At 32.4% G+C, this 144,179-nt stretch overlaps 3 protein-coding genes across 3 annotated transcripts; 1 reads left to right on the forward strand and 2 right to left on the reverse strand.

The window, feature by feature from the left end:
• The first annotated feature begins 4,324 nt into the window (after positions 1-4,324).
• LOC139490858 (von Willebrand factor D and EGF domain-containing protein-like) lies at positions 4,325-33,686 on the forward strand. Its single transcript, XM_071277935.1, has 18 exons — positions 4,325-4,471; positions 6,871-7,092; positions 10,425-10,589; positions 12,606-12,665; positions 15,563-15,825; positions 16,986-17,075; positions 18,647-19,003; positions 20,682-20,767; positions 21,998-22,061; positions 25,627-25,821; positions 26,346-26,542; positions 26,928-27,213; positions 27,898-28,047; positions 28,349-28,547; positions 28,991-29,181; positions 29,483-29,746; positions 30,422-30,597; positions 32,914-33,686. The coding sequence occupies exons 1-18, from the start codon at positions 4,423-4,425 to the stop codon at positions 32,993-32,995; spliced, it is 3,096 nt and encodes a 1,031-aa protein (XP_071134036.1). The 5' UTR covers positions 4,325-4,422; the 3' UTR covers positions 32,996-33,686.
• An 11,076-nt stretch (positions 33,687-44,762) lies between these two features.
• Positions 44,763-56,057, reverse strand: LOC139492395 (uncharacterized). Its single transcript, XM_071280600.1, has 10 exons — positions 55,898-56,057; positions 53,521-53,739; positions 52,806-52,976; positions 52,091-52,156; positions 51,517-51,747; positions 50,330-50,500; positions 49,367-49,405; positions 47,231-47,354; positions 46,219-46,303; positions 44,763-45,075 (listed from the first exon to the last, which is right to left on the reverse strand). Exons 1-9 carry the CDS (start codon positions 55,947-55,949, stop codon positions 46,222-46,224), a joined length of 1,155 nt encoding a protein of 384 aa, XP_071136701.1. The 5' UTR covers positions 55,950-56,057; the 3' UTR covers positions 44,763-45,075; positions 46,219-46,221.
• Positions 56,058-78,728: 22,671 nt separating this feature from the next.
• LOC139492695 (hemicentin-1-like) lies at positions 78,729-97,330 on the reverse strand. The gene is made up of 12 exons (XM_071280847.1): positions 97,119-97,330; positions 96,317-96,436; positions 90,951-91,118; positions 89,971-90,086; positions 88,740-88,899; positions 88,300-88,376; positions 87,540-87,693; positions 86,979-87,145; positions 86,382-86,493; positions 82,507-82,705; positions 82,121-82,190; positions 78,729-78,956 (listed from the first exon to the last, which is right to left on the reverse strand). The coding sequence occupies exons 1-12, from the start codon at positions 97,228-97,230 to the stop codon at positions 78,729-78,731; spliced, it is 1,683 nt and encodes a 560-aa protein (XP_071136948.1). The 5' UTR covers positions 97,231-97,330.
• Positions 97,331-144,179: the final 46,849 nt, after the last annotated feature.

Consider the following 144,179-nt stretch of genomic DNA (forward strand, 5'->3'; position numbering starts at 1 on the left):
TGGAGCGTAGTCTCATATCTGATAAAACGCTATATGTTCATTACTAAATACAGCATGCACGTGCACATACATAATATTAAAAAAAAAATGGTGCATGCATGTCTGATTTTTCTCTTTAAATATAATTTCACTAAAGTATACAAATAAACTAAGCAATGAAAATGTATTTATTTTTCCATTTCGATGACATTTCGAAAGTTTTTAGCTTCTCCCAAAAATATATACACATTTCATTACCGCTTGGTCAAGCATTGATTTTGTTTCAAGTTCCGAAACTTCCAATAAGTTTCATAAGAAGTAAAAGCAAATTTCACACGTTTTCACTAATCATTATAACACATTGAATGAAATTTAAAAGGAATTAAAATAAACTTCCAAAACTGATTTGTAATCGTTCCTGTGAGTTAAACGATGGTAAAATGGCCTAGATGGATATACATGTGTATGTTTCCTTCAAATTTGAACTTTTTATCAACTATTTATCAACTTCATTTATTCAATATCTGCTAATAACATTGAGTGCCTAAATACTCAATCTCAGATACTTTTTGTAGCAAATAATTTAGATTTTTGTCATCTATAAAATATATTCATAGAATACTAGTAAATGACTTTCAACATACTTATCGATTATATTTACGAAAAAGTTTAAATATTTCAATTTTTAGGCAAATATGGTTTTGGGAGCATCATCTCCTAGGACACGCAAAATGTTAGTGTAAATTTCATATTTTAGTTACGAATCTCACGATCTCAAAATTGAAAACCTCAAAAGATGCAATAAATTTTATTAATATAAAAAAGAAGATGTGGTATGATAGCCAATGAGACAACCATCCACAAGAGACCAAAATGACACAGAAATTAACAGCTATAGGTCTTCGTACGGCCTTCAACAATGAGCAAAGTCCATACCGCATAGTCAGCTATAAAAGGACCCGAAATGACAATGTAAAACAATTCAAACGAGAAAACAAACGGCCTTATACATTGTTATTTATATAAAAACAAATGAACGAAAAACAAATATGTAACACATAAACAAACGACAACCACTGAACTACAGGCTGCTGACTTGGGACAGGCACACACATACATAATGTGGCGGGGTTAAACATGTTAGTGGGATCCCAACCTTCCCCTAACTTGGGACAGTGGTATAACATTACAACATAAGAACAAACTATAAAAATCAGTTGAAAAAGGCTTAACTCTTCAGATGGATATAAATACAAGAAGACGTGGCCGGGTACTTGTACATCCCGACAACAAAAAGACACTAGGAACAGATCTGAGAGTACTTGCAGTTATCTTTAACTAAGACTAACTTATCAATCTGTACACATCCAATATCCAATAGATTTAGTGTAAAGACGTCATAAAAGAGTCAGAGAAAAATATGACCTTGTGCAATGCCAAGTCAGACAGATTGTAGTTCCATAAATGTGTATACAAACAATATTCAATGATCTTATTACAGTGTTGAGTTGGTAACCTTTTAGAATAAATTTATTTAAAGGAGCTTTTACAAGAAGTTTACAAGGATCATTTCTAAATTTCCGGGCACGGTTAACAACATTTCCGTAAAAATGAGGATGTGCTATCCCGTTTGAAATAAATTTTCTACAGGTATAACCAAACTTCAAACTCAAATCATTATATCTATGGAAAAAAATAGTAAAGGATTTAAGTAATTTATGGTAACGATATCCCTGGTTTAATAATTTACCAGTAATACATAGATAGCGTTCGTTAAAATCAAATACGTCACAAAAGACACGGGCATAGCGAACGAGCACCGTAAGATGGTGCCAAAGGAAAATCACCATCTAAAAATGGAAAATTAACAATAGGCAACGAAAAATCTATTAAAAAGGGAAAAAACCATTGCGGTCTTTTGTCGTAAATATTTGTATAGTTCCCCGCGTGGAACTGAATTATGCAAATCTAGAATAAGACAACTATTGCTGTTTGTTTAAGAATCATTTATATGAGTCTACATTGGTAAGAGTCTGCGGTATGATAAGGCATTCGTGATTATTTATAGCTAGAAGTAAAAATCCAATAAATACTAATTTCACTATTCATTTTAGGTTCCCGTTCGGTCATAAAGCTCTTTATTTTTCTAGCACTAACACATCCTTGACTTTTAAATTTGCATGCATGACTATTTTTGGGGAATCCAAATAAAGCTCTCCAATTTGAATACAATGTTATTTTCGAATCGTACAGCCGATAAAGAAGTACTGCTTTTATTATTTTTCCATCTAGGCACATACAGAGCACTTCCTTTACAAAATAACACAAGCATTTAGGGACTACAATAATAATAACATTAGAATATGAAAATTGCACAATAACAACTTGTTGAGGTTTAAATGTGTTTTATGAATTTATTTCCATCTTAATCATCAATTCAGTCGTCTGTTGAAACCTTAAAGATTTTTTGTCAATATCGTTTTGTTTTTATAAAGGGACGTACCACCACTACTCACCGTGTATGAAATAAGTCCCGCCTCCCTTTTTACCTAATATGGAATATAAAGGGACGTAACACCACTACTAATCGTGTATGAAATAAGCCCCTCCTCCCTACTAACCTAATATAAAATATACACGGTCTCCACGCGGACGCTTTTATCCAATCAGATTCATAGAAATGTATAGAAGGTAAAATAAATACCAAATATGAAGGTTCTGTTATAATGTTGTTACATAGAAATAGGCAGCATACATCATGCAGTATACATATTGAAATGTTATTTGGGTATGAATGACTGGTGTTTTTGTAAGGCTTTGTCTTAAATTGTCATTATGAATAAACATAAAGGTTTAGGAAGACCAAAAAGTACTTGATATTATTGGTAAGCCAGTGGGGTTCCGTCGTGCGGTCGTAAGTCCATGTTATTCTGAGGTTTACATGTTGAAATGTACTGCACTAATATTTATTCATGTATTTTTTCTCTGCTGAGTGTTCTTGTGTTTCTTTGTATTGTATTCCTGTCACATTGTGTTGTTATTTTAGCGGTATTTTATTGCATTGCCATATAAGCTTGAGGTTTTGCTAGAAATAAAACAAGGTTTAACCCACCATTTTTTCTTAAAATGTCATGTATCATGTTAGGAATATGGCACTTGTTATCATATAGTCCGTTTCTATGTATCTTGGCGTTTGTTTATATTGCAGTTCAGTGTATCTGTTATTCCGTTGTTTTCCTCTTATTGTTGATATGTTTTGCCTTTTTTTTTTACATTTGGAGATGATTTGCAAGTTGTAGTGATTGCTTCTGAAAAATAAGGAATCACAGACAACACTCTATAGGTTTGAATAGAATAAAATTTAGGTGATTAAGAAAATATAAGAAGCGATCAGTACCTTTTACAGAATTTTGAGCAGTTAACAAACTTCATAGTTCTCCTTCTTTATTTTAATTTAATGATGTTGGACGAATGATAATTGGATTTCACGCCTCTTGTTCACAGTCGTATTCGTTCCTATATGTTTTTCTTTATTAATATTTTAGTTTATTAACAAATGCTGCTTTGATGCCCCATCTACGATAGTAGAGGGCATTATGTTTTCTGGTCTGTGCCTCCGTTCATCCGTTCGTTCGTTCGTTCGTCCGTCTGTGCGTCCGTTCGCTTCAGGTTAAAGTTTTTGGTCAAGGTAGTTTTTGAAGAAGTTGAAGTCCAATCAACTTGAAATTTAGTACACATGTTCCCCATGATATGATCTTTCTAATTTTAATGCAAAATTATAGTTTTGACCCCAATTTCATGGTCCACTGAACATAGAAAATGATAGTGCGAATTTCAGGTAAAAGTTTTTGGTCAAGGCAGTTTTTGATGAAGTTAAAGTTACATCAACTTGAAACTTAGTACACATGTTCCCTATGACATGATCTTTCTAATTATAATTCCAAATTAAAGTTTTGACCCCCAATTTCACGGTCCACTGAACATAGAAAATGATAGTGCGAGTGGGGCATCCATGTACTATGGACACATTCTTGTTGTTAGTGTTATGGTAATAGCAATAAAGTCAATTTTCACAAAGAGGAACGTTATATAAATTAGACACATATTCCCTCTCAGAGATGATAACATTGTAGACAAATTTATAAGTTTAAAATGTTTGCTTAATGAGAGTTTGTGAATTTTTTAAATGTTTAGATTTTGCTAAACAAATTAATGTTTAAATAACCTATTTCTCTTAATAGTGACAAGAATACTTCCTGATACCAAATGCATATTGGCTAAATGCCAGTCAAACAGCTTTTATCGCTAGTTCAATAATCCTTAGCCAGAAATCAAAACACTTCCTAGTAATTTATAAATTTGAAAACTGATAATGCCTGCACGTTCATATAAATTCATTTAAGGTGCAAGCAACTAAGAAATCAACATATCCTACATGTGACAATGTCGAGAGTACTAGTTCCGTACATTTTAGCATCCATATATTTAACAAGTAAGTAGTTTCAGGCAATTTACTATTTAAGTAAATTCCAATTTAAACTTCGACATGAGTTTGGGAACATTTGTCATTAAATCTTAACTAAGTCTTTAAAAGTATGTAAATTATTTTTCATTTTTATTTCCTGGTCTATGTATTTTCCTTTAAATGCTGACGACACAATCTTTCTTTATGACTGATCGCTTTAGTGGCAAATATTTTAAGCACTTTTTTACGATTTCAATTGCGATCTGTCTGGCTAGATATTTGTTTTCTTTTCATTCCAGTATTTTTCACCAACCTTTTTTTGCTACATGGCCTTTTAGTTTTTACTTGAATGAAAGATTGTCAATATTTAAGCTCATCTGGATCAAATGTTATATTATTATTTAATGTCCTTCGTAGCGATTTGTTTTCAGAAAAGTAATCTCGTCTGAAACATTAGGCTGATTATAAACAACATAGTGTAAAAGAGGCACTCAATTTATTTACATCTATTGTTTCCATTGAAAATGTTTAACTCACTGCGGTACCTTATCTTGAAAATGTTTAAAAAAATGCTAGTATTTGGTTTGTTTTCTCCCTTCCTGAGTCGATAATCTAGTAGAAATATGTAATGATTTGTTACACATCCTATTGGAGTTTCGTTATGCCTTTGCATAGTGATTCCTTGTTTTTTTTCGACTTGTAAATTATTGTATTTGGATGCTCAAATTAACACAAATAAAACAGATGTTATATTTTTGTCTTTCAACATATAGAAGTGACCTACTTACAATTCTGTTGTGACATTCATTGATATTTATGGGTTTTTTAGATTGTGTTCCAAACTTCACTTGCAACAATTTGTTGTAAGCATTCTCTGGCTATTACATTTAATCTGTTTTCAAAGATGGGTTTTAATATACTGTTTGAGACATTCATAAACACGTTAAATAAAGGTTTTTATAAGCCTTTTTTATTTAAAGTCAACTGTTTTGTTGTGTAAATTTTGTACTTTTATTACGACCCAAAATGAATTTAACTGTATATCAATTTAAATTTGGGAGGATATTAAGAATGACGATAACAAATAGCTGTTTAATGTCCAGTTGTAAATTAAAGCATTTTTAGGACAAATATGTAACTGCAATGTGATAATTAACCCTGCTTAGAAACTATTCACAACGTAATAAGAACGAAATGCCATTCTATCCGGAAACATTACGCTGCCTTTGAAAGGAACTTTGTCGTCCTTGGAAATTACCCGTTTGTTTTGGTAACGGTCGTTGTTAAAAGTACTAATATGTATGACCAGCATAAAAGGGTTGAAAATTACCGAAACCTATACCAACAACATTATCAACATTTGAGCTTGTAATTCAAGTGAAACAATTACATCATCCATTGTTTTGTTATTTTTTTGAAAGCGTATGTAACAACACAGTAACCTCGTGAAATATTTCTATTTGTATACGGAATGGTATGTTTAGGTATTAATACTGATTCACTTCATAGGGTATTTGCATCGAAAATAAACACATTTATTCTAAAACCAGTTGTTTGCATGCTGTGTGTTATCTTCTTCTTATATATTTTATGATGGTATGATGCTTAACCTCTCACGGGAGGTATTGCGCTTGATTATCATATGATGAAGACATAAGCTTTCAATCAGTTTATGAGGTATGGTGCTGGCAGCAAATGCTAGTGGTCCCTTTTTAATTTATGTATCATTGTCATTATGCTTAGTTTCTCTTGTTACCTATTCTGACATCGAACTCATAATTCTTTAAAATTTAGTGTAACTGGGCGAACGCGTGTTGCTGTGTGTTTCTTTATTCTATATTGGCTAGAGGTAGAGGGGAAGGGTTGAGATATTTCAAAACATGCATATCCCCGCAGCATTTTTGAGCCTGTCCTAAGTTAGGAGCCTCTAGCCTTTGTTTGTCACTGAACTAATACACACTATTATTAAGGGCAGATGAAACCCATCATCGCGTGCTGTATTTTCTTTTTGCTTTGAAGACCCATTGTTCGGCTGTTATCTGCTTTGTTCGGATTGTTGTCTCTTGTCTCTTTAACATTTTCCCCATTTCCATTCTTAATTTTAGTATTTGCAATTTTATTGGATCAGATCTCTTGTAGTGTAAACGCAGTGTTTCAGAATTAACCAACGGAGATCGTTAGGATTACAGAAATGGTTTGATTATATATCGATTCAAATACAGATCGATTAACAAACGCCAGTGTTTTGTCACACTCTTGTTAAATATATTTAGAAGAACACTTGTATTTAGTTATTTTTCTACACGTGTTATACTTCATGCAATGTGAACAAAGGTTTTTTGGAAAATGTAAAATATAGTGGATATTTGAAGGGGTCATTATGTTGAATGTTGCACTGAACTCTATGAAGAATGTGTGATTTTCAGTTATACAAGCAGCAGATCCATGTAAAACGCATGATGTCCTTCGGGATGATACCAGATCGGCTATTCGAGAGCTTACTTCAACAGAACATGAATCATGCGATCGTCGTTTAAAGCTAGGATGGTATAAATTAGAGGACCCCATATTAGGAAACGAAACAGATATGCCAACACAATGCATTCCAGTTATGCGATGTGGATCAACTGCTCCCATCTGGCTTAACGGTAAATATAACGTAGTTGCTTTTTATACAGGATTAATTTATTTCTTAACACTTAGGGGACTTTTATAACTAACTATACGGTATAGGGTTTTCTCGTTGCTTGAATCCACTTCATTTGAAATTTAGATACTGTAGATAGTTGTCTTATTGACATTCATACCTCATCTCCTTATTTTTATATGGAGATGTTAAGGTAAAATGTTGTAACGCTTTACTAAGGCTCAGGATAAGATTCGAATATCACGGCCAAGGTCATGTGTAAATTTCCAACAAATTTATGGCTTCCGTAAATTATTTCTTCAATATGATGTTTTTTTGTTGTAAATGTTGATTTTACCGTTGGTATCAACTTTAAATTGAAAAGAGTACTGTGAATGGCTTATTTCGTCTCGAACAGGTTTCTCTATAAGAAGTAAGTTTCGTGCAATAATGAACGATTCAGTATCCAAATTGACGTGTAGATAACCTAATCCATTAGCTGTAAAAATAACAACAGTAATTGTATTACTAGCCAAGATTCAAGCTAAAGATTGATCCTTTTGAGTTTTGTTTCGATTTTAGTTGTGTACGCTACAAACTTAAACACTGACATATATTATGTGTTGACTGACTAATAGTTACTATAACACTTTTGATGTAAAAATAAGAAGATGTGGCATGATTGTCCATGACACAGAAGTTTAAAACTATAGGTCATCGCACGGCCTTCAAAATAATCAGATTAATGGTCATGAAAAAAAAATCCGAAGATGTATAAGTACCGAAACCGTTGAAGAGCTATATGTCAAAAATATAAATACAAGTAGCTTAATCCATCTAAAGCCAACTTTACCTGAGGGAGTTTAAACATTAGTTTCTTAATAATTTATAAACGGACAATTTAAGTAAATAGTAATCAAAGGTACCAGGATTATAATTTAGTACGCCAGACGCGCGTTTCGTCTTCATAAGACTCACCAATGACGCTCATATCAAAATATTTATAAATCCTAACAAGTACAAAGTTGAAGAGCATTGAGGATCCAAAATTCGAAAAAAGTTGTGCCAATTACGGCTTAAGTAATCTATACCTTGGATAAGAAAATCCTTAGTTTTTCGAACAATTCAAAGTTTTGTAAACAGGAAATTTATAAAAATGACCACATTATTGATATTCTTGTCAACACAGAAGTGTTTATTACTGGGCTGGTGATACCCTCGGGGATGAAACGTCCACCAGCAGTGGTATCGACCTAGTGACGAAATAGATATCAAGGGTACCAGGATTATAATTTAGTACGCCCGACGCGCGTTTCGTCTACATAAGACTCATAAGTGACGCTCATATCAAAATATTTATAAATCCAAACAAGTACAAAGTTGAAGAGCATTGAGGATTTAAAATTCGAAAAAGTTGTGCCAAATCCGGCATAGGAACGCTCAAAGCTAAACATTTAAAATCCGAAGATGTATATGTACCGAAACCGTTGAAGAGCTATATTTAAAAAATACCTAAAATAAGTAGCCAAAATACATCTAAAGCCAATAATAATTTCAAAATTTATAAACGGACAATTTTAGTAAAGTTTGTTAAATCATGTTAGTACCGAAGTACTGACTACTGAGCTGATGATACCCTCGGGGACTGATAGTCCATCAGCAAAGGTATCGACCCAGTGGTGTAAAAAATTGAAAACAACACGTTTTATAATTTCTTGCGAAATTACAAATGTTAAACAATTCAAAAAATTCAAACAAGAAAACTAAGGCCTGCTTTATGTACGAAACAATGAACTAAAAAATCAAATAATATAAAGCAACAAACGGTAAACACTAAATTGCAAGGTTCTTACTTGCGAAAGGCACATACAGGAAATGGCGGGGTTAAACTAGTCCTTAAACACGGACAGAGGTGTAACAGTAAAACATAAGAAAAAGCTATTAAATCAGTAGAAAAAGGATTACATCATTAGATCGATACACTAGGACACTAAGTATTAATCTGAGAGCCCTAACAGTTAACATCAGACATAGGATGTTCACCTAAACGGTTACATATATCAATTAATAAATCAAAATTGATAAATTTATATCGGTCGGGGAGGACGTTACGAATGAGATCTACTCTAACATCGTTAGGTTGATTTTCTAGGCACATTATGCATATTCTAACGCCTGGTATTTCTTAATCATACGAAATCCGATGGACATAAGGTATACTTTGCAGTTGTCACTACACATAGGCAGACATATACATATATTTATTTACAGTGATTGTTATGCTTCTTAAAATAGATTATCATCCTGTAATTATACTGAAGAGATGAGTAAATGATCATTTCTGTACACTAAAAAGAATATATCGTGTATTGTATCAGAGATCCTTGTTTAATTCATACGAGAAGGTAACACCTTCCGAAACGAAATCCTATTTTTATAAGCTAGGAATAGAGGAGGGGATAAGGTCTCTTCGCAATGCTAGGCGGTGTTGTCGTATAAAGAGTACATGTTTCATCCCCGGTCGGAGAGGAAGGTACGAGTCATATCTATTCTAACATCGCTAGGCACTTTATACATATTCTAACGCCTGGTATGTCTTAATTAAAAAAAATCAGATGGACAAGGTATAACTTACAGTTGTCACTACACATAGGCAGACATATACATATATAATATATATGTTCGAATCCCGGCGAGGGAAGAAAATTTTTTTTGCAAAAGCAAATTTACAGATCTAACATTGTTGGGTTGATGTTTAGACGAGTTGTATATATATAATTCAGATCTAACATTGTTGTGTTGATGTTTAGACGAGTTGTATATACATTAAGTACACAGCCATGTATCACCATCATTGCTGGTGATCCGATGGTTAAATCTGTTGTAGAGTTGTCACTGACTCAGACGTACTTATAAATATAATTATTTTCTGTGACTGTATCTTGCATTAATTTGTAGGATCCTTTACTATAGATAATTGAGCTGATCTGTAACAATAACATCTCCATGCCTTATATAGCATGTACGGTAGTACGACGCTAGATTAAAACTGACGAGGAAAGGTAACACACGGCCACTGAATCATTGACGATCATGATAATATCAAGAAATGTGTTGTGATTAGTTATAAAAGGTACCAGGGTTATAATTTAGTACGCCAGACGCGCGTTTAGTCTACATAAGACTCATCAGTGACGCTCATATAGAAATATTTATAAAGTCAAATAAGTACAAAGTTGAAGAGCCTTGAGGATCCAAAATTCCTGTAGAAAAAAGCTATGGATTTTTTTAAAGTTGTGAATTTATTATAATATTTCAGTTATTAATTAACTTAGTGGTATTTCAATTTGACAGGAACTCTTCCGAAGACAACCGGTCAAGTGGAAAAGATAAAAGCTTGTAAAAGAGGTTTTCTTTCTTGCTGTGATGATGAATTTCAAATAGAAGTGAAAAACTGCGGCACGTTTAATGTTTATCATTTATCACCACTGACAGGTTGTATGGGACGCTATTGTACAGGTAATATTATTCATTAGTAGAACACATATTTCACTAAAAACGCCTGTACCAAGTCAATAATATGACAGTTGTTATCCATTCATTTGATGTGTTTGAGCTTTAGATTTTGCCATATTATTAGGGACTTCCCGTTTTGAATTTTCTTCGGATTTCAGTATTTTTGTGTATTTACTTTTTACAGGTAATTAAATTATACCTGTACAATGTAGCAGCAAAATATTGTAAGATTGTCGTTTCCTACCATCGTTTGCTAAGTATCGAAAAGTACAACATTTTCCCAATCAACAATGTTAATTAAATACTCGAAATAAAAATTTGGCATTATTTTAAATCCCGAATGTGTGCTTCGGTTATAGCATTCATAGCATACACCATGTACATTATTTAAAATTCAACAGAACTATATACTATAAACCCGATTTCAATCGAAACTTTTTATTGTAAATAAGATTCCTGAAGAGGTTAAATTGCAAATTAAGAGCTTTGCCGGTACACACATATAGTAATTATTACCAACGTTTATTACGTATTAGGTTCTTAAAAGTATAATTATGGTTAAGCAGGTAAGCAAGTAGTGTGTGTCTATGGTCAAATCAACCTGATGTACTATAAGCTTTTTACATATGTGACGATTCCACAATTCTTTATTTAGGATAATCATGATGGATGTAAATGTGTGCTTAAGGTGGCTCGGGCGTATTCGAAGTTTCTATCAGAAGTGCCGTATTTTTAGTTATTTTATTCTTTAAGGAAAATGAATCAAATTGGTCGAAAAAAAATAGGGGGTCACGGACCATTTAAGCTCAAAATTTTACTTTTAAATAAAATAAAATTGAGAAAGGAAATGGTGAATATGTCAAAGCGACAACCACCCGACCATAGAGCAAACAACAGCCGAAGGCAACCAATGGGTCTTCAATGTAGCGAGAATTCCCGCACCCGTAGGTGTCCTTCAGCTGGCCCCTAAAATATGCATAATAGTACAGTGATAATGGACGTCATACTAAACTCCGAATTATACACAAGAAACTAAAATTTAAAATCATACAAGACTAACAAAGGCCAGAGGCTCCTGACTTGGGACAGGCGCAAAATTGCGGCGGGGTTAAACATGTTTATGAGATCTCAACCCTCCCCCTATACCTCTAGCCAATGTAGAAAAGTAAAAGAATAACAATACGCACATTAAAATTCAGTTCAAGAGAAGTCCGAGTCTGATGTCAAAAGATGTAACAAAAGAAAATAAATAAAATGACAATAATACATAAATAACAACAGACTACTAGCAGTTAACTGACATGCCAGCTCCAGACCTCAATTAAACTGATTGAAAGATTATGTCTTCATCATATGAATATCAGGTACAATCCCTCCCGTTAGGGGTTTAGTATCATACTATCATAAAATATATGAGAAGAACATAACCCGTGTCATGCCAACAACTGTTTTTTTTTAGAAATAAATGTGATTAGTTCCGATGCAAAGACCCTATCAGTGAATCAATGTTAAAGCCAAAATATGCAATCTTTAACCATTTTTCAATGAAATGATAGGGAAAATAGAGGTGTTGACATATTTTTTTCGGAATATAAAAAAAAACGTTCTATGACAATTGTTCCAAATCTGTAATATGAAAAGCTGGAATACAGCTTCAAAGAATGAGCCAATAAAAAACATAGGTCACCGATAAGGAAAAAAAAAAATAGTTTGCCTTACAACCCAAATTTTGGCGGGAAAATGGTAAAAATGGGTGAAATGTCATTTTGACCCTTTAAAAAATACCGATAATAACGAAAATATTCTATTAGTCACATAACTACAATGATTTAATATTTCTAATCAATCAAAATATTAAAAAAAATTACGACAAATACTTTTGTAATTCATGCGTGAAATTATGCGCAGTCGAATAGTCCCGAGCCACCTTAAGTGTATTTCATGTAAATATGAAAATTCTTCAGACACTCAATTTGAACAGATTTCTCAACCAGAGTAACCATTAATTTCCTCTTTTAGTTGGAAGAGCAAAATGTAAACCAGGCACTTCATCCGAAAGCGGATATGAACCATGTCGCAGTATGTTATACATTATTTGTTTATTTAAAATATTCTTATTCAGCCTTTTATAGTCAGGTTTTCATTAATAAATGTGAACTTTATTTTGCTAAGTGTAGTTTATGTAGAAGTCTGAAATATAGAACTTGTTTATGATTGCTAGTTTCTCATCCAATTAATAATAAAATTCGAATACATTATTATTATTTTAAGATTGATTTTACTAGTGTGATCTTCTATAAATCATATTCAGTATTGTACCTTCATCTTATGGAACATTTTAGTAATATCTTGATAAAGATTTTTTTCAACATGTAAAATTGTTGATCTTTATATCATAAACATATGACTGTGTCATTACCTCATTTGATTCATCATTTATTCACAAAAAATGGGTTTCTAGTGTAAGGGAACTATATTATTTTAAATTATTTTGTGATGTTCCGTTACGTACGAAACTACGTAGTGGGACACATCAATTAAATATCGAGGTTGGTAGATATACCAATAGTCGGAGAGAATTACAATTATGCACGTTGTTGAAGACGAATGTCATTTGTTAAAGTTTGTTCTGTTATCATTCATGTAAAGTCGCGTTATTTACCAACATACTACTCTTCTTGATCATATATCTATAAACCAGATCAGTTGTTAAAAGCTGCAAATTAAACTCTGAATTTTAAAGTACTTAGTATATAACTATCGAAGACACCATGGTAAATGAGATGTCATATTACTACTAAACATTGTACATTTTTGTTGTTTTCAGCTGTTTATCATTTTGTCACATTTTCAACATATATTTTGATTGCTGTAGAATGTATATGCTTTTTGCAAAAAAAGCAAATCATTCATGCATAGTGAACATTTTAGGTAACGCTTATGCTTATCTTGCTTTTTAATTCTTAAGTATCATCTGCTTGTTGCACCATATTTAAGTTAAATATAATACATTGCTTATAGCGTTTTGTAAAAAAAGAAAACTATTAATGATGTTAACATAGTATTATAAAATATTTCGATTAAACAATTGGACATATATACTTACATAAAAGACTCTGTATAACTTTTTAAATGGAATATGTTTTAATTTTTTTCTTAAACCAAGAAATAATGGAACGTCATTCAAATATTAATGTATATATGCAAAATATAATCATTTTAACCATTTATTAATTCGACAGTTTACAAAGTTAATTGCTTATATATAAAAACCTATTGGAATTTTCATTCTTTATTATGCTTCTCAAAACATGAATTTCTGTTTTGATTACTGTACACTAAACATAATCGGGTATAGACTGACAGTAGTGTCATATCTGATGTCACAAGTATCTTCATACAAGCTTAGGTAAGTATATACTTATAAAACAAGAATTGTGATGAAAAATCACAATTTTCCTATAGCATTTCAGTCAAATACGACCAATGGTAATGAGTCTAGGGTAGTTTTCAGGAGCTTTTTAGAGATTGATTATACAAGTAATTAGCAGTATTGTAAGTCTGGGAGAGTATTTGTCTCATAGTTTGAATGATTTGATGATGTACATTATTCCGAAATGTTTTATTTCTATCTCTGGAAATGATAGCTGTTTCCAAATGAATTTTTGCATACTTTCAGTTACTCAAGTTAAATATATTAAAGATCTCTCTGTGTAATAACGAGTAGCATGTTTTCATATCAGATATTTACAATAAAATGATGACTCCGATTCGAATACGAATAAACAGAACGCAGGAAAATATGAAAATGGCTTTGTAAATGTATAGATACTAAAAATTTTCAACAGTACCTGCATTTGGAGTATTTTTTCTGTCTGAAACGATATTCCAAAGATTTGGTTTCCTATTTTGATTTTTAACGTAATGATAATATTAAAGTTTTATGAAACAAGTGACCAGTGAAAAATAATGTTTATCCAGTTCTTGAATTGATGCATGCATATATCATAAACCTAGTCTTCTGTGCAAAATTTTATCTTTGTTTACGCATCAAAATCGTACAATCGTCAAAAAAATATTTCACTCCGTCAGTGTTGATGTAAAAATATGGCAGCTAATTAATTGTCGTATCTTGAAGCCGAAGTTTTCCGATTGTCACCTTTGTAAACAATAAAAAAAAACATGGATATTGTGCATTTGTGTAAGCATGTGTATAACATTAACATTAACATTAAGTTTATTTTGATGACGGAGCGATGTTTACGTTTATTGTATCTATGCCACGTTGGTTTGTCACCTTCGCACTTTCTATCAACGGATTTTCACGAAAAAGAACACACTGAGGTTTCCGCATACGGGAAACAATGTCGGCGAATTGGTGTCTGAAAACCAACTTTAAAAAAAAGCAAATTTCTTATAAATTTTGACAATTTAAGAATTTTCTTCAGATAACATATACATGTACATATGTTTTATAACAAGCACTTGCTATTTAGTTATAAAAGTACATATGCATAATTTATTTTTGTATTTGGAGTTTCATATGACTTTAACAACTTATACTTATACCTATCACCACATGGATTTTCACAAAAATAATTAATAACAACACAAATCGTAATTCTACAATTTAAAATTCAATCATGACAGGTAAATAAAAATAATAACTTCTGTTAAATTAAAAGGAAGTGTCGATTTTGCATGACACATGATTTGAACATAGCAAGAGAAGCTTACCCTGTTGATGTACTCGGTCTCGTTCCTTTTAGTTATGTCTTTAGTTTTTGTTTGATATCATGGTTTGTCTTCTTTCTGGATTTATTTCAACATCGGTAGACTTATGTTGCATACATTATTCATAACTGTTCTTGATACTGTGGGGTTTTCTGAGGATAAATTACCTTTCGAACTGTCTTATTCATGAAAATTAATTAAAACATTTGTGTCTCCCCTTATGTTCTTTTCCCTTATTGTAGAGGCTGATGTCACGTTCAACGTTAAACCACGTATTAATCCGCATATTCCAAATACAGATCTTTACTCACCACAACGACAACTGACCTTTCGGTGCACTGGTAGTTATAACAGATATAGTAATATGATATTTGATATCAAATATATGATCGACGGTACCGAAATTCCATCAAACACAGCAAACTTATCTTACAGTGAGATCTTGACAAGAGGTGCACTCAAAGCAAGCGACTGGACAGTGACTGGGCGAACACTTGGATTTAAGGTATAACTATTTCAATATTAATATCGAACGAAAATATTTTGTTAAATATTATAAATAAAGATCCTACTAATAATTACTGTTAGAACTGGGAACTTTGATAGTTTTAAAGTTTATTATAAAAAAACAAACAGTGCCCCTAATTTAAGCAAATACATTGACAAAATGAGCTGTGACAAGTAATTGTTTTCTGTCTTAAATTGTAAACGTTGAAAATCAATCAATCTTGTCAGATAATTACACAAATAGCATTTATAAATGAAAAGAGATAAAGTCTAAAGTTAAATGCATAAATGTAGTATTATATGTCACTTCGAAGTCCAAAACAACTTATTGCTAAAACAATTGCAATAGTTGATGATTTTTCAAAAAAAATCTTTCGTATTGCATCCTTTAAAAATAAATTAAAAAAGTTAGATATTAGTATGGAGATTTCTAACATGTGTCTGCATATTGGCATTATTGCAGCCAACTTTTTTTATTTTGTGCATAAATACAAAATGGCCTTATTTTGAAAAAAAATCCGTAATGTCTAGTTGTGATATAATGCTTTACTCAACAATAGATTTGTTAATCGATGTTTTTTACAAAGATATTATTGTGTGTACCATTTCTTTTAACTTGAGGCCATGGCTCATAATCTTTGCGATGTTATGTTTTTAGTGGGGTTCGTGTTGTTTATTCTTAAGTTTTCTATGTTGTGTCATGTGTACTATTGTTTGTCTGTTTGTCCTTTTCATTTTTAGCCATGGCGTTGTCAGTTTATTTAGTTTGACTGTTCCTCTGGTATCTTTCGTCCCTCTTTTATGTCAAATACACGGATTTCGAAATCTTTATGACGTCAAATTAAAATCACAAGCTACCGTTTTATTTAAGTGTCCAGATTATACCAATTGTTCATTGATCAACGGATAACGTTATTTTGAAGGGCTTGCATAATTTTACTTTTTTCACAATTTCAGAAACCAAATAATGTCTCGAAATCATACCTCCTTTTATAAATGTAAGCAACAATTACATACACAGATATTTCCTCATCATATTTGAATATCAAATCTTGTAATGGTAGCACAGTATAATCCAACTAATATTTTATCTTACGGAGACCCTCTATCGCAAGCAGTAAATCAATTTGTTAATGCACTTAACATTTCTTATTTAAGGTGAAATGCTTGATACGAGTAAAGAAAAGAAGTCCAGGTTCAATACCTAGTTTGTATCAAGAGAGTGATGAGTTTTATGCAGGACTTAAGGTAAACGTTATGTTATAAAATGAAATCTAGCATACAGATACGAGTTATTATATATTTACCAGTTTTATAGGTTCAATCTCGCTAAGGTTTTTCTTTCAATATTCATCTTTCATCTTTGTAATTTATCGTTCAATTCGCCCACGTCGTCTACCTGTAACTATGCCAGTGATACAGGTTCACGAAATGAAGTGATCAGTTTATTTTACAGACCACAAAGTGATGTAGTACCGACTACAAAGGTACCGAGTGTCAGACTTCGAAAGCTGATGCAGGGAAGGAGATGCTAATTAAAAAAAACCTGAAACAATGGTCGAAAATATTGTATACGAAAAGCCCCAAGAGACATACATTATTTTTTGCTATAAATTTGGCTGTTAGTTTTCTAAATTGAAATGTTTCATATTTTTCATATCGGGGCCTTCTATGGCCGTCTATACAGTATGAGATTTTCTAATTGTTGAAGGCTATAGGTTGCATCTAATTAGTTACATCCACTTCATTTGAACTTTGTTGTAAAGTTGTCTCATTGGCAATCATATATCACAACTATATAGTAAAGATCATAGATGATGATATCTTTCTATTCATCTACAGTGACACCTCTTTAGCGTATACAATGCAACATGATTTGAGAACAAGAAAATGTTTGGTTTTATTAAATTGAAGGGTCGATGGATTGCTGGTCATACATGCCTTTACAATGTAGCAACTTTTTTGTGGTCCACAAAAGTAATGGACGATTTAAAGACATTTTTAAACGATATCCTCTTGTTCTGTTTTACAAATGTGAACTACTGTAGTATTATGTATTAAGATAAAGGGCGAAATAAACTCCAAAAAGCATAAGCGACCAAAACTTTTTTTGTATACCCTTAAAGGAAACTCTACGTTAAAGGTACTTAATAAGCCAATCTCTTCTCTTGTCCCCTTACCTTCATATATTAGATGTAATCGAAAACAATGCCTCAAATGGTATAAAATATATTTTTTTTCTTTTTCAACGTGGCACCCATACTTTTACTGCAAGTAAAGACAAGATTTATATATGTAATGTCATATGTTACCTATTCACAAACCATTCAGTATATAGTCATGTCACATTGACTTTCAGCATATGATGAGTTTGTGTATTAAAAAGGTCGAAAAACATATCCGATACATCTTACTACTAAAACAAAGGAAATCAAACCTCCTACAACATCATTTTAGATTTATAGCTATTCATATTATTTCATTAAAATGATGTTTAGAGTGTTCAAATATCCATTATCTTAGCAAATATTTGACTTTGGGCGTTCCCGATGAAAGTGAATCCAGAAAAGCGCTCCGGACGTATTAAATTATTAAAAGTTTTGTTTTCATTTTTTTTCAGATACAGGTTAACATGTATCATTGTTAACATGTATTGATATGAACTGAAATGTACAGACTTGTTCCATCAACTAGAATATGATTTAAAATATATTTAAATTTCTAATAATGCAAAAGACAACATACACATGATGATTATTATAAAAGTACATGTTTGCTAATGAAAGGTTTGTATTTAATAACCTTTTTTTCAATTTTAGCTGGTTAATCCACAAGTGACCGTTTTTGCTGGCGAGAGTGCTAAAATACAGATAGTGTCGACGGTTCCCGTGGCTTGTTATACTAGATCTAACGTAATTAACCGATGTAAATTAAGTTTTGAAATGCTTGACTTCATAGAGGTTGGAAGTGATGCCTGTAACCGTAGTACAACTACAATTCCGTCGGCTTGTGGTCTAGTTATGGATGGATGGAGATGGAACAGTCCAACATCAATGTATGTAACAACTCTGAGAAATCCAAAGTACCAGTCTGATTATACAGCAATTGTTAAGTTAAGGTGTACAACTGGAACCATTGATTCGTTATGGAAAAATCTAGAAGTCCCAGATGTAAAGGTAATCCACTTCAAATAGCAAAAATGATAAGAAAAAAATGATTTTGTCATGGATTCTATTCTAGTCCAGAATGCTTGAATGTTTTGATTGTAGTTGATGCATATAAACCTTTAAAAATCTCAAAAAGTCGTTTATACCTCTATGTAAAATTATGTCATACTTTTTACACCTGATTCATCTCTCAGCTTGGGAAAGTATGTTCAATCGATAATAATTTTGTCTAAAGTTACATTGAATTAAGAAGGGTACACAAAAAGAACAACCTAAATTCCGGAATGTTCATACGTCTGAATCACATAATACATAGCTGCAAAGCTTCTCATCAAGTAAAATATTGTTGATATTAATTTAATCTTGCTTAATTTCTTAATTGATAACAAAAACCCTACACAAACGTTACAGTCTTAATGACGAACAGGGGCTATATATTTGTTTTTGGCTTATCTAACGAGGCACATTTATCGTGTATAAGATCCAAACTAGTACCTCTAGAATAGTCGTCCGATCAGAAATTATTTTCCTAATGTAAAGTTACTGTTTGATTATGAAATAGCGATTGATGCATGCATATCACAATATACTTACGCTGACAACATGTTCACATCCAGCTCTTTTAATAGGTCATGTTATTCCCGAAGATTAATATGTTTCTTGTTGAGAACATTTCAAATGGTAAACGAGTGTGGACTATCGGTAAAATACAATTGCCTCTTATTGTTTGGACATCGAGTACTTTTTTTTTATCTTGAAATTCAAATTACGTGCATAGTAGCTCATGTTTTTTTCTCTTTTGAAAACAGATAATTCGTGCCTATTTGTATTTAATATTTATTAACATAAAGTTCATACATATTCAGTCTTATATCTTCAGATACATATTAATATAGAAATAAAGAGATGTGGTTTGATGCTAATGAGACAACTATCCATCACAATAAGAAAAACCCGTACCGTATGGAAGGCCACGAAATGGAAAATATGAAACAATTCAATTGAGAAAACTAACGGCCTTATCTATAACATAACAATGTAATACGCAAAACAATTACTTCAGACTCGAACCAACAACTACCACTGAACTACAAGCTCCTAACTTGGCATTGGTACTTAAGGTGGTACCTAACACTACAGGGAGATAACTCTGTAAAGTCAGCTAAACGTTTTAATTACGTTGTGTTGTAAAGGGAATATTAAGCTTCACAGTGATCAATATCGGTGTTTGTCAAACTGCTATATAACCAGTGTAATTTTTCTGATAAAATGGTTGGTTCAAAATTTTAGAAATTTTTATATTTTTGTTAAAGGGTCAAAGTAGATACTTTGTCAAAATTTTATGAAAATTAAACGAGCCAAATTAATTTTAGTGAAAGTGTTAGGTACCACCTTAAAAAAAATGTCGTTTGATTTGTAATTTTTCCGATTATGAACTATTCCCGATTTTAAGATTTTGAATGAGTGTGAAATCGAGAGGCTGGTGATGCAATAATGGGAACAGACGAACGCCTGTTCACTAACCGATATTGCAAATTTGTGTATTCATACATTCCCTCAGTGTTTTATGTTATGTTGAATTTTCTCATCCTAAAAAAATCAATAGATTTAGAACATCGGTAAACTATATTCGCCCTGATTTATTTAATATCAATATATTATAAAAAGAGTTTAAATTGCATTGCAGGTTTTAATTAGAAATCCCGTAACAAAGAATTATTATGCTCACTGTATGTCAAATGAGGATCCAAACATCCATACTTCCGACGGAAGGTAATGTAATGAGTATGCTTTGGCTTGCAGACAACGTTTTATCATATGCATTGCAATGATTTTGTGTGTTTGATAATGAGGTTTAGATAATGGAAACTATCAGCTAACAGTTGAGGGTCAGATTACTTAAGTAATTGTTTAGGTTTACCTTCAACTTTTTTCTTTTGTTTTGAAAACTATCAACAATATCAGCTATATCAGGGAACCTCTATGAAACATTCCGGAATTTGAATATCAAAGATTTTAGATTATAAACATTGAAAGATTTTTAAAAGAATTTACATATATCAGTTACTTCAAATATTAATCTGCGTACTACATTTTATTTGATACTATTTTACTAAACTTTTAGCATCGAATAGCATTCATTATCAATATTATATGATTTGTAATTGATAAAAAAGACTCCTTTATATTTCCAATAAGTATTAGTTTTGATAAAGAATGTTTGTTAGTCATTTTTTGTATTAATACTACAAATTAGTAAGTATAATTTAGAGGCTTTTGAGGAGTTATCAGAGAGTATTCTTGGGGATTCGCATTTTATTAATACGATGGGGAACTTTAAGAACATCACATTATGATTAATGACAAGTTTTAAGGATAATTAATTCGAAAGTAGACACCATTTGCATAAGTATAAATGACAAATAAAGGCAACAGAAGTACACCGCTGTTCGAAATTCATAAATCAATTGAGAAAAAAAAACCCAAATCCGAGGTACAAACTAAACTTGAGGGAAACTCATCAAATATAAGAGGTATGTCCAACTTCCCCTGACTATATTTCAACCAAAATAATTTTCAATGAGTCTATCAGTCTTAAAAGCCTCAAGTACTAACTTCTTAAGTTTTTAGGTATTTTTTATATTTTTTACTATGCCATTCCAATACATACTAAAACCTTAATGGTTTAATTCATACGATATGAATCAATGTATCTGAAATTAACTATGATCTGTTACAAACACACAAATTAAAAAAGAACAAAAAGAGTTGGGTTGAGTTGCTCAATCATATTTTGCGTGTTTTTTTTATTATGTTATATGTTTTTTTAATTTCTTCGGTTCTATCTTTGACTGATGTGTTGTCTTTTTGTATTGCCTTTGACATCTTCTGTCTTTCGAAGTTCGTTTGTAAGTTTGTTATTTACTACCTTTTTAGGGCTTTTGTTCTGTATCACAACTTCATTTGAAAATGTTATTTATAAAAATAAATATTCATTTGCAGTTTTTATAGTCATTATGGTACTGGTGAATTTGTCCTGTATGCACATAAGAACAAATCTATCAATGTAAGTACAGAAACAGGTGTCAGTTCATGAAACATGTTTGAAACATTGATAACTATTATATCTGACGGTGTTACTTTAATCGCATAACATTGCATATATGTATTCTAAATTATGATATTCAGTACTGAATCAATCTGAATGGTGATCATAAGGGCTTAATTGAATATCTTTACAAATGGTTGTTGTTATACGAACACATGTATTACAATACAATAAAAACATTTAGATATATAATAAGCAAGGATATTAAGAAGGAAAATGATCGATATCAAAGAGGAGCGAAAGATACCAGACAGCCATTCAAAAGTCGAGGAGCACATTTTAGAGTTATTTGAACGGTATAGAGGCGGGGAATACGAGGTGCTTTGATACACGTACAGGTAACACTTTGTTTCTTGATCCTATTTTAGTGAAAGATTCGATACCTGTTGTCGATAAAGAAACAATACCTATTGATAGAGGAATCAGTGACCACGATGAAACATATGTCACAATTTATTGCGGATTTACAAGTAGTCGTTCTTATCAACGGAAGATTTTGGATTATAAAAATGGGGATTTTGACCTCATGAATCAAGAGCTGTTAGGGACAAATTGGGAGCATTTGATTTCTGACGCAGATAACATAAATGTTGCTTGCACTAATTTCACTAATTCACTCCTTGGTATAGCATCAGAGTGTATACCTACACGAGACGTTGTAGTGCGGTGTGATGACAAAATTTGGTATAATTCTAACTTGCGTCGTGAAATGCGCAAGCGCGACGGATTTCGTAGATTGTTTCTACGTTTGAAATCATCTATAGCGAAACAAAGTTAATAACATGAAAAAGAAGGCTAAAAAACACTTTTACGCTAGTTTAACTGAAAATTTAGATGAAATCAAACAGGCGAATATGAAACAGTATTAGATGATTATTAATATGCACATTCAAAGCGACAGGCCTGTTCATGACAAACCACATTTGAAGGACCCGAATCAAAATTATAATTTGGCATATGAGAGCTCTGAAAAGTCTGAAATTTTGAATAAATATTTCTGTTCTATAGCTTATTTGGAGAATCAAGATAAGGATTTACCGGCCTTTAACGATCGTGGTGCTGATTTCCTGTCATCGATTGTAGTCAGTGAACAAGACGTGCACGATATAATTTCCACACTTGATGTTGATAAAACGGTGGGGCCTGATATTATAAGCAACAGAATGTTATTTGCTGTCAGAAACCAAATTTCAAAATCATTATGTTTATTATTCAATAGGTCATTACGGGATAAAATATTCCCAAACCAGTGGAAAATTGCACACGTTATTTCATTATTTAAAAGTGGTGATAAATCTTTGCCCTCAAATTATAGACCTGTCTCTTTATTATCTCTTGTGAGCAAACTTCTGGAAAAAATAGTTTTTAAAAATATCTTTAATCATTTGCATTCACATAATCTATTATACAAGTTTTAATCGAGATTCATTCCTGAATATCCTACTACCCACCAATAGATTGAGTTGTACAATCATATTATAAAGTCACTAAACGACAAGCAAATTACTAGTATAACATTTGTGGATATAAGTAAAGCTTCTGATACAGTTTGGATCAAAGGTCTATTATATAAGCTCAAAAAGTATGGCATTAATGGGGATCTATTATGTTGGTTGAAAAGTTACTTATCGGGACGGTCTCAAAGAGTGGTTATGAAAGATAAGTGACTGCTTAAGAGATGATGTGCCCCAGGGGTCGGTACATGGTCCATTATCATTTTTGATTTACATAAATGACATTGCAGATGATCTAAATGGGTTTAGTAGACTTTTTGCTGATGACACATCTATTGGCCACACTGCACCCAATGTTACAAGCCTTCACACTTTAAAAAATATTGATCTAGATATTTGCAAAATTGGTCTGAAAAGTGGATGCTATAATTTACTCCTAATAAAACAGATATCATAATTTTTGATACTAGGAATATTCAGAACGTCCTTACTTTTGATTTTGGTGGAGTCTCAATAGCTCCTGTAGATACACAAAACATTTAGATATTATTTTTAGTAGTGACTGTAAATGGAATAAACATGTTGATAAACTGATAGAGAAGACATCAAAACAAGCAAATGTACGGAGGAAACTAACATTTAGACTAAAACGGAAATATCTTGAAAAGATTTATATGATTTTTATTCGTCCTATTTTGGAATAATAATCTGAAGTTTGGAACAACTGTGGGCAAATAAATTCCGAACGGTTAGAAAAGATTCAGATTGAAGCTGCACGTATAGTTACCGGTTCAGTATGTTATGCTAGTATCAACTCTATGTATAGAGAGACAGGATGGGAGAAATTAAGTGTCAGAAGGGAAGTTAAAAAAATGACCATGTTTTATAAAATTGTAAATAACCAAACACTGGATTATTTACAAGCATTGGCTCCTCCGTATAAATCAGATACTACTAATTATAACCTGCTAAATAGACATAACATTAATATACCACTGAACCGTCTATCAGTTTATCAACAGTCTTTTTTCCATCTTCTATAACATTGTGGAAAGAATTAGATTTACATATTCGTCAAATTCCTACTTTCTCTTCTTTCAAGTTACAATTGCAACAATTGTTTTTCATAATGTAAAACTTCCTAGGTACTATCTGCTATCTATATTACATGCAAGGCTATGCAACAAGTGCAGTGCACTTAGCGCAGATTTCTACAAGGCTAATTTAGTACATGATGCATATTGTGCATGTGGTTACACTAGTGAAAGTGTTGAACAGTTGAACACTATTTATTATATTGTAATAACTTTGCACCGCAAAGAAATGTTATGCTTACTGAACTGACCCACTTAGACATTCCTGTTACATTTTATCTGTAATTGTTTGGTAATGATAACTTAGATACAAATGACAATTTTCTAATACTTTCTGCAGTACATAAATATATAAAAGAAACTAAAACTCAACTTAATCGATTTATTGTTCATAACGGTAAACATAATGTTTCGCCTCAATGGATTTCAATTATTGAAGTTAATACAAAAATGATTCTTACATTAAATATATGTACTTGTCATCCCTTTATCCGGTTTTTTAAACGCCAGAGTTTAATATCCGTATCACAATAATATATATTCACAATATTGCACGTTACTATTTCCAACTTATACAGGTAAGTAGAATGTCATTGAAAACCACACTAATATCAGTAGGTGTTTTCTCTTTGGATTGATCGTTTGGGTGTGTTTGATTATTCAAAATTAGAACTTTTGATATCCATTGAGCCGTTTCTATTATTTTTGTGTATAAGTATTATAATAACAATAGTTGTGATTTATCTAACTATTTTTCATGCCTTCATGCTTATTAGAAAATAACAAATTCATGTAATGTGCTATATAAATATAATGTATATTCATGTTTATTATGGAGAAGACGGAACTAATTATAAAAACTTGTGTCTAGTCCATTTGTTTTGAACAATAAAATAAGTTTACACTATATATATAATTCTGAATGGAATAACTACGTGATTTTCTATTAAGAGCTTTTATTTTCATGTCTTCTAGGTCCATGTTATTCACCAACCTTTACGAGGCCGTATGACTGTGAATTGCGCTGTTGCAGTTCAAGCTGCCTCTGATGTATTCATAATCTATGGATGTGACCAGCGTAACAAATGGTTTATTCGACGGCTCAACTGTGATAAAAGTCGGGGAGCATATTTAGAGATTTTTGAACGGAATGAAGGCAGGGAATACGAGGTGCTTTTCACCCTCCCAACAGACACGCACAAACACACACACACACACACGCGCGCGCGCGAAAATACTTATTTAAAAAATAAAATCAATTGAAAGTAGATTCTAAAGAACTGGCAATGTTCTAATATCCGTGGTTGCAGATTGAAATTTGACATTTGTAGTTTAAACAAAATTGTCTAAAAAAACAGTTTTGATTCGTTTATTGTTCAATCTCGTGTAAATGCTTTTACTTTCCTGATGCAATATCTCTCTGACAGATTCCCTCTTTTTCAGACCAATTTCCGAACAAAAATAAATCATACTCCATTTAGATCTTTCTTAGTATACGTGATTGTCACTTTTCATCATGTTCTATGTTGACTATTGCATAAAAATGAACACATCATTAAAAAAGATAGAAATTGGAGAAAACCAGAAAAAGTAAATATTATACGTTTTGATACTATGATGGCAATATGTTTGTATTACTATATCACTCATAAATCTGTGAACATCAATTTCGCTATTTATCTTATCATATCCAGATTCACCTTCCGACAGGGACGAGGGTAAAAGTTTCAATTCGACTACAAGGATATCTGGATATAGACGTGTTTCCGTCTACTGCAGAAATTGGAAATTCACATGGATTATGTGGAGATTTCAATGGGAGAAGGGGCGATGATTATGTTGATAGAAATGGAAAAATAATTTCACACGAGAACTTTAAAAAACATTGGAGGTCAGAAGTTATATTCTATTTCCTTATGTTTAAAATCAATTTTAAATTTGACTAAGTTATTTAAAGATATTTAACCATTTGTTTTATGACATGGACAGCAATAAGAACTAAAGTCTCGTCTCACATATCTTTTAAATCTTCTTATATGAAAAAAAACCATATGTGGTGTAGGAATGAGAATCAAAGTTATCTAAAATTGTTTAAAGAATTTCATATTGCATTAAGTAGGAGATGGCTAACGCAGTCTAAATTAAAATAAATATTTTGGTTGGATAATGGCAGATTTGGGTAAAAACTATTAAAACACATATGAAAGCAGAATTATAGTACAAAACAATTTGTTTTTGTTTCCTAAGATTAACAAATGATCGAATTGATATTACAGTGTTAACCCGATCGACAGCCTTTTCGTTCTGAAGTCCCGAAATGAAAGATTGAGCAGACCATTTTTTTATTGTACATGTGTTCATGACGCAATCAAGGACGCAAAATTTGAATTAAATGACAGGGCAGACTGCAGTTGGAAAGAAAGTTATTCACTTTGTCAACCTAAATCATGGGGCCCTAAGATGTGTGCTTTTCGGCATAAACGAGATACATCTTTAATAGACGAGGGTGAAGACTTTGATGTGCATGTTGATAAAGTTGTGTATAAAGACGCACCTTCTGATGTGAGTTATTAATTCAAATGGGGTTTCCTCTGATAGTCTAAAAACAACCCCACCAATAAGTCAAGGACAAAGGCCGAAGTGTATTAATATACAGCATAAAATCACAAACAAAGGAAAAGCAGAACCAGGTTTAATCCACCATTTTCTACATTTGAAAATGCCTGTACCAAGTCAGGAATATGACAGTTCTTGTCCATTCGTTTTTGATGCGTTTTGTTATTTGATTTTGCCATGTGATTATGGACTTTCCCAATTGATCTTCCTCTAAGTTCAGTATTTTTGTGATTTTACTTTTTATTGCAATTCGTCGACTGTGAGACAGTGAGACCTTTAACTTTGAACAGAACTTCTGAGATGATCGATTGCTAGTTCAAGACAGCGATCACACATCATAAATGAATTAAAAAACATCGCAGCGAGGTAAATTAATCCATCCAAAGTATAAATTATCCAGGCATAGTAAACTACAAATTGCTTTAGAAATTTCCCGTCAAAATTCACAATATTATAGACAAATTAAACAAATACAAGGTGAAAACAGGTCACATTTAAATATACACTTGATGATATTTGCTAGATATGTTGTATGGATAGGACAAACAATTCGGATATCAAAGTACTTTTCTAAGTGCAGTAATTGATTGAAAGCATACACACCACTGTTTAAGTTTATCTACATTGTAGGTTTTGAAATGGAAAAACGGATGGAACGAATCGACAGCACTGGAATATTGTACTAAAGTCCTGCATGAATCTGAGACATATAAAAAATGCAGCGCTGTTGAGGGTTTAGAAGATTCTTTGTCTGTCAAAGGCTGTATCAATGATATAAGGGTAATTAATATCCACTTATCAGTAATCGACACACATATAAGTATACTTACGTAATTGGATTGTATCAATTATAAAATGAATATATAGATCAGTGATTCATTAAAAAACGTTTTTTGGGGGGGATTGGTAATGGAGAAGGGAGATGAAAGATTGAGAATACTTTTTTTCAAAGTTTTATCTTGATTTTGACCACAATCACGTTCAAAATATGGTAGAGCAAAACGTGTATTATGAAATAATAAAATGGCCTACATTTTGTACTATAAATTGACTTTTATATTTTATTTGCATTAATTCAAAGGTATCAGGCGCTACTGATTTTGCCGAGCAATCAGTTCGGGCTTTTAAATCTTCGTGTATTAACGAAGTGCAACTGAATACTTCACTTTGGAGACAGGATTCAAAAACCGCAGGAACTACACTTTTGGATGATATAGTTGAAAATGATTGCCCAAATGACTGCAATGTTAACATGACAAAGAGAGGAAGTTGTGTAAACGGTAAGAAAAAAAATGGCACTTTAGAATTAAACTGCTCACAATGCATTGCTTATTATACTTCATGATACTCCAAACTGCTAATATACTAAATATTTTATCAATAGAATGTTAATTTTATTTGAAGTGCAAGGGATATTAGACATGTTGTCATATTATATTGAACATGATATCAGGTTCATATAGGCAATGGTTGTGGCTATTACATTTGTGTGTTTTCTTTTGATGAGCTTTTGCTAAAATATTTTTTTTTAATGATCGATTGTTCATCTGTAACTAAGATCCTTATAATACGATTTAATGACTATTGCATCGCAGATTTTGGTAAAAGTTTGTTAGGTTAAATATAAACCCCGAAATACAAAAGTCAAACATGTTCGTATAATATACCTTAGTTACGTAGCGTATATTTATAAATAAATAAACAAATAGAAATATTTTAATAGGTTTTTGCCAGTGTTTCAGTGGATATGCAGGCGATGATTGTTCTGTCAGCACAAACAAGCCAGCAGCATTGACTGCAACCTTCAAAGAAAATAAATGTGATGTTACCAAAACAGTATGCATGGAAGTTCCCGTCTTTGGATCTAACTTTCATAAAAGTCTGTCTCTGCAATGCCGCTTACAGGAAAAAGAAGTAAGTTACTACTATAATGTTTTTTAATGAACTTTACGATTGATTGTATTGATATCCAACATTTAAAACTGTATATGCGAAGTAAAACACGAATTGGCATATTTTACTGGTCCTTTCAAATAGGACTATGTACATTGTGTTTTTTAGATTTTTGATATTCATGTACCGTCATCAACTTTTATCTGTTCAACAAAGATACACTTTATATATTTTTATTTGAAAAAAGGTTGATTCGATTTAATAGTATTTTCATGTATTCAAATTGGATATACCATACTAAACGATGATAAACATATTGTAGTTAAATCACACTAATCCTGGTCATATAGACACAGTCCATTTACTCACTGCACGAATGGAATCATTTGCCGAAATCACATGCCCGCTTCCAGATAATCTGGGAAACAGAAAACGCCGATCTACACAACCTTTGTCGCCAAAAGCATTTTTGATATCTATCACATCCAATGGAAACACATTCAGTAATCAGATACCAGTAATCATTTATGATTCGGCGTGTTCAGATTGTCAGATAATTGGAACCAGTATGAAATGTAACCCTAAGGTAATATTTCATATTAACATTAATGGGAAGATACAAAACTCAACTTTAAAAATCACTTGGTTAATTTCAACTTTTGCAAATAGATTATTGTTTAACTCGCAATGCTGTTTATTGATAGTGTTGATATTTTTTCATATTGATATTGTATGCTTCTTTTTCATTCCTCTTCTGCCCTTTTTCCGTCTTACTTTCGTTAATGACTGGCGCAATCTTTATGAAATTGTACCATAATAATAACAACCCTTTGTAGATGTGTAAGTTTTGCCGTAATTGAAAGACTGCAGCAATCATCGGGACAAAATTTGGTAAACATTGAGAAATGTTAAATATTCTACATAATTTTTACCTGTCGTGTGCATATTACCATCCATCTTTAGATTTTCAAAATTGTTGCCGATGACATGTAAACAGCAAACATGTAAAAACTTTTAAAGTTATAAAATTCTTCATGAAACTTCACATAAATTACCCCTGTTATGCTAATATAAGAAAATATATTTTGACCATCACAAAATATTGCCGTTACCATTAATTCTACATTGTCAAGTATGGCATTCGCTATTACTTTCAATTGCAATTGTTTTTAATAAAATAATCTTTTGAATAATAAGTTATGAGCATTTTAAATGATGTATCTTGAAATTTTCATATTTTAATATAAATATTTTTTTACAGAATAATATTTGCGTTATTCAAGATAAATGTTATTCTCTGTCAAGTACAATGTGTGGAAATACTGACACAACAAACACTTCCAAGAGTATGCTATGGATAATTGGAGCAGCTCTAGGTGGTATAGCCTTCACAGCCATTGCCATTGTAGTTTTTGCAAAGTTAATGCTACGAAAAGGGTACTGTTTCATTTAGATTTACAATTGTAGTTCCTTGTTTGTATCAGTATTATTACGGATAAAAAGTTTTCTTTGTGATACTTTATAAGAAAGCACAATTGTAAGAAAACATGCTTAAAAAACGCGTATGAATGGTGAAAATATGATTTTCGAGTACGGTTATTAATACTTAAATCTGTAAATGACAAAAGATATATGATTTACGAGCGATTTATAGGAATACACGAAAATACACTTAACTATATACGAAAACAACAGTATGATTGACAGTCTGAAATAGGTCAGAGAAAACAGTGCGAAATCAGAGAATTTGAGTATTCCTGATGCACAAAGTAATAGCAAGTAAGCTACTGATAAGCAACCGGCTTTTACCTTTATACATTGCTGTACAAATCAAATTTTGAATAATAACGTATTGTACAGAACTGGGAGATACGATGTTCAATAACTACAATAATATTGATCCGTCTTTAGTGCAAATTTGTAAAAGAAACATGTTCAAACTCCTTTAGGTCATTTTTTAGTAGCAATAAACAAAAAAACTATGTTAATTTGTTCGCTTTGGGATTCCGTATAACGTCAGATTATCGGAATTCCAATGGGGACTAACTGTGCACCACTTATTGCGGACCTGTTTTTGTATTGTTATGAGTTACAATTTATGACAAAAATAAGCAAAGACCCATCGAAACAACATCTGATAAACAAATTTAATAATACTTTTAGATATTTGGATGATATTTTGGCTCTCAATAATGACGACTTCAGTATGTATATTAATGAAATGTATCCTGTTGAACTTACTTTAAATAAAGCTAATACTAACAATGACCACAGCCCTTTTCTCGATCTTGATATCTATATCACTAATGGAAAGCTGAATACTAAAATTTATGATAAAAGGGATGATTTTTCATTTCCTATCGTTAATTATCCGTTTTTAGATGGTGACGTTCCCTTGTCACCATCTTACGGTGTTTATATATCTCAACTTGTACGATTCGCTCGTGTATGTAACAATGTTTTAGATTTTAATGAGAGAAATTTATGTATTACTGAAAAATTATTACACCAGGGTTTTCGATATCACAAACTAGTCAAAACATTTACTAAATTTTATCATCGGTATAAAGACATCATTCGTAAATATAGCTCAACATGCAGACTTCTAATACGTTCAGGTATTTCACATCCAATTTTTTATGGTAATATTCTTTATAAAGCACAAAGGTGTCAGTATTCACCTCAGAAACTTACAAAACCTTTGAATAGACTTATTAAGAAGGGATATAATTACGATACTGTTGTCAAGTCAGTAAAGATTGCATATGTTGGCGTTAATATTGAGTCACTGATAAGGTCTTTGCATCGGAACTAAACACATTTATTCTAAAAACAGTTGTTGGCATGACACGGGTTATGTTCTTCTCATATATGTTATGATGGTATGATACTAAACCCCTAACGGGAAGGATTGTGCCTGATGTTCATATGATGAAATCATAATCTTTCAGTCAGTTTAATTAAAGTCTGGAGCTGGCATGTCAGTTAACTGCTAGTAGTCTGTTGTTATTTATGTATTATTGTCATTTTGTTTATTTTATTTGGTTACATCTTCTGACATCAGACTCGGACTTCTCTTGGACTGAATTTTAATGTGCGTATTGTTATATGTTTACTTTTCTACATTGGTTAGAGGTATAGGGGGAGGGTTGAGATTTCACAAACATGTTTAACCCCGCCGCATTTTTGCCCCTGTCCCAAGTCAGGAGCCTCTGGCCTTTGTTAGTCTTGTATTGTTTTGGTTTTGGTTTCTTGTGTACAGTTTGGAAATTGGTGTGGCGTTCGTTGTCACTGGACTGGTGTATGTTTGTTTGGGGGCCGGCTGGGGGACGCCTCCGGGTGCGGGAGTTTCTCGCTGCATTGGAGACCTGTTGGTGACCCTCTGCTGTTGTTTTTTATTTGGTCGGGTTGTTGTCTCTTTGACACATTCCCCATTTCCATTCTCAATTTTATTGAAGTCTGGTTTTTATCATAAATCAGTAAACTGATGTGTAAATAAAAAAGAATTAGTGTCATTCAATTACTTGTTCTTTTAAGTATTCTTGTTTCAAACAAACAACTTACGCCAACTGTATAATCGACTATATAAATGAAACACATACAACTTAAAATGGAAGACACTGTCAAAAAAATTACATGACATTGTCTTATGGCAAAAATTACGTTGCTGGGTAGTAAGTGTCGATACCTCTTTATCAAAAACACAGATACCCCACATTTATAATGTACAATCGCTATTATCTTATTTTTCAGACAGAAAACAGGGATGAGTACGCCGGATTTGTCACAAAGTGCTATATACCAAGCTCCAAAATCTACCAAATACCCTTATTAGACTTTAAATATGCGTGTTTATTCTTAACATTTTTATATTAGTCGAATGCTGTGATATCATTTTAATCATATTAGTGTTTTGAAATAGTTTTTTTATTATCAATTTACATTTGTTTTAACTTAAAATGCTAAAACTGTACCATAATGATAACCACCCTTTGCAGATGTGTAAGTTTTGCTGACTTTGAAAGACTGTAGCAGAAATCTTAGTAAAGTTGTTTACAAATAGTTACGGTTTATCAAAGGTCAATGGTTTCAACATATTAATTTTTATTCCCAATTGCCAAAAGATGATATTTATATAATTTTTCATTTATAAATGCAAGTAGTGTAAAACTACAACTTGCAAGTGTTAATTTTATTTAAGGCTACTGAACTTTTAGTATATTTTGAAATTGATTCGGGTTTAGAATATCCGAAAAAACACATTGCTACCTTTGCATAACAATTTTATATCCTTGTTCTTCACAAAAAAAAGCATTTTTTATTTTAATTACATAATTGATGCTCTCAACATTCTCTTAACCCATATTTGTTGTGTTTATGTTACTTACATTTTTTGGTTTGGTTTATGTTTTACATTTATTTCAATGTTAAATTTTGATATCATGTATTAACTTTTGTAATGACGTCAATTTTCTTGAATTGTAATATTGTCATAAAATATAAAACACACATACATAATGTTGCAACACGTTTTTGTTACTCCTTTTAAAATAATCTAATCTTAACTAGATTAAAACAGTAATATGGAATATACGTGAATGAAATCGGTGCATTCCATACGGAGTATATATCTCCCCATTGATACGATATTCCCGAGCTTGTATTTCCCATCATGATTTCCATGATATAGGGTTGCTGCACACAAGGAAGTTATTGAACCAACAAGTCCAAAATGAAGTTGGTTGAACGTTATGGAATATACGTCTCACAGAGGATAACGGATATGTTTCTTATGTCTTAATTACAATCCCGTCCTCTTTTCACAAAAGTGACCGAATTTTCGCTGAGTTTGTATTAATATGAGCAACACATTTGGATTAGGATCTACTTATCTTCAGGAACACCTGGTATCACCCACTGTTTTTGTGAGGGATCGTGTTGCTTAGTTTTTATTTATTATGCTGTGTTTTGTGTACTATTGTTTGTCTTATGGTCTATTCCATCGAATTTGAAATTTAGCATACAACATATATAATAAAACCTGCCTCATCTCAACATTATAGATGCGCCAGAATAAAGAGGAATCTTTATGAACCTGTTGAGCAGGTTTTCCACAGTTCCAGAGCACATTTTGTAACAGCGGTTGTGGTGTGGTAGACGTTGTTCAATACTTAGTTTTGAATGAAGTGTTCGATGGACTGTAAATCTTTTCCTTGTGCCATGGTGCAATATGTTTGTCTTCACGAAATTTGTATTGTGACTTTAGAAAACCGGTCGGTCGCCTCTCTCTTACCTTTTTTCAATTTTGAAAAGGAATCATGCCTTATGTATCATGTACTGCGTTACAACTCTTGATTCTATTGTCGAGGAAAGGTAACACTAGCCCACTGAATGCTGAATTATTTAGTTCAGGCTAGATGGCCGAGTGGTCTAGAGCGAAATATCCAAATAGCATGAGTTTGGATCCTTGTTAGGAAAGAACAAAAACTTGCGCAGATTTAACATTGTTGTCCTGATATCAAGAGTAATTATGAAACAATGATGTGTTTTCATTCGTGTATCGCCTTCACTGGTAATCTGTAGAGTTGTCACTTGTTTAGATGTACTTCAATTTAATAATTAAGATCCATTTTGTTACATCTGGTGATCCGTTCATTTGGTAATCGCCAATGGCAGTCAACAAGATTTAAGAACACCCGTTGTTCGACCCGCTAAGTGAAATACGTTTTGTTAAATATGCTTTTGTTACCTATTCTGACATCGGACTCCGACTTCTTTTGAACTGAGTTTTGAACAGTTTTGTCCATTCGTTTGACGTGTTTTGTCATTTGATTTTGACATGTGATTAGAGACTTTCCAATTGAATTTTCCTCAGGGTTCAGTACTTTTGTGATTTTTCTTTTTTACTGTGCGTAATGTTTTGTTTTTGTTTTTTCTACATCGGCTAGAGGTATAGGGGTATAAAAAAAGACCTGTTGGTGACCCTCTGCTGTTGTTTTTTATTTGGTCGGGTTGTTGTCTCTTTGACACATTCCCCATTTCCATTCTCAATTTTATTCAACAAAACACATTTGACATGTCGAACAACGAGTGTTCTTAAACCCTGCTGACTGCCATTGTTCATTGCCAAGTAAATGGATCACCAGATGTAACAAAATGGGCTTTAATTATTATTTAAAAGCAAACAGAAAAAAACCTTGCGGAAAATATGGTATACCGCAAACAAAAGGTGCAACAACGTGCCAAGTTTTGTGATCGGATAGCATCACAGAGATTTCAGTATATATTCAGGAAACGAACGGGGTATATACGACGTTTTCATCCCAAATTGGAACCTAAAAAAAACCATCATAACATCATAAAATTGCAAAAATATTTAACTCCGCTGAAATTTTAAAACGGAGTCAAATGGCAAACTCGAAAGCTGAAAATCATCAAACGAATGAACAACTACTATCATATTCCTGACATGTAGAAAATTGTGGATCAAACCGGGTTTTATAGCCAGCTTAATATCTCACTTGTGTGGCAGTCGCATAAAAATTCTATTATAATGACACATTATCTGAACACCTGATGTGTGACGTTAACTAAAGCTATACCGCACACTAAATGATGGCAGAGGCTCACAGAGGGAAAATAATGAAGCACATCCGTCAATAATACATTTTTAATAAAAAAAAAAATCGCGCAATTTTCACTTCAAATTATTAAATTTAATGTCTTAAAGTGGTTTCAGGAATTATTACATACACAAAATCCTTCACATTTGAAGAACATATCAGGTTGGGTATTTCAAAGTATGTGTTGTAAAAAACAAAAGCCACACTCACATACCAACACTAAACAAGAACCTTACAGTAAGTAAGTTAGTAAGTACATTATTATTATAGTGACATGTGTAATAACAGTTTAACAAAATAACAATATATTATATAAACAATAATATACACCCGACCCCATTGGGTCTATAACTCACTATCAAAATCATAAAACGTATTTCTTTGATCACGGATTTCAAACATTGCATTGTCAATATATACAAAAGTGCAAACTTTACTGGTTTAAAAAAGAGAACATGTATAATTTTACCAAATCTGGTTTATCGAAGAGATCTTAATGCAATTAACTTAACTATCAAAGTATTATAAATCTTTCACGAAGTAAGAGAAAATCCTGGGCATTAATTTTGATGACTCAGCATAAAATTCACAGTTATATACCTGTACCAAGTCAGGATTATGAGAATTTTTGATTAGGGACTTTTCTTTTTGAAATTTCCTCGGAGTTCAGTATTTTTGTGATTTTTTATGCATAGTTAAGTTATAGCCCTAAATGCATAATACATTCATAGTATATGCATATTTGTTATTTAAATTGTTTAGAAGTGCTTATATTTTTCACGGTCATTGAAAGATCCTTGTTGAATATTGTTGTTAGGGTGCTCCCGTGCTATAGATAACCCAAAAGTAAGCTGTTACTTCTTTTGTAACTGCGGCACAAAGAAATACAAGCTAGAAATACAACATAGTGTTTTATCCAAAATCTGTACTAAATATCCCATATTCACAGAAACATCAGAATTATTTAAAAAATTTGACGCATCGGTGGCAAAAAAAAAAAAATAATAAAAATACCTATACCTATGTCATAAAACATATTATATAACTTGTAAATGCTATGGATGTATTATTGTAAAGGTCTTTTGTATCAATAATAGCGCTAGGAAGTTATATTGATAAACAGATATTGCAGTCATTTCTATAAAACTTTAAGTTAATTCTTACAACAGATTGAAAACTTCAGCCATGCAACTTTTCCAAATATGACTTTGTTAAAATAGTTCATACTAGAACACACCCGCGAAATCGCGGGCATTCAGAGCGTAGTTTAAAGTATGTAAAGTGTTGTTTGAAGAATTTTGTGAAATATTGAATGACTGGAGAATTTCAGCAAAAGTACCATAAATCATTATGTTATTGGGGACAGGAAAATGTTTTTTTTAACCCCTCCTCCTTTCTTTCCAAAATTCCCAATTTGTGGTTTTCTATCAATTTCAATATGAATATACATTTAGTTTGTTATGAACATTTAAGTAAGGAGCCTGTAATTCAGTGGTTGTCGTTTGTTTATGTGTTACATATTTTTTTTTCGTTCATTTTTTGTACATAAATAAGGCCGCTAGTTTTCTCGTTTGAATTGTTTTACATTGTCATTTCGGTGCCTTTTAAAGCTGAGTATGCGGTATGGTCTTTGCTCGTTATTGAAGGCCGTACGATGACCTATAGTTGTTAATTTCTGTGTCATTTTGGTCTCTTGTGGAGAGTTGTCAACATGGCAATCATACCACATCTTCTTTTTTTTGTAATCAATGAATTCTGTAAAAGATTTAATGACTGGAGAATTTCAGAAAAGGTATCAAAAGTGCACATGAATAGTTTTAGCGCTTATCTGTATCTATATATAAGTAAAGTGTATTTACTTTCAATTCTAAGTTTTCTAATCGATCCATTGTGGTCATTGATATAGTATACATACCCTCTCTATTTAATAAACTCTGTGACCACCGTGGATAGTAAACTTGAAAATGATAGCAGATAGAACTCTGAAAATACACTTTATTCGTAGTATATGTATGTTCAAAGTATACAGAAAAACGCAAACCGGAAGTATAATCTGACTTAAAATTTTGTCCAATGACGGGACAATATCCGGATGCCCTTTTTTCTCGTTTTTCTCCCAAAATAACTCAATCTGAATAATCATATGAATGGATGACAAATGCGACTATGCACTGTACATATAGGACACAGAGGCGTGTTGATTAATTTATTGTGGAAAGAAGAGAAGCGACACCCAAAATGAGGTCTTCTCGTTTAATAGTATAGATATTATCTAAATTATCAGTCGTCAGTTTGTTTTCGATCCATGAGTTTTACTGTCCCCTTGGTATGGTTCACCCCATCTTTAATGTTAGACAAATGGTTAGAGATTTCTAAACTGATTATTTGAGGTAGAAATTATGAACATTTTTTTATAATAAATAGGCATACAGTAAGATGTGGACTGGATACAGAGGCAGGATAGGATAATCTTGCATGTTGTATTGGTTAACTTCTATTATTAACATTTATAGTATTCTGAAATGCTTTCAATTTGTTATCAGAAAAGTTTCAAACATATTCTTGACATTTCATGTCAGAAAACATGCACATAGAATTTCATGTCAGAAAAGATGCACATGGGGTTCGTAATCAATAACTAATGTCTTGTTGTCAAATTCTTTAAAAATTGAAACAGGGGTGGGGGTAAAAATGTATTGTAAAAGAATAGTGAGGGTATATACAGTAACTTCTGGTAGGCTATGAATCGGATGAATAAGTATTGTGAGAATACATGGTAATCCAGATTTTATTTTATTTGACTAAATATAAGTATAGCTAGCACTTTGTAAATACAATTACAAATAAATTGTAAATACAGATTGGGTATCTTTCAGATCAGCTTTTTTGTCTACACTACAAACCAGTTAAAGTCTGAAAAGACCTATATATGTACTCGACTGTACGGATTTCTACTCGACCAGTCTAAATTTGTCTGAATTGTACTTGATAATACTCGACTGTAGTCTGAACCATACTTAACAGTCTGAATTTGTACTTGACCAGTACTTAACCATTTTATTCGAGTCTGAACCATGCTCGACCTAGTCTGAACCGTACTCGACCTAGTCTGAACCGTACTCGACCTAGTCTGAACCATACCCGACCAAGTCTTAACCAACCTAGACCTATTCTTTGTATCTATCAACTGAATTTTATCAATTTAGGAAATATTTTTAATAAAAATAAAATTTGAACAACAACTTGAAATTAAAAATGTATTCAATATAGTATTGAAATTAAAATTTCACAATAATCAATCATAATATATAACTTCAACACAATATTAATCAACACTTACATAATAATATATATCAACTTTAAAATATAAATAAAACAAGCTGATCAAATATTCTAAAAAATGAATTGTGAATAATATTTTCAACATTATTCACAATTTTATGAATATTTCGGAAGTATTTTATGGTAACTGGACTATTTTCACCATTAACTTAAGCCTAGTATAGATTTAAGGTGTCAGTTAAGTTTAGTTATTAATGCAGTGAATGTTTCTTTTTTATTAATATATATATATAAAATAGTATATAAAACAACTTAATAAATTTTACAAAATGAGGACTTAATTGTTTTGTTTTATTAAACAAAGAATTTAATATAATCATGGTTATAGAATTTCCATAGCAATCTTTGATAACCTTCTCAATAAAGGAAATGTGTTCCAAAGTAACAGTATTTCAATTAATTCAAGTAATTTTGTCAAATTAAAGACATGGCATACATAAAGCACATTAATATGATATAATTACCTCAGTACATGTGTGTTTTTCAGGTAAAAAGAATTAATGCCCTATTTTCTTAAATTGTGTATAACTTATCTAGTACATGTATATTCGAAAGGCCTTGTTATTTAAGTTAAACAGGATGTTGAAATTTTGAATCAATGTTGTTTAGAATTTAATACCTCTGACCAGGTGTGATCTTATTTATGAGTTTGCCCTAAGCAGAGGTAATACTTTATATTTGACCACTAATCAGAAAAACAATTTTATTTATTTCTTTAATTTTATCCCTTTTTGATATAAATTATATATAACATATTTTTTTTTATCCTAAATATAATAATAGATATAATTCTAATATAAGGTTAAACAATTTATAAATTTTGTTGGCTGTTGTTATATATGTCAGTTGAAATGAAAGTTATTTTAACAGTTAAAAAAGTAGAGGATATTTGGTCTAGTATGGTTCAGACTGTTTCAGACTGGTCGAGTAATAGTTCAGACTATTTTCAACGGCAAAGATCAGGGTCAAGTACGATTCAGTACAGTCGAGTATGGTTCAGACTGGGGTCGAGTAATGTCAAGTAAAACTCAGACCAATTCAGACTGGTCGAATAAAAATCAGTACAGTCGGGTACAGATATAGGCCATTTCAGACTTTGTTGTCTGCTCTATGGTCGGGTTGTTGTCGCTTTGACACATTCCCCATTTCCTTTCTCAATTTTATTTAATGGTGTGTAGTGCTAATTAAATCAACATTTGGTGTGAAGAAATTATTTACTTCAACGTTATTTCGTTTTGCAAACAGCTGAGAAATTTAACCGATGATATTAGATATGTTCCTCATGTCGTAACTACAATTCCCTTCTCTTTTCAAGAATGTGACCTACCGAATTAGATTATTTACCGGGTTTGTGATAACATGAGTAACACGAAGGGTGCCACATATGTCAGTATTTGATGGAGTTCATGTTGCTTGTTCTTTATGTTTCTATCTGTGTTTTGTGTACTATTATTTTTCTGCTTGTCTTTTTCCTTTTTTAGCCATGATTTTGTCAGTTTATTTTCACTCTATGAGTTCGAATGTCCCTCTGGTGCAAATGTATCTTTCGCCTCACTTTAAAATTGTGTGAATAGATATTCCTTCTTCAAATAGCGTCTAACTGCTTTCCCAAAATGGATGTTTTTCATTTTTATTGTAAATATATTTAATCTAGGTTACGTTAATCTCGAGCAGTGTATGTCATGGACGACTATGACAATTTTGTGTCGGGTAAATATGCTACTAATATTTTTTTTTGTCATTGCTTGATTCTTTTCACCTTTTTCCTTTTTTTATAGATATATTGTCAAAGAATGACCTAGTGAGATTGATCTGTAGGGCCTGAAGGCCAGAGTCAACAAGGAATAACTGTGCAGTTCGTACTCTGTAATATTGACATGACTTTGATTTTTGACACTGTATGTACCAACTTTGTTTGATAGACAACGACGTTGGATTTCCCAAAGGATTGACAATGAACGCTTGAATACCAAAAAAAGTTGATAATGATTGTTTTTAAAAAAAAACCCTTGACTTGTCAGGTATTAAATCTAATTTCAGCCCAGTAGTCAACACTTACGCAATTAAGTGTTGGCATGAATATCAATAATGTGGTCATTTAAGCCCCAGTCCCACTAGACCACGATCGCACCACGCTCACCGTGATCTAAAATAAATTCAGATCGTGGTAAGGTCGCGGTATGAGCGGCATGAAAATGTAAATTTTCGTTGCTTTCACTACGCTACTACGTCATCATTACGCTTCTACAGCGATCCCGCCACGAGTATACAACGTTCTCACCGCGCTTATTCTGCGACCTCGCTGCGCTTATCAAGATCTTTCTACGCTCATCATGCTCTCACTACGACCATACCACGAGTTATCCGATTGCAACACGATCTTACCACGCTTCTACTGCGATTATATCACGTTCTTACCACGACTATACTACGATTATACCGCGATCTTACTACGTTCTCAGCAAAAACGTAGAACACGTGGGCGTGGTGATAGGGGTTGATGTAGAGGCAGAGGGAGCTCTGATAGCAACGAATCCTGATCAAGCAGGGGTGTCGGACCAACCAAACCAACCGAAATTACAACCTATTGCTGGTCCATCAGGGGCGGATCCATGCAGCCATTTTAAAAGCCAGGATAAAAAGGGGGGTTCCAACTATATGTCCCTATTCAAATGCATTGATTGTCCAGAAAAGGGGGGTTCCATCCCCCGGAACCCTACCCCTGGAGCCGCCACTGTCCATAAAGCTCAAATAATGATATGTAAGAGAACGATAGCAGAGATGACACAGATGTGTCAATAGATATAGAAAGATGTGGTATAAGTGCCAATGAGACAACTCTCCTTCCAAGTAACAGTTTATAAAAGGTTAACCATTATAGACCAAGGTATAGCCTTTAACACAGAGCATTGGCTCACACCGAACAGAAAGCTATAAGGGCCCCAAAAATTACTAATGTAAAATCATTTAAACGGGACAACCAACGGTCTAATCTACATGTATATAAAAACGAAAAGCATGCTTGAGCCGTCAGAGAAAATGGACAAGAAGTCTTAATTATATACAGACAAACAAAATCTGGAGAGATTTAATACATTTTTTTGTGAAAATGACAATGAGAATGATGGTCGTAGTATGAACGTAGTCAGGTCGTAAGAAGAGTGTGACGAGGACGGCAAGGGCGTGCTAGAATCGTACTATGGTCGTGAACAGCGTGGTATAGTCGTAGTGGAAGCGTAGTTGGGTCGGGGTGAGAACGTGAGGTCGTAATAACGTCGCTGTGAGATCGTAGCGCAGTCTCTCCGAATAGAATCACGCTTCCGCTACGCTCTCGATACGATGTTACAGCGACCTTTGCGATCTTACTACGATCTTAGTGCGCTCTCACTACGCTTCTACTACAACCTGATTTCGCCACGACCACACCACGATTGTTTTGAACATGTTCGAAGTTGGCCACGCTCATCACGATCTTGAAGACCTCACCACGACCGTGAAACGACCTTACTGCGATCTACACGATCGTACTACGATCATCAAAATTTGCATTTTTTTCACAGATCGTAGTGCGATCGTGGCCTAGTGGGACTGCGGTATTATACATTTCCTGTTTAGAAAACTTTAAATTTTTCGAAAAAACCTGTTTTTCTTATATCAGGCATAGATTACCTGTGCCGTATTTGCACAACTTTTTGGAATTTTGGATCCTCAATGCTCTTCAACTTTGTACTTGTTTGGCTGTATAAATATTTTGATATGAGCGCCACTGATGAGTCTTATGTAAACGAAACGCGCGTCTGGCGTACTAAATTATATACCTGGTAACTTTGATAACTATATTCGACCAGTTTTTGGCTAACAATTAACCCCATGACTATTTTCTATTTTATTCAGCTATTCGTTCCAACACATGCTCTATGTAAATACACAGTAGTATATTGCTTCGTTGGTTTTTATATTCAATTTTGTATCCTGTTTATGTTTGAATTGAAGTATTTTTCAATACAATTTTCAAATGCTCAATTTTCATTTCTGTGATGTTTATTGTTTACTCATAACCTTAGAAAAAAGTAACGTATTCTTTTCCACAATATCATTGCTACAACATATACCTGTCTTTTGTTAAAGACTGTATATTCTCTTCTAGATGTTTTTTAGTTCTTTTATTTCGTTGTGTTTTTGTCCCATTAACTATACATCTTCTGATGTTCATATAAAGATAAATGAAGCATTTATGTAATGTCATAATAAACTGTTGCCAGGTAACAGTAAACAAAAAAACAAAAAAACAAAAAAACATTTAGCAAATTATATTTGCAGATTGAATATTAAAAGCAAGTCTTAATGTTGACAATGAACTTAACAAATATTGATGAAAGTTTCAGATCAACTCTTTATGATTCAGCTTTATATTGACTGTTTTGATGGTAAACCAGGGCATATTTTTCATGAGGTCGTAGGTATAGAACTTATATACTTCCATGCTTCTGAAAAAGTGTGCTATCGTATACAAATCTAACATTTTGAAATCTCGATTCTGAATCTAGAATTTTATTTGAATTTTTTAAATCTTGACCCGTCTTATCTTTTTAACATAAACGGCCTCGTCTGTTCAGTTTTCCATATAAATATCAGTAGACCTTTTGATTTTTGCGAATCTTCTGAACATTTTTGATGAATTTGCGTGCATGAATTCGTTATTTTAGAAATAATTCATTGGTGCTTGAATTTATGTTTATTTTACCACGGGTTAAACGTCCAGAGGGTATCACCAGCCCAGTAGTCAGCACTTCGGTGTTGACAGGAATATCAATTATGTGGCCACTTTATAAATTTCCTGTTTACATACATGTAAGTATGATTTTTTTCGAAAAACATAGGGTTTACTTATCCAAGGAAAAGATTACCTTAACCGTATTTGGCACAACTGTTTGGAATTTTGGGTACTCAATGCTCTTCAACTTTGTACTTGTTTGGCTTAATAACTATTTTGATCTGAGTGTCACTGACGGGTCTTGTGTAGACGAAACTCGCGTCTGGCGTATTAAATTATATTCCTGGTACCTTTGATAACTCATTAAGCCTTTAAAGTAAATATGTTACCTTTGCAGTATCAGCGAGGGGTTAAATATCAGCATAAAGAGTCAAATATTAATATAACTTCAAGTATCATTGAAATATTCCTTTTCTAATAGGACAAGATTGGCAATTTGTTTTGAATATGAGTGTTCTAGGTGAAGGTATAATTTTGCTGTTTACTTTTACAAAATGTTTTAGCTACGGGTGAAACCCTAAATAAAGCAACAATAGTAAACCGGTGATTAAAAGTAATAAATCGATTGAGGGAAACAAACCTAAAGTGTTTTACGAACGTATAATCCAATAAAGAACACATTTAATGATAATTAGGATACACATATCAATAACAGAGGCTATAAATAAACTTAATACCTAAATGTTGTACGAATCATGAACACTCAAGTTGTAATATTAACATTTAAATAACATAGAATTGAAACATAACTAAAACAATTAAAACTATTAATGAAATAATAAAATAATAACCAAAACAATTAAAACTATGAAAAAAATGTGTTTTTTATTCATAACAAAATACATTTCAGAGAAAGGCTTCAACATTATAATTCATATCAAAAGGCAGAAAATGATGAAGATTAATTCTTTAGTATCTATTAGAGTATTTAAGTTACACTAAAGTGTTTTTCAACCTTGAAAAGTGTCGTATTTTACTGTCAATGTACACCGAGCTGATATTGTACAATAGCAATTTCCATAATCAGGAAAAAAAGGAAAAACAAAGTATTCACACAATGAAAGAATGGGAATATAGGCAAATGCAACATTGAAAGCTTGCTACTTTCTATTTAATTCTAATGCAAAATGCTGTATTTTCTATAATCAGCAACTCAAGTCTCAAACCAATCTGGATCTGAAAGAGAATCACAAATTTGAACTATAACGTACGAGTAACTGAAATTGTACCGAAATTTATTTATTGTTAGAACGTTTTAGATACGATGAATTATGTCTGTTTAGTTCACGCATCATTGTAAATGTAACGGAATATGATGAGACTGTCATCAAAGTGAGCGGTTTAGCGCTTTAAAACCAGGTTTAATCCACCATTTTCTACTTTTGAAAATGCCTGTACCAAGTCAGGAATATGATAGTTCTTGGCCATTCGTTTTTGATGTGTTTTGTCATTTGATTTGCCATGTGATTATGGACTTTTCGATTGGATTTTCCTCTGAGTTCGGTATTTTTGTGATTTTACTTTTTATATTACAGTAATCCACTATTACAGCTTGTTTATGTTTTTCAGACTGCACAAAACAGAAGGTCTTGGATAAGCTACACTGCCGTTATACTCGGTGATGACCGAGAGATTATGAACCATGAATGATGTGTGTGAAGGTCACATATTGTCAGATTTGACTCTTAAAATTGTCGTACCGTACCTTTAGTCAAACATAATTAACCACAAATACGTTTTCAAACACAACCTGATTAAAACTATAAGTTGCTTCTACTAAACTTAAAGTGTTATCCTTAATCTTATGATGTTTTTTGTTGTAACAAGTATATTTTTACAGTGTGTAATATACCTCGTCATTGTGTAATGTTTTATCATGAATGTATATTTCTGAACTGTTCGTATATGTGTGTGTTTCTTACAGAAAGAAATCGATGATCCCACAATTTATCCCAGTCGAACGACTTTGCAGGACCTGCCTATTAAATTTGTTGCTTCTTTGTTCCTGAATATGCACGAAATATTTCCCACTGGACATTATAAACTAATAACAATCAATAACAAAATAATCAGATTGATTGGGCTGTTATACTTCCAAATTTCTCTACTGGCAATTCATCAAAATGTATATCATTAAAAGTACAACTGAAAACTTGATAAACAGAGGGTCGTTTGTTTTCAAATAACTCTCTTTGTACATTTGTACTGATACATGATTATGTTTAAATATACTGCAGAAGACTTAGGGGATTGTCTCTAGAAGTTTATAAAGAAGGTTATCATTTAGGAAAATTCAAAGTTATTTCTGTTCCAACTCACATTTTAGGTTTTTGTATACTCAATGCTGTGAACGCTAACTACTGGTCCTTTGATTGATTTAACTTTGGAACTTCTATGGGTACCTCTGAAAATAAATTAAAAGTACATTATCAGAATTTTATAAACTCGTAAAGTCATCTGGAATTTTTTTTAATGTGTCCTTTTTCTTAATGTGACATGTTGACTGAGTGTGATTAGCACAAGAAGCTTATCCCTTTGACACACAGGTCTCGCCAATGTTTAATCGTTATCTGTTTCTTCTTAATCTATTTTCAAGATTTTAAACATCGAAAAAATATTGTCGCCTTAAGTCATGTTTAGAGGAAAATTACGTAAAGGCTATACTAAAATGTTGTGATCCGTTTCGCTAATCATTTTAATTATTTGATGTACTCGAAAAGTCCAAAATAAATGGATAGTGTAATATCCATATTAGACAAACAAAACTTTCTTAAAGCAATAAATAAATAAATAAATAAATAGATTACTGGAGAAAAGCAACAACATTACTAGACACATAAATGAAATTCCTAATGTAATATGAAGAAGTCATCTGATGACTTCGATCATGCTATCATTATTATAGATCTTTTATTGCTGATAATCGAAGCGATCATTACAGTTCTACATTTATATTACAGTTTTGAAGAAAAAATGTTATCTTATAAATATTTGGGAAACTTTGGGAAACGGAAGTAAGGAGATCTTGACGCTCTGAGCATTTCGGTCATTTTAGATTTCCTCTTTCTTATATTGTTCTCAAGATATAATTTTTAAATGCATTTTAACCACAGCTCTTTTTTTCAGAACCACGTCCTGTAACGAAAGAGCTAATATGATCCATATGACCAACTGTTGAGGTGATAAATACACATTTTGAAAAATAAACAGATGTTATATAGAAGAAAGTTTCCGTCTTTAAGAAAATTCTTCTGCAAAACCTCATTTCTTAATCATACATTTTTTGGTTTATTGATTTGAACAACTTAAATATAACAAAAATTCTACATACCTTGTGAGATATCTGTAGGTAACAATCCCTAAGAATATGAGTAGCATAAGTATTATAATAACCAGGGTTCCAATAATAGCTACTGTCTGGTTACTGATTCCGCCATCTGACGTTTGAACATTTTCTGTAATAAACATAATAAGCACTTGAATTGTAATATACACGTTTTGCTCAATAATCGTACCTTAATAAATTTTTGGACCTTTCGGATTATAGCTCTTCATCTTTTATATAAGCTTTGGATTGCAAATATTTTGGCCACGAGCATCACTGAAGAGACATGTATTGTCGAAATGCGCATCTGGTGCAAGAAAATTGGTACCGTTAATTTTATTAATAAACCCTACATAAAAATTGACCGTATACACTTTTTTGTCTGTTTTATTAATGTACCTTTCAGCTTTGATACTTCAATTTATTTTATAGATTGCTACTCCCAAACAATTAGTTGTGTTCGTTCATAACTATGTAAGAGCTGTGTTTAGCACGCACTGAAACCTGTATTACATGTAGGTTATTTTCATAGTACATGAATTGCAGCCAAGTTGTTATATGTACCACATTTGTATATTTTCATAAATCAAAATAACTAAATAATGTTAAATTTATCTAATCGGATTGTTGGTTGCGATTATTTCCAATACATAGTTATACCGAGTAGAAACAAAATTTGTTTTAAATGGATTTATTTTATAAAGTTTTTATGATCTTTTACAGTGACTTGACTGTAAGTGTTGCTATCCATCTATTGCAATTCATTCAAAATTTTGACCAAATTGCAATTTGTTTTATTAAACCAAATTGTTCAACTGGTCAGAAATTTGAACCAACTGCTGTAGAAAAACCACAGTCAAGTCGTGAAAGTGCAAGGTGATTAAATAAAACATACTTACAATCCTATAAGACTTTAACTCCACTTTAATGATGTTATTACTAAATCAGTCTATCAATCTGTATAGTTATATTAAAGCCATTACCATACTAAAGGTGAACTGTTTTATTTTTAATTGCTATAAAAATGTCCAAACTAAGCTTTTATATAGTTTTTCTTTCGAAAAGTATTCTATATTCATAAGTATCACACATTATGTGAATAAAAACATTTCATATTCAGTAAAATATTTGTGAAATTGCAATATGTTTGTAGGAAGGGGAGATAATCTTTTTTGGTTTCAAAAAGTCTTTATTCAAAAGAATAGTATTTTAGGTTATCTCCCCAAGGAAACTTATCAATAGCATATTGTTATTTCGCACGTTTTTTACTGAATATATGATGTATTATTTTAAATGATATATGATTCTTATAAATATAAAATCCTTTTGGAAAGAAAAACTATATAAAAGCTTAGTTTGGACATTTTTATAGCAATTCAAAATAAAACATTTTACCTTTAGTATGGTAATGGCTATAATATAACTATACAGATTGATAGACAAATTTAGTAATAACATCATTAAAGTGAAGTTAAAGTCTTATAGGATTGTAAGTATATTTTATTTTATCACCTTGCACTTTCACATTTTGACTGAACAATTTGTTCAATATTCTGACCAGTTGAACAATTTGATTTTAAAAAACAAATTGCAATTTGGTCAAAATTTTGAATGAGTTGCAATTGGTGGATAGCAACACTAACAGTCAAGTCACTGTAAAGGTATACTCTGAGGGTGTTTATTTTTACAATATTTATTTCAATCTTTTCTCATTATTCCTGGATATTGATGGGATTTTGCATTTGTGTAGAGTTTGGCTGATTGAGCCAATTTCACTCCAAAAGGTTTCATAACCTCCAGAAAAGTATTAATTCGATTTTGAAATGAATCACAAGTAGCTATTGACTTGCAAGTTGAAGGTTTAGGGAGCATTTAACCAGGGTTTTTTTTCGGGAAATGCCTGTACAAAGTCAGAAATGTCTGTGACAGTTGTTTTACAATCATTTCGTTGGTTGATGACGAATAATGTTTGTTTTGCCAGATTTTATGGACAGCCCCCCTCCCCCCACCCCCGTGTATATACCTTCGGTATTATTATTTTTTTATATTCTTTGCGGTAAAAGTTTTACTTTAATATATATGACTTTTCTCGTGTTCACGTTATCTTCAAATATAATGTAAGTTTTTGCCATTTAGATTTACCTTTTTTGGTTGTTTGTTCAATTTTGCATTCATGTTGACCTGCAGTAGAGAAATCAAAAGTTCCTTCTATTTTATTAACTCAACAAAAATCTATACAACAGAAAATTGACAAATGAACAATAAGGAGATTTATGAGAAAATACCACAGCGAAAATTGATGAGTTAAACAACGGGTTTAACCTAAATTCTGCTAACGGGAATACATTTGTATATCATTAACAAATGAAGAATGTGTATGCAACACACATATTTCATAATAAAACACTTTCATTGGCAATCATACCCCATCTTCTTTTTTATACTGTATAATAAATCGTGTTTTTTGTAATCAGGATTTGTTTTTCGCTTAACAAATTTATGACTATTGAACAGAAAGATTGCGTTTTTTTATCTAAAAAATCATCCAACGTTTTAACTGCCATTACACTAAATTATTGAAACGCAAATTATTGGCTTATTTATATATTACTCAATTCACCCAACCAAACTTACTATTTTAAATTGAGATAAGACCCTTCTTTCCCCAACAGAATAAAAAAAGAAAATCTTATAAATCATATAACGAATAAAATATAGACATGATTTGTATTTAAAACCTACATATAAAACAATGTAGGTCCTTTTATCAGTTATCGTAAAACACAAAAGGGTGCAAAAGGGTGCAATAGTCAATTACAAAACAGTATTCCTATTAATTCCAATGTAAAGGAAAGAAGATGAAATAAGATTTACAATGTTTGATTAGAATCTCGGAAAACAACTAGTTGGTCTATTTAACATGGCAACACAATTCTTAAATATCAATTAAAGCCATGCATTAAATGTGTAGAACATATGTTTATCATTCACTATACACAAACAGATATTAAGTTATCAAGCATTACAAGATTTAGGTCTAAACTTCTTTATGCGAAGAGGTTAAAAAGAATTAAAATACAGTTAAAATTCTTTTTATCAACCTACCAAAACAATACGCAGTGTCACAAAAGTCCGTATAAGGAAGGTAGTACACGTTGTAACTGATGCAGTTTTTAATTCTGATATCAATTGATTTCCTGCAGCAAGTCGAAGAGCCAAATCCCTTCACGCAAGCCTTCCTATGTGCAGTTTCATAAGGCCGCAATGACAACGAACCTGCAATTGCATTACATGTAAATAAATGTATTCTTTATCCATCCAACAAGCATGACAGACACAATTTTGTTGCACGTCAAATAAACACGGATAAATGTGATGCTACACGTTACGTTAGACAAAACATAGAATATCAATATGCATGTTTTAGTCTGCTGAATATTGTACAAAAATTTGATATATTATAACAAAAAACTTAAGGATATAAAAGTGTGTGTGTGCTTTTATCTGATTTTATTTCTTTGCAAGGGAAGTATCAACTCAAATGATAAAAGTATTTTGTTTGATGTGGTAACAGATCAAACATGCAATATTCAGCAAACTACAGAAAGTTCAAAGAAAGCATTGTTTATGGGTCAATAATGTGTAAAGATAATCCTTTTTATTTTAAACTGCCTTTAAATCATCTGAAATAGTTATCAAATGTACTAGGATTATAATTTAGTACGCCAAAAAGTTACTTACAGCTTTAAGGTAAGTATAACTTGCAATTTGTTTTATACTGAATAAATGGTCATAACATACCTCAAACACATATATTAAAAATGCATCTAGTAGTAAGACATGGTCTACCTCAAGGCAGGGACAAGTGTATTTGACGTAGAACAAACTCAAATCAAATAGTAACTGTATATATATGCAACATATGAAGCCTTATTCAAGATACACAGGGATTAACAAGAGTTCAACCGTAATGATAGGAATAATACTAATTATAATAAGATCTGCATTATAAATTTAAGTCATATCTTTACTTTCAAAAATGTACACCGATAAGAACATAAATTACTTCTTGTGTATTTAATACAATGACAAATATTCCTTATCATTTTTTCAATAAAATACTAGAATATGAGGCAATTTAAAGGATATTGTCTGTCCTCTATGTTTGCTGTCTTGGAAAGAGTTAAACTTTCTTAAACAATCGTTTATTTAGCAGGAATTAAGTGGACTGAATCATTATATTTATAAAATAATTTTGCTCATTTATATCTGTTGATGTCCCAAGTATTCACCGTTCAACCAAATAGGTGCTGCTGTTCCACAAGAGTAGGAATCAACACAATATGTTGGCATGTCCATTGGAATTCCATTTTCCTCTGCTTTATACCATCCTGGTTTAAGAAGTCGATCGCACACAGCTGTTTCTACATCATATATTTTGCACATTGTTCCTCGAAGTCCAGCTCGATATATATTCACATAACTGTTACACGGGTCATTTGCCGGAAGTGTGTTGGTTAACCCTGTACCATAAACATTATAAAATGAAATATTCTGTAATTGATTGCATCATCAAAAGTTTTTGAAAGAAAGTTAATTAATATGAGTTAAATTAAAAAAAAAATTATAAGTGTAGAATGTTTTGAATTATTTTTTTATAATTTAATTCGTCCAATTTTATTTAAAAAAAAGAGTATTATATGACTCTTGTATAAGTTTTTCATTGGCTGTTAATCCAAAAATGAATGTTATATATCCAGTCTCAAAAACAATTTTAGGTATATTCCGTTAGGTGTTATGATATGTTAATAGGACTACATGTACATCTAGACGTACTATCTAGCTCAAGGCTACATTTCTACCTACCTATAGGTTGTTTTGTCGAAGTTTGTGGAACTGTAGTTAAGCTTCTTTTTGGGCATTTGTTATTCCCTACAATTGAAGAATACAGTGTTTGAACTTAAAATTTAATTTCACACATGTCTAAATAAAGGCAACAGTAGTATACCGCTGTTCAAAACTCACAAATCCATGGACAAATAACAAAATCGGGGTAACAAACTAAAACCGAGGGAAAAGCATTAAATATAAGAGGAGAACAACGACATAACACTAAAATGTATCACACATAGACAAAATCCCACGAGAATAACAAATATAACATATATATATAACATCAAAACCAAATACATGAATTTGGGATAGACAAGTACCGTGACACGTCTTATCGCAATGTGAATTTACACTCAAAAATAAGAGAAAACAAACGACACACATTATAATGTAATACACACAGAAACGAACTATAATATAACAATGGCCATATTCCTGACTTGGTACATGCCATTTTTAAAGGACAAAATGGTGGGTTGAACCTGGTTTTGTGGCATGCCAAACCTCGCACTTTTATGGCCATGTGAAATATAACATCAAAATGACAACACAGGACTACAATATAAATAAATTGGAGAACACAATTGATAATAGCGTTGAGCGTTCATGTATCATACTAAATATATAGACTGTTTTATATCCCAATACAGCTATAGAATAAAACATCCAATTCTTAAGAAAAACTTACCAAAGCAATAAGCTCGATTACATCCATCTGTGTAATTCAAATTATATACGTAAAATGAACCGCAGTTCTTCATTTGTATCTGCATGCTCACATTGCAACAGTCGTTTGGTGCTGTATCTCGTATACAAACCTTTCTATTCACTACTCCATCAGAAACTGACGAAGATTTTCCTGAATAAGTTCAAAATGCATTTGGAATACATTTAGACCATCATTATAATACATTACAGATTGAATAATAAGTGAGATGTTGAAAACTTACAGAAAAATTCCATGATAAAAATGAAAATTCAAAGATTCAAATAATTACTATTTCACTGTTTTCCATGTGAAAGAAAGTCACACCTTTAACTGATCACCCCTTACTATCCATTTATGTCAATCACGTCGCGTATTATCTATGTGAATGAATGAATGATTTATTATAGTGCAACCTGTATATATACAATAGATACATATTAATACAATATTACATTACAGCCAGTCAGATAGGCTTACGATATATTTTCTGAGAAGATTTGTTTATATCTTACCCTGCATGTCATTCGCAGAATATTGATTTATTGTTTTTGATTTTTAGCCACATATGAACTAATGTGATCGCCTAACTTGAGTACTAATGATAGGAATATAATGAGATTTAATTTTAGATATGTACAATACTGGCTATTATATTAATTATATTTATTCAAACAAAAAATAGTTATTGCAGTACCGTCCATCCATAACTGACTCTCAGTCCCACATGAGTACATGGGAGGACAGGAACTGGCCATTTCCAAACTTATGCCGTTAGCCTCAGCTTTATACCATCCTGGTTTCAAAAGCCGATCGCAAACTGCAGTTGATTTTTGTTCCACAAAGCAATTTGTTCCACGTGAATCTGAACGATGAACTGTGGAATAACTTGTGCATGGATCTATTGCTGTACTTCCTAAAACGTAACTGTATGATGATTATTATTATTATTATTATTATTATTATTATTATTATTATTATTATTATTATTATTATTATTATTATTATTATTATTATTATTATAATTTCTATAATAATTATAATTATTATTATTATTATTATTATTATTATTATTATTATTATTATTATTATTATTATTATAATTTTTATAATAATAATAATAATTATTATTATTATTATTATTATTATTATTATTATTATTATTATTATTATTATTATTATTATTATTATTAGTTGTAGTAGTAGTAGAAGTAGTAGTAGTATTTGTAGCATTAGTAGTAGTAGAAGTAGTATTGGTAGTAATAGTAGTAGGAGTATAGTAGTTGTAGTAGTAGTCATGGTTTTAGTTATTTTAGTTATAGTAATAGTAATTTTATCCTTATTATAATTAGTTGTTATGACCGGTACGAAGTTTATCTATCTATACTGTATCGAAAACGAAAAACATATTTATTGATAGCTCAATATTTGAGTGATTTTTTTTTTGATTATTTTCTAAGTACTAAACACTATAATTTTATACTGTATGAAATTTGCATAGGATATCAACTTTATTTTGGCCGCAAACGTCTCTGCCTTGTTCATGAATGTGTCAAAGTCATCAAACTTGCTTAAAACTGCTGAGTTTTGTATGGCGTCTATTACCACTAAACTAGTACACATTTTAGTTTGGGCGGGCCAGCTAAATCACGCCTCGGGTGCGGGATTTTCTGCTTGTGTTGAAGACCATTTGGTGGCTTTCTGCTGTTATCTGCTCTTTTGTCGGGTTGTTGTCTCTTTAATCCCATTTACATTCTTTATTTTATTCATAATATACATTGATATTGTGAAACATTATTACAGTTTCGTGCAACTGATTTTTTATAAATGCTACTTAAAAGTGTGCCTTTTTTATTTTATTTTTTTTTAATTGTTAGGACTATTTGAATCACCAAACAACACATTTGAATCCCGTCTTTCACACATTTAATTTCTTTTAAAATTTTATTTTTAAATTGCTGTAAACCACCTAATATCGCGAGTGTTGTATTTCAATACTTTCTCGGGTTAACAAATAGCGCAAACATAAATTGTTTGAACATTTAAAAAAGGTACAATAATGGTATTTAAATTGATGTAGAAAGCAAAATTATTAGTGAGGCGTTAATACATTTAGTATCTGTATTCCATGATAATGATAATTCACAGAACAATTAAAAAACAAATTTGGACAAATGAATGCTTTTGCATAATCAAAACATGAAAAGTAATATGGTGTAAATCCTATAAGGGGCACTAGGTACGAGATATATGAAAATTCTAAAATATGATTTGTTTTGTTAAATCATTAATTAAAGTGAAATAGTAAAATAAAAATTCTTTTTAACAGCCAATATGTAAAATTTTGTCAAAATAAGCTAAATACATTAATGATGAATAATTCACTTGCAAGTGAATAATTCGACCTCATATAATCCGTATTCATATGTAATTCAATATAACATATGAGCTAGAGATGGATAACGCATGCTTTTTGCGTTTTGAGTTATTCAAAAAAAAGAATGTCACCATTAAAAATGAAACAAATGTAAAGTACTATGAAATATTAAACAGACTCAGAGAAATCGAATTGCACGAGTTAGGTTCATCTATTTTTTTTATCTATATTAATGTTTATATTGCTTATATCAATACGACCATAGGAGGTCTTTAGGGAGTCAAGTCAATGGTTAATAAGATGGCGTCTAGATTAAAATACGAAGAAACATATTATCGAGCCAATGTAAAAAAAAAATTTTTTATATATTTTTGATAAATGTTTAAGATTGTTATAAACCAAATATGAGAATTTAAGTCAAATCGGCGAACATGAATTTGACAGCCAGTTTCTCTTCAAATATAAATTAAATTTGCCTGGACCAAACATCATTGAGTAGGTATCATCTACAAATGAATATTACTCGGAGCACTTTGTATGTAATAGTAATACATTGGTATTGTATTTCCTATAAATCGACAAATTTTAATTCAAAGGAGAAATTTGCATTGGTGCAATATTGTAAAGGGATTGGCAAAAAATATACTTTAGGTTAAAATTCAGCTTGTTTATTTTTGTATGATCACAGCTAGCCTACCTTGTACAAGAATACAAATCAGGAACACTTTAAAACGTCCAATGCGTTCCATTATTTCTTCAAACACATGTATATCAGATAGTCATTTTGATAGAGATTGACAATTGTAATAAATCCGATAAATTGGCAAGCTACTATGAAATAGAACCCCAAAATTACTTAGAATTTTACTCTAACTTCCTAGTTTCATTACAATGTGTAGAAAAAAAAACAGAAAATCAATATTGATATCTCTTATCAAAGATTAATGTGTTTTTGGTAGAAAAAGAATGAGATTGATTTTAAATGCTATATTGACATTATTTTCTAATCAAGTTAGGGAAAAACACCAAAAATTTGAATTGAAATCGTGCTGTCAATTTTCATTCAGGAAGTTTTTAAAATGATGCCAAATATTCAACTTTATTTAAAGCATACCGTTTTATGGTCAATGTATTCAATTATCACTTCTCTTGTTGTTTATCTAATACATTTGTATCTAAATGAAATATCACATGACATCCCAACAGCGTTCCAGCGCTACATACGAAGTATTTATCGCCAGATTGACATTTTATATATATATAGAAACAAGTCTAAATTTAAAACTACGTTCAAACCCATGATTGCGTTGGATAAAAACTGCAATTTTTATACGTGTGCATGTAAAACAAATTTCGTTGTAGAAGGGTCTTAATACAGCACAAACAACATTTTCCAAAAGACCAAAAAAGTGAAAAAGTATATTTAAACAAAACGCATTTGACTAATTATATATATATATGACTTTAAATGTCTACTGATGAGTTCTTTAAGAAGAAACGCACGTCTGGATTACAATATTATAATATAAAAAAGATGTGGTATGATATGCCTGTAATTTTCAATGAGTGTTTTTTTTTTACATTTCGGCAGAAAAATGCCATCCTTGATTCCATTTGTCCTTCAAAATTAAACATTTTAACAAAGATTATATATATATATATAGTGTCTAAAAAGAGCAACAATCAACATTCAATCTATCTAGGTGTGGATCAGTTTGTGAATAAACTGATGCAGTTATACTAAATTAACTTGTATAAGTGTCTAAGAATGTAACTTTAACACACTTATGAGTGTTTTAAAATTAGTTGTTATATTTTATATATTATTCACGCAATATTTCGCTAAAAAAATTAGCTTCATCGGGCGTGTGCATCTATCTAGGTGTAATCGGATGAATGACAAAACATATCTTTGTAGCTTGTAGCTCGTGTAAAAGTTTAACATTGATTGATGGTCTATATAAAACATATTTTTGCCGTTTATTGTACATAATATTTTTTAAATCTAAACAAATAGTTGTTTTAGTAAATAGAATGAAATTCATGATTTATTCCTTTGGTTTGTGGTAGAACTGTTTTTCATCCCTCTCATTAAGTCCATCAGGTTCAAGAGTACGTAGCTGATGCATCCAGAACCTTTCTCTCTGTTTTCTCCTTTCGGAGTCTCAATTTTGGTTTACCTAAATTATTTGAAAGGTGATATTATCAAAAGTATGTCCTGTTCTTAAGAGGTGTCTCGTAATTGGACAGTTTCTTCCTTTTGTATAGAACGACCGGTGATTGTTAAGTCTGATGATGAATTTAATTTCTGTTTCACCAACATGCTGCAGCTTGCAAGTTCCACAAGTAAGAATATAAATACTATTTTCCGTTTTGCAATTAGAAGTAACATAGATGTTGTATCGCTGCTTTGTTACTGTGCTGCTGAAAGAGTGGTCAGTGTTGGCGGCTTTACAGCACTTACAATTGCTTCTACCGCATTGTTTGTAACACCCAAATTTAGAAGTTTCTGGTTTCTTTACTTTTGATGTCACAAGTATGTCTTTGAGATTTTTGGGTCTGCGACAGGAGGTGATGGAAAAATTTCTTTTAAGGAAGAGTCATTTTCGATAAGGTTACAACAAACGGAATTCTCTCTGCACGAGTCGTCTTATCTTTGTATTCCATAAGTCAACACCGAGTGGGACACCACGGCGAGAAGGAGAAGAGAAAACTTTTTGATCCACCAACTCCACACTTTATAACCTGATGGTCTTCACGAAAAAGACTAGAAAAGATACAGGAAAGATAAAGAATAATTTAAAACAAAGCATCGTCCTTTTTATCCCGTAATATTGGCCAATGGACGTTGCTAACTTCAACTACCAATTATGTATTTTTAAGGCAGCTAAATCCAAGTGCAACATATACATTGAGCTGCAAAATTTTCTTATTTTCAAGACAGCTAAATTCAAGTGCAACATAGACATTGAGCTGCAAATTTTCTTATTTTCAAGGCAGCTTAATGCAACATATACATTGAGCTGCAAAAGTTTCTTATCATCTACATCCGATTTCACCTGGATAGATGCACACTTGATAAAGCTAGTTGGTCAAGCGAAATATTGCTTTTATTTCCATCATTTTGTAAATATTTAAACATTCTTATATTACATACTAAATAGTGTGTTAAAATTACATTGTTAGGCAATCCATATATATATATATACAACTCGTCTAAACATCAACCCAACAATGTTAGATAAATTTTTTGTTCTTCCCTCGCCGGGATTCGAACCCATGCTATTGAGATATCGTGACACCAAATCGCCTGCACTGTAGCCGTCCCGCTAGACCACACGACCACCTGGGCTTCACAAAAATAAAGCTTTCGGTGGCCGTGTGTTACCTTTCCTTGTCAGTTTTAATCTAGCGGCATACTACAGTATATGATATATAAGGCATGGAGATGCTATTGTTACAGATCAGCTCAATTATCTATAATTAGCTCCACAACTAATAAATAATGAGTGGTCAGAATTCGATTTACGCGCGTTGAGTAAGTTAACGAAAATATGGATTTGAAGAGAAGTATATTTAAGAAAAAATATTATCTGACATACGACTAATATAAGCACCAGTGGCAGATTTACCGGGGGACACAGGGGGCACGTGCCCCCCCCCAGTTCAGGCCACCAATTTGTTTTCTAACATAATTTTATTGCTACTGAAACTTCTTATCTAGTGGGGAAATTATCACAGCTTGATTAGACTTCTTAAACTTACCATTTATTGATACCAGCGTCCCATGCTTGATTTATGACAACTTATAGGTGGGTGTGTAAATGACACCTGTGTGTAATGTCTCTATGCAAAAGCTTTTATGTAAAATACATATTTACATGTTGATTGGAATAGTACAAATTTGTAATAGTTTATAATACAATACCGATTAAGATCGATTACCAGGTGAAACTTCTGATCTGTGTTTTTGAAGAATAGGTACAAATATATGTTTAATGTCGATAATGTTGGTATACATCTTTTTTATATTTTTTTATATCTTCATTCCAAAATTCAGTACTCACAATAACATTTCCTGTAAATGTACCTTTTTTTTTGTGAATTTTTTCAGCAACAAATTAAACTATTTATTTTTTGATAACTTAGAAGATATGTTTCTTAAACGGAATGTCATATTTCATTCCCCTGTTATTTTCAACGGAAATCAACAATTTGTTTTACTCCCCCTCCGCTTTCCGGACCTGTCCAGGAAAAATAAATTGACATTTCCTGTTAAATGATCATTAATAAAATGCTATCTGATTTTCGTTAAAATTTACTTTGTAACAGAATCTAGGACTCATACATTTCTCCAAAAGCCCAAGCATGCAGTTATATTTGTTTTTATTGTTCTTGTTTACATGTATAAGGCCATGCAAAAGGTCACCATTTATAAAGATATGAAGGTGTTTTACAAATATTAGAATAATGTGCAAAAAAAGTAAGTATGGAAGCGAGGCCAAAAAATATAGATAGAAGAATATAGAGGTGATGAAATATAAAAAAAATATTGTTTGTTTGTTGCATGGTTGTTAAACGTCCAGTGGCAAATATTTGATGCATGTTTAGGTCCCCCCCCCCAAAGAAAAAAACACCACAAAAAACTACTAAACAAACAAACAAAACAAACCTAACACCTATTCACACTCACACACATATATATATATATATCTAAAAAAAAAAATTGGTTCATGGTGCACCCCCCCCCCCCACCCCACCCCCAGACATCGAGGTCCTGGATCCGCCCCTAAAGCACACAATGTAACCCGTGTTGAAATCTCAAATGAATCATGTCTACCATGAATTAATTCTCAAATATATTATATTTTCATATTCATTCCCTCATTGTTTTTTAGTTTATCAGGATTATAATTTAATACACAAGATGCGCGTTTCGTCTACATAAGACTCATCAGTGACGCTCAGATCAAAATATTTGGAAAGCTTAACAAGTACAAAGTTGAAGAGCATTGATAACCCAAAATTTAATTTAATACGACAGACGCGCGTTTCGTCTACATGAGACTCTAACATGTTTCTTACATAACCTGACGAAAAGTATATAAACCTTGACATGAATCCCGCGTTTAAAACAGACATATTACACATTGGAACGTGTTTGCACTGTGAATGTTAAATAATAATAAAAATAAGGTAGTGCTTTAATTTCTTCGATTAAAAATGTAGAACTATTATTTAGCAAATTTTTTATAGAGGCCATTGCATAGTATGTGTATGCAAATTTTAAGAAAAATTCAATGGTGAAAAAAAAATGCTATATCTGTAGGGATCCACCTTAAGGATGCAACATATAGAAAAGAGAAGAAAAGATACAGAAATAATTTAAAGTATTATAAGTAATATTTGATACACACAGCATCGGTCTTTGCAAATATTGAACTAAGATTGAGCAGCAATTATCGTTTAAAAAATGGAGTTATTTCTTGATATGACAGAATGTTGACAAAAATATAGATGCAGTACCAAGCGAAATAACTCTGAAATCAATTTTATATTGAATGGTCGTTTAAATTGCATTAAGTTTAAACTTAATTGCTAATGCAGGTTTTAAAATTTGACGTTTCTTTTTAGTGAAAGAGTTAATATTTTAACATGTCTAACTTACTATAAAGCAAATAAATGAATACAAAACAGTGACTTTCATTGAGTCTCAATTTCTCAGGTTTTTGGTCGTTTATGATTTTGAAAATAGATATGTTAAACATTTCTGAAATCAATAGTGCGGTGACTGAAGGCAGATTTTTTTTAATTTAATCTCCACACCGAACACACACCTACATAATATATCATTGGAAAGAGGAAATCGTGTACTATAATAATATGCCTGTCGTCAGGACTTGATATGGTCACATTTTTTTAAATTGAGGTCAAAGGTCATATGTAAAAATCTGTGAAAATTTGGGAGGGTTTCAATTTTGGCATTTTTTTTCTATTTCTAAACTCTACCTAAATACAAATGATACTGTTTTGTCTTTAGTAATGTTTGTTATTATACATAAACCTTAATCATTGAGATTTTTGTATCAGAAAAATTCCTAAAACGACGTTTTATAAATAAAACTTCAAAAATCAAGTTTTCAACTTATAAAATGTTTAGAGCACCTTAACCTTATGAAAAATATCAATTTCAGGTAAAAATCAAGTGTCATGCAGGACAATACTTTAAAATTATTTTTTAAACTGTCATAGTGGGTGAGGTATCAAACCAAAGCCAATGAACACTACAGTCAAATATGACCTCATATTGAATTTGCGAATACTTCAGGTTTTTTTTATAGACTACTCGTTGCTATTGTTTTTTTCACAATTATTACTGCTACCATAGTATAATCTTTTGTAATTGTGTATTTAACTCTGGTTAATATCTATTACATTATAGGTTTTGTAACTATATCCCCCCTTTTTTCCCTTGCAACGTACTACAAACTTCAAAAGTATTCCATATAAAAAGAAAGAAGATGTCATATGATTGCAAATGAGACAACTCTCCAAATGAGACCAAATGAGACATAAAACAATAATAGGTCCCGTACGGGCTTCAACAATGAGTAAAATTCATACTGCATAGTCTTTAATTCCAGAAATGAATAATGTAAAACAAACAAAAATCTAACGGCCTGATTAACGTGATTAATGTACAAAATAAATAAGAAACAAACAAATAAAGTATAGAGAAACAAACGACAAACACTGCAGTACCGTCTCGTGACTTGAAACAGACACATACAGATAGTGACGAGGTTTAACTTTTTAAGGGCACGCCAACACTCCCCTAACCTCGGGGCTTGAACCATGTGTACCAGTGCAACAAGCTTTATACCAAATAAACCGTTATCTCCATCATCTTCATTTTCATCAACCGTCACAAGACGTGTTTTAATATTTCTACACATTTCACTCATGGCAACAGATCTGCAAATGAAAGGTTCTGCTGATAGCGAACACGTTATTTTACTCACAGATACTCACAGATCCTCTTCTGACTGTAGGATTCCTGAGGAATCCTCTTCTGTCAGCTCCTTGTCTAAACTTTTTTTACTTAGGTCTTGTCCGGTCGTGTGTATTTTTTCACTATAATTATATTTTTGTGTTTGATTTTCCCAGTAACGGTCTAATCTGCCTTCAAAACATGGTATTGTTGGTGCTGATACTACTTTTTCTGGTAGACTGTTCCAAATTTCTACTGCTCTTTGTGTAAATGTATATTTTCTTACATCTAGTCTAGATCTTGTTTTATACAATTTGAGATTTTTCTTTACAAGTACAGACAAGATATTGTAAAAAGTCCAAAGACATTTGTTCCTAAAAAATACCAGCTTCAAACCATCCCTAGGCTATCCATTCATCCAAGATTTAACAGAGATCTAAAAGAGGCGTTAGGAAGGTGTGATGACATCCATATGCTTGTCTACAAAGATTCTGGGGAAACATTATACGAGACGTACACACTATCTTGAATTCGCTTAATATCATGGTTGGCAACACATTAGATAGCGTCGCACTTTACTTTAAGAAGCATAAAATCCTTTGGCACTCAATGTTTCAACAAGGTGTTTTGAACCAAACTCATGGTACATTTGTAAATCCAATCCTAAATGAAAAGGAGTAAAACAAAAACGATTGCCTCAACAATTGCATTTCCACAATTTCTCTGGTGCCATTGCCGGAGAAAAATCTTGGCTGTATGCAGTTTCATTGAGTAACCATAGAATGAATTGCAATAACTACGAAGACATTGACTGAATTAAGATGGAAGAGACATATCATCCGAAGTTGGGTAGTCTCTTTAGAGTTTCGATGTCTTTTCTAAGTAAACTTGCAGCGGAATGAAATATCTGTCCGTTATTTGTATCTATTACAGTTGACATTGAGATTTTGAGGTCAGTTTTCAATTGACTAGAAGCTTATATGGCATCATTTGATTTCTTAAGGTTTTTTTCATATTTTGGTTCCGAAATTTTTATCACTTATTAGTTTTATTAAATACTGTATGCTTAAAATATTATGGGATATTTTTTATTAATACTATGAAGAAGAAACTAAAGTTTGAGTCTGAATTTGCAATTAAAATTACCTCAATTTTAAATAGTCTAAATTTCGCAAATTTTATTGATAAGAAGGAAATAAAATACCGAATAGAATATTTTGACATATAAGAATAGCTTCAGGAAAAACTATTTCAATTAAATGTAAGCAAACATACACATTTTTTCATTTTGAAAAAGTGGGGTTGAAACTCTCCAATATACTACCAGTCATAAAAACGACTTTTTAGAAAAATGTGACCGTACAAAATTCTGACGACAGGGCAAAAACTAAAGAAGACATATTTTTCTTTAAGTTAAGACCATTTTTAGCCGTGTGTTTTTTGGGGAGATTAAACTCGCGATCTAGACGACTTTTTACACTTCTGTCACCGCACTACAAGTAGTTCTTGGTTTATTTACCTTCTTTAGACACAATTTATGATCAAGCTCATAGCTCATAGCGACTTATAAATAACTGATTAGCATCCGAATCATCCGATGATGAATTTAAATCTTTCTTATGTACTATACTTTTGATTAATCCCTTCAACGATCACATATAATATCTTTACTTCTGAGTAAAAGGCAATTATCCAAATAAAATGGCATTCAAGTTTTAAAATATTATAATAAAATGAGTATTACTGATAGCTTTATATAAACGAAAACAAAATATTTCAAACTTTATTTTTGATCAAATCTGTAAAACTCAAAGTTACAGACCTAGCCAATTTGTAAGACAACTTTAACAAAATTGAATTATTGATATCAAATTATTACTTTTTCTGAAATGTTACGTTTTCCATAGTTGATATGACGTTCATATGCATGATACCTTTTTCAAAACAACTATTAATATAACCTGCTTACCATTGGGTCGATGCCACTGCTGCACATCATTTTGGAATTTAGGTTCCTGAATGCTCTTCAACTTTATACTTGTTTGGCTTTCTAGATATTTTGATCTGAGCGTCACGGACGGATGAGTCATATGAAGACGAAACGGGTGTCTTGCGTATCAAATTATAAGCCTGGTACCTTTTATAACGATGTATAACATAATACCAATTATATTGATGACCGATTCATAGATGTATTTAACTGTCAATGAGCTTTTATCTATGGTCATAAGAAGTCGCAATTTCTTTTGTTTTACTTTTCCAAATTGTTAAATTTATGATTTAAAAAAAAATACATTTGAACTGTTTAAGCGTAACCTTTAACTTCACAAATGATGTCTTTTTTAGGAATACATTTGGAAAATTCTAATCATATCCAAAGAGAAGCTGACTCATGAAACTGTTTCAGAGAGGAACACAAATCCGTCTATTTGCAATTGTTATATGAAATAATCTGTGGATGAAACCAAGGTATTTAATTAGTATTTATTTTGATAAATTCATGTATTAAAGGTTGAATGTATTTATAAAGTAAGCATTCAAACAGATATACGTTTTTGGTTTACGATTAAAGATTTTGTTATGATTTTAGTGTTGGGTTTCCAAGTAGAATGTCATTTAACCAAACAAAATTATCACCAGCCCAGTAGTCAGCACTTCTGTTTTGACATGATTTTTCATTCATATGGTCATATTTATAAATTGACTGTTAACAATTTCTCTTGATTTTATGAAATACTAAGGATTTTCTTCCTCATGCATAGATTATCTTATGTGTATTTGACTAAATCTTTAGGAATTGTTGGTCCTCTATGTGCTTCAACTTCGTATTTTATTTGTCTTATTAAGGTCTTTCCTTTTTCAAAAGGGAAAGACCTTACTGTATTTCTTCTGTTTATTATTATTATTCTTTTCCACCAAACTTTGACGAAGTTAGCCTCCGTAACCGTAAGACGTGTCGCTTTCATGTTCATACTTTGTATCAGTGTCATGAATATCTATCCGGAACTCACCCTGTGAGTCGAAATATTTTGTCGGTTCGGAGTAATCCTTCCGAAACTCAAAAACCTTGTTATCGTTCCAACACCGTAACCGTAATAGGTAAAAAAAACGAAGGGTGAAATTTGTTCAGGACCAGACCCTGGTTCTTCATTACATTTGGAATGAAAAGATTCAACGACTCATTGGTAGGTTTTTACGGGTGCCACATGTGGAGCAGGATCTGCTTACCCTTCCGGAGCACCTGAGATCACCCCTAGTTTTTGATGGGGTTCGTGTTGTTTATTCTTTAGTTTTCTATGTTGTGTCATGTGTACTATTGTTTTTCTGTTTGTCTTTTTCATTTTTAGCCATGGCGTTGTCAGTTTGTTTTAGATTTATGAGTTTGACTGTCCCTTTGGTATCTTTCGTCCCTCTTTTATGCCCCTATTAAAATTAACCGGTGTCGGTTGGCCACCAAAACTCAGAAACCGTAAGTCGTAGACACCTAGGATCTTCACCATTCATCATCAATTCATGTGACTTTGAAAATTACCTCAAGGTCAAATGTGTATGTTGACCTTGACCTTTGACCTAACACCTTGTTATGGGATAATCTCAGCAACCTTAATACTTTCAGAAGTGTTGTATAGTGGAAAATGTTTGGGTCATTAATGCGCAACTTTGTTACATTTTGACCGAAGAGATTTGACCTTTCTGTAAGGGGCATAACCCCTGTTTTAGGTTGATGAAAAGAGAAAATTAGCTTTTACTATATAACCATAGGTCCTAGACCTATGGGGTCTTCAGCAATGACATTTGGAACCAATGACCTTGTCAAAGGTCAAAAGGTCAAAGGTCAAGGTCATGTCCCATATAGCGAATTATGTGTTTTTGACCTTATTTAAAGGATTTTCAGTGTGTTTTAAAGCTTTTCAATACATTCTACGTCTATTGGAACATTTATTTTACGTTACAAAAGGAAAGACCTCTCAATTGTTCAAGAACAATTGACATTTTAATTTTTAATCTATTTTTAATTCAGTGTCACTAATGAGTCTTTTATAGACGAAACGCGCGTCTGGCTCAAATATAAAATTTCAATTCTAGTATCTTTGAGGAGTTTATTTGGTAATATTTCATCATACAATAACTCAAAACGACGGACAAATGTATTCTAGTTTGTAAACATAACTTTATTCACAATAATGTTGGTTATCAAAAAGAAACATAACTTTTCCTACCAGTTTCTTGAAATCTTTCAGCTATAGTTTCCATCACAAACAAAAGAGACGTTCTATTTTTCAAAATGGAGTTGTCTTATCAGTGTGAATATCTCTTTGATATATTCTATCTCTATTTTACCTACTGTAAATCCCAGTCAACTTACATTAGGAACCTTTTGATTTGATATATTGGTAATTACTGTGATTTGGTTTATAACTATAGCTTACCACCTGATGCACTGTGGTTCTTTTTCAGCCTTTTAAAAAAAAAATTTCGAATCAGTTGAACAGTTTGATAATATAATACAAATTGCCAGTTTGCCTGTGGTAAGAAAACAAAGTCAGTAACTATTTTTTTTTTATTTTCTTAAAAGAGGGACGAAAGATACCAAAGGGACAGTCAAACTCATAAATATAAAACAAACTGACAACGCCATGGCTAAAAATGAAAAAGACAAACAGAAAAACAATAGTACACATGAAACAACATAGAAAACTAAAGAATAAACAACACGAACCCCACCAAAACTAGGGGTGATCTCAGGTGCTCCGGAAGGGTAAGCAGATCCTGCTCCACATGTGGCACCCGTCGTGTTGCTTATGTGATTACAAATCCGGTAAATAGTCTAATTCGGTAGGTCACATTCATGAAAGGGAAGGGGATTGTAGTTACGACGTAAGGAACATATCCGATATCATTTGTGAAACGGTTATTCCATAACGGTCAACCAACTCCGTGATGGCGTCCGTAAAATTTACGAAGGGGTGATTTCAACTTCACCATTTGGAACTCTTGGTTTAATAGCTTCCTTGTGAGCAGTAACCCTCTATCAAGAAAATCATGATAGGAAATGCAAGCACGAGAATATCGTATCAATTGGGAGATATATACCCCGTATGCAGGTGCTGCTGGAATGTTGCTACTTAGAAATGGAAAGTTCACAATTGGAAAGCTGAAATCATCTCTTTTGTCGTAAAGTTTTGTTTTCAACCGACCCTCATTGTCAATTTCTAGATGTAAGTCAAGATATGAAGCCGACTTAACTGTATCTGTAGTATCCTTTATCTCCAATTTGATGGGATATATGCGTTCCACATAGTCACCAAATTTTGAATTGTTTAGTGAAAGAACGTCATCTATATAGCGGAAAGTAGAGTTAAAGGATATTGCTAACTTCTTATCTTTCTTCCCAAGAAGTTCCTGCATGAAGTCAGCCTCATAATTATAAAGAAAAAAGTCGGCAAGTAGAGGGGCACAGTTTGTTCCCATTGGGATGCCGACAGTCTGTTGAAAAACACGTCCTCCGAACGTTACAAATATGTTGTCAATCAAGAAATCAAGCATCTTGATAATATCGGTTTCAGAGAATTTTTTGTTTGAATCAGAGTGATTCTTTACAAAGTATGATTTATCCCTCCCTAAGACAAGATACTTGTATCTACGTTGGCCATTCTTTTTTATGAAGCAAAGTAATACCAACTCTTTCAATTTGTCTTTTAGTTTGGAATGTGGAATACTTGTGTAAAGAGTAGAAAAGTCAAATGTTTTAATACTGTTACAAGATGAAAGAGAGTTAGATTGTATGTACTCTAAAAGATCTTTGGAATTTTTAAGTATCCACATCTGATTCACGCCACCTCTAGAATAGGCAGTTTCACAATAACTTTGAAGCCCGTCTTTGATTGCTGATAAAATAGATGTTAATAATTTCGTGGAGCACTTGGAAGACCCAGCAATATACCGTTGTTTGTAAGGACACTTATGTAGTTTAGGTATCCAATATAGTGATGGAAGATCCAGTTCTTCATATTTGGTTGAAATACCAAAGGAACAAAGAACAGACCTATGATTATCCAGGATTTCCTCTTTGGTAAGTGTCGTGAGGGTATATGTTGAGTTTCCAAGTGAATTGTCTATACCTAATTCGTTTATCAAGCAATTAATGTAGTGACTTTTACAGACAAAAACGATGTTATTTGGGGCTTTGTCTGCGGGGACAACAACATATTTATCATGGAGATCGGATAAGTGTTTAGCAACATTTGGGTCTTTACAGATTGACGTAGCATGGGCATTGATGGACTCATTCAGTTTCTTAATTCTGATTTGTATTTACGACCTCACTGCCTTAATCCATTCGGATAGAGTGTCTACGTCCTCCTTTTCACGTTTAGCCCATTGCCTGGCATAATCCTCGACTGAGTCCATCAAAATTTTAAAGTTGTATTTCCAATTGATGGATTTAGGCTCACGATATTTCGAACCTTTCGATAACACATTTCGTAGAGAAGTGTTATTAACAATGTTAAGGTCACCGGTAATAACGTGGCCAGCAGGATTATATGTGAATTGGGAACTAGCAAAAGTGCAATCAGGAGGTTTAGACTTGAAGTCGTCAATATCGAGATTCTGCAAAACGCGTTTGTAATTGAAAATTTTAGTTGCAATAGGTTTGGTATAGGTATAAGAAATTATTGGTACAGACTGGTCTTTGAAATAAGGAGGTATTTTCGATTGAACTAATTTATGATGAAGGATATTGCCTAGGTTGACGCCATCGAGACCTTTGTTGGCAAAGGAAAGATTTAGAAAAGATCTTTTCTCTTTTTCATCTTTTCCAATGCGAACTGGCTTGAAAAGTCTGTGACTTGCAATATCCGAAATTATAGCTCGAAGTTTGTATTCGTTTGAATAAAGCATATTTTACCTACCTTTTCGTATTTTATTTCAAAATTCCCTCACATATTAGATTTTGGTTTATTAACAAAAAAACGTTCTCTATGCAAATTAGGGCAATTTTGCACTTGTAGCTTGAAAATAGCACGGTGATCCATAATTTGAATTATAATATTTTTGAAAAAAGCATGAAAAAATCTACATTGGAGGTTAGTTTAAGAAAATCAATGTGAGGAAACAAATACCAATGATCAACCATAGATCATTATTTTCTTCGCAAAATACCTACACCAAGCCAGATGTATGACAATTGTTTTTCAACTGTTGATTGAACGTATTTCATTTTGTCAGTTTTTTCAACTTTCTCTTCTATATTTTGCTCTAATTTCTTTTCCTTTGTTATACATTTTCGATTCCGCTTTTTAGTTTAAAAATATTTATTTATAGTGGATTGAGAAATAAGTTTTGCAACTTATATTGATCCCTTTCCACTTTGCATGTTGCGAGTGCTGCCATGTAGCGGCATTAGCCTACAATTTTTCGAAATCTGCAAACGTGCAAGAGATATGGCTCTCTTTTAACACGGGCCAGCCATTTATTGTCCTCTTCCGACGGACTATCATCGTTTCCTCAAGACCATACTCGCAAATGGTGTCAAGAGAGAGCAGAAAATTCAGTCCCTGAAATTTTTATCCCGAAACGGGAATCGAAACAGGAACCTTTGTGGTAGTAGTCCCGGCGATGCACAAACCACTACACCACTGTTCTAATTCCGCTTTTTGGTAGGTATTGACCAGTCCTTAGTTTTTAATGTGATGTATTGTTATTTGTTTTATGTTTTTAGTTCATACTTTTGGGCATGGTATCGTCTGTTTTTATTGAACTGATGATTTTTAAGTGCTCACTTGCTATACTCTCCCCTTTTATTATCGATTTTATTGTGTAAGAAACACATTTGACACAAATTGTTTCCTTTTACCAATTGTAAAGTAGCTATGTTCCGGACCATATGAGTATTTGGACCATACGCGTATGGTCATGACCATATGGGTATATACTCATATGGTCCGACCATACGCGTATGGTCCGACCGTACGCGTATGGTCGGGGTAATTAAAACTCTGTTACTTCTAAACTCTTCATATGGTATGATCGTTAATTAAAAAGACGCTATCATATAGGTGATTTTATTGTTATATTAAAATAAAAGACAAGCTAAATAAAATTTAGAAGTTTGACATAGCTCATTCAACTTACTTGTCAAAACTATAATAAAAACATTTTATACCGATGGTCATTACCGATGGTAATTACCGGTTTGTTATTACGAGTAAAAGGCAATATGTCGACTTAAAAAGTAAATTCCAAAAATTTCTTAATGAACTGTTACACAAGGAGTCACTGGAGAAGAATATAGTTTATTTTTAAGTTGTCTTGTGGATATGGTGTATTGCAGTCATGTTACGATATTTGAAACCAAGAGCTTCTTAAAAACACCGTAGACATATCCGATTGGCCCAAAACTCGGCATCACTGTATGCATTTGCAAAAAGGCTAGCTTTTCACTCGCAAACAAAAGGTGAAAATGAAAAGGATCGTGCACAACCAAAATTTGTAAGTACAAATAAGCTATGATACCGTGTGGAAGTAAATGTCATCCCAAACCTATATGCAAGAATGTAATTAGCGATGAAAACTAACTATGGCATCAATATATAATTTTTCCATAATCTTTGAATAATAAAACTAATACATTGACATGTAACCATTATTGTTTTTTCCTAGATAAAGTTTTTGAATCATTGAAACGTTTATTATGTAATTTGAAAAACATACTCAAATATGGTCCAAATACTTATATGGTCCGGCCCGTTAATAACCAAAAAGTATTATACTCATATGGTCCGACCATACGCGTACGGTCGGACCATACGCGTATGGTCGGACCATATGAGTATACGCATATGGTCATGACCATACGCGTATGGTCCAAATACTCATATGGTCCGGAACAGCTATATACCGGAAAAAAGTAAGATAACAAAAATACTGAACTCAAAACGGAAAGTCCCTAATCTAATGACAAAATCAAATGATAACACAAATGGACAACAACTGTCATAATTATACCTGGCTTTGTACAGGCATTCTCAAATGTAAAAAATGGTGGATTGAACCTGGTTTTATAGAGCTAAACTTCTCACTTGTACGAAAGTTGCATCAAATTTCATTATATTTATAACGATGGGTGAACAAAACAGACATAATAGGTAAATTGGTCAAAATAGGGATGCAGCCATCATCATCGTGTCACAATCTCATTCAGAACAAAAACAAACAAATATATAACAAAGATACAAAACAAAAAAAGGAAATATAATGAACAAAGTGTAGTAGTCAGTCGAGAACAAGCTTAAGACTCAGATCGACGTCCAGTCTCTAATCGACGTCCGCTCATCAAATCGACGTCCAAATGTGACGTCACAATAAAATAACATTCCAAATCGACGATCGACGTCCATTTTTTTTTTGGCATTTTCTAATTGACGTCCGATTTTGAGCTTCTCTAATCAACGTCCGTTTTGGACACAAAAAACAAAACTAAACTGAACCGAAAGCAGCTGAAACATTTAGACCGAAGTCCTTTAAACATATCATATTATCTGAGAGTGAGACAAATAAGATCTAGCAGAAAAACCAGTTATAAGTAAAATACGGAATAAATAAGAAATGTGTGTTTTTTTTTAAATTATTATACTAGACTAAGTATGTAAACAGGTTGTGATTTCTATTTTACAAAGATTGGTATGATTTTCAAAGGGACAACTATACACCAGAGTTCAAATAAAATGGATGTGAGCAATTATAAACTATACGGCTTTCAACAATGATAAAAACCCATACCTCAAAGGCTATAAAAGGCCACGACATAAATAGTGTAAACAATTCAAATAAGAAAATTAACGGTACATGTATATATTAAAAACAATTCCGAAAAACAAATCTGACAGATATAAACCATCGAAAACCAATGTACTGCAGGCCCATACAGAATATGCCAGGGGTTACACATGTGTGTGAGCACTTGACCTAGAACAGTGGTGTAAAAGCATAACATAAAAACAAAAGGCCAATTATCTTGCGTTAACATTTTCACTCCTGGTGCAAAACACAGAAATTTGTTAAAATAAAAACCCGAATTATAATACTCTCAAAACACTTGGCCGTGCTTCTTTATTTTGTCTATTGATGAAGACTGAATAAAGCTCCTAGATGTCTTTTGTTTTTATTTGTCGCTGGGTTGCATTACTAATTGCCTACATTTACATGCATGAAATTTATTATTATGAAAAGTTATGCAAAAGCTCCTTGGTGTGGATCAATTGGATTAACTTTCATATATATGCATGATACTTATTTTGGATTGAAAAATAAATTAAGTACATGTATAAGTGTAAACAATTGATATAAAAAAGATGATGTGGTATTATTGCCAATGATACAACTCTTCACAACTATAGGTCACCATACGGCCTTCAACAATGCGCAAATCCCATATCGCATAGTCAACTATTAAAGACCCCGAAATGACAGTGTAAAACAATTCAAACAAAAAAACTATAAAAGCCTTATATGTGACCAATAATGTATTATTTATTGATATTGGACATTGATTTAAGACGGCAACAATCAATCGGGCGTAGTTTTGGCAAGTATTGCCGTCTCATTGGACGTAAATAAGAGTATCAAAATATTGGACGTCGATTTGAGAATGTGAAGTCAGATTTGGACGTCGATTCGAGGAACGGACGTCGATTAGAGGCCGGACGTCGATCTGAGTCTAACATATGTACCAAAAAAATACAAAAAGTACCATGTACAAAGCACACCAGAAAAATGAAAGATATAACAAACAACACATTGATATAAAATAATTTTGTAGTTCAAAGTATTTTCAAATTATAATAGCACATTAAGATTATTGCATTTTAATAGAACAAAAAGATAATGACGGGATGTTTAAAAGTACAGAGCCACGTCCTATGTTCCAAAGAAACACGAAAAGTCACACGTACAAAGCACACCAGCAAATAAAGAAAGATAAAATACAAACACATTGACGGAATGTTAAAGTACAATTTGTTGAAAAAAAGTCTACCTCCAAATTCAACAAATATGTTGTCGATAAGAAACTCCAGCATACTGATCACGTGTTCCTCTGAGTAGATTACCCTTTTGTTCACTATTAACAAAATATTCCTTATGATATCACAAAGTAACAAATGTATAGCGTATGCTACCATTTTTATGTTGAAAGGCATTATGAATTATTTCTTTTAAGCATAATAGGTGTAATACCACCATTGATTTTCCCCTAAATTTGCCCTTTTCAAAAAGATTTGCAGAATTTAAGAAATACTTGGCATGAGTAAAGATTTATCCTGTCCAGTACTATAGAAAAAAATCACATAACATTTCATTGCATATAAGAAAATAACCATCACTGGAAGTTAACCAATCAAATTTCTCCCCTTATTTTATCTGTGTACAAGGTTTAGCCAACATTTAACCTTAAGATTACAAAACATTCTATAGAAATCCCAAATAAAAAAAAAATAGCTTTAAAATACCCAAGACATATGTTTATGACACAGAAATGTTTTACTGCAATAATTACATTAGATGTATGTTTCATTATAATATTTTATTCTGATTGGCCAACTGCACATCACGTGTTATTCCGTAAGCAGTTGCATTGCTCAATACAACTTTTCATTCATGATAACACGTGCTCCAACAATAAAGTGCACAGGTGAATTAAATAATAAAATATATAAAATTCGTGTTTTCATGATCATATCTAAAAAATGTAATTATAAGTATTGAATGCTTCTTTTTGTAACTTTATAGGGTTGTAAAAGCGTTGACCGTGCGTACATTTTTAGAATGAAGCGCTTCCGCGCTTCATACAAAATGTACTTCGGTCAACGCTTTTACACCCCAATAAATTTACAAAAAGAAGCATTCAATTCTTAAAATAAAATGTAGGATTAATGACCTACAACTATCAAATTCAAGGGAAATTTTTTTTCGATCTATTTTCGTATACAGCCGAATGTGACGTACCATGATTTGGTGGTATTACACCTAAAACACATAGTCTGTAATAACATGATTTAGTAAAAAGTGATATATCTCAAACTTAATAAACAAAAAGAAACGATTAAAGGTTACACACGTCATGCACATATACATTTTTAGTGGCTAGATGTGTATTTCATATTTTCATATATTTGTTGTTATATTTCAATTTGGATTAACAGTAATGTTTTCTTGATTTAAAAAGAAATAAAACATTTTCGTCGAAAAATCTTAATGTGAATGAGTTTCATACTCCTGCTATGGATGTCATACTATAAAATGCAAATAGAGATATTCCATCTCTAATCATATTTCATCTGTAGACACATAGGGTGTATAGAACATGTTACTCTACTTACAACTGGAATAATTAGTCGTATTTCAAAATTCATATTATACTGATAAATAATTAGCATTTTATCATCTGATTTTCTTTTTGATCACGTCTAATTTTTTTGAAAGCTTATGCTAATAATGTATTTTTTTAAACAGAAACGAGTAAAATGCAAATAGATGAATTCATGAAACAATCATTCATTTTACCGATATCATAAGATTGATTAAATGATGACAGTTAATCCAGTAATTTATACAAAATATTATCTGTATCCACTCTGACCATTTAGTTGAAAATACAAATGTTGTTATTTGAATTTGATAAGTCTATTTCCAAATGAATGTGCTCTGTATGATCCCTGTAGTTTCTTTTCCTTCAACTGTTGTCGTTGCCCAAGAGTATTGTTTACTAATACTCCAATCAAGATGATAACACAAACTGTTACTACACATATGCTTACAGCTATTATAAGTGATAAGTGACCGAATTCAATCTGTAATAGTATAAAACATTTATTTATGCATTCATTCATTTTAGTAGTATTTATTTTATATTAGATTTTGAATATTCATACATATATTCAAGTTTTTTAATTTTAAGTTCCCTTCTGTATCATATGGCTCTATTATACTCAACTACTGACACGAATAAATATTTTATACTCATTCCATATTTCTACTATAGTGAACTTTATTTCGCTATCGTATCTTAGAGACAAAATTGACGATAATATATAAATAACACATAGCTGAGAGGGTGATAGAGCAGATTGTTACCCCGAGAAAACATTGTCAACTGAGGCGAAGCCAAGGTTGACAATGTCTTTTCGAGGGGTAACACTCTCCTCTATCACCCTCTCAGATATGTGTTATTTAATTTATTATACTGAATGTTCTGTTATTACTGTCGATTAAATTTAAAATTCAAAGTAATAAAATATGACATCTTGTACATAACCATCCGTATTTAATAAAGCGCACACTTGATCAAACGTCTCCGTGAAGGGTAATAGAGTATTTGCCATTGGATGGAGTCGTATTTAATAAAGCGCACACTTCATCTAGCGTCTCTGTGAAGGGTGATAGAGTATTTGTCATAGGATAGAGTCGTATTTAATAAAGCGCACCCTTGATCAAGCGTCTCCATGAAGGGTAATAGAGTAAATTGACACCCTCGTATTAGCCAATCAAAATCTGGCATTTTGACATGAAGTATAACAACTGTATATATTGTACATTAATCACAAGCATTTAAACATATGAATGGATAAAACAGATGTGTTAACGATTTTGTTGTAACACTGATTCAAAAACATTGTTAAATCGTTTTAAAAAAATAGCATTAAGGTATAGAACCACTAATTCAGGCCCGGTCGGAAAGTAGTACATATTTTAAACAAAATAGTTCCTACGCATAGCTTTATTTTTGTCAATAGCGGATATATTTGGGTGGTTTTTGTATCAAATGAAAGCTTGGGGACTTTGGATCACTGTAGAACCCCTTTTGACAGATTTATTTAAATAATAAAGAAGTTAATAAAATTATGATAGGAGGGCACATTTGACCTGTTGTTCAGATCTGAAGTTCCTATTTTTAACTGTCAAACTTCCGGGAACCAGTACGCTCTAATATGCAATTAAGGGTATGTTGATTTTTTCAGAACAAGTCAGGATAAGGTACAGTTTTGACATGAAATAACTGTCACTTTATTTGAACTTAAGATAAAGTTGCCATTAATGCTTGAAATTGCAGAATTTAACATAGAAAGCAACGAGGCTATGAATTAGTGGTTTTATACCTTAAGAACTGTATGTATTCCACTGTTTTTTAACGAGTGTGTTGCAAAGGGTCTGAAGACATTATAAACTGATTAAATGTATTATCCTTTAACGCTTTTATGCATATCAAATGTCGTCAGCATATTAAAGCAGTAAAATTAAGTCAATTTCCAAGAAAAAATTTGAAGATTAATTTAAAAATGATTGCATTAGCTGCTTACTTTTACAACAGTTTTCCATCTGTTTTAAAAAGTTAAATAACAAACATTCTTTACTCCTAGGAAATTTCAAAACAGAAAGTCCCTTAACAATTGGTAAAATTTAAATGTCCAACACATCAAACGAATAACCCCTTCAAGCACACGGATATTGTTTTTGTCAATAGTTGAATAGCAATAATTTTGCGAATAGTATATGAAACAATTTATTCTGTATTTAACATGCAACCATCTCTATCGAAAGGAGAGCGTCAAACGTATGGCTGTGTTAGTTGCATTTTGCATTTTGCAATTATTTACCTGGGCTATAGGGCTTGCATGAACATCTTCAACGGGATTGACAGATTCTACTTGTCTTCCATCAGCAAAATCGAAAATGCACTGTGCAATATAGCCATCGGTGTCAACGGCATCTAAGGTTATGAATGGTGTACAACAGTCCCCACTAAAATACATGTGCATTCAACTTACATGTTGTGAACATTTATTAGTATGTATCGTCATTTACAGTTTCTTGTACTCTATTTTTATAATGAATTCCTTGCATCTAACATGAATTTTTGTGCTCGGTAAGTAGAAAAACATTGTACTCATATGAAACTATCAAAATTAAAGAAAGACATGTATCGTGTCCGGGACGCGTTTGATTTGTGTATCACATAAAGCATTCTACAAAAAAAAATGAGAGAATTAGGAGCTCAAAGAATGATAAAAGAGGGACGAACGATACTAGTACCAGAGGGATAGTCAAACTCATAGATTGAAAATAAACTGACATCGCCATGGCTAAAAAATAATAAGACAAACAGACAAATAATAGTACAGAGGACACAACATAGAAAACTAAAGACTTAGCAATACGAACCCCACCAAAAACGGGTGGTGATCTCAGGTGCTCCTGAAGAGTTAAGCAGATCCTGATAAGATATATTAGCAAACTTACTGCAGATCCTTTCCAAAATGGGTGCATTTTGTCTGTTATTGTACACTTTAAAGTTTTTTTTGAATTCGCGTTTTTAGACCTACATGTAGACGACATATGAACACGTCTGTTGGTGGACTATCAGTCCCCGAGGGTATCATCAGCTCAGTAGTCAGTACTTAGGTACTGACATGATTTCGTAGACTTTACTAAAATTGTCCGTTTATAAATTTTGAAATTATTAAGAAACAAAGGTTTCAACTCCCTCAGGCAAAGTTGGTTTTAGATGGATTTGGCTATTTATTTTATGTATTTTTGACATATAGCTCTTCAACGGTTTCGGTACTTATACATCTTCGGATTTCAAATGTTTGGCTTTGAGCGTTCCTGATGAAGGTAAATCCAGAAAAGCGCTTCGGACGCAATAACTTTTAAAACGTGTTGTTTTCATTTTTTTGCTATTGTTTATGAATAAAAGGCAGAGCAAACTATGTACATGATGATCGCAATGACAAAAGTGAAGTCGGATTGTGTAATGATGCTTACCTGTTTTAACTACCTCTACATTATTCAGTAAAAAAAAATGCTTAATGGAGTCCGCTTAAGGAAGTCTAATATAAGGAATTTCAGTTGTTATCCAATCGTTTGTTTCTATGAATGTTGCATTGTCGTTTGTGTTTCTGTTATTTTGTTATTTTCCTCTTATATTTGATGTGTTTCCCTCGGTTTTAATTAGTAACATGGATTTGTGTTCTCTCAATTGATAGATGAATTTTAAACATCAGTATACTCCTGTTACCTTTATCAATTTTGAACTGAGTTTTATTTGTTTAAATTACTAGTCATAATAATTGTCTGTTTGACCTTAAAACTCTTGAATCGAGTGTAGAATTTATTGTTCCACTTTTCTGTTTGTTATTCATCGGATGTTAACAAAACGTTTTGTGAAATGTTTACATAATTTAAATAATCATATATTATTGAATGCATATATTTCAAAATAATTGTGATAACATCTGCTTGAATAAAGCACATTACGATAGACTTAACTGAATTGTTTCCATCTTCGGACAGCAATCAGGCGTGATATAGATTGGTGTCCATGTCATTCTTAAATTTACTCTTTTTTTCACCATACTATTTTGACAATTACAAACTGTTGATTAACAGTAAAAATTATTTTAGTTTGAACAATAAGTGATGTAAGTTAAAACATGCTTTTCAAGTATTGAAAGATACCATAACATATTTGATATAGTACCTACCTTATATTTACTTTAATAGGCCCGGAAGTATCTTTAGTAAAATTGTCATAGCTAATATGAATACCTTGACCAAGAGCAGATATACTTTCCAATTCTATTCCACGGAACGACACAACGGCTCTTGCATCCCATGTATATTTAGAGCAGTTTGCGGTGTTAAGAGAGTCAATCTGACAGTTTTCCTTCACTGAACTGTCGCAAGAAGGTCGCTGGATATTTGTCACCTAGTAATATAAACCACGAGAAGTCATGCTTTATTTAAATTCATTCCTGATATATCAGACTATGAGGTATTGGATTTGCTCATTATTGTTGGCCATATAGTGACCGATAGTTGATAACTTATATGTGATGTGCGCTGGTGGATAGTTGTCTCATTGGCAATTATAATTATGACTCAGGTGGATAGTTAGCAATCATACTATAACACCTTTTTTTAACAAATACAATATGATGATCCGATCTTTGTATCAACAGAGTAGGTTCAATGTTCCACATTTTAAGTTGTCGTCTGCTGACCCTAGTAAAGCATTATATCAAACATTTTCTTAAATGTTTGTTTAGGATATTAACATAGTTCAGCTAGTTTCTCGCTTATTTGTTTATGTATAAAATTCGACATGGCTTACACTTGCATCTCTGACATCAATTTTTTTAATTTTTTTTGCATGCACAAAAATACAACATTTTACAATAAAATTACAAATCGGAAAACAATCCTTCGAAATATTCTATAAGCGTAATCGGCGAATCGGAAAACAATCCTTCGAAATATTCTATAAGCGTAATCGGCGAATCGGAAAACAATCCTTCGAAATATTCTATAAGCGTAATCGGCGAATCGAAAGTCAACATTTACATTCACTAAGAAATAAAAATGTATTGTATTTATATTGTCATAGCTTTTTTTCACAGAACTTTAGTTACACCGCAAGTAGGATTGTGTTAAAATTCTTAACTACATGTAAATTTATTAGGACATATTCATGGAAAAAAAAAAGTAAAAACACAAAAATACTGAACTCCGAGGAAAATTCAAAAAGGAAAATCAAAAGGCAAAATCAAAAGTCCAAACAAATCAAACGAATGGATAACAACTGTCATATTCCTGACTTGGTACAGGCATTTTCTAATGTAGAAAATGGTGGATTGAACCTGGTTTTAAAGCTAGCTAAACCTCTCACTTGTATGACAGTCGCATCAAATTCCATTACATTGTCAACGATGCATGAACAAAACAAACATACTCAAAGAGTAAAAATGTCAAAAATAGGGGTACAACAGTCAATATTGTGTTATCATCTTAATATCACTACATAAACAACAAATGTAACAAAGTAGCACAAAAAGGCATACATCAAATTTAACATTCTCATTTTGCTTTTCTTATACGGCTGAATTTATCTATGTAAAGTCTACCCAGAAATGAAAGAAGGTTTTCATTACTGGTGTAAAATTGCGCGTTTGAAATTCGCACAGGTAGACATAAAAATAATTTTGTCGTATGACGGCATACATAAATGCAGACTCACGTAAAGTAGATATAACAAAAAACAGACTTACAGTAAAAAAAAGCAAATAAAATAATGGTGTGGTTCAAAGTAATGCGGGACACATAAGTACAGTTTCACGTCAAATACGGCTGCATTTATCTATGTAAAGTCTACCCATAAATGATAGAAGGTTTTCATTACTGGTGTAAAATTGCGCGTTTGAAATTCGCACAGGTAGACATAAAAATAATTTTGTCGTATGACGGCATACATAAATGCAGACTCACGTAAAGTAGATATAACAAAAACCAGATTTAACAGTAAAAGTAATAATAATAAATAAAATAATGGTGTGGTTCAAAGTATGACGGGATACATAAGTACAGTTTCACGTCAAATGTATATCATAAAAAACAGACTAAACAGAAAAAGTAGTCTTATTGAATAAAATAGTTTAGTCATTAATAGTATGTAAAGATCCTTAAGTAAAAGTAATATCAATAATTGAAATAATTTTGCCGTTCAAAGTATGTGGTTTTACGTAACCACAGAGTCACTTCTAATGAATATCTAAAAAAGACATATAAAAGAATACTATAATACGTTATTAAGATGATAACAAACGTTGGACAAATCCTTGGTAGGTCCTATGACAGGCGTCTCAGTTTGTTATAATAAAAAGCCGATCCTTAATCAAAGGCTTCGCTGCATTAATTGCATTGTAAATTAGTTCTTTTTGTCTTTACAAATCAAAAATTTATTAAGGACAATAATTGTACCACGTCAACCAATCTTCGAAGTATATTATTTATAAACACCAGGATAACAATGTTGTGCGCCAGGATTCACATAGTGTTTTGTGTAAAAAAGAAAAAAACCAAATCTCGAACTTGTTTGTCTCCTTCGTCATATATGTTCAATACCATTATTACAAAAACTGACTAAGGTTTGAATTACGGGTTCGCTCGTTTTATAGTTCATTGATATTTATTGTGAATTTATTTCAATCACCACATTTATTTCTTCATACTAGTATACTTATATACTAACAGTTATGAACTATGACAAGGATAAAATAACTATTAAATCACTCTAGTGGTGACAGCGAAGTTTTATTCGTCTATTTAATTGAAGAGAGGGTTTTTCTCATGATACAGCGTTTTTTTAATACAAAACTGTGATTACAAGTAAAATATTTGTATAGAAAGCCTGTACTTATATACTTATATAATTGATCTTCTAGAAAACGAACATTAAGTCTTCAATAAGTTTCCACTGTTATTTACTCAGTATAATCTTATATGAATAGTTCGTCATTTAGCTAGGCCGATTTTTAAGAAGTTGTAAAAATTTGCTAATTGAACATTTTAAAACGAAACGAGTTGTCTATTTAATCGACTGCCTCTCCAGTCAAGACACATTGCAAAAAAACAAGACACAGTCACAGTCTTTACAATATTCGGTCTGACGAAAGTACTACCTAATATACATGACGACCATATTGCTATCATAATTTATTCAAAGCAAGGAAACTCAGAATTTTGTTTCAATCAAAAACAAAATAATTGAACATTTATTTTCGTTTTTTAGTCTAAAAGAAAACTGCATTTTAATAGGTGAAAGGAATCAACGTAGAAGTATCAGGTACACTACTAGTTAAGTTATATCTTTGTTTCATTTAAATCATTGTTCGTTCGATCGCACGGTCGTAAAAACATATTGCTTTTTGATAAAATCGTTAACCCTGTTTTAAGCTTTTTTCTATTCTATCTATGGTTGTTTCATTGTATGTTACTTTTGAAATATATCATGGACTAGGGGTATACTATATATAGATATGTTTAATGTTATAAAAAATCGTGTAAAGGAATTAATCTTATCGAACTAGTTCTTACCATTACCGTTCCTGTCAATATTTGCCTCGTCTCCAAAGTTGAATTCGAGTCAACACTTAGGGTTATTCTCCTGTTGAGTAAAATTTAAAAGAAATTTATATCATCAACTCCGTTTTGCAACACGGAAAATATGTACCCCATCAATCAACTTGTATAAAATGTATTTGTTTGAAATGAAATAAAGCATGTTTATTCTATGGGATCTGTCAGTAATTCCTGTAAGCAAAATATACAAACCATTACTATTGCTTTGTTTTAGTTATAAAAGTTTTATATCTTTACAAGTATAAATTTTTAATTGTTCATTTATAGTAACAATGAAATAACAGTCAATATGGTAAATAAAAAAATTTCAATAATTTGATAATTTGATATTTTGTACTTACAACAATCCTTCTGTTTTATTTGGATTAAGAAAAAAACTTCCATTGATTTTTTCACCGGTTTTGACTACGTGGTTATGTGTAGTAGGGTTTAACGCAGCAGACATGTCGTCATCTATTCTAACATTATAGGTATCTATGTTTGCACCAGTATTAATGATATTATATAATACTTCAAATTTCTTTCCAAGAGCGACGTCATCTGCAATGACCACTCTAATAATGAATCATATTAAAGCACTTACTGTACATACAACTTGTCTACTTTCTAGCAGATACATGAGTAACATTCTGTCCTTTAAACATTTATACGAAAAGAAAAAACAAGAAAAAGACATAAATATACATGTACTATAAGTATTCTTCAAGATGTGGTATGGTCAAATTAAAAGAATCTGGAATTTAAGATAAATGCTGTAAATCACAGGAGCTTTCTTGGGGAATAAAACAAGCTAACAAATATCTGATGAAGGCTGATTCGGACTTTTACCTTATGTTTGGCATTTTGGTCTCAAATTACAAGAAAAGAAATCTGGAGGCTTCTTCATGTCAGTTTTGGTAAAATATTTTTTTGTAAGATATTGAAGTTATAAATGAAAAAAAATGGACGATATGAGGCAAAATATTTAAGTTAAAAGCACAAGGTGTCCGGGCACCTGAATAAAAATTCTAAAATCAGACAAGAGTACATCTCAAAGGGTCATAGGTTATATAAAGAGTCGACTGGTCATCGCCATGCCAAACATATCATCTGTAGAGCCAATTATTTAGATCTCATCATGATGATGATTATTTAATTGCTATTTCACACTTTGTCTCTATCTACGTACTATTTGATTCCGCAGACAGCACACAATATTTACAAATTATCATTCTAGGCCTTCACTTGAAGAACTAATTTAGTAATTTACTTTAGATAATTTGATAGATGAACATCTATAACTTTACCATTTGTGTCCTATTTCAAATTGTGTCATTTTCAATGAGTGTTAAAATTTATCCAGCTCCTTATGGACTTCGTGCGATCCCTTAGATTGTTCTCGTTATTTTGATTTGTCTTCTTAATCGCTTGATGGTATTAGCTTCTGTTTCCTATATTTACTGATAATTTTGGCTATTTAGAATTTCTCTTCTAACAAGTTCTGTTTTAAATGCACACATCGTCATTCAAGGATAAAAAACTCCATAAGGATTCGAATGAAAATTGTTTGTAAATCTTATTGTGCTGACCCGTTTGCAAAAAAGAGAACTTCCAGGGAAAAATATTTATGAGTCAAATAAAGGCAACAGAAGTATACCGCTGTTCAAAACTCGTAAATCCATGGATAAAAAACAAAATCGGGGTAACAAACTAAAACTGAGGGAAAACGATATAGACGATATAATGTTAAAAAAAAACGACAAATTACGACAAGACACACAAAAATCCTTTTTAACCACTACAAAAACAATAGAAGATCAACAAGGCCTATCAAAACCAAGAAATACAGTTTTTGTCTATCTACTGAAGTTATCGTTAAAACATAACACATACAAAATGAGTAAAAAGTGAAATCACAAATATACTAAACTCAATGAAAATTCAAAACGGAAAGTCTCTATTCTTATGTCAAAATCAAAAGCTCAAACACATCAAACGAATAGATAACAACTGTCATATTCCTGACATGGTACAGACATTTTCTTATGTAGAAAATGGTGGAGTTAACCTGGTTTTATAGCTAACTTAATCACACTTAATCCGTTATATGTGCCAGAGATGGGTCTGATTACTTTCAATGTAATTGAATAAATTACAATAACTTTGTCATTTGTACGATATATTAAATTAATGATAACATCATTTCTGAAAGTATCTAATTAAATTAATGATTACATTGGCAAAGTAATCATGATTACATCTGATTACAGTGAATTTGAAAAAAAAACCAACAACATTTGTATGATGTGAATGAATAAACGTGTAATATATCTATAGCATTAAGAATTAATTTTATTTGATATGTTATAAAATAATAACTTCAAACTTCATCGATGTAATAAACCACAAAAAATCACAACATGTATACATGAACATATTGTCACTGGTTATGGCCATTTCACTTTATCATCATTGATTTCTGAATTATTTTGACTTCAATTGAATAATCAGGATAAAGTTTTATAAAGAGTTTGATGTTTGTCTCCTGACCTCTGCCAGACTATATGTATTTCAAGGTGTAGTTTCTTAAAGTTAAAATATTGATGAAAATAAAGTTACCATTTAAAAAACTATGTAAAGTTTAATAGAAATGTTTAATCAAATTGAAAAGAAAAGATAAGTACTAAAAGAATCATTGCATTTTACATGTCCAGTCAAAATACATGCCAAAATGTGTTTATTGTTTTTACTTTTAATTTATTTTGTACTAATTAAATAAATTTTCACATGTCTGATTTATCTTTTATCATATATATTGCCCTACAGCTATAAACACAATTGGTAATTGCAATAAAAAAATCCTTAATTGGTGTCCTACCTTTCAATTTAAAGTTGACAATAATCACAATATTAACAAAAGATTATAATTGAAGGGTTAAAGAAAAGTATAACTTGAACAGTTATTACCAAATATATATATATGTTCATCTTTAAATTGTGAATATAATGTACAATATCTTTTACTTAGGCTAATGATGACTTTTCAATACTGTAACAGTTTATTTGTTACTGAAGTTTTAAGTATACAAAGCAATAACATGCTTCAAGTTAAGAAAACTATTTTAACATGTTCAATATTTATCAAATATGAATAACAAAAAGGTTCATTTATTGACCATAAACACAGTTTTAGATTATTTTTCATTGTAACCAGAATGTAATCAAAAGGTAATCAGTATTACAGGGTATTTTGAAAAGTAATTGATTAAATAAATTACATGTAATCAGCTTTTTGGCTGATGTATGATTACAATGATTACTTGAACAATTGTGATCAATTACAGCTGATTAACGATCACAATTACAATTAACCAAACTCTGATATGTGCGCTGATTAACAGTTAAGTTTAGAAGAACTAGCTTTTGGTTGGTACTGCATGTCTTTGGAGTTTAAGCTATTTGTGGTAAGTTCATATCTGACGAGTCAATGTCTTTCTGACTGAGTCTAACCATATGCATATGGTTCTTATTGTGTAGTTGTGTTGTTTTCATTCGTATACTTAGTAATAATCTGTACTTTCTTAAATTGTATATGTCATTATGGTATACAATACTGTATGTACTATCTATCAACTACAAATAAAGAGTTGGCGTCTTTGACACATTGTTTTGCATGTTTGATTGAATTTTTAAGACAATTGTGTTGAGTTTGCGATGTATAAAAAAAAAAATCACAAAAATACTAAACTCCGAGGAAAATTCAAAACGGAAAGTCCCTAATCAAAGGATAAAACATTTCAAACGAATGGACAACAATTCTCATAATCCTGACTTGGTACAGGCATTTTCAAATGTAGAAAAGGGTGGATGTATGTTAACATTGTATTTGCTGCTTGTTTCAATTTATTGTAATGAACACGAATCATGTCTGTTTGGTTTGCTCAACCAATTATGTCAATTTTATGGATCTAAAATTTATAACTGCGGTTTAACTTCACCTTCTTTTTGCAATATTCTGTACCAAATCAGGAACATGACAATTATTTTACATTAGTTTTGGTGGATGGTATAGTGTAATGCTGTTTTTTTTTTATAGGTTTTAAGGAAATTTCCCGGTCCCGTTTTAATATATCTTGGATTTTAATATTTGTGTTGTTTAGTTTCTTTTGTACTGACTGCGGTTGTGCTGACAGGTAATTCGCCAATAAAAGAAATCTATATGTATATATCATAATACCACTAGGTAACTTGACAATCAATGCTACACTTGTTGGTTTAAAGACACTTGCTACTGTTCTGTTGAAAGCAATTCCATGTGAGTCAGTTGCTTTCACTTTGATTTGAAATGCCTGTGGAGGAAAAAGATATGTTCTTTAAAAAAATTGCCAGAGGTTATAATTCTAGAAGACCTATACAGGGAACAGCACTATCATCTATTGTAAAAAAAAATCTCTGTTCTCATAAGAATACTTCCATGCTATAACTAATATGTATAATTGTAACATTTTGAAATTCATATTTATATTTGGAAAATTGAGTTTTAAAATGACATACACTTGATTATTTTTTTAAAAACTTCACAAAAAAAAAATATCTTTAATCTATTTCTTCACCCAAAACAATAAATATTCTCCAGATGTTCAAGTGAAAATCACTTTTCGATGAAGAGAAAAGGGAAATAAATATTCTATTCCATATTTTTAATTGCAGAAAATACGATATTCAGCAACTTTCACTTATCCTTTATTTATGTAATAACGTGACACAAATAGTATATCAATCACTATATGGCATCAACATCTTTTTGTGTTGAATAATACCTAAATAAACGTACCACATTAGGACTAACAATATTAGCAGAACATATCATATCAAAACCTGAAGACGTCTGCAATAGATCATAGTTGATAAGAGTTCGTCCACTTAGGTCCACTATCGACAATGCATTGCAGGTGCCATTTTCAAAATTCAATATAGAGACACTGTAAGTGTAGTTGTTTCCTGTTGATTCGAAAATACACATAGAATTAATTATGATATACAATTATGATACTGCTGCATTAGTTTCATCTTGCATTGCAGCACATATGCATCATATTTAATTGACATTTCTCTTATTCCAATCCCAACTTTTATTTTACTTTTATGACTAAGCTTTTAATATTCTTGCTTTGTAAAGCTTTTACATCCTCTTCAAGATCTGTCAATCTATTAATATTTAAACAAATATGTTTAGTTGTGTTAGTTGATTAACGATTTTTAAAGCATGTTAGCTAAAAAAAAAAAAAAAAGGAAACAATTTCACGGTGTTCTGTTTTATAAATGCTGAAAATATTGATCTATCTTTATGAAATTATTGTATAATTTAAGTTTAGCTATGGATTTATAAGAATACCGGCAATAGGCGATCCTTTAATTGTAACAGGATGTCCACTTCCCTCTTTCTGTAGCATTTCCCCATCTACTGTTATTGAACTTTGTGCCGTGATATTCACTGTAAGGGGTAGTTTTCTCATCCTGTGTAAATTATATGTTCCCGGTAAAAGGTTCTAAAATCATAGCAAAATTTTTAAATAACAATTTAGTTGAATAATTTCGTATCGATACCAATTGATTTTTTTTCATTTACTAGTATATACGTCAATCGTTTTTTTTTTCTAAAACAAAATACAAGAATTTTCTAATGAATGGATTTAAACAGCAGTCTGTATGCATTACTTTTCCCTTAAATGCAGAAAACAAGTCTTTGGAAAATTTAAAAAGAAAAATCTATTCTTGTTTTATTTTGATTTATTTTGATGTTTTTTAAAGATTTTTTTCAAAAATGGTTTGTGAGTAAATACACAGTGCGGGAATTTTTCACTGCATTGGATATCCGTTGGCTGTTGTCTGCTCTTTGTTCAGATTGTTGTCTCTTTGACACATTTACCATTTTCACTCTCAATTTTAATAATCGTAGTCCTATAAAGTAACCATGATTATTTTTCTTTAGTTACAATGTGAGGATGCATTTTAAACGAGTGTATGTTAAATATTTCAACGTATTTAAAATTTAAAAAAAAATGCCTGTTGCAGTGTCTTGTTTTCTTCTTCTGGAGGAGGGGTTTGTAATTTTCTGTCCCGTCAAAATCAATAATTTTCAAGTTTAAAACTACCTGCATTGTCATTATTATTTCTCTTTTACTCGTTAATACTCTTGTGGCAGTCGCGGAGGCGAATGTTTCTTTTGTTCCTATAACGTATGACACTATTTATTCATAATTTTATAGACATCTACTAAACAAAAATATTATGCATATATTATTCTTTCAAAATATTAAAGTAAAATTTACACAGTAAGATTTGGTTACATGAATAATTTGTGATTATTTTGTTGAAGTATTGTTTACTAAATTTCAATATTTTGACCTATGGTTTTCAAATACTTTTCTCATTCACTTCTTAAACTTTAGGTTTATTGGAAGTACAGCAGGGTTATTATACTAACGAAAACAAACTCTTGTAAAACACATACATTATTGTGTTATATGTTGCATAAGTGAGTAAATACAAAATATAAAAAACAAAGTATGTAATACTAGTACTATAGTTTTACCATTAGGATAGCAAAAATCAACATCTGACAATCTGGATCCTCCTTTAATACTAATTTTCAGAACTTTTACTGTCTTATCAACAAATACAGCTCTTTCTGGTTGTTCATTGACAGTCCATTTCAAGGTTTCTAAAATTACTTCTGATGTTGGGAACAGATCCTATAGAAAACAGGTTTGGCGTATAATTGTATATTCATATTATTCATATTGAAAATACGTCTGAGTTACATTTGAGTATTACTATAATTATAACTAGAGATGAAGATTTTAATAGTACAAAACTCGTAAATATTAGAAGCAAATGAAAATAATAATGGGTATGCCTTATGATAATTGTTTAATATCTACTATTCATGAAAATTACTCCACTTTATGAGAATCGTGGAAAACCTATGTCTATAATCATTTGATATGATACCTTAAATATGCAATGGTTTCTTCGAGTTAATTTAATTAATTATTCATTTTGCAAAGCGTAGACATTTTTGTAAAAAAAGAATTGAAATCACAAAAATACTGAAGTCCGAGGAAAATTCAAAACGAAAAGCCTCTAATCAAATGGCAAAATCAAAAGCCCTTACACATCAACTGAGTGGAAAACAACTGTCATACTTCTTTCTTGGTACATGTAGAAAATTATGGATTAAAACTGCATTTTTAGCTAGCTCAACCTCTGACGTGTATGACAGTCGTATCAAATTCCATATTGTTGACAAAGATGTGTGAACAAAACAAACAGACATAATAAGTAAAAATGTCAATAATAGGGGTATAGCAGTCAACATTGTGTTATAACCTTAGGTACCATAAAAACAACCTTGTAACAAAGAAGCACAAGAAGGCAAATAGAAAAAGTACATGAGCAAGAATTAAAGACAGGAATACAAAAATGTACCATAGCACCGTAACACAACGACGGGACCTATAAGTACAAAGCCAGGTCATATGTATCAAAGAACCACAAAAAGGCAAAAAGACAAAGAACATTAGCAAGAATGAAAAACAAAGTTACAAATTGTTCTACAACAGCACAATAATACAACGACCGGGTGAATAAGTACAGAGCCACGTCATATGTATCAACGAAACAAAAAAAGACAAAGGTATAAGCGAAAACAAACTGAAGAATAAGAAATGTAATGCACATATAAACAATACATATAATTTATTGTGTGAAATTCACCTTACCCAGCGAACGTATCAAATCAAAATTACATTTTTCTATAGTACCTGAATCACTTCCCTCAAAACTGAGCTCATGTGTGCTTTATCTGTATGGTAAACCTTGCCACCAGTAATATATGCCAGTTTTTCATAAAAATGCGTTTCACGATGAAAACGATAGTCTGTAAGTGTATGGAATATGGATCAATATATATGAAAATATGTTTACCTATATTTGACTTTTATGTATTATTGTACTCGACTGCCAGATCTCTTAGTGCTCAAGACAACTGATGACGAATATTCAGGAAACACGTGTTGAAAATACTAAAATGCTCAATGTTTGTTTGTATCCTAGGATATACGAAAACGTATACGGAATAATGTTTTGTTTTTCTTTTTAATTATAAGGCTGTTATTAATTCTCTATTTAATCATGTGAATGTGATTGGATAAAAACACATGATATAGTACACGATTTAGTTTATAAAGCTTCACAAATCAACATACTTATTGAGATCGTTGATATATTATGGAGATGAAACATTTAACTTTCTTTATAATTTGTTGATCGCATTAATAGTACAGTTGATCATTCGCCAAAATAACTTTGCCTTACAATTAACAAATAAACTCCATTTCCAAAAAGTTTCAAACAGTAGCTGATATATCAGAGAGCGGTAATGGGGGTACCGTCATGGCAAATAACGGTAAAATTCTTGCTAAATCAAGTTTACGAAAAAATTTGGTGCATGACGATAAATGTACTTTCTTTTAGACGATAAAAGAATTTGACCTGTTTTGACGAATCAAGAAAAAAATAGCGGTAACGATAACTATTTGAGACCTCTGACGAATCAAGATAAGGATATTCTGACGAATGACGGTAATACTTATCTAATTTTACGCTAAAAGTGACCATTTGACGCCTGACAGTAAAGGTCAAATCTACCATATTTAAATATATTTATTTCTGGTCGATACCAGGCTTATGATTTGGTCTATATTTTACTTATGATTGTTCGTTTTCAATTTGTTAGTCTTACTTTTGGTTGAACGACGCTTGCGTCTATGACAGTGACCAGTCAGAAGAAAAGTTATCTTGATGTTTTTAGCTAATGCTGCTGCTGTCGAGTCGGCTAATCTATTTGCATCTTTAGGGTCGGCATCAGTAAAAACTATTACAGTTGAATCATTTAATGACAATTCTATCGCTGAAATGATACCGAAAGACATACAATGAATGTGTTGAAAATTCGATAAAATGTTTAAAACGACGGGTGCCACATGTGTAGCAGGATCTTTTTACCCTTCCGGAGCACATGAGATCACCTCTAGTTTTTGGTGGGTTTCGTGTTGCTTATTCTTAGTTTTCTATGTTGTGTCATGTGTTCTATTGTTAGTCTGTTTGTCTTCTTTCATTTTTAGCCAGGCGTTGTCAATTTATTTTCGATTTATGAGTTTGACTGTCCCTCTGGTATCTTTCGTTCCTCTTTTAACGTCATATGAAACCTCAAGTTAAAAAAAATATGCATATGTTTTTTATAACTAAATGGATAGTGTACATTATAAAACTTATGAACATATACTTTTTTCTAAAGAAAGTTCTTTGATTTGTCCACATGTAGATAAAGTTTACTGTTTTTAATTGCTTGCTTCTAGGAAGCAGTTCGCCGACATATTTTCCGTATGCAAAGTGACCTTAGGGCGACCCTTTTCGTAAAAATCCGGTGATCGAAATACGCATGGATCTCTTATTGAAATAAACTATTATCTGATTGTACATGTTATACACGTGCTCAATATCAATGTTTCTTTGTTTATTGTTTACATTAAGGTGACAATCAGTAAACTTTGGCTTCAAAATCCGATAAATAATTAGCCGCCATATTTTCACATCATAACACACAGTGAGAAAAACAATTGACGATTATACGATATGTTTGCGTAAAATGTTTTAAAATCGTGCAGAGAAGACAAAGTTTATAACAAATACATGCATTGGTTCAAGAATTGAAAACACATTATTTTTCACCAGTCACTCGTTTCATATGACTTTGATTAATAAGGGATTGAATGTATTGTATTGTTGTTAATGATTTTAGCATACTGTATTGCCTTCAAAACGATCAGAACACTGGTAACTCTATTAAACAATTGTGCTCGAAATAAAAACAAAACAAAGGACAAGGTATGATAAGAGGCGTTTTTGGCCCCCTTCCCAAATAAGTTTATATATACATCATTGATAGCCTTAGTATAGAAACTATTCAAAACTATGATTTGTTTATGTTCCGGTGAAAGGAAGGTTGCCTAGCAACGGTTTAAATAAATAGCCAAATTATCACATATGCATTGCTTTCTCATTACACATTAGCATAATTAAAAATAATATTGTTTGTTTAACACTAACTTAAGTTTACATATGAAAAGTCACTTCAATTTCAGTTTAAAAAAAGGCTTAGCAACAACCTAGCAACAAAATTTGTGCCTAGCAACGGTTCAAAATTTGTAATTTCGGCCATCTGAGGTATAGATATAGCAGTATTTTAAGATTTAGCTACTGTAAATGATTTTTCTTTTATATATATATGATGTCTGAGGTCATCATTTTTTTTCTCAAGAAAATGAAATTGACCATAGCAACCTTAAAGTTGATTAGCAACAGCCAAAAAAGAAAGTAATTAAATTGAACTACAAAAAAAAACCTTTTAATTTTTAATTGTTCAAATTAGAGTAAAATCAGGTTAGTAAGATTAATACATGGAAGAATAACTAGAAGTTAGAAATGAAAGCAAGTCAATTGTATATCATGCTGATAAAAAGATTAGCAACCAAAATAGTGCTTAGCAACGGTTAAATAATGTTGTTTTTTTTGTAAACCGAAGTAGGTTTTTGGCATTATTATTATATGTTGATGATGTAAATATTAAATCTAATGCTGTTACCAAAAACAGGCTTGAGATCTCAAAAAAAAATGTTTAACCTGCCGCATTTTTGCGCATGTCCCAAGTCAGAAGCCTCTGACCTTTGTTAGTGTTGTATGATTTTTAATTTTAGCTTCTTGTGTATAATTTGGAGTTTAATATGACGTCAATTATTAGTGAACTAGTATACATATTTGTTTGGGGGCCAGCTGAAAGTTGCCTCAGGATGCGGAAGTTTCTTGCAGCATTGAAGACCCATTGGTGGCCTTCTGTTGTTGTCTCTTTGACACATTCCCCATTTCATTCTCAATTTTAGTATTAAATAAAAAATAGCTATAAAAAAAATGGTCGGTTTATTAAAAAAAAAAGGATAAATACAAATCATATTGTCACATAATAATTAGTAAGTATAAACTTTAACAAGTTAATAGGTAAAATAAACAAGAATGTGTCTCCAGTATAGTTTACCGTGAAAATGGGGCAACATCTCTAATTTGGCATTCAAATTAGAAATATCATATCATAGAGAACATGTGTACTAAATTTCAAGTTGATTGGAATTCAACTTCATCAAAAACTACCTCGACCAACAACTTTACCATGAAGCGGGACATATGGACGGACGGTACGACGGATTAACGGACGAACGAACAGACGGACGCACAGACCAGAAAATATAATGCTCATAACTGGGGCATAAAAAAACTTTAAGTTATATAAGAAGTGGCGCACTTATTATTCATAAATAATAGTTGAAGTTAGGAATATAGCATTTCACATTTACATGATGATTACAGGTACATTAAAAAACGCAAATGGATTAAAACAACTATTAAAGATTCAGTATCAGATTTATACAGTATGTATAGCAAATATGCACAGCCTCACAATGTCATTGTTTGTCACTTAAAGAATCGTACACTGTGAACTTTTTAACACTTAACACAATATTTTAAAGACTGAAATGCTGAAAACAAAGTTCAAAGTTTTCGATGAGGTCAGGGTTTAAGACGTTAAAAACTCATTAAGATATGTAGACGAAAGAGGCATGAACATCTTCAAGCTTCTCTAAATATTCATTATTTCTACGATATATATCCTGAAATTTGCACATTGATCGCCGGTGTAAAGTATCATGTGCAATCATACCACATCTCCTTATCTTATCCAAAATGTTATGCTTTTTTTAAATGAAACAGTTGTTGGTAAGTAGTATATCATGAAACCCCAAAACATTCGAATTTGAATAGAAACGTAGACATACTTCATTAAAGGGTCTCGGTGGCCGAGTGGTCTAAGAAGTTACTTTTGTAATCACTAGCCAGTCAACACTGATGTTGTGAGTTCGATCCCCGCTGGTGCGGGTGCACTCGTCTTCAACCTTAATTTCTCCTTTCAATGTTGATCTATTTATTGTGTTCATTCTGAATGTCTCCACTTCCAGGACTGAATGTCCAGTCAAAAGGTTTCAACTTTCAAGATTTACAGCCGATTTCATTGAGTGTGAAGCCAAAGGTAAAATCTTTGGTAAGCTTGCTTGTTAGCTGAACCGTGACGTCATTATTATGTAAGGTTTTCTACCCTCCTTTCGAAGTAGCATAGACCATCAGACAGATAGATTGGTAATCTGCTGGACTAGTATATTCTTAAAGGAGGGTAGTTAACCTGACCTAACAATGACTTTATGGTTCATCTAACAAGCAAGCTAACTAAAAATATTACCTTTGACTTCACACTCAATGAAATCGGCTGTAGTATTCACCAAGTTCAACCTTTCCGGTATTGAATAAATATTTGAAGTTAATTATAAAAATCTTATTTATTGCATTAGGGATATAAAACTGTAGTACTAGTAGTGCAAGTTGTGCCTACAATAGCAAGTGAGAGGGAAAACAATTTCAACTACCGTTTTTGGTGAATATTCAACAACTACCTTAATTGTTTTTTAAGTAGCAAGAAATATTGACTAAGTCCAAAAATCTGACATTTTTAGAATATTTGAAGAATAATAGAAATCCGATGGCAATGCATGCTTCAATTATGTGTACAATAAACCTATTAGGTGTTAAAGCTGTATCTCCAAAACTGTAGGAGGATAACCGACTCTTTATATTTATAGCTTGTACCAAAAATACCGGACATTTAAAGAAAATTTTATTAAAAAATCAAAACCCTGTAGACATACACCCCTCTATTATAAATAAAAAGCTTTTTAGGTCAAAAACTGAAAGAGATAGCTAGACGTATACGTCCGGACAGAAACAGACGAACGGACGAATGGATGGACGGACAGATCTAAATAAACGAACGTGCTCGACATTTTGTCCCGTGAGGGGAGGGGGAATGTGAAATAGTATTAAGAGGACATAATGACATGTACATTAAACAACTAGGTAGGAATCGGTATAGGTTTGGCATGAAATTTTGTCACTTACATAGAACTCCAGACAAAACAAAATACACATTCGAAATGGCAAACAAATACACTTGTTTTTTTAGCGCATACTTCATAAATTTGTTTGCCATGGGTCTTATTCAATTTGTATTTATTCAAGTATAATATGTTACAAGTGATTTTACTATTCTTAATTCAGTCTGTCATAAAATTATGGACGTTGCACTGGTGATGTTCTAACCCTTATGGTTTCAAAATTGTGCACGAAATGGATATGATACATAAATCTATTTTTCTGTAGATGGTTAAATAGAAAATTTCAAATTGCAAAATATATACGTTTTGATGAAATGATTTTCTTCAGAACTACAAAAAGAGTTTGAATATATTGAGAATTTATTATAAAATTCATTTGTAAGATTTCGTTGAATATTTGAAAATTATAATGAATAAAAATTAATTCACCATATTTCAAGGGACACAACTCTGTATTTGGCTGCACAGTGTTAGACTATTTTGATCATTATGGGTCTAATTTCACGTACAACATATTTTTTTAAGAGAGTGACATGTCTTGATGACTGGATATGACATAAAACAATCCGTACGTGATATTCTGATCAATTATGGATCCCGGAATGATTTCGTACCCGTGCCGTTCACTGTGACGTATTATAATGACTTGTCAAAATATGTAAACAATCGGGTTATTTTTCAAATTTTTAGACATGAGCGCCAACGTAGACCACCATGATATTTTATTATGTGAAAGATACATAAGAGTGCAGTTGATGGTTGGAAATTTCAAGATGGTCTACGTTGGCGCTGATGTCAAATTTTGTCTCCGAACATGACGAAATTGTAGATTTTTTACACTTTTCGTCGTTTAGGGCTTTTCAAGGTCTCAGTTTGAACATATTTGAGTACATAACACCTTAAAATAAGATTCTACATGGACAAACAGATACTGCAGTTCATTACACAGGCGTGATGGGTTTCAACTGCAAAGTTTAAAAATTCTCGAAAAAGGGGGGCCAGAAACGGTCCTTATCATACCTTGTCCTTTCCAAATTGTTAGATTTGTCCTCACCTTTTAATATGCCTGCAAATGCTAATTCAGGGCAGTCCCCTCCTCCTATTAACGTTACCCCAGTGATATTTTTAATCAATTCTGATCCGCTTGTAAATATGTAACCACTGTTGTATTCAGCTGAAATGATCATAACAAGATGGTCATTCGGGAGAATTTGTTATATAAGAATTTTCACTTTGCTTCTATCAGTTGTATTAATCAAACCAAGTTCAAAAGTACAAAAGAAAAAACTCATAGATAACACCTTTACGTAGATACAATGGATAAATTTAACTTGTTAGCAACAAGTTCTATTGAATCGCGCCAAATAATATGTGATAAATCGTCTGTATAGTATTTTCGACAAGTTAGTCAAGCGTGATGAGCTCAGAACTGTATTTTTTATTAATAATTTTCGTCATTTTAGAATTATAAATAATTGGGAAACCAATATTCTCTGAATTTCTTTTTCGTTTCTACAGTTGATGTGTGCTGAGCCTGGATATTTTTAATGCCAAAGTATCCACACGAACAGGAATGCAGTAATAAAAAAGACCGTGAATGGCCATTTTAATTAACTAAGTTATAAAAAGAACTTAGTATACTTGTGATAACCAATATGTTAGATATCGATCAAAACTAGTACAATTATATAATTTTTATCATTTAAAAACAAGAGTTACTTCTACCCGTAGTGATAAAAGGTTTGCGTTAATTTTCATTTGTGATATTTATTGAGCAATTTATTATTTTGTATACTACATAATGCTGCTCTTGTTGCACACAATGTATGCCTGAGTGTATTAAAAAACTTGTCTACCTGGATCGCTAAAAAGTGACACAACGTAGTTGGCAGGTTCGTTATCTGATCCCATCGTACTAGTGACAAGTTGTATAATTCTTTCTTTTACCGCCGCAATCTCCTGACTCATAGACCCAGTTATATCAACAGCAAAAGCTAACGATACATGTTTGCGCACTTTAATGTGGAAAATGGAATCAAACGTTTTGTTTCCGAGTAATTTAAGAATTCCAGTGTCTACAATAAGAAAGTGAAGAAATTGTTAGCACCAATATTACATTCAAGGTACGGATGTCCAATTATGAGACAATCAACAAGAATAGACATATTCCTCGTTTTCTGCATAAGAATAGTAAAATCAGATGTGAAAAATATATCATATGTCTTGTTAACAACGAATTTGGTCGCCTGGCTAATCTTATAGCTATTCAAGTTTGTAGGCATAACAGTTACGAAACCAATTTTGAAAAGCTTATATAATCACAAAGGACCAAAATATATTCCAAATAATGGAATTGCCTAAGGTACTTTTTAAATTTACGTATATTCAGTCACACCTAAAAGCCCCGGTCACACCTTACCGGATAGCCGAACGGACGCCGAACGGAACCTTTTTTTCAATCCGTTTATGTCCGTTAGACGTCTGTTTTAATCTGTTAGATATACCCTAAACGAGAAACCAAAGCAATCTATATATAACTAGAGGGAAACACAGCTTTCAATGAGAAACATATATATATATTTCAGGGTTAAAGTTAAGATGCTACCACTCTATACAAGATATGTTCAAAATAAACAAAAACTAAAAATATATTTTACATGTATATTGAATAAAGTGCTATATTTAATGGGAGGAATGTTAAACGTACTGGTAGTTGAAAGTAATTTGTACGTTTATTATTAAATTGAGTTAAGACAGTTTAAAACAAATTAAGCGTGCTATTGCCATATTTCTGATATTTGTACAGCTTACCTTCATCTGTCAGAAAAAACTTTGTGGCTGCTACAGCTGCAAAGTACGCATCATTGTGTAGATGATAATGCGGTGACAAATCTTCAAGTGTTGTATCCTTATTTATTCCACACTTTGCGACCAATTCTCTGCTTTTATCATCTGGACCACCATGGCTGCACTTGCCGGTTTTAGAACCCTTTGATTCTACCAAAACAACACATCATTCAAAATTTGTGTAATTGAAATAGCATGCGTACTTAACTGACGGAGGTACCGAAAATGTTTTTCCGGATATGATAGATAAAACGTTTATTTATAACATTTAAAAACAATTAAGAAAAAATTGCATAATATGAGACATGTTAATGAGTCGGAAACATTTCACAAACACGCGAATTTCCGAGTTTTAAGACATTTATATCAAAACAAAAAAAACGAAGTTACACGGTCGACTAGTCTTATGATATCAGCAGAGTTATTTAAATTGCATTACAATATAAAAAATTCATCTGAAGTCATCATTTAAGGTGGTATGGGAGTCTAAAATAAAAATGATAGAATTTGGTCATATGTTGCCAAAACGTAGTATCTATTGATATATGTTGAAAAATATAATAAAAATGATAAGTCCCCGCGTATTTTCTCAAGCTACAGGACGTGACAAAATGACACATTTTGTATGGATTATACAGTAAAAAACACCATTTTGTGATTAGATACTAAACAAAATGATAGAATTGTTGAATACTTAAGGAAAAGATAGCTTTTAGACAATGCTTTGAGAATATCAATAGAAAAGATAGGGTAACCGTACGTTTTTTCAACTTAAATACAAAATAGGAAAATTCCATGTAGAATCCTTTAGAAAATGCACTGTTTTAGAGTTACCTCCCCTTAGAATGCCAATTTTAAATTTTTTAAAAACAACCAAAAATAATCAGCATTTGCAAAAATATCTATACTTATAAGTTTTATTCTTATAAATTGGTTCTTTAAAATGAAAATTCACATCAAATATCTGCACTTCTGTATCAAAGTTTGCTAACTTGATAGAAAATCTGGACCTTTGTTTCTCTGTTTTTTACAATCCAAGATGGAGGAAGACACCCATACCACCTTAATAGTAAATTTCAAATATTTAAAAAAAAAAAGAAGTATAAATACTTTTTTTAAAATGGTTACCTACATCGGTTTGAAAATGAATTGTCAGACTTCTTTCGACAACTTTATTCTTGGTTACAGAAAAGGGGGAGAGTCGAGTGCACCGCTATTTTACGCACGAGTGATTTTCTCTTTTTTTTTTGAAAAGCTTCGCTAAAGAATTGAATTTCCTATCCTTTTTGTAGGCCACTGCAATAAACTAAGGGGTAGATGCTAAGACTTTAATACTACCGGAGACATGAAGTTTGGGGCATAGTGCAAGGAGGCATTTCAAGTCGTGAAATTGTACGCAGAATGAAGTGTTTGGTCTCAACCATCACCAGACTCATCTAAAGATTCAATTAAACTGGGTCTTTGAATGATAGGCCACGTCCCGGAAGACAGAGAGCAATTTCTGCCCAACAGGACCGATACATGCGTCTTTAGCATCTGCAAGACCGTTTCCGTACGGCTGTCCAAACAACACGGGAGACTGTCGGCGTCCATAGGAGAAAAAATGGAGCAAACACGGTAAGACGTCGTTTGCGCAGCAGTGGATTAAGGACACTGTTGCCCTTCCGTGGTAACATGCTGGGAGCCGTACGACGCCAAAGTCGCCTTAGATGGACACAACAGCGTCAGATATGGTCACGAAGGCAATGAAAAACCGCCTTATGGATGGACAAATCAAAATTCCCTCTTCGACATAGGGATGGACGAACTCGTGTGTGGAGACAACGATGAGAACGCTATGCAGATTCATGTATTCAAGAGACAGACCGTAGGGTAGGTGGAAGTGTCATGGTATTGGGAGGAATATCGTTCAACCATAAAACTCCACTCATTACTATCAACGGCAATTTAAAAGCCCAACGCTGCATTGATGACGTTTTACGGCCGACCTTTATGCCGTTCATGGCTAGGCAACAAAATAACGCTCGTGTACATTCCGCAAGACTCACAACTGCGATCATCAATAACAACCATGTTCAGCCCGCCTTTTCGCCGGATTTGAGTCCAATTGAACACTTATGGGAACAAATTTGACAAGCCGTAAGACGACAACAGCCACAACCAGTTACGCTGCGCCAACTTGAAATTGCATTGCGGAAAGAATGGACAATGGTCAATGCCAAGTCGTTGTAATAATGCGCTGCAGTACGCAGTGGACACATTCGTTATTGAAACTGTGAGTAAGTGAATTCTAGCGTTGTGTTGCATGAACGAATTGCATTTGTATCGTAGCAATTGAACATTTTTGTTTGACTTTTATCTTTAGATAAATCCATAAACTGTCATTAACAATTACTGTAAAGAAAATATTATCTGATTGGAAATATTTTAAAAAGTATGCGAAAATGTATGTGAATTAAGATAGAATCGTCCGGGTTCATCCATAGGTTATTTTATACTACTGCAGATGATCCTGACGTAAAATAACCATTCTGAAGAAACATGGGGAAAGGCATACTTTTTTGTTATTAACTAATACAATAACTCACAATGTTTATGTACAATAACTTACTTGGAGGTTTAACATTCCCACGGCCATGATGATAGCCGCTTGCCAGTGTAGTATTTACCAATAAATTATTCCGACAACCTCGACTATAAAAAAAGGTAAAAGTAGTATAACGCTGGTCAATAGTCATAAATCGATGGAGCGAATACAAAACCGAGTCATAACCTAAACTTTCACATGAATTATAAGAGGACAACAACTTAAAAACAGAAACACGGATTCCTGACTTGGTACAGGATATGTACCAAAACAAATGGTCTGTTAAACCTGTCTAGCCAAACCTTTCGCTTATGGCAATGTTAACACTACTGATAAAAATGACAACATTACTTGACAAAAACACAGTATAAATAAAGTTGCAACGTCGGATAGAGAAATACATGAATAAATAATATAAAACTAGATTACAAAATGTAGACTATACAGAATATCAACGGACAACTCTCATAAATAAAAGACAGTACACCAGGACATCACAATACAATAATAAACTATGTGTCACATTAAAAAAATCAATACATTTAAAAAGTGTCGTATGTTGGTGACTTTAATTTCATCCCAGATGAATTTCTCATAACAGAAGATAAAATAGGGAATTTGTAATGGTGTTATTTTATATTTTCTGACCATGACACAAATCTTAAAATTGAACTGTGTATAAAAAAATCCTGTACATCATTTGATATTAAGTATTTAAATAGTTGAGTACTTATCTTACTTTTTACATATAAAAAATGAAATAAGATTAAAAACCTAAAAAGAAAATCATTTCCCTCTCACACACATAAAAACGTTTCAAATTTGTTAAACTATGATATATACTGTCAGAACGATAAATTATAAGTTTTTAAAAGTCGTTTAGCGACGAATGATATTTCAAGAGATTAAACTGCTAACCATTCCGGAGCATAAAAAGTGAAAACAGCAAGTTCACCCCGGCTGTTGATAGGATTAGTGTTACTCGTTGTTTCGTTGTAATTTTTTTGTGGACTACTGTTTGTTTTGTACCGTTTTTCTTTTGTGCAATGGTTGTCTGTTTTTCTACAAATGCCGGATTTTTATTGCATTTTTAGTATCCTATTCCTTCGTTTTACAGACTTGATTGCATTATGTTATCATTTTGAATAAACAAACATATAGAAAGTTGTTTTCTACTCACGTAATGTCATTTATATCTATACAAGTGTCTTGATTTGGGTTTGCCACTGACATCAAGCGTCTACCTTGAACTCCTGTTGCAGTATAATTTAACTAATCATTCGTTGTATATTTACACGTTTTACTTCATTTAACTATATTTTTGATAAATACTTGTTTGAATGATTGTTTGGTGGCAGTGAACAGATTTTGCCAACAAGTATTGGTATCATAATGTTATTGTTTGCTATAACTCGGGTTATACTTTAATATCAAAGTATTCATACATTCATTCATAAGAACAGTCTTCAAACCTTCAATTATTTTGAGAAAGAAAGGGGCGAAGCTTAACGATGAGGTGAACGTTTGAATGCGTACCTGACGTGCATGAAATTAATCTTTGTCAAAGAAGTTCAGTTTTATAACTGAAATTATATAATATTACAGTCTTTTTGGTATATATATTATAATAAAACACACACACACACACACACACAAAACACGAAGTTTCTCGTTTAAAAAAAGCATTCCACTCCGATTGTTTGCTGGATTATCTTATTTTTGACCGGTAAACCCGTGGATTTATTTCAAGGATATTTTTTAAACATACGACAGCTTCACAAACAGAAAGAACAAGAAATCATTAAAATAGTAGATGGGAAAATGTGGTTTAACTGTTGTGTTGTGAATCACATTCAATTTGTTTGGCTTTTTTCTATTGTTTTTGTGTGTTCATTTGTTAATAATTTGCTGTTTAGTTTAACGTTTCAATAAGACTATCCCAAAAATCCAAACAAAACTCGTCAATGACGATTAGATCAAAATAGTTAGAAAATCAAAACAAGTACAGAGTTATGGAGCATTTAGAACTGAAAGCTCCAAAAAGTGTTGCCAAATACGACTAAGGTAATCTATGCCTCGGATAAAATTTAAATCCTCAGTATTTTGAATAATTCATACTTTTGCAAACAATAAACTTATAAAAATGACCATATAATTGATATTCATGCCAACACCGAAGTGCTAACTACTGGGGTGGTGATACCCGTGGAGACGAAACGTCCACCAGCAGCGACATCGACCCAGTGGTGTAAACAGTTATAAATTGTGACAGGCTTATAATTTGATATCACTTTTTAAATTTCAGCAATTTGATCCTTCTACACAATTTCTATCTTTCCTGAAAATCTATGTTCTCCTGATTTAAATACTGTCGAATCTTTCAAAATCGGGATGTTTTAAAATCTCTAATTTAAGATACAAGATATTGGATCTCTTAATCCTTCTTGACTGTCATAAATAAGAAAATTATTGAACTTTCTGCAACATGCAACTTACCAAAATCAAAAAACGGTTTGCGACCAAACATTTCTACCCAGTTCGTGTTACTGTAGAATGATTGAATGGTGTACAGGCACTCTCCTAGTTGTTTTCGTAGCTCCAAGATATCACTTTTTCTTGCTATCAATTTTGTTTTACATGCCATCAAATGACTATGTGCTGCAATAATCAAAATTATGTATGAGGCATATGGACACATGCCGATTCAACGGAGATATATTCATTGTGTCTTTTGTGAAACAACATAGTTAAGTGGATATAAAATTTGATAAACCCGCTCCATAACTCCTAGACAGACTTCATTTTGGAATTCCACGTGCACACAGCGAAAGTCGGGCGTCTATCAAATTAAAAGTAATAAGGTGACAATGTCCTATACACCACAGTCAATCTTAAGGTTGTAAAAAGGTTATTTAAAAACTCAGGAAACCTCAATACATTTAAATGTCAAGACAATTAAAAAACATATTTTTTAAGTTCACAAACTTAGTTGAAAAGTCTAATTTATATTTATATGTGTGTTTTATTTCATAGACTTACCTAATTTGATCTGATCCGCATGACAATGTACATAAGCAACACTCCTTTTGTTTTCCTGCGTATCAGCTACGGCAATTTTTACCACTCTGATGGCCTTGAACATTTCGATTTTTGAATTGTGGTCTACGATAAAACACAACAATAAACAAGTTTCAGTACATATTTTAAATTTACTACGGTAAAAAAAGAAGATGTGGTATGATTGTCAATGAGACAACTCTCCACAAGAGACCAAAATAACACAGAAATTAACAAATAAAGGTCACCGTACGGCCTTCAACATTGAACAAAACGCATACAGCATAATCAGCTATAAAAGGCCCCAAAATGACAGTGTACAAAAAATCAAACGAGAAAACAAACGGCCTAATCAATGTACAAAAATTGAACGAAAACAAAAATATGTAAAACATAAACAAACGACAACCACTGAATTACAGGCTCCTGACTTGGTACAGACACATACATACAGAATATGGCGAGGTTACACATGCTAGCGGGATCCCAACCCACCCCTAACCTGGGACAGTTGTATAACAGTATGGTTTACATTTGATTATTCTCAAAAAATGATATATACCAGAAGAAGTTCTTAATAACAGAATGAATATTTAATTTCACTGTTCCTTTCATGCATGGAGAGGAGTTACTATTTATTTTATCCAAGCAATGATTTTGTACAAAATTCAACAAACCTGTCAACATTTCTACCCTGAATTAACTTTTACATTTGGACATTGTAAAAGGACAACTTGTATACAACTACCGAATTCGATCATTGAAAATAAAAGAGTCTAATTATACTCAACATCTATAACGTAATATAACACCAGACTGAAACATTCAAAATAATCATGCATTTTGATTGATAACGTTGTCGTGGAATAATCTGTGAACAAATACGAGACCGTGTCAGATTGACATTAAAGCATAATTTAACTGGTATTTTGGCTTGGCATTGGATAGGGGCTCATAATTCCGGTCAGTGTCTTCATTCCGCGCATGATGGCTGAAGGATTATGTATCACTGAAAGGGAAAATGTAAGACTTTCCCATAGTTTCCCTAATTACATACACAATTTTAAGGGAAAGTCAATCCCAAACCAAACAGTTAGGTTTCTATTGAAAAAGTCGCTACGCATATCACATGTGTTGTCAGAATAAAACATATTATGTTGCTGTACACTGAAAAAATGTATGATGGATGCGTATGTAATTTATTTAAATGAATATACTTTACTCAAAACTATATCAAAAACCAAAAGATAACTATGGCCAAGCTTTTTGTTTTACGTATAGCTACATAACATTTTCCCAAATACGTAAAAAAAAAGACCAATAAGCAACAGAAAAAAACCACTTTCTTATCTTCGAGTTTAAATGTGAAGTGTAGCCTACAGATTAGTGAGATAATATAATTTAGCTTACCCAAACTAAAGAATTCATCAAAAGCAGCACTTGGTGTTGAGGCATTAGTATTTTTCGATTGATAAATGTAATTAGCGATCGCCTGGAGAGATCCAGTGTTCGTAATGTCAAAATGGGTTTTCGTTGTCCAATTTGGAGGTTGTCTTGGATAAAACCCATTCACAAAACATGCTAAATTTGTAAGTATGTACACGAATCCGTAGAGTTCCATGATTACAATTATATATATATATATATATACAACTCGTCTAAACATCAACCCAACAATGTTAGATCTGTAAATTTGCTTTCGCAAATTTTAGGTTCTTCCCTCGCCGGGATTCGAACCCATGCTACTGTGATATCGTGACACCAAATCGCCTGCACTGCATATATATATATATATATATATATATATTGAACGTATGGCACTTATAATTCAATAATTACCTTTTAAATAAAAAACAAATGTACAAATATATTAAAATTAAAGATAACAACAGCATATACCAGCTTTATACGCTACAAAAAACTTCAATCGATAAAGAAAAAAACTTAATCCATATTAATCGGTTCAAAACGAACTTTACGTCGAACTTCCCGGTTGACAGCATATAAATCTTTGTCGTTATTAAAACATAAGTAAATTTGATACCAAAGCAAACATGATAACTTTATATAAAACAAATATAACGACATTTTCCCTGCCAGTCTTCCTAGTTTTCGTCAAATTACCTTATTACATTATTGATATTTTTCTTATTCGGTTATATTAATAGAACTTACAGATAAACCTATCATAGATACACCGATTAAAATTTTGTATGCCAAACACAGGATTTGTCAACAAAAGACTCATCAGTGACGCTCAACGAAAAATTTAGAAGAAGACCAAATATAGTACATAACAAACACTGCATTTATTTCCATTGATTATATTTTTCTTTTTTATCTAATTAATATTTTATTTTTCAAACCGTGGCGATAACAAATTGTTGTATATGTCACGCCACTGTCAGATGCATTACTGATTTTTACACTATCAGGGCTTAAAGGGGAACTCGACAAACTTTCTGTCATAAAAAAGTTAATACGCCTTAAAATAAAAAAAAATCCTAACAATAATGTTATTATATCTCCTTTTTTGAAAATATATTTTTGTCGTATACTGTAACACTCATTTCAATAAGTTGGTTTTTTTTTTGTCATTTTATTACTGTTGTTCAATGTCCGTGGTTCCCTATTAATAATGAAGACTTTAATATTAAAAATTAAATATAATGGATGTAAGATTTAATTAAGGAATGACTGTAATATTTTTTCTGTCTATGAAGAAATATAAAAAAATTGGTGCACACTGAATAACGCGCGTAGCTGGTTAATTAACAGTGTGCACCACATTTTTTATGTTATTTCGAAAAGACAAAAACAATATTACAGTAATTCCTTAATTAAATCTTACATCCATTATATTTAATTTTGAATATTTAAGTCGTCATTATTATTAGGAACATTAGATACATATTGGAAGATGTGGTATGAGAATCAATGAGGCATCTCTCCTTCCAAGTCAAAATAATAATAAACGTGTGTAAGCTCTCTCACTTGCAAACAACCAGTTTAAAAAAAAAATAGGTTAACAAAAGATATAAGCAATGACAGTATTATCAGTATAAAAAGTTGATGAACACATTAAACAAATACTTCAAAAACAAAATATTAAAATTTTAAAAAATAATGGAATTTGTAGTGGTTAGGTTTTGTCGTTTTAAGGCAAAATAGTTATTAGGACATAATTTAGAAGGTCAAAAGTGTAGATTAGGTTACATATGACCAATTTAGTATTTGTATAATATTGGAAAAGAGAAATAACCCAAGTACAGATATAAAGCAAAACTGAATTTAATATGAAAACAAAAATAAATGCATATTAATAATGTATCGAATTGTTTTGCGAACGTTAAATAACGCTGCAATACCTTTTTGTGTTAACATAACGTCGTTCCCGGAAAAATTGACAGTTGCCGATTTAGCGTTACGAAATTCCGGCAATATGTGGCGTTCGAATAACATCTTTGTTTTCTAGCTTGTTATGACTCTTACATTTCTTTAGTTACTTGTATTTACATGCTTTATATTGTTGAATTGTGTCAAGATTTATGTCGTCGTGCTTGCTTTCTTTTTAATCCAATGTTTATGTACGTACTGACAGTTATTTACATAATTAACCTTGAACTGTAACGATCGATTTTCGTGCAAGCAACGTTATTGTGTGATTTGGGTTATAGAAAGGGGTTTCACTTTGAAAACATGATTATGATTGAATTTGAACTGATCTTCAAAGAATCCAAGAGGTAATCAATACATACACAAAATTACATACAACCCGTTTAAAAATATTGTACTTTATTTCCTTCTATTCATTATTATTAATAATAATAATTTCTGATACCTTAAATAGAAGTTTAGTTATTATATAATTGAGAAAACCTGAGACTATTGAATATCTAGAGACCAAAGATATTTGTTTAAAATAAAGATTGTATGTATTGGATACCTAAACTCCATAAGTGTCCTTACAAACAACGGTATATTGCTGGGTCTTCCAAGAACTCTCCATCAAACCTCTTTCTAAATTATTAATATCTATTTTATCAGCGACCAAAGACATGCTTCAAAGTAATTGTGAAACTGCCTATTCTAGAAGTGGCGTGAGTCAGGTGTGGATACTTAAAAATTCAAAAGATCTTTTAGTGTACATACAATCTAAGACTCTTTCATCTTGCAGTATTTTTAACATATTTGACTTTTCTACACTTATTATTCCCTATTCCAAACTAAAAGACAAATTGAAAGAGTTGGCATTGCTATGTTTCATAAAAACAAATGACCACCGAAGATATAAGTATCTTGTCTTGGGGAGTGATAAATCCTACTTTGTAAAGGATCACACTGATTAAAAAAAAATTCCCTGAAACATGCATTATTAAGATTTGTTTTATTAACAACATATTAGTTTCGTTGCAGGACGTGTTTTTTCAGCAGACTGTCGGTATTCCAATGGGAACCAATTGTGTCCTCCTTCTTACAGACTTTTTTCTTATTATTATGAGGCTGAGTTCATAAAGGAACTTCTTATGATGAAAAATAAGAAGTTAACAATATCCTTTAACTTGCTATATAGATGGCGATAGGATAGGATAAAAAGGATAGGATAGGATAAAAAGTTAAACACAAAAATACTGAACAAACACATCAAACGAATGGATAACAACTGTCATATTCCTGACTTGGTACATGCATTTTCTTATGCAGAACATGGTGAATTGAACCTGGTTTTATAGCTAGCTAAACCTCTCACCTGTATGACAGTCGCATCAAATTCCATTACATTGTCAACGATGCGTGAACAAAGCAAACAGACACAATGGGTAAAAATGTCAAAAATAGGAGTACAGCAGTCAACATTGTACACGTGTTATCATCTTAAACACTAGAAAAACAACAAAAGTAACGAAGAAACACAAAAAGGCATACATCAAATTTAACATCCTCATTTTGCTTATATTATACGATTTTATTTATCTATGTAGAATCCACCCATACAGGATGGAAGGTTTTCAGTACTGGTGTAAAATTGCGCGTTTGAAATTCGCAGAGGAAGACATAAAATAATTTTGTCGTTTAAAGTATGCATACATAAATATAGAGTCAAGTAAAGTAGATATAACAAAACACAGACTTAACAGTAAAAGTAATAGTAATTAATAAAATAATTGTGTGGTTAAAAGTATGACGGGATACATAAGTACAGAGTCACGTCAAATGTATATCACAAAAAACAGATTTAACAGAAAAAGTAGTAGTAATAAATTAAATACTTTTGTCATTCAAAGTATGACAAGATACATAAGTAAAAGTAATATAAATAAATAAAATGATTTTGTCGTTCAAAGTATGATGGTATACATAAGCACAGAGTCACGTCAAATGAATATCTAAAAAAAATTTAAAGAAATATTAATAAAGACAAATAAAAGAATACTATAACACGTTACTAAATAATTCAAAATTTGGTTATATGTTGAACGCATCTATCCCATCTAACTAGAGATAACGGATACAACCGATACTGTTAAATCTGTCTCATATCTTAACTTGCATCTAGAAATCAATTATAAGGGTCGTTTGAAAACAAAACTTTACGACAAACCAGATGATTTCAGCTTCCAAATGGTGAACTTTCCATTTCTATGTAGCAACATTCCATCAGCGCCTGCATACGTAGTGTATATCTCCCAATTAATACGATATCCCCGCGCTTTTATTTCCTATAATGATTTCATTGATAGAGGGTTGCTGCTCACAAGGAAGCTATTAAAACAAAAGTTACAAATGGTGAAGTTGAAATCATCACTTCAATAAATTTTACGGACGTCATCACGAGTTGGTTGACTGTTATGGAATAACCTTTTCACAGATGATATCAAATATGTTTCTTGTGTCGTAACTACAGTCCCTTTTCCGTTTCATGAATGTGACCAACCGAATTAGCCTATTTACCGGGATCGTAATAACATGAGCAACACGACGGGTGCCACATGTGGAGCAGGATCTACTTACCCATCTGGAGCACCTGAGATCACTCCTAGTTTTTGGTGGGGTTCGTGTTGCTCAGTATTTAGTTTTCTATGTTGTTTCTTGTGAACTATTATTTGTCTGGGTTTTTTTTGTCGAGAATATTTTATCTGAAACTGAACCTGACGTATATAAAGCTGAATAAATAGTTCGATCAGCACTCAAACAAATTATTCATTTATAAAAAACTTTCGATGTTGTGACATAGTTACTAGAAATAAGACGTATTTTCGGAAAGGCGGAGAAACCAGGTGTGATTACTTGTATCGGGTTATTCAGGAATCATTTGAACATTATACAATGCTAAAAAAATTACATCATGAAATAATTTAACAAAGCAGAAAAAAACCCAAACAAATTGAATGCATTATTTGGTTATATTTATGCATTTAATAACCATCTTATTATATATATACACATAGAGTTAGTGTTGGATGTAGCTACCCTCTTGACATACAATCGTCTCTCCATTTTTACATTTTACTCTTCTGTAGAATGATTAAAAAAAACGTACATGGGAAATACTTTCATTAGTCTGATAATTGATATTACCTCGCAGATATCTTATTAGTAACACATAAAAACAAATAACCCGTATAATAGGCAAGAAGAATAATTGCATAATTGTGTCCGACGCAATTAATTTGAAAACAGTTTAAAGAGCTGAAAGAATTAAAAAGCATAGGAAAAAAAAAACGAAAAATATTATTTTGGAATAAGAGTCTCAAGAAAAATAAGAAATTTGACAACAGGAAACTCCAATAAATTAAAGAATTCATGTCTCAATATTAAACCCAAAGAATCGACAACAATGTAGTGATATAACAAACTGATCAACAAGTAGAAAGTAGTGGAAACAAAATCTACAACAAAGAGCAAAAGACAGAATAATGGTCTTAAAAAGATACTATTAAGATTCTTTTCGACCACACTATATATATTCTACAGGCTGGATCGTCAGTAAAAAATATTTTAGATGCACTTCCAAAGATCGTTTGATTTGTGTTAAACGCCACTTTCAACATTATAAGCAATTTTGTGGCGACTAGTTTTTATTGGGAAAACCACCGACCTTCGGCGGGAAAGTTGAGTTTCCTAGTCAATTATGATTGAAGTCGAACTCACTTACCACGTGCGGAATCGAACTGAAAAACTCAGTGTTGATATCCTGGTGAAAGTAAGGCTTCTCATATCACTCCATTATTGATTTCCCCACACATGCATGCATACATATACGGAAGGTCAAAAAGTTCCAACTCAATTAAAATGGTTTTTACAGTTAAATCAAATATAGATTGTCTGTGAAACAAAGTTATTCACGAAATTGCCTCAAATGTTTTGACTGTTCTATAATTTGTCTGTTTGTCTTTTTTATTTTTAGCCATGGCATTGTCAATTTATTTTCTATCTATGAGTTTGACTCTCCCTCTGGTATCTTCCGTCCCTCTTTTATACAAAAACACAATTTTGGTCAAACCGGAGAATTTTAAACTGACAGATTTAGACAGTTCTATCTTAAAACAGAAGTTAGCAGTTTTGACAATTTCTCCATAGAACAAATTAATCCTAACAATTCTACCGCAGAACCGTTCTAGACAGATTTATATTAGGACACACTCTGACATGTATACCCTGGAACAGTTGTACAATAGAACTATTCTAAGGTAGAACAGTTCAAGAAATAAAATTGAGAATGGAAATGGGGAATGTGCCAAAGAGACAACAACCCGACCATATAAAAAAAACAACAGCAGAAGGTCAACAACAGGTCTTCAATGTAGCGAAAAATTCCCGCACCCGGAGGCGTCCTTCAGCTGGCCCCTAAAAGGCTCCTGACTTGGGACAGGCGCAAAAATGCGGCGGGGTTAAACATGTTTGTGAGATCTCAACCCCCCTATACCTCTAGACAATGTAGAAAAGTAAACGCATAACAATACGCACATTAAAATTCAGTTCAAGAGAAGTCCGAGTCTGATGTCAGAAGATGTAACCAAAGAAAATAAACAAAATGACAATAATACATAAATAACAACAGACTACTAGCAGTTAACTGACATGCCAGCTCCAGACTTCAATTACACTGATTGAAAGATTATAATTTCATTATATGAACATCAGGCACAATCCTTCCCGTTAGGGGTTTAGTATCATACCATTATAACATATATGAGAAGAACATAACCCGTGTCATGCCAACAACTGGTTTTTGAATAAATGTGTTTAGTTCCGATGCAAAGACCCTATAAGTGAATCAATATTAACGCCAAAATATGCAATCTTTAATGACCTGACAACAGTATCGTAACTATATCCCTTCTTAATAAGTCTATTCAAAGGTTTTGTTAGTTTTTGAGGTGAATACTGACACCTTTGTGCTTTTATAAAGAATATTTCCATAAAAAATTGGATGTGAAATACCTGAACGTATTAGAAGTCTGCATGTTGAGCTATATTTACGAATGATGTCCTTATACCGATGATGAAATTTAGTAAATGTTTTGACTAGTTTGTGATATCGAAAACCCTGCTGGTGTAATAATTTTTCAGTAATACATAAATTTCTCTCGTTAAAATCTAAAACATTGTTACATACACGAGCGAATCGTACAAGTTGAGATATATAAACACCGTAAGATGGTGACAAGGGAACGTCACGATCTAAAAATGGATAATTAACGATAGGAAATGAAAAATCATCTCTTTTATCATAAATTTTAGTATTCAGCTTTCCGTTAGTGATATAGATATCAAGATCGAGGAAAGGGCAGTGGTCATTGTTAGTATTAGCTTTATTTAAAGTAAGTTCAACAGGATAAATTTCTCTTTAATATACATACTGAAGTCGTCATTATTGAGAGCCAAAATATCATCCAAATATCTAAAAGTATTATTAAATTTGTTTATCAGATGTTGTTTTGATGGGTCTTTGCTTATTTTTGTCATAAATTGTAACTCATAGCAATACAAAAACAGGTCCGCAATAAGTGATGCACAGTTAGTCTCCATTGGAATTCCGATAATCTGACGATATACGGAATCCCCAAAGCGAACAAAAATGTTATCTAGTAAAAAATCAAGGGCATATATAGTATCAAAGCATGTCCAATTGACATAGTTTTTTTGTTTATTGCTACTAAAAAATGACCTAAAAGAGTTTGAACATATATATTCACAAAATGTTTGTTTCATATTTGTTACAGATTCTTCTTCTGAAGAGAGGTTATCCATCCGTCTGTTCGTTCGTAAAACTTTGAAGATTTCATAATTGATAGGATTGTTTGTAGTTATATGAAACTAGTAATAATGTTCTTTACAGAAGGTACTTTTATCAAATTTAGTTTTTTGTATCTTTTATAATCCTCGTAAAGGAACAGCACTCTCTAAATGCAGCATATATTTCCTCGTATTATTTGTCATTATGTAATAATGGCAATATGTTATCGCCATTTTGTGCAAGGGTTATCAGACTTTGATCACTGTTTGCCTATTTTAGCAAAAAAAAACATAATGTGAATACTTAAATCCGTTTGTCATCAATCAACACAGATTAAGCACTCAAATTATTAGTTATGGTGTCAAAGATCTCTTAACTGAATGACTTAAAAGTCAGAAAACCCATAACATATATAAAGTCTATGTTTAAACAAAACAATTATCTACAAGTAAAAGAATCAACAGTAAAACTTGTTCATGTTGTTTACGTCAAGCATTTTTCAAACAACTACTAGTAATAATATCCCTTGATATAAGGACTTTAGGGTGGATACAATAGTCTGTAATACAAATTTTAACATTTTCATAATTTTTGCATCCTCAACAGGTTTTTTTCATGGATGTCAACATTTGATTTCTTGACACTCAAAACTATTTTTTTTAAATGAATGTCGGCGATTGTTTCTGTTACACTTCAGTATTTCTGTTGATCCTTTGTTTTCTTCAGTTTTAGTTTGTAACCAGGATTTTTTTTCCTCAATCGACTTTTTAAAAGCGATGTCCTACTGTTGCCTTTGTCTGAATGGCTGAAATGCATGGTTTTTATTGTATTTGTTTTGTTTGAGTGGTTAGTTATATTATATTGGGTTTTGCATAGAATTCATATACCTTTTAAATTACATCTTTACGATCGCACCTATTCAAAATATGACTACTACTTCAAAGAATTACTTTCAGAAGATCATAGGATTAACATAACAGTTTAAACCTGTAGATCTATGAATGATCAGACAATTAATTTAACCGACCAAGCTGACCTCTAGTCCACTGTTAATATCAAGTGCTAGAGACAAAACAAATAGAAAAAACAAGGAAACTTTCGAATATAAGAAAGCTGATTCGATTTTCGAATCGATTAAGTATGGTTCTATTTTTGAAGTATAAAGCGTTGTTTTCTCTTTCGACCTTTCCAGAATGGGCAACCCTACAATGAAGCTGTCATGCACATGCCCATGCCGACATAACTCTTAGGATTACCAAGGCACAAAAACGCTACCCCCTTTAAGTAAGCATGTCTATCTGACTTCAAATTTATGATTCGTTGAACAGAATAATTTTACAAGTAGTACTTCTTGATTTAAAGACTTTGAACACGGTATTGCATATTGATCAGTAATGTAGGAGGGAAAAGACAAAACTGTATTCAAATTTAATAAGGTTTTTACTGACGAGCTAATTATAATTTTGTACGGGTGTAAAAAGTAAAATCACAAAAATACGGAACTCAGAGGAAAATTCAAAAAAGAAAGTCCGTAATTAAATTGCAAAATCAAACGCTCAAACACATGAAACAAATGGATAACAACTGTCATATTCCTGACTTGATACAGGCATTTTCTTACATAGAAATAGTATTAAACAAATTCAGTTTTTACACTGCCATTCAGAGTTTATACAATTTTATCATTCAACTGTTATCACTACTATCTATATAGAAGGTGCACGTTCATTCTTCTTGACATTGTGCGTTTATAATAAATGCTAGTTCAGAGAAGTTTATTGAATAATTCAATATATTTTCTTGCTTTGTCTGTTAAATGAAATAGTTGATATTTCTGACTTTTATCATCTCTAATTAAAGCCGATGTTATATAAGGAGAGAGATAGAAAGAGAGAAGGGCATACCAAGTGGGTCATATGAATCCACAAGTCAATGAAAAACAGACAGTACCAAATTCAAATAGAAGAAAATTGTCATTAATTGCCATTTATGCTGAAACATCAATATCAATACCGGAACTATGCAGTCCCTTTAATCATTTTTTAATTATTATATCTTGATTTTATCTTTGATCTATGATATTAATGTACTGTCAATATAGCATCTAATATGGCCACAACGAGTGTCAAATAGAACGACTTTGGTGTTTTCATCTAAGAATTGGTAGGTCATTAATGAATTTTGAATTTGGAGTTCTACAAATCAAATGTAAATAAATACACAGTTAATAAACTGGAACAAAGGGAATAATGATGAACTTGTGAATTTTTTTTTAGTTCAGACATGTTTTTTACTTTGTTTGTAAAAGATTGTTGTTCATAATTATTACAAATTGATTTTTGGTTTTATGTGCTTTCATATAAACAAATGTCAGTTTTTGTAAATCATAATGAAGTGTAATATGAGAAGCATTATAACTTCCATATAGTGACGTCTAACCTTACAATAACTTCCATATTTATAAGCCTGTCATTTAAAGTGGACTTATATTTAATTTATTTATTTAATCAAATGTCTAAATTACGTTTACTTTCATTCCTGTAGACATGTCAGGGTTTATTGTAAATGTGGGTTTAGATTATGATAAATGCTTGGTTCAAATATGTTCTTTCAAAAATTATGTATGTTTTATTTTTAATTTTGTTTATCTTGCTACGTCAGTTGGGTCAAGAAGTTGATAAATCTAAATGTGCTCCTCTGATAATGAGGTCAATGTTAAAAATCTACAAGTCCAAGAAAAACAAACAATATCAGAGTCAAATAAAAAAACAACTATATAATCAGTAATAGCTATTCATACTGGAACATCAATATCAAGTCTGGAACTATGCATTGCCTATATTGATTTTTTATATTATATTCTGATTTTATCTGTGATCTGTGATAATTATGCACTTCCAATATGAAATCTAAAATATGGCCCTGAAACTTGTCATATAGAGTGGTTATGCTGTAGGTGTTTTTTTTTAGATTTTCTAGATCATTGTTGAATATGGAAATTGGAGTTGTATAAATACAATTAAAATTGATGCACTGTTCATTAAAAAAGAACAAAAAGAATAATTATGAGCATATGACTTTTGTTAAGAGGAGGCATCATATGCAATCATTTTGCTCTTGTAACTGGTGGTTGTTCTTATTTAATTCAAAGCGTAAAGGCACTGTGATAGACTTCAAAATTCAGTGTTGTTATCTGCCTGACAAGTTTCTAGTTAGTCGAACCGGTAATACATTTGTACTGACTTCCTTTACGAAGACGAAACGCGCGTCTGGCTTATGAATTCATAATTCTGGGAACTTTGATAACTATTCCTGTCAGATTTCCTGGAACATCTTTTATTTTTTCCTTGTCATACTAGATCTCTTTGAATGTGTTATATGGGCTTTTATTTATTCTTTTAAGCTGACTAAATGAGCTGGAGTGTTGTTTGTTTTATTTAATTCAGTGGATTGAGAGAAAACTGCTTACAAAAAAAACCTAAATTGATCAATTTGTCCTGATTTAGTGTATTTAGTAGATGGATTAACAGATAACATGGGTTCCAACTTTTTGTGGGAACTGTATTGAGATTAGCAGACTGTAATTTAATCTTAGTTAAAAGAGTTCTATATTTTGTAATCTTAAGGCAACTTTTACTTAAGTACACTTTTTTTCTGTCGTCATTTGACTCCCTCCATCAAACTCCCGCATTCTTAATGATTATTTAAATAAGTCTCCATAGTGATACGAAATTATAACATTACTCCAACATCTATTAACTATGTTGTCCAAGTCAGAATTCAACTGCAATCTTTAATTGATGCTAAGCGTATAGTATCTCATTCAAATTGAAAAGAGAAATGATCTCAACCAGATCATAACAACAGACATATAAGGAAATTCCGATCCCCTAGACACTCTTCCAACAGAGGCATGCATGTTGCCAATGTAAATCTCCGCAATAACTCAACCTTATGAAGGACGGATTTAATAAACTGTTTACTCAAGTCTGTTGTGCGTGATCCACTTTCCAAGTTATACAAAGTATCAGCATAACAATATAAACCTAATTAAATTGCTTAAGCCATTTTTCGAATGCATCCTATCACCGCTTGAAATGTTTTTAATACTTAAGGAATACATCGAAATATAGAATAGATGTAATTTCAATAATTTAAACATTCATGATTAGGTGTTCAATATATATTTACAACTTTCTGTTTAGACATATTTATTAAATATAGCTCTTCCTACCAGTATGTAAAATTGTACATTTTGCATCATAACTAAACACTTTATTTGAATGGTTAGTAATGTGTATTCAGCTCTCTGCGTATGAACTAGCCTGAAATATATATTATATATCAAGTTATTTATTTTACACCAAAAATATTTTCTATTTATTCTATTTTTACGTTTGGATTATAAATGTTAGCCCATTGGCAACACTGTTACAACACACTTTGTTATGCTAAATTTTTTATTTGTTGAAAGGATTGTGATAAATAACTTAACCCTCTGTAGTTAAAAACTGTATTTAATTTAATATCATGATTGGTAATTTTAAACATAATTGACTTTGAAAGTTTAACTGTCGTCATCGTAGTTTTGTCAACTGATATGCATGCATACTAGGAGACGCTTACCATGTCGACGTAACCAGGTCACTCTCCTTTTTTTGGAGTGCATGTGTTTCACTCAGATTTTGTTTGTTTGATAACTTGATTTGTTTTCGTAATTACTTCATTAGATTTGAACATCAGTAATCTGTTACTTACTGAATGAATTTTTGTTTAACGCAAGCTGCAGTCACATACTTCTATCTTCGCTATTGTATTTTCACAAGGTTGAATCACTGCTTTAATATTAATAAAGAGTTGCAGATCCTCCCAGATCACCTGATTTCTTTAAAATGTTTTTGTTTGTTTTCCGTATTAGTTGTTAGTACTATGCTTTCGTGATATTTGTTTAGTTTTGTTTCTCCGATGCACAATTTGTGATTTATGCTTTGCTGTGGTCTTTATGAAAAATAACAATCTATTATGCTTTGGTATTTTATATCTTCTTATACTGTCTTCATTTTACTATATTTAAATCTGTATGGTGACCCACAGCTGTTTACATTACCGTCTATTTGTCCCTGCTTTATAATAGTCTCATTGGTATATTCATACCACATTTTCGTATTTTATAAGGCTGTATGGTGACCCACAGCTGCTTACATCCACGTCTATTGGTCAAGGCTTGATAGTTGTCTCATTGGCACTCATGCCATATTTTCCTATTTTCCTAGTACTTACATTGTCTACACCTACAGGTTCTACCAACACAAACGCCACCCCGACAACCAGACTTTCTACAACAGTCCTGACAATTCCGGTCTCCCTTTGTCATAACTTTTCTATATCTATCTGATATGTCAGAATCATGAAAATCATGAGAATCGTGAGAATCATCAGAGTTATCAGAGTTTTCAAAACTGAAATGTCTCCTTGGTTTGCATCCAATTGCGGCAGTGTTTATCGCACATTGATTTGGGGTCATGTTTACCATTGCTGCGTCAACACGCACTCCCTGTTTACCTGAAAATATTCATAGAATATTATTCAAGTGTATAGAATATTTTTATATTCACGACTCCCTTATAAGACATCAGAACATTCGCTGGCATGCTATGTGTTATATACAAGTGGTACGATTTCACGCCCTGTTAAACTGAAGTTCAATCAGACTGTAACAGATACCACCTTTATCGCATGTAAACAAACCTTTCCAGCAACTTTTTAAATTAATTTGGAGTATCGAATTTGCAAGCCAATATTTCATAATTATTCAAATACGACTTCATTTTCCCCGATATTAAAGCGTTTAGAGCACTTTCAAACGTAACCATCAAGAAAAGCTAAAAGCTCAAATTGTTTGGAAAATGACGACACCACAAAAACATGACAAAGAAGTTTAAAGTATAGTGTAACGAAAGCAATAAAAAATAATGAAAGGAGCTTCTTCATTGATGCTGTTCTTCAAATTGACACAAAACACCCTGATGATTCTTTGTTGTCATTTGTTTAATTCGGGGAGTATTTATATTCAAATAAATTTCATTAGTAATGAAAATCATGCCTGCGTATGCAATTTTTAAACAGCATCAATGCACACATCTTTGGACTTAAATATAGTTCTTGTATAAAAAAAAAAAAAAAAAAAAAAATATTTATCACTGAAGTTTGTAATCAACTGTCAGCAACAAGTTATGAGTTCATAATTATACATTTCTAAAAAACATGTTACCAACAAAAATGCAAGCACTATGGTCTACATATTTCTTTATGTCTGAAAGAAAATTGTTCACATTTATAATTTAGTGTTTCATGCTTTTTTCATAGTTTGGAATTTTCAGCACTGACTTCTTAAGTAGTCTTAAAATAAGGCTTCTGTAGTTAACTGGTGTTTAAATTTCATAAATGAATTAAATAGAGACAAAAAGTAAAATCACAAAAATACCGAATCCAGAGGAATATTAGAAACGAAAAGTCCCTTATCAAATGGCAAAATCAAAAGCTCAAACACATCTAACAAATTGATAACAACTGTCATATTCTTGCCTTGGTAGAGGCATTTTCTTGTGTAGAAATTGATGGATTTCACCTGAGTTTATAGCTAGCTAAATCTTTCACTTGTATGACAGTCGCATACAATTACATTTTATTGACAACGATTTTTGAACAAAACAAACATACATTATATGTAAAAATGTCAATATAGGGGTACAACAGTCAACATTATGGTAAAAAATTAAACTGAGGGATTCTCATGATCTACTAAGGACAAGACTGTTTGGGTCGACAGGGAGATAATGTCTGGTATACATGCATCCCCCGCCATGCGAATCCAATCGCAGACTAAATATCAGAAACAGGAAAAGTACACACTATGTTAAATAACAGAGCAGACGACTATTATCCGTATAAAACTAATACCGTTATTTAAAGGTTACTTTGCTAGTTCTAATTAGGAAGATAAACTTGGTTATACACCAAATAAAAACATCGAAATAAAAAATAATAAATGTGTATGGTACTTGAATATCACTAATTAATTTCTGTCTGTAAGTCCAGTGCCAACAGGTCAAGCATATTTAGGACACGAAAACATAAAAGATAATTCAAATTAGTCAGTTTCTTTACTGCTGATCGACCGAGATATAGGATATATAAGAGTGATACTAGCACGATTCATCGATTTAAACGTCCATAATCCGACCGCCGGTATATGTGTATTGATACATCCCATCCCGCAGAGCGTAACGATGCTTTCATGCTTTTAATCTAGAACGATAAAAACTGAACCATCGTTTAAATTGGAAACGCGATAATACATGTACCATTACAGTATAATAATTGTCTTTTCCAATGCAGCTTTGAAGTTATATCTTGACAAGGTCGATGAAACAGTTCGTTTTTAATTATATTATAAGTACTCGAGTGCAACAAATACTTAGAAAATTTGTTTCGACGAAACAGCTCGTTTTTAATTATATTATAAGTACTCGAGTGCAACAAATACTTAGAAAATTTGTTTCGACGAAACAGCTCGTTTTTAATTATATTATAAGTACTCGAGTGCAACAAATACTTAGAAAATTTGTTTCGACGAAACAGCTCGTTTTTAATTATATTATAAGTACTCGAGTGCAACAAATACTTAGAAAATATCTTAAATATTGTTACTTGTAATTTTGTTCAGTCTGAATACTAACTACTAAATGAAAGTATTTATAATTTGTTTAGCCTGTATGAAATATATATCTGTTTCTTCAGTCTGAAATTAATATTAAGTTTTTTTCTTCAGTATGACTATTATAGCTTCGGTCACACGTTAACGGATAGCTCAAACGGATGCCTAACGGATATTTTTTTTTCAATCCGTTTATGTCCGTTAGACGTCCGTTCTTATCCGATAGACGTCCGTCCATATCCCTTGCATGTCCGTTTAGCATACGTTTTATCCGCGACGTCCGTTTTGTCCGGTGGAAAATTTTGAGCATGTTCAAAACTTTGAACGGACGTCAAACGAATGAAATGTCCGTTGAACGTCCGGTATGCGTCCTTTTGTACGGTACTCGTCCGTTTCGTTTTCGTTTTGTATCCGTTACGTGTCCGTTATATATCCGTTGAAGGCGGAAACCCAGTTGAAATAGAACAAAAGAATCGAAGCTCTTTGTTAGAGAAGGCGATAAATGCTTACTGTATTGTTTACTATAGTAACAAAATTTTCTTCTCAATTACGAAGTGTTTTATTTTAAAAACACCATTAACATAAGTTTTCAATTTATCTATTACATAGTAATGCAGAACAATTAGATATCAAGTCGACGACATGGGTATCTATCAAGTTGGATGTAGAAAATGCATAAACTCCGATTTTATTTTTATTTTTACCACGGACGGATAACATATTAATCTATTAGTTCAGTAATTTTTGTGTCTGCCCTTCCATTATGTGACTCAAGAAAAAATTCCAAAAAATGGGTAACAATTGTGTCGAAAAGAGAAAATTGAGTGCACCTTTTTATGTTTAGTGCGTGTTTGAGGATTATATTTTGTCTTAAAAACGTACAAAGCAAGAGTATTTGATATATCATCTCGCTTCAGATTCTATCATGTTATATAACTAAGCTACAGGTTGACTTTATAACATAAAAAAATCACAGTACGAAAAGATGAAATATAAGGGTCAAGTGAAATACCTATCAAATGAATCACAAAAACAGAGTAGGTGTATTCGAATAGCTATTTTTTTAATAAAAGTACTTGACGGCAGTCTTTTAAGTTGGATGATGAAAATGCATATCTTCGAAAAAATATTTTTTTTTGTGTTTATAATCTTCATCCACTAAACAAATTTTAGTCTGCCCTTTCACGTAATATTTAATTAGATTTTTTTTAAATGTTTAAGAATTTTCGAAAATTCCACCTGACAACCGATCAGAATATAGTTTTAAGTTGAATAAATGCCGACAAGATCATTAACTGATGCTCATTAGCTAGTAGATACATTTGTCTTTTATAATACAACTGACATATAAGGATCGTAATGGTTCTATGTGGATAAATTTATCGGATTTCAAGAGCAAAATTGACAGCGCATCATCCCTACAATGGCTTCCATTTCTACAATTGTGAAAATGAACTGGTGTCATGGGGAGATAATTAAGACGAAGTAGAATCCTGACTGCGTTGGAGGTCTGGCAGATAAATTCACCAACTGCCGAATAAAACCGATGTTGAACGAATGTGAAACGGACTTCTACCGGACGTTTAACGAATAAAACGGATGATCGGATAAAACGGATGATGAACTGATCTGAAACGGATAAATGCCAATAAAAAAAATCGCGTCAGAATGGCAAATTAGATTTTTCAAGGTTCATGAATTCTTATTATTCATAATCGGTCTTAGAGTAAGGGCACGTCTTCACAATCAAGCAGCTCTTATTCAGACCAGATACTGCCTTTTGGTTGCAATTTAAAAGAACAAACCAAAACCAGTTACACAGAAACATTTTGAATATTCATGCGATTTACATGTATTATTATTGTGACCTTTATTTTTTTCCGTATAACTTGTTCATCCGTTTTATCCGGTACGCTTCCGTAATGGTGTCCGTTTTATGCGGTACTCGTCCGTTGGATGTAAGTTCGACATCCGTTCTGTCCGTTACGTTTCCGTTTCTCGTACGTTGCATATCCGGTGTGTGTCCGTTATATGCATTCGTTACGCGTCCGTTTTATTTGGTCAGTACATCAACGGACTCCCAACGGATAACAATTTAGTCAAAGGACAACTTTTATTTTCATCCGTTAGGCGTCCGTTCGTGCTATCCGGTAAGGTGTGACCGAGGTTGATTATATTTTGTTGTATTTTTATTTTGCTTCGCAAGTAAAAAAAAAATAAAAAATTCTGCATTGAAATAATACGTATGTTTAGAGCCATTTTTTAATATCTATTACCCATCATAGATACCATGTTTAAATTGTGTACTCCAGATGCGCTTTTTGTCTATATGGACTCATCAGTGACGCAAGCATCAAAACAGTCAAAAAAGGCCCAATAAACAAAGTAAGTGACATTTAGGACCCGAATTCTAAACGGTTTTTCGAAGTACAGCTTAGGTTATCTATTCATTGGGTAAAAAAGTCCTTAGGATTTAGACAAAAAAGTTTTTTTTTTGTAAACATAAAATAGTAGGCTTTGACAATATTAAAACTTGATTTATCACTTGTACTTTGACATTTCTTTAATTTCTGTATTTTTTCCCTGTTCACCAAGAAATAATTAAATCTGGTCTATGTATGTGTAACTGACAATGAGACAATTCTCAATCCAAGTCATAATCAGTTTTGGGGCAACCCCTTAATGTTATAAATATCCCTTTTTGCATGTTTTATGAGGGATCAATATAAAATATAATATATTTGTTTGTACAAAAGGGCTCATATTTTGTCAAAGAACTATATATCTATCTGGTATTAAATGGTCAAAACATGTCCAAGAATTTTTGTAATATTCCTGGACTTTAACCATGTTAACACATTTACTTTAACAGTTTAATATTATTCAAAATAAGTGGACCCCTCTTTTAGAAAAGTTGTTTAACATATGATGTAACTTTCCTCTTTTTGAGTACAAAATTCTAACTTTTCAAAGGTTTTGTATAGAAGAACTATACAAATCCTTGGTATTTCTATTTTCTTTTCTACATCAGTAACATAAATCCTTGTCTGAGGGAGGGTTGTTCTCAACCTGATAATAACAAACACAGGTCAAAGTACGGCCTTTTACACAGGGCTTTGATACAGACCAAACAGCAAGCTAAAAAGGACCCAAAAATTATTAGCATACACAATTTGAACAGGAAAACCAACGATCTAATTTATATGTCCGAACCGGAAAATACCAATGAACCACATCAACAAATGATAACTGCTGAACGACAGGCCCCTGATTCAATCAGGACAGGTGCATAAACATGCTGCGGCTATGGATAGTTTGTTTCGCCAGCATACAATATCATTGCAGTTGAAGGCAAATCCTTCAGAAGTTCTTTGTACTTTATTCTAACAACGAACATTTTTTGATAGGGAATATAAGTAACGGGGACAGAAACCAATTTTTTGTTCTTTACAGGTATTCCCGCTGTTATAAATTTACATCGGAGCACTCTCACTTTTGATAAATAGGTTTCATGCTAAAACAAATATTCTCACAGATATTTACAGAGTGTGGTGGGGTGCTTTTATGTTTAAAATCGTTATAAACAGGTTAGACTGTGATTTTAAAAACAAATGTTGATATCTTTTTATAATATTTACAAAAAAACGGTGCGGGAAATGGACATGATTACATTTCCGGATGCGGGAGCGGGAATATAAAAAAAATAAAAATATTCTGTTTTGAAAAAAATAGTTGCGGGCGGGTCCGTCGAACAAGGAATCAAATTGGTGTGGCCTTACTTCAATCAAAATAGTCTACTCTTCTGATTTCTCTTTACCACCCCAACGAAATAGCTACCAACAATTATCTCGAGAAATTTGATAAAGTGAATAATTTCCCCTTGTTTGGTTTTATATACGTAATAAATAGCTGCAGTTAATTAATTGGACCTCTTGGATATATTTATTTACTACCTTGAAGCAAAACAGTCGCTGACCAGCTGACACTATACATATGTTATGGTCAATAAAAAACGATTCTGGAACATTAATATCTATGATTAAATTGTTCCGATTTCACCTCTAACTCTGATAAATCGCACAATACTATCAACGTAATATGTTGTGGAGGAGAACAAATAACTATTAACACAAAAAAGGTAAACAATGGGGGTTGGCTGGGATGAATGGCGGAAAATTTGAAATACCACTCTAAGGACAGAAACTTATCATTGCAAAAGGCTACTGAATGACCCTTTGATGAGTTGGTGTTATACTAAAGCAGATGGGGTAGATGCATTTCAATGGGTAATCGGTTGATTAGTTTGTTCATGAACCCTGTACCGGTTGTAGCAACAAACTGAGACTTCTTGGCATCGCACACCTTGCAGTTTCCAACCTTTCTCCGTCGCCTGTTGCTGGTCATTACCTCGCTGGTGTTAAATGTGTCCGTCTTCCTACGACTTTCACGCAGAAAATCATCGCTATTTTATTTTAATAAATGGACGTTGAAGACATTTCCTGTGGTCTGTGGTAAGACGACGCTGCTGAACAACCTATTCCTGCGCGATGGATGGCTCCGACTACAATCGATTGTACGTCTTCGGATAATCACTTCACCAACCCATCTACCAGCTGTTGGAGCAAACGCTGGAAAAAAAGCTTCCCTAAAGAAGATATCCGAGACCTCCTACAATGCAAGGGCAAGTAACCCTATTCGTTGATCGATGTGGTCAACACCTTACCACCACCATGGCACCCGAGTGGTATCGACACTTTTTATGCCCCACTTACGATAGTAGCATTATGTTTTCTAGTCTGTGCGCCCGTATGTCCGTCCGTCCGTTCGTTCAGGTTAATGTTTTTGGTCAAGGTAGTTTTGGATGAAGTTGAAGTCCAATCAACTTCAAACTTAGTACACATCTTCTCTATGATATGATCTTTCTAATTTAATTGCCAAATTAGACTTTTGACCCCAATTTCACTGAACATAGAAAATGATAGTGGAATTTTCAGGTTAAAGTTTTTGGTCAAGGTAGTTTTTGATTAAGTCCAATCAACTTGAGACTTTGTACACATGTTCCTTAGGTTATGATCTTTCTAATCTAAATGCCAAATTATATTTTTATCCCAATTGCACGGTCATCTGAACATAGAAAATGATAATGGGAGTGGGGCATCCGTGTACTATGGACACATTCTTGTTTCTTCGAGCAAGGGAGCGATGTACCAGACCCCGAAAACTTGATCCCAGCCGCAAGAACCTCATGATGAACCTCATGTTCGACGACTTGATGCTGAGAAAACAGAACACGTGTGAAGACAACGTCGATTGTTTTTACCTGTGCAAGAACTACTTCACACTGCCCAGCCAGTCGATCCGGGAGAATACCAACTTTCCCTGCCTCTTCCAGCAGAACGCTAAGAATATCGACCACATCCGACGCGATCACTGCAACGATCTCACCAAGGAAAAGTTTGACGCTCTCTGTAATCATTGCTGGTCCAATCCCAATGGATTTGTAACCATCGATTTTACAAGCACCAAGGCAAATGGAAAATATCGATGCAAATTAAATGAGTTCTATGATGTATAAGATAAAGAATGGATCAGCCCAAAGATTTCTTTATGGAACTGAAGTATGACTACTTCCGCCGACCACACCTTTTGATTGCGATCTGAAAACGATGGTATCTTCATCGGAAGCTCACCTGTTACTTTTGACGGCGATAATTTTTTCATGGATAGTGTGAAGTACAAAGGAACCCTTGGCCTCTGGGAAGTCATTGTGAAAAAGAAACCAGAATCGTTCGAGCTCGACGACCTTGACGACTATACAGAGATCCTGAAAAAGATCCTTAAAAGTTCCGGTGCTATGTATAAAGGCAATTTCATCTTTTCAAGAAACCGGGCCCGAAGGCGAATAAGAATTACAAGTGGAAGGGAATCGTGTCCCATATCTACCAGAAGTATAAGTTTGGCAGTGAGCTGCAAACCGTGTTTTTTTTCAATCACCTTTTCGATCGCTTGGAACTGTGTGCTGCAGCATACCGAGAAATAATGGTGTGCGCAACGAAATTGTGTCGATTATCCATGCTATGAAAAAGGGTAGACATATATATATCAGCATCGAAGAATATATGGCGCTTCATCATAGCATCTTATAAGTAAATGTTGCAAATCAAGAAAGGTTACGCTGAAAGTTTGCATACGGTGGTAGGGGATTGTTTGACACAATCGCCAGTTTGGCTGGACGCATGTTTACTTCTTCTGCCACCACAACCATAGGAAGTAAGGCTGTGAGTGCAAACACTAATGTAGCCTTGATCATGTGGTTGATAACGTGACCCTCCCTGAGAACGCAGAATGTCTTCTGAACAGTCCAATGTTCAACGCAGCAAACAGCAGCAAACCCAGTTGAACAAGCTGATCTCCGGTTCTGGCATTGCTACCATCCACGACTTCGTGCAGCGCTATAAATAAAAACATAATGTCCAACATCCTTATAATCACCGAAGGGTTGACCTTCAACGAAAGTCTCCAAGAATATCAGGTTCACGAATACGAACCTCAAGCTGGTACCAACCTGGATAATCAAGGTGAGATCCGAATCAACATCGAAACCCAAAACTTGTTTCTCCATCCCACTGAAAGTTATCTCTTGGTAGAGGAGCGACTGTAAAAGAACCACGGTAGTACGTATGCTAATGCGAATCTCGTGTCTCTCATTCACATGTATCTCTTCAAGACCATCAGTTACAATTAATGCAAGCTCTCAGGCCATCTGATCGAACATATCAGAAACCAAGTCGTTGCCATCACCATGCTGGGAATGCTGATTTGTCCCAACAATTTCTCCAAATCCCAAGGTCTCAACTAGCTGTGGTACAAAGATTCATCTACCGAAGCCGAGGCCGAAAACTCACGGTTTGCAGCACGTCGTGGGTATATTATCACCAATCCCGCCTACAAAGGATCGTTTTCATTTACCACACCCCTGAGACACATTTTCGGAGTTGCGGACGATTACAAGAAGATTGTGTATGAATTCAAGCACGAATTGTCACTCGTGCGCGCCTCGGACGATAATGCCATTCTGCTGTTGCCGTCAACGACGTGGTGAAAATCAACCTGAGGACGTGGCGAAAATCAACCTGAGTAAGATCTCTTGGTTTGTTTCTCACGTCCTTCCTTCCTTTTGATGAAAAAAAAGCGGTTGTACAAGACCATCCAGACCAAGAGTAAGATCGATTGTGGTTTCCGAATACGACAGTGTGATTCTACAATTTTTACCCAAACCTTACAGTTTCACTGGCGTTTTTCTGTCATGATCGGTCGGGGGAAACCGACATACATCATCGTAGCATTTCAGACCGGTAAAAGTACGATCGGAGTCAGAATGGAGCCGTGTTCGACCACTGCCGGTTGCGAACTATCTACGTCACTCTCAACGCAGAACGCTACCCGGCGGGAAACGATAGCAAAATCCTTACCCGGTTCAACCCCCACTGCAACTCAAGGAATCCAAGACCTACGAGATGACATTGGTGAACCTGGAAACCAACAACTCCATCCCTTACATTCATATGCATACTGGTAACAATTTCTTCTGCTACTCTCTCGACGATGGTGCACATCAAGACATCAACAATGAAATCCAGCGGCAGCTACGGCTCAACAAACACAAAACGAAGATCATCATCGATGCCAACCGGGAGACCATAAGAGTAACGCTGACCCTCGCCAGACTCTATCAAGTAGACTTCAACGTTGTCAATTATAGCATCAACACCGTCTTGGGATTCAAGTGGCAGATTTACACGTTCGGTATGATCACAAACGGCTATACAGAAGGGGAGCATCAGAAACAACAGCATTCTGGTGAATAGTGATATCAATCATGGAAGTTATGTAAATGGTAGTCTTCCATCTACAGTTTTTTTTTTCCGCAGACGGTCCTGGTATGAAAATCATTCAAACCCCCAAGAACCTAGTATACTTGCCAGTGATCTTGCGAACCAACAATTGCATGCAAACATATCTCAACGATCAAGACGGTAGGCACATCAATCTTAACTTAGAGGTGAACATCTCACCATCCGTTTTCATCTTCGAGAGGTATGAATAAATGACTCATCAAGAACATGGTTTGAACTTGACAAAAGGTCAACATAATAAACTACAACGGGCTGCCAAGAAAGGTCGTCAAGTCGCCATTCGTATGTCCTATGCAAACCTGGCTGACTTCTCGGCAGGTTCAAAAGATTACCAAGCTTCTCGAAAAAAGGAACTGGTGGTATGAATCGGGAGCTGAGTACCACCCAAATGAAGGTAAACATGCAAAAAGTATGTGGATTCCTACCCATGTTGGCAGGGCTGGCAATGAGAACACTCCCAATGATAGCAAAATACTATCAGCCTTGGGTGTTGAAGTCTTGAGCGGTTTGGGTGGTGTAGCTGTCAACAAGGCCTTAAGGTCTTGATTATACCTGAAACGTGATGAATGCGTTTTCACCGTGAATCCCAGTGGCAACGGTCTCTACCTCAAATCCCCAAACGCCCGGATTACCTATGGATATGGACTCTACTTGAAGCGTGGTCAGCAATTCCACGACGGAGCCGGTCTGATCTTATATTTAGGTGCTAACAGCCCCTTCAAAAAAATTCCCCTCATCGGTATGCTCCTATAAAATAAATGAACGATTTAGATTTTGGGTACCGGCAGACTATAGTTGAATGTGTGTAGAATAAACTTGATGCAGACATTTGAAGGTATCAAACTACCTTGAACGCCTATAAACGTCTGGACAAAGCTGTATCTGTAGCACTGAGTGCTTGTTCTGTGGGTAGTTTGGTGTTAACCAGCAGTACCCTGGGTTCAGCTTTGACCGGTGCAGGTGTTAAAGCCACCCTTCCTCTGGGGTTTCTAGCTTGCTTGAATGCAACCATCTTAATAGATCTCACACTAATTTCTAGGCATGTAACCAAGAAGAAAAAGAAACACCACGATACCTTGCGATTGGTCCAGTCCAAAAAGTCCTTGGTTTAGCAATGTGTCAGCTCTGCTTTAGCCGATGATGAACAGATCGATAATGCCGAGTTTTGGAAAGTCGTCACCTACGTCAAAAACTACTACGACCATCAAGATCAGCTGCAGCAACCCATGTCCAGTTTCAGCGAGGATCTGTCAAAATTTTCCTTTTAGGTTTTCCCCACCATCCCCAATTCAATGGTTTTAGACCCAATTGCCAGGCCTAAACAACATATCCTCACACTTCCAATCATACCGTCCTTATCAAACATATAAAAGTCGTGGTAATCACGCCTGTTTTTTTTTCATCCCATAGCTCAAGATTTGCACAGCTCAATCGGTCCAGACGGTGGTCAGCTGTTTGTTTAGTCTTTCACATCCCCAAGTGCGGATATTTTTCTCTTTCCAGCACAAGGTTATAACTTTTGCGAACCCACACTTCGTGTCAACATCTTTAATGTCGTTGTCAGTCCAGGGTGAGTCCTGACCTACTTCTCGCCATTTGAGAGTTTCCTCATCAGTATTTTCCAAAATTTCTAACTCTTGCGCCATATTCTCTCTCTGATCAGACATATTTGTAATCTTACAATCCATTGTGTTTATTCTATCTGTGAATTTTTTTCGGTGTGTTTTCTTTCTTCTACAAAGATACATTTTCCCACGACCCCAACCCCCCATTTTTCTCCCTTTATCCTCAACCACCCAAGTTTTGCCCTCCTAACCTCGTCAACGAGCGTGCAAGATTTTCGGATTTTTAGGTCCGGTCCCAGCAGAAATTCCCGTCAAAATGTTCACGCGTATTTTGAAATTAAAGTCCTTCGTTACTCCGTGGAATAAATTGACTATATACCATTTGTTCCTCTCTTTATAAGCTTCTGAATGAGATATAAGGTAGATCTGTAATTAAGGGCTGAAGGTTCCTAGCAGTCCATTCCATTATTCAAAATATCCATTTCATTATTCAAAATTGACTGTTTCTTATTTTTCACGCGTATTTTTGCATTTAGTTCCCCCTCTAATGGTCTTTCCGGCACATATTGTTTCTTCTCAGCTTATTCCTCTATTATTAAGCTTTGTTGTGATGTATAAATTTTTCCTTAATTAAGAGCTGATGGGTTGCAGCAGTCCATTCCATTATTCAAAATAAGATATTTCTTAATGTTCACACGTATTTCAATAACTAAGTCCGTCGTTACTCCTCTAATATACGTTGCTAAACATATTGACTATATAACTTTTGTTCCTCTCGTAATAAGCCTTAGAATGAGGTATCATGTATATCTATAATTAGGGATAAAGGGTCGCAGTATTCCATTCCATTACTCAAAATTGGCTATTTTTTTTATTTTCACGCGTAATTTGGCATTTAGGTCCTCCGTAACCCCTGTAATGGTCATAGCTGCACTTATTGTTTAGTCTCAGTCTATTCCTCTGTCAATAAGCTTTAATTTGGTGTATACATTGACTATATACCTTTAGTTCCTCTTTTATTAAGCTTTCGAATGAGGTCTTAGGTAGATCTGTAATTAAGGCTAAAGTGTACCAAAAATCCATATCATTATTTTAAATATCCATTTCATTTTTCAAAATTGGCTATTTCTTCATTTGTACGCGTATTTTGGCATTTAGGTCCTCCGTAACCCCTCTAATGGTGATTGTTTATACTCAGTTTATTCCTAGGCCTCTATCAAATAACTATGATTTTGTGTATATTTTCTTTCCCTTATTTAGGATCTGACGGGTTGCAGCAGTCCATTCCATTATTCAAAATAAGCTATTTCTCAACGTTCACGCATATTTTGATGATTCTCCTATAATAGACCTTGCGGTACATATTGATTATATACCTTTTGTTCCTTTCTTAATAAGCTTTCGATTGAAGTATAATAAATATCTGTAATCAGGGACTGAAGGGTCATAGCAGTTCATTCCATTATTCAACATATCCATTTCATTATTCAAATTTGGCTATTTCTTAATTTGCACGCGTAATTCGATATTTAAGCCCTTCATTTCTCCTCTTATATGCGTTGCGGAACATATTGACTATATACCTTTTGTTCCTCTCTTGATAAGCTTTCGATTAAGGTATAATATATATATGTAATTAGGGGCTGAAGGGTCATAGCAGTCCATTCTATTATTCAAAATATCCATTTCATTATTCAAAATTGGCTATTTCTCAATGTTCACGCGTAATTCGATATATAAGTCCTTCGTTACTCCTCTAATGTGCATTGCAGAACATATTGACGATATACCTTTTGTTCCTCTCTTGATAAGCTTTTGATTAAGGTATAATATATATCTGTAATTAGGGCTGAAGGGTCATAGCAGTCCATTCCATTATTCAAAATATCCATTTCATTATTCAAAATTAGCTATTTCCTCCTTTTTAACCGTATTGTGGCATTTAGGTCCTCCGTAAACACTCTTATGGTAATTGCGAATCAGGATATAGCTATATTGTCACAGTCAATTGTTTTTATATTTATTTCACTATTCACCGCTTCAAGTTGAATAATGAAACATAAACTATTTCATTATTCATTATTCCTTTTTTAATATTGAATAATGAATAATGAACTATGAATAATGGACGTACTTCAGCGCGGTCCTCAGTTATCATTTTCTATATAAAATAAGTGTATATAACCTGCTTATATTGTAATACTACTATAGTAATCGGGTTTGCTCCCTTGTTTGAGTTCTTAGTATTCCTTCCAGATTGTTTCTCTTATTTTGTACATTCAAAAGGGTATATGAACATTGGTAAAACAAGAATGTGTCCAAAGTACACGAATGCCCCACTCGCACTATCATTTACCATGTTCAATGGACCGTGAAATTGGATAAAAAATATAATTAGCCATTAAGCTTAAAAAGATAATATCATAAGGAACATGTGTACTAAGTTTCAAGTTGATTGGACTTCAACTTCATCAAAAACTACCTTGACCAAAAACTTTAACCTGAAGCGGGACAGACGGATGAACGAACAGACGGACGAGCGAACGGACAGACAGACAAACTGACGGACGAACGGACGCACAGACCAGAAAACATAATGCCCCTCTACTATCGTAGGTGGGGCATAAAAAACAGTTTCCCCTTTATTGTCCTTTTTTTAAAATATTTTTTGATTTAAGTACATTTCACCCAACATGATCCGAACGGCACATGCCAAGAAAACACTTTTTTGCCAAAGCAAAAGAAAATTTCAATACAGGAAAACAAAAGTATCATTTCAGTCGTGCTTTTAACTCAATCATTCCATCATAATATTTTTAGAAATCCTTCAGTACACAAACATGTGTTACAAGAATTATTCGAAATTGTTTTTCAAAATCTTATCTAAAAGTAAAATTGAGAATGGAAATGGGGAATGTGTCAAAGAGACAACAACCCGACCAAATAAAAAGCAACAGCAGAGGGTCACCAACAGGTCTTCAATGCAGCGAGAAACCCCCGCACCCGGAGGCGTCCCCCAGCTGGCCCCAAACAAATATATACCAGTCCAGTGATAATGAACGCCATACTAATTTCCAAATTGTACACAAGAAACTAAAATTAAAATAATACAAGACTAACAAAGGCCAGAGGCTCCTGACTTGGGACAGGCGCAAAAATGCGGCGGGGTTAAACATGTTTGTGAGATCTCAACCCTCCCCCTATACCTCTAACCAATGTAGTAAAGTAAACGCATAACAATACGCACATTAAAATTCAGTTCAAGAGAAATCCGAGTCTGATGTCAGAAGATGTAACCAAAGAAAATAAACAAAATGACAATAATACATAAATAACAACAGACTACTAGCAGTTAACTGACATGCCAGCTCCAGACTTCAATTAAACTGACTGAAAGATTATGATTTCATCATATGAACATCAGGCACAATCCTTCCCGTTAGGGGTTTAGTATCATACCATCATAACATATATGAGAAGAACATAACCCGTGTCATGCCAACAACTGTTTTTAGAATAAATGTGTTAAGTACCGATGCAAAGACCTTATCAGTGACTCAATATTAACGCCAAAATATGCAATCTTTAATGACTTGACAACAGTATCATAATTATATCCCTTCTTAATAAGTAGTTTTGTTGATTAACAGGGAACTATTCTTCGGTTCCAATTGGATATGAACCGAGATGAAATATTTTAGTTTTATGAAATAACATACAAATTTCCCGCTAAGCTCTTGAACTTGATGCACAATAATTATAATTCAGGCAAACAACATGTCACCTGTTCTTATTTTGAGACTTTGTTAGTTAGCAGATTTTTTTTTTATCAATTTCGTGTGTACAAAACACTTTTCTGGATAAACCTTCACAAGGATCGATCAAACCAAAAGATTTGATAACCAACAATGAAAAAGACCAAAAAGGGACAAAAAATAGCCTAATTCCTCTTTAGGACACTTTGAAAAAAAAGAAACTTACTCGACTTTACAGCTCCTTCAAAGATTTTGATTTTTATTCATGTCGAACGAATTAAACTTTGTATGACACAATGGCAACTACTTAACACCATTTACATGAAAATAAAGTGCAATGATCCATATACTATTTCCTCTTCTAATTATGTATAATGCAGTTAAAAAGCAAATACAATCTTGGAGAAAAAATTCAGAAACATTCAATTTCAGAAAAATATATCTTTTTCTAAAATATAAAAAATAATAATGAAATGGGATTTTTTAATTGACTTTCAATTGACTGTTATTTACATAATTTACGATTCATCTCATCGTATTTCAATACTATTAACAAAGAATGATATTTTTCATATTTAAATTCACATAATGCTTAAAAAGTGTTTCGTTTTATTTCCCGAGATGAGTCACTTTTAGATTTAGATATTATGCCGCCGTCGAAATCATCAAAATATCTAGCTCTACATATGTCCTTAACGGTATGTCCTTGCATTTCATCGCCTTCCAATTCAAGATAATCCATGATTGGAATAATATACGAATCACTATCTTCCGAACATGGCGAAGAAGATGCATCATCACAGTTATCATGAGTCTTATCATTTTTAGAATTCAGAGTTTCATAAACCTTTAATTCTGTTGGTGTTTCTGCCTTATATGGTTCATAGTACTGTTCACCGCGTATAACTGTTGGGTCCATCATCTGGACAGACAACGAATTGACGCTCCCAACGTCTTCATACGAATGGTCACTTATATTTTCCAATTCATTATTTGGAAAAGACTCGGCTGCATTGATCCTATGACAAAAGCATATATTTTACATTAACTATTGAATATGAAATCTTCACTGGTAATCTTACATATTCATCATCAATATATAATTGATGGGTAAAGAATACATTTTTAATTAACCATTATGCAAACTTGAAAACTACAATTGCTACCGATTTTCCATTTTAATATAGGTTTTTTGCTAATTGAGGAAGTAGTTTGAATTTCGAGGAAAAAGTGTCTCTGTTGCATTTTGAACAATCTTCATGAAAAATATAAGCATGTGAAAGTAATCTTTTCATAACTGAAACAATGAAACAAAAATATCAAATGTGTTTGTTTGTTCCGTTGGTTGATAACGTTTGCTTTTGTTATTTTTTTTTTATAGATTTCTCCTTTTAGAATTAACCTTGGATTTCGGTATTTTGTAAAACTTTTTTTTTAATTAGGACATCGAGGCATCTGTCCATTATCCCTTGTTTATATTCGGATATGATGTGTACTCAATTCTTCGATGTTAAATCCATAACTGTTATTATACTAAAACTAAGATTGTATGACCTTCATGTATAGTTTACCATAGATTATTCTTGCAGTTTTAGCGGTTGTGGGCTTTTTATTACCTAAACGTTATAATTTATTGCTACTCCAATTTTTTGTCACAATAGGTAGCTGGTGGTGGTTTTGTACAAAATACGAATCTTGTATCTTTCAACAATTTATACCCTTAAATTCGTCTAAACATTTTAAGAGAACGAGTTACTGTTCACATAATTTACGTCCCGATTTTACAGTTAGAAGCCAAGATTCTTTATTATTTGTCTTTATTAAATGTGACAAAACCTATCCTTCTTAAGACTTTCCAACAAACCTCAAACAACCTATCAAAGCTAATCAAAATTGAGATAACGTCTAAAGAACAATTTGGATTTTAAGATTCGTCAGGAACGTTAAAAAACAAAGTTTGCAAGTCAAAGCTGTATAAATAATTGAATACTACAAGAGCTATATGACAAAGGGATACACTTCAATAGCCAAATCCATCTCAAGTCTTATTTACTTAAGGGAGTTTAACATAATTTTTCGATGTCTAAATTTGGCATTAAAAAAATAAGAAAAGTGTTTCATAAACTATACATGAAAAGTTATCTTGCATTGTTCACCTCTTGCAAAGATCGGATATTTATGCATGAGTGAACTCAAGTTTCTAATGCTCATGTTGTGGACTTTCATAAATAAATGGGCAACAATTTTTAAATTAAACTGTGTTTAACATGCATTTTACCAAAGGTTTCACTGATAAATCATTCTAATCTGCGTATAAAACAAGAAGCCAGTTTGGCTTGTATCAACGTTTGAGCAGAATATGTTTTGGTTGTTGCGTTATAGCTAACAACGATTTTTGAGAATAATCGCATATAATTCAACTGTTAGATTACTTACATTTCAACTGAATTGCTTATAGGGTCGATTTTAAAAACATTTCCTAAAACAAATGAATAATTGTATATTTAATCATCATTTCTAAGCAGTATCATATCCTCTGCTCCACCGTGTTGTTAATTATCTCAATGGGTTTTATTAACACACGTATGTACTTCTGACTCAAAAAATAAATATATAAGACTATGATCTTAAGTAATAACGACAGACATCAATACTTGACAGGCCTTAATTTCAAGATCACTAATTGCTTGACTGATACAACGTGTTGGTCTCAACTCATTAGTGACAGGTTGTCGTAGTCTTTTGAGTTAAGATACCAGAAAAGTCGTTTTGTTTTGGTTCTATCCCGTTTTTGAAAATAATTTTTTTGAGCATATATTCACACGGGGTGGGTGTTGATGTATGCAACGGGTCTTTCTCCTGTTTGGAGTAAATGCAATATGCCAAATTCATTGTTTTTCTAACGTTTTAAGTATTTTGTTTCTTCCTGATGTATTCAAGAGATTTGAACATCGGTTAACTACCTTTGCCTCTAATTATAAACATCAACGTAAATATGAAAGACAAATTTTTAATGTGACTTTAAAAATCAAATGTTGATGTGTTGTATTATCATGGCAATACCATGAACTCAACAGCTTAATCGAGGAATTGGGATCTCATCGGAAAACACATAAGTTATACGATACTTGCTAAAGAAGAAATAAATAAACAGCTGCGCCATGAGGTCATGATACGCCCGACGTCTTGTGTGGAAGTTTTATGCAATAATCATAAATAGTTTCTTAGAAAGTTTTAAGCAATTACCATTTATTGCTTTTGAGACACGGCGGGACATGTGAAACCCCGCCAACCCCCCCCCCCCCCCCCCCCCCCCCGACACCCCCATCCACCCTGTTTTTTTTTTACAAATATCACTAAAATCAAATTTTGAATCAAACCAAAAAGTATACAGATCTTTAGATTAATATAACAAAGAAGTGTGTACAGTTTCAAGCAATAATCATGAATTGTTTTTGCGATACGGCGCGACATGTAAAAAAACCACTCCCCTTTTTTACGAAATACTCAATAACTCAAAAATAAAATTTTGAGTCATCACCAAAATGTATACAGATCTTTAGATTAATATAACAAAAAAGTGTGTAAAGTTTTAAGCAATAATCATAAATCGTTTTTCAGATACGACACATGTAAAAACCCCCTCCCCCTTTTTTACTAAATACTCAATAACTCAAAAATGAAATTTTGAATCATCACCAAAAAGTATACAGATCTTTAGATTAATATAACAAAGAAGTGTGTAAAGTTTTAAGCAATAAATATAAATCATTTTTGAGATACGGCGCGACATGTAAAAGAACCCTCCCTTTTTTTACAAAATACTCAATAACTCAAAAATGAAATTTTGAATCATCACCAAAAAGTATACAGATATTCTAAGATTAATATAACAAAGAAGTGTGTAAAGTTTTAAGCAATAATCAAGAATCGTTTTTGAAATACGGTGAGACATGTGAAAAAAAACACACCCCTGTTTTAGTTACAAAGTGCCGTAACTCAAAAAGTTTAAATCTTATTTTCACCAAAAAGTATACAGATCATTTGACCATCATAAAAAACAACTATATTAAGTTTCATGAAATTTAGAAAAGTCGTTATCAAGTTACGGTGCAACATGTTTACAGACGGACAAACGGACAGACGGACAGACGGACAGACGGACGGACAGACAGACGGACGGACGGACACCGGACATTTGTATGCCATAATACGTCCCGTCAAAATTTTGACGGGCGTATAAAAAACAGTCACTGGTCTGTTACATGTTCGTTTGAAATAATTTCAACTAAAGATCAGTAAATATGACAGTTGTTATCCATTCGTTTGATGTGTTTGAGCTTTTAGTGTTTGGATCTGTTTTGCAGTTCGGTATATTTGTTTAATATTTTACATTTTACTACTAGTAGTGTAGATGACATTTCAGTGCAGCGTTTCCATTTTTTAATGGTATTGCTGCGTCATACGAATTTTTAACGTTCCCCAATCAATAAATGGGGGGCCACTTTGATCATATTTAAAGTCAACAATAGTAGACCGCTTTTTAAAGTTCATAATTCGATTTAGAGAAAAAAACACCCGAGAAACAAACTGCCACGAATAAGTTCAATTGTCAAATGTTTCATTTCAAATGTCAACATCACGTAAAACTAAAGCAATTCCAAATAAACGGAGTGAAATTTAGCTTTCAGGTAGAATGAGTAGCTCGACAACTTACTGCGATTTAGTTTTCTTCTTCGAAGAAAATAAATCAACACACAAGTGATTAAAGCAACAAACAAACAACCACCTCCTGAAATATAAATCAGCTGTCTTTTTGTAACACCTACAAAAAAGAGGATTCTATTAGTTTTGAGACTTTCTAAATTTATAATCATTCTTTGCTCCTCCACAATAAAACAGCATAAGGTTAAAATTATGATATGGAAAAGAAACTTGATCATTACATCAATTGAAAATATTACAATGACTGTTACATGTGTATTGCATTTCGAGATGAAGTTAAGAGTCTATATAAAGTAACTTTGAAATCTTTGAAAGTGAAAGATGCCATTCGTTTATCAAAAATTAGAAATAAAGCAATCTATGGATCTTGCAGGTTAAGTCATTCTTTAAAATATGAATTTTGATTCTCCCTTTTTAAATTTCATTTATACTGTCTTAATCAGTGATGTTCATTATTTATGAAATAAGACTTAGGGTACAGACTAAATTGTGACAGTTTTAGCTCTTTCATGCAAATTTGACCTTAGATGAATATGATTATTATTTATTTGGTCATATTATTGTTTAACTTTTTCGATTCTTAAATAACCTTGGCTTTTAAAGTTTGGCTTAATCCAGAAAAAGCTTCGGACGTGTGATTATATAAAAGATGTGCTTTATTTTGGTTGATTACAGTGTTCAGAGAGTAAAAGCAATAAACCACAGCTCTCGTTTTTTCCAATAAAAAATCATAAGTCGTCTATCATGTGATAAATTATATGCGCGTTCACCAATGAATATTAAAGAATAAGAAATAGTAAAATTTCTTTATCCAAAACAAAGTTCTACGTAAAGATTGAATTTAATTCGAATTTTTACACTTTCAGTAAAAGAAATGCATCGATTATCACAGATAACAAAATCACACAATTTGACTTTTCCATACTTTACTGTTCTTGATTAATTTTATAGGATCTTAATCACAACTACTATCCAAAGGTTAACACATTAATGATTACCTTCAATTCCTTGTCCATTTCTATTAGTTTCTTTGGTAAACATATGTGTTATATGCATTAGTTCGAAAGACTCTTCTGCTGGTGCAAAGGAATTCTGTACTTGACAAACCAAGTATCCATTGTCTAGATTCATAGAAGCTACTAGTAACACAAGTTTAACCATGATTCCTAGGACACTTACATTTTTTCCGTAACTTTCTATAGTGACAGTCGTGTTTGAAACCATTTGTACCGCATTTAGAGCCTTCAAATTCATGATTGTTGTTTTGTTCTCTGATTCATGCATCCATATAACTTTAGGTTTTGGCGGATATACGTAAAGTTTGACAGAGAAGGTTATATGGTTTTGAATCGATGAAACGCTTTTGTTAGTGACAATTGGTGGACCTAAAATATATGTACACTCTTAGTATATAAAGAAGAAAAAGGGGGAGCAGAATACATTTTGAAAAATGTGAACCCATACGACGAGTTGATCACAACTAAAAGCTATTTTAAGTGGATCATAAACAATGAAAATCTTACAAATAATGACTTAGTTAATCTTCTACTCACGAAATTCCTAAATAAAAATGATACGTACGTGTCTCTACAGTATTTAGCATGCTATTTCTTCATCTTTATACACTTACCTAACACGCTCACAAAAACTGTATCATAGAATTCAGCATCCCTCGTATTTAGTGTGCAAACGTATTCTCCAGTATCCTTGTAGTCACAGTGAGGGAGTTCCAATGTTGATGTCTTATTTTGTACTACGGACGGAAAAGACCGAATTAAAACACCATTCCATACATGATTCCAGCTTACAATCCACTCACCATATTCTTTTGGATTTATAGAGCAATTGAGTATAATTGTTTTCGACGTTTTCAATACCATTCTCTCTTCTTTAATTTGTACATGAAAGTCTGAAATTTTCATTGAATTATCGTTGACAATTTTTAATGTAATAATATATTATTGAATAAATAAATGTAAAAAAAATACTTCTAACAATTATTGATGTGCAATTCAAATGTAAGTGTTGTAATCTTTGTTATTTTTTTTAAAACTTCTACTAGTATTTGTAATTCAAATTCATTGACGCCTTGTCTTCCTTTGACTTGGCTATTACCATAAACTAATCATTGATACCTTGAAAGTTTGTATTTGCGCCTAACGCGCCTTTCATCTACAAAAGACTCATCAGTGACTTTAGAATAAAATAAGTTAAAACGGACAAAAAGTACGAAGTTGAAGAGCATTGAGGACTATGTTTAGGAATTTACATATCCGATGTTATTGAATTTAATAATGTATATGGTAAAATTAAAAAAAACAATTATTGCTCTGATATTATCTATTATACCATCTTTTATTTTCTTGTTGCTAAATTTGTGGTTTTCAGCTAAGCGTTTTTTAACTGCTCGTTGCCTTTTTTTATGCCCCACCTACGATAGTAGAGGGGCATTATGTTTTCTGGTCTGTGCGTCCGTTCGTCCGTTCGTCGTACCGTCTGTCCGTTCGTTCGTCCGTCTGTCCCCTTCAGGTTAAAGTTTTTGGTCAAGGTAGTTTTTGATGAAGTTGAAGTCCAATCGACTTCAAACTTAGTATACATGTTCCCTATGATATGATTTTTTGAATTTTAATGCCAAATTTCACGGTCCATTGTACATAGAAAATGATAGTGCGAGTGGGGCATTCGTGTACTGGGGACACATTCTTGTTAAAAGTTTTTTTGACATTTAATGTCATTATGCCTCGATTTTTCTCACCCTCTCAGTAACTGCCTTTTTATCGGGACTACAAACATGCAAAGAAGTTCTAACTTATTGAGCAGTAAGTTTTTCATTTCTATTAAGGACACATGTAAGTTAATGAACCTTAAATGAATACGAAATAAAAATTGCATCTTGGAAAGGATGGTATTAACGAACATTCAAACGAATGGGGTAGACAATTTTGGAAAACATGTCGCCTTAGAAATAATTTTGTGCATACTAACTAGAACATAACAGAATTTAATATATCGAATGAATTAATAAAAATATCGAAGTCCAATGTACAGCCTATTAAACCTGTCAAAACCAAATGCTCGACTGTATCAAAAAAGATAACGACTGGAAGAAAGTAAAATCACAAAAATACTGAACTCCGAATAAAATTCAAAATGAAAGTCCCTAATCAAATGATAAAACAAATCAAACGAATGGACAACATCTGTCTTATTCCTGAGTTAGAACAAGCATTTTTAAATGTAGAAAATGGTGGATAGAACCTGATTTAATAGAGCTTACCTCTCACTTGTAAGACAGTCGCATCGTATTCCATTATATTTACACCGATGCGTAAACAAAATAGACATGATAGGTAAAATAGTCAAAATATGGGTACAGGAACACTGTCATATTCCTGACTTGATACATGCATTTTCTGAAGTAAATTGGGGTTAAACCTAGTTTTAGAGCTTTACTGGGATATTTGACAGGAAGGACATATGAAAAGACAACATTTTAAACGTAAAGTCTCTAAGAAAATGGCAAAATAAAAAGCTCAAACACAACAAACGAATTAATAGCAACTATCATACTCATAATTTGTTACAAGTAACATACCTTTATACAGCATTCGTATGTGTAAATCTGTACTGCCTTCTGTGTTACGAATGCGAACAGAATACTTTCCGAAATTCTTGTGTGTAAGTGGTACAATGTCGGATAATAGACAAAAAGTTTTGTTGTCTTTACAATTATGTATTTTCCAAGTGTTCAGTTTTCCACCGGCCTTCTGGTGCCAGAAGACCAAAGGAATTTCAAAAGACTCCACTCGAAAAGATATATTGACAGGCTTTGAAATTTCTGTCTTAGCTTCAAATATTGTTCCATTCAGAAGTATTGTTGGTTTGTCTATAGAATAAGAAAATATTATTGATACATACAATCTTCAAAAGTAGAACATATATTAGACAGTAAAGTGATATGGAAAGATTTGAAAGTACAAGCAAAAACGAATATTTATCAAACATCACAAAAAAAACCCCAAAAATCGAGCCAAATGAGTCCGAAGTAAGGAACCTCGTCAATGTTATAACATACATCTTTTGTATTTTTATTCATGTGGTGTTAATGGTAAATATTTGATAGTTTTTGTTTTCAAAATTCAATATTATGGTTATTAGATGGACAAGGCTATCCTAGTGTAATCTCTATCACAATGCTCTTCCACAGCATGCTTTGCTTTGCTCATGGCTGAAGGCTGTACGATGACCTATAATTGTTATTTTATGTGTCATTTTGGTCTCTTGTGGACAGTTGTCTTATTGGCAATCATGCCACATCTTCTTTTTATATTTGTTCTTTAATTTTTTTGGATTCAAGTGCCACGGATGAGTCTTTATAGAAAAAGGCGCTTCTGTATGGCGTGCACAATTTTTCGAGTGGTATTTATGATGAGTTAAGCTATACTATATAATTCAATAATGTTGTTATCAGTTGTCAACAGAAGCGGAAAAGACCTGTTCATGCATGTAGTATTTGTTTTGGCTGTCTCAATAAAGTACAACGATTGCATTGTATGAGCTAATGTAATGTTTGATTACATTGTCAACTGAAATTTGACTTTAAACTAGTTTTCATTATCTGTGAGTAATATTGGAACCAGTTCTTTGCATTCTTTTTATTCGTTGATTAGGGAAGGTTTGTTCAAATACATTTATTTCAATACAAATTAAAACACAGAATCTGTGTCCACACTTTGCCTACTATGATCTGTTCCCATTGAAGTTTGTCCGGCTTCTCAGTTTGTGAAAATGATGTTTGTATAAGGCCGTTAGTTTTCTCGTTTTTGGATTGTTTAACATTGTCATTTCGGGGCCTTTTATAGCTGACTATGCGATATGGGTTTTGCTCATTGTTGAAGGCCGTACTGTGACCTATAGTTGTTAATTTCTGTGTCATTTTGATCTCGTAGGGACAGTTGTCTCATTGGCAATCATACCACATCTTCTTTTTTATATGATGCCAAAAATTTACACATTGTTTAGGTTATATCTATAAGCAGGAACTATCACCTTACAGGAAAAATACAAATTTACATGACCGCTTAATTTTAATTATCATTTTAATTTGTATCAACACATGACATTTACATTCATCAAATGTGTCGGTTATTAATTACATTTACCCGTACGAAACTTATTGAGCATTTACCAATGCCAACTGCGTTATTGATATAACACTCATAGTAATATTGTTGATAAAGTACTTTCCGTTTTAAATTTTCGATTAAACTAAATATCTATAATACAAAAGGATTTTTTTTTCGCCTAGAAAACTCACTTAAATATTTTAATGAACATTATGATTCAATGCCTAATAGCTGTTTGACATTCAATATGGGTACATTATTTTCCTTCGACTTTGGTATTTTTCTTATTTCACTCTATTTTGCATTGTGGGTTTTGTATGCCTAGCAGGAAACGCATTTGGAGTTTATATGATTTCCTCAGTATTTGTTATCCTGATTCGA

Source organism: Mytilus edulis, chromosome 10 (assembly GCF_963676685.1).
Source record: "Mytilus edulis chromosome 10, xbMytEdul2.2, whole genome shotgun sequence".
NCBI lineage: Eukaryota > Metazoa > Mollusca > Bivalvia > Mytilida > Mytilidae > Mytilus > Mytilus edulis.

What these genes read in the sequence shown, in the direction of transcription:
- LOC139490858 (XM_071277935.1), top strand. Translation starts at nt 4,423, where the DNA reads ATGTCGAGAGTACTAGTTCCGTACATTTTAGCATCCATATATTTAACA. An exon ending in TGCTCCCATCTGGCTTAACG is followed by an intron (nt 7,093 to 10,424) that starts GTAAATATAACG and finishes TCAATTTGACAG; the next exon opens with GAACTCTTCCGAAGACAACC. An exon ending in AAGTTAATGCTACGAAAAGG is followed by an intron (nt 30,598 to 32,913) that starts GTACTGTTTCAT and finishes CTTATTTTTCAG; the next exon opens with ACAGAAAACAGGGATGAGTA.
- LOC139492395 (XM_071280600.1), bottom strand. Translation starts at nt 55,949, where the DNA reads ATGGAACGCATTGGACGTTTTAAAGTGTTCCTGATTTGTATTCTTGTA. An exon ending in TAATCGAGCTTATTGCTTTG is followed by an intron (nt 52,157 to 52,805) that starts GTAAGTTTTTCT and finishes CTTCAATTGTAG; the next exon opens with GGAATAACAAATGCCCAAAA. An exon ending in AGCACCTATTTGGTTGAACG is followed by an intron (nt 50,501 to 51,516) that starts GTGAATACTTGG and finishes ATGCAATTGCAG; the next exon opens with GTTCGTTGTCATTGCGGCCT.
- LOC139492695 (XM_071280847.1), bottom strand. Translation starts at nt 97,230, where the DNA reads ATGAGTCAGGAGATTGCGGCGGTAAAAGAAAGAATTATACAACTTGTC. An exon ending in GTCACTTTTTAGCGATCCAG is followed by an intron (nt 96,437 to 97,118) that starts GTAGACAAGTTT and finishes TGATCATTTCAG; the next exon opens with CTGAATACAACAGTGGTTAC. An exon ending in TAAAGGATCGCCTATTGCCG is followed by an intron (nt 87,146 to 87,539) that starts GTATTCTTATAA and finishes TCGAATCAACAG; the next exon opens with GAAACAACTACACTTACAGT.